At 44.1% G+C, this 144179-nt stretch overlaps 3 protein-coding genes and 1 long non-coding RNA gene across 4 annotated transcripts in view; all 4 read left to right on the plus strand.

Moving 5' to 3' along the window:
* The first annotated feature begins 21171 nt into the window (after positions 1-21171).
* On the plus strand, positions 21172-57199 carry LOC106611739 (phosphatidylinositol 3,4,5-trisphosphate 5-phosphatase 2B). Its single transcript, XM_045723913.1, is given in 27 exon segments — positions 21172-22808; positions 26291-26354; positions 35551-35831; positions 35985-36125; positions 36249-36336; positions 43597-43686; positions 43926-44138; positions 44437-44551; positions 44636-44736; positions 45233-45335; positions 45553-45749; positions 47380-47497; positions 47667-47763; positions 47987-48125; positions 48282-48381; positions 48929-49017; positions 49473-49554; positions 50858-50941; positions 51043-51156; positions 51245-51333; positions 52673-52760; positions 53228-53380; positions 54699-54780; positions 54922-55708; positions 55875-55984; positions 56082-56124; positions 56126-57199. Coding segments are annotated over 27 exon segments (3762 nt in total). The 5' UTR covers positions 21172-22671; the 3' UTR covers positions 56183-57199.
* Positions 57200-76808: 19609 nt separating this feature from the next.
* LOC106611738 (P2Y purinoceptor 4) lies at positions 76809-80442 on the plus strand. The gene is made up of 2 exons (XM_014212261.2): positions 76809-77349; positions 77886-80442. The coding sequence occupies exon 2, from the start codon at positions 77929-77931 to the stop codon at positions 79030-79032; it is 1104 nt and encodes a 367-aa protein (XP_014067736.1). The 5' UTR covers positions 76809-77349; positions 77886-77928; the 3' UTR covers positions 79033-80442.
* Positions 80443-95512: 15070 nt separating this feature from the next.
* The window catches only part of LOC123744641 (uncharacterized), a 64797-nt gene continuing 16130 nt past the window's right edge, over positions 95513-144179 (plus strand). Inside the window, exons 1-2 of the long non-coding RNA XR_006771046.1 lie at positions 95513-95824; positions 107195-107312. This is a non-coding gene — a long non-coding RNA (uncharacterized lncRNA). The remainder of the gene's footprint in view (positions 95825-107194; positions 107313-144179) is intronic.
* Positions 113279-115053, plus strand: LOC106611736 (transcription factor Sox-3). The gene has a single exon (XM_014212260.2). The coding sequence runs from the start codon at positions 113499-113501 to the stop codon at positions 114399-114401; it is 903 nt and encodes a 300-aa protein (XP_014067735.1). The 5' UTR covers positions 113279-113498; the 3' UTR covers positions 114402-115053.

Here is a 144179-nt window from a genome sequence, read left to right on the forward strand (position 1 = left end):
GCCAGTAGATTGTAGACTTGATTCATGATGATGACTGCTAGTTTGCTAACTAAGATTTTGAAAGTATGATGTTGACATGATCAGTCCAATCAAAGCTATGGTACATATAACGTGATTTGACATAATTTTATCTGTGGCCAATGACCTTGAGCCTTCTTGGATGGACACTTCTAATGTAACACTATGGCAGCATCCAAGGGGCTTGAATCTTCGAGCTCTCTCTGTAGATTTTGCGGTGACATAGAGTCCCCATGAGTGACAGAACACTGAGCCAATCACGGCACAACAAGAGAACATTACCAACCCCTACACCGCGAATTTCCGCTGGCTGCCTCACCACAGAAAGCACTGAGCTAGGCTGAAAAACCTGCATTTTGGAGCTGCTTTACTCAAGAAAGCAAAAAAGAGACCATGTTTGTAAGCACGATAAATCAGTCACTTGCATGAACCCAGTCAAATAACATTTTCCTTCACAATATACAGTACCAGTCAAAAGTTTGGACCCACCTACTCATTCAAGGGTTTTTCTATATTTTTGACTATTTTCTACATTGTAGAATAATAGTGAAGACATTTAAACTACGAAATAACACATATGAAATCGTGTAGTAAGCAAAAAAGTGTTAAACAAATCTAAATACATTTTAGATTTTAGATTCTTCAAAGTAGCCACCTTTTACCTTGATGACAGATTTGCACACTCTTGGCATTCTCTCAACCAGCATCACCTGGAATGATTTTCCAACAGCCTTGAAGGAGTTCCCACATATGCTGAGCACTTGTTGGCTGATTTTCCTTCACTCTGCGGTCCAACTCATCCCAAAACATCTCAATTGGGGTGAGGTTGGGTGATTGTGGAGGCCAGGTCATCTGATGCAGCACTCTATCACTCTCCTTCTTGGTCAAATAGCCCTTAGACAGCCTGGAGTTGTGTTTTGGGTCATTGTCCTATTGAAAAACAAATGATAGTCTCACTAAGCGCAAACCAGATGGGATGGTGTATCGCTGCAGAATGCTGTGGTAGTCATGCTGGTTAAGTGTGCCTTCAATTCTAAATGAAACACAGACAGTGTATTAGCAAAGCACCCCCACACCATCACACGTCCTCCTCCATGATTCACGGTGGGAACCATACATGCGGAGATCATCCGTTCACCTACTCTGCGTGTCACGAATACACGACGGTTGGAACCAAAATTCTCAAATTTGGACTCATCAGACCAAAGGACAGATTTCCACCAGTCTAATGTCCATTGTTTGTGTTTCTTGGCCCAAGCAAGTCTCTTCTTCTTATTGGTGTCCTTCATTAGTGGTTTCATTGCAGAAATTTGACCATGAAGGCCTGATTCATGAAATCCCCTCTGAACAGTTGATGTTGAGATGTGTCTGTTACTCAAACTCTGTGAAGCATTTATTTGGGCTGCAATCTGAGGTGCAGATAACTCTAATGAACTTATCCTCTGCAGCAGAAGTGAATCTGGGTCTTCCTTTGCTGTGGTAGTCCTCATGACAGCCAGTTTCATCATGGTGCTTGATGGTTTTTGCTACTACAAAGTTCTTGAAGTTTTCCGAATTGACTGACCTTCATGTCTTAAAGTAATGATGGACTGTAGTTTCTCTTTTCTTTTTTGAGCTGTTCTTGCCAGATTATGGACCTGGTCTTTTACGAAATAGGGCTATCTTCTGTATACCCCCCCGACCTTGTCACAACACAACTGATTGGCTAAAACGCATTAAGAAGGAAATAAAATCCACAAATTAACTTTTAGCAAGGCAAACCTGTTAATTGAAATGCATTCCAGGTGACTACCTCATGAAGCTGGTTGAGAGAATGCCAAGAGTGTGCAAAGCTTTCATCAAGGCAAAGGATGGCTAATTTAAAGAATCTCCAATATATAATAGTCCTCTTCCGGCTTTGCAGATTATGACAGTAAATAGCCAAGATGTTCAAACATTGATGACCAGCAGAATAATAATATTCACAGTGGTTGTAGAGGGTGCAACAGGTTAGCATTTCAGGAGTAAATGTCAGTTGGCTTTTCATAGCCGAGCATTCAGAGTTCAAGACAACAGGTGCGGTTGAGAGAGAGAGTTGAAAACAGCAGGTAGCACATCTGGTGAACAGGTCAGGGTTCCATAGCCGCAGGCAAAACAGTTGAAACTGGAGCAGCAGCACGACCAGGTGGACTGGGGACAGCAAAGAGTCATCAGGTCAGGTAGTCCTGAGGCATGGTCCCAGGGCTCAGGTCCTCCGGGAGCGGAGGGAGAGGGAGAGAGAAAGAATTAGAGGGAGCATACTTAAATTCAAACAAGACACTAGATATGGAGGGCTCCTGACTGGCGCTGCGGTCTAAGGCACTGCATCTCAGTGCAAGAGGCGACACTGCCGTCGCTGGTTTGAAACCAGGCTGCATCACATCCGGCTGTGATTGGGAGTCTCATAGGGCGGTGCGCAATTGGCCCAGCGTCGTCCGGATTTGGCTGGGGTAGGCCGTCGTTGTAAATAAGAATTTGTTCTTAACTGAGATATAACTGACTGACCATAGCACCCTGACACACAGGTGTCCCCACCTTGTTGTAGGACACCTGTGTGTCCCATACCTAAAATGTCAAACCCATGTACAACGAGTGACTGGAGTCCCATCTCTCTAACGTCATGCCTTGGAAAAATCCAGAAGATCTTCATAAAAAAAACTCATGCCAACAGTATCTGAATGCACGAATCAGTATGTATACCTACCAAAGTCCAGCACTACTACTGCCCTTGTGAAAGCCACACACTCCTGGCTGACAGCTAGACTCCAAAAAAACAACAATGGTGAGGGTGTTACTTGCTGATGTGTCCAAAGCCTTTGATCGAGTAGATCACACAAAGCTCCTACAATCTGTCTGACATTGAACTGTGTCCAAGGTTACTAGCCTAGCTACACCACAGGAAGAAGGCAGAGGATGATGGTTACTAGCCTGCCTCCACAGATACACCACAGGAAGAAGACAGAGGGTGATGGTTACTAGCCTGGCTCCACAGCTACACCACAGGAAGAAGACAGAGGGTGATGGTTACTAGCCTGGCTCCACAGCTACACCACAGGAAGAAGACAGAGGGTGATGGTTACTAGCCTGGCTCCACAGCTACACCACAGGAAGAAGACAGAGGGTGATGGTTACTAGCCTGGCTCCACAGCTACACCACAGGAAGAAGACAGAGGGTGATGGTTACTAGCCTGGCTCCACAGCTACACCACAGGAAAAAGGCAGAGGGTGATGGTTACTAGCCTGGCTCCACAGCTACACCACAGGAAAAAGGCAGAGGGTGATGGTTACTAGCCTGGCTCCACAGCTACACCACAGGAAAAAGGCAGAGGGTGATGGTTACTAGCCTGGCTCCACAGCTACACCACAGGAAAAAGGCAGAGGGTGATGGTTACTAGCCTGGCTCCACAGCTACACCACAGGAAAAAGGCAGAGGGTGATGGTTACTAGCCTGGCTCCACAGTTACACCACAGGAAAAAGGCAGAGGGTGATGGTTACTAGCCTGGCTCCACAGCTACACCACAGGAAAAAGGCAGAGGGTGATGGTTACTAGCCTGGCTCCACAGCTACACTGTGGTCCCGTCCAACGATAACCCCGGACAGGGCCAACCAGGTAGGATATAACCCCACCCACAGCCCCCACACTACTAGAGGGATATCCACAAACCACCAACTTACTACCCTGAGACAATGCTGAGTATAGATCTCCCCCATGGTACGAACCCGAGGGGGTTCCAAAGTCAGTGACTCAACCCACTCAAGTGACGGACCCCCCTAGGGACGGCATGGAAGAGCACTAGTAAGCCAGTGACTCAGCCCCCATAATAGGGTCAGAAACAGAGAATCCCAGTGGAGAGATGGGAACCGGCCAGGCAGAGACAGCGAGGGCGGTTCGTCGCTCCAGTGCTTTTCCGTTCACCTTCGCACCCCTGGGCCAGACCACACTCAATCATATGACCTAATGAAGAGATGAGTCTTCAATAAAAACTTAAAAGTTGGGACCGAGTCTGTGTCTCTCACATGGATAGGCAGACCATTCCATAAAAATGGAGCTCTATAGGAGAAAGCCCTGCCTCCAGCTGTTTGCTTAGAAATTCTAGGGACAGTAAGGAGACCTGCGTCTTGTGACCGTAGCGTATGTCTAAGTATGTATGGAAGTACCAAATCGGAGAGATACGTAGGAGCAAGCTCATGTAATGCTTTGTAGGTTAGCAGTAAAACCTTGAAATCAGCCCGAGCCTTAACAGGAAGCCAGAGAGGCTAGCACTGGAGTAATTAGATATTTTTTGTTGCTTCTAGTCAAGATTCTAGCAGCCGTGTTTAGCACTAACTGATGTTAATTTAGTGCTTTATCCGGGTAGCCGGAAAGTAGAGCATTGCAGTAGTCTAATCTAGAAGTGACAAAAGCAAGGATTAACTGTTCTGCATCATCCAACTGATGACACTGTTGCATCAACACATTACCTTTCTGCATCATTTTTGGATAAAAGGTTTCTGATTTTTGCAATGATACGAAGTTGGAAAAACGCTGTCCTTGAAATATTCTTGATATGTTCGTCAAAAGAGAGATCAGGGTCCAGAGTAACGCCGAGGTCCTTCACAGTTTTATTTGAGATGACAGTACAACCATCAAGATTAATTGTCAGATCCAACAGAAGATCTCTTTGTTTTTTGGGACCTAGAACAAGCATCTCTGTTTTGTCCGAGTTTAAAAGTAAAACATTTTCCATCATCCACTGCATCTCAGTGCTTGAGGCATCAGTATAGACACCCTGGTTCGAATTCAGGCTGTATCACAACTGGCCAGGCGGTGCACAATTGGCCCAACGTTGTCCGGGTTTGGCCGGTGTAGGCAGTCATTGAAAATAAGAATTTGTTCTTAACTGACTTGCCAAGTTAAATTAAGGTTACATGTCTGAAACACAGGCTTCCAGGGAGGGCAATTTTGGGGCTTCGCCATGTTTCATCGAAATGTACAGCTGTGTATCGTCCTCATAGCAGTGAAAGTTAACATTATGTTTCTGAATGACATCACCAAGAGGTAAAATATATAGTGAAAACAATAGTGGTCCTAAAATGGACCCTTGAGGAACACTGAAACTTACAACTGATTTACCAGAGGACAAACCATCCACAGAGACGAACTGATATCTTTCCGACAGATAAGATCTAAACCAGGCCAGAATTTTTCCATCTAGACCAATTAGGGTTTCCAATCTCTCCAAGAGAATGTGGTGATCGATGGTGTCAAAACCAGCACTAAGGTCTAGGAGCACGAGGACAGATGTAGAGCCTTTGTCTGACGCCATTAAAAGGTAATTTAACACCTTTACGAGTGCAGTCTCAGTGCTATGATGGGGTCTAAAACCAGACTGAAGCATTTTGTATACATTGTTTGTCTAAAGGAAGGCGGTGAGTTGCTACGCAACAGTTTTAAAAACATTTTTGAGAGGAATGGGAGATTCGATATAGGCCAATCGTTTTTTTTTACATTTTCTGGGTCAAGGTTTGGCTCTTTCAAGAGAGGCTTTATTACTGCCCCTTTTAGTGAGTTTGGTACACATCCGGTGGATAGGGAGCCGTTTATTATGTTCAACATAGGAGGGTCAAGCAAAGGAAGCAGCTCTTTCAGTAGTTTAGTTGGAATAGGGTCCAGTATGCAGCTTGAAGGTTTCGAGGCCATGACTATTTTCATGAACGTGTCAAGAGGTATAGGATTAAAAAACTTGAGTGTTTCCATTGATCCTAGGTCCTGACAGTGTGGTACAGACTCAAGACAACTGAGCTTTGGAGAGATATGCAGATTCAATCATTTGCTTTCTAACGATCATGATCTTTTCATCAAAGAAGTTCATGAATTCATCACTGCTGAAAGCCATCCTCTCTTGGGGAATGCTGCTATTTAGCTTGCTTTGCGACAGTATCAAAAATACATTTTGAATTGTTCTTATTCTCCTCAATTAGGTCGGAAAAATAGGATGATCAAGCAGCAGAGAGGGCACTTCGATATTGCACGGTACTGTCTTTCCAAGCTAGTCGGAAGACTTCCAGTTTAGTGGAGCGCCACTTCCGCTCCAATTTTCTGGAAGCTTGCTTTAGGGCTTGGGTATTTGCTGTATACCAGGGAGCTAGTTTCTTAGAGGTGCGACTGCATCTAGTGGTTTTTAGGGGTGAAACTGCATCTATTTAGTTCTTCAGTTAGGTGGTTAACCAATTGTTGTTTGCCGACGTCCTTGGGTAGGTGGAGGGAGTCTGGAAAGGCATCTAGGAATCTTTGGGTTGTCGAGAATTTATAACACGGCTTTTGATGATCATTGGTTGGGGTCTTTGCGATTGCAAACGTAATAAGATGGTGGTTATGAGGAAAAACGTTAAGATCCACAATATTTATCCCACTGGACAAAACTAGGTCCAGGGTATGACTGTGGCAGTGAGTAGATCCGGAGACATGTTGGACAAAACCCACTAAGTCGATGATGGCTCCGAAAGCCTTTTGGAGTGTGTCTGTGGACTTTCCATGTGCATATTAAAGACACCAAAAATGTGAATATTATCTGCCATGACTAGAAGGTCCGATAGGAATTCAAGAAACTCAGTGAGGAACGCTGTATACGGCCCAGGAGGCCTGTAAACAGTAGCTATATGTCACGTGTGCTCCCTCTTCGGCCTTTAGGTCACCAGGCTGCTCGTTATGGTGCACACATGTCAACATCGTTATGCACATAATGACACTCACCTGGACTCTCTACCTGCCCTTTATATGTTGTTCCCTTTGGTTTCTTCCCCGGTCGTCATTATTTGTGTTCCTGGGTCATGTCTGTGTGTTGTTTGTGCTACCTGTTTGTTTCATTTATTTATTAAAACACTCACTCCCTGAACTTGCTTCCCGACTCTCAGCGTACATCGTTACAGAATGACGACTCAACAAAGGGAAGCATCAGGGAGTGTTTTTTGTTGTTGTGTGTTGGAGGTGATGTTGGCTCCGGGTGTTGGATCCCGGAGCTACCTGGGAGGTCTCAGCCGGTTTGTCGGATTCCCATGCCTCGGCGGGTTCGACGGGTTTCCATACCTCAGCGAGATCGATAGGCTCCCATACCTCAGCTGGCTCGACAGGCTGCCATGCCTCAGCGGGTTCAATAGGCTGCCATGCCTCAGCGGGTTCAATAGGCTGCCATGCCTCAGTGGGCTCGATAGGCTCCTATGCCTCAGCTGGGTGAACAGATTTCCATGCCTCGACCGAGGCAACCGGGAGGTCTCAGCCAGCTCATCAGGTTTCTGCACCTCAACGGAGGCGACCGGTCCGCTCCGCTCTGGATCCCCGGGATCGTCCCTGTGGTTGGCGTCCTGCGGCTGGAGCCCAACGCGCCGGGGAGGGGGTACTGTCAAGGATGCTCTCTCTCTGGCGCTCCTGCGCCTCAGCTGGATTGACTGGTTCCCGCGCCTTAGCAGAGGTGACCAGTCCGCTCCTGATCCCCAGGATCGTCATCTTGGTCGGCATCTTGTGGCTGGAGCCGCGCTTCGGGGAGGGGGTATTGTCATGTGTGCTCCCTCTCTGGCCTCTAGATCACCAGGCTGCTCGTTATGGTGCACACCTGTCACCATCGTTACGCACGTCTGCACATAATGACACTCACCTGGACTCACCTCCTTGACCTCCTTCCCCAGTCGTCATTGTTTCTGTTCCTGGGTCATGTCTGTGCGTTGTTTGTGTTACGTGTTTGTTTCATTTATTTATTAAAACACTCACTCCCTGAACTTGCTTCCCGACTCTCAGCTTACAACGTTACACTATATGAAGTGATTGAGTAGGCTGCATAGATTTCATGACTAGATGCTCAAAAGACGAAAACGCTGTCATTTTTTTGTTTGTAAATTTACATTTGCTATCGTAAATGTTAGCGACACCTCTGCCTTTGCGGGATGTGCGGGGGATATGGTCACTAATGTAACCAGGAGGTGAGGCCTCATTTAACACAGTAAATTCAGTCAGGCGAATCAAATCAAGATTATGATCAGTGATTAGTTCATTGACTATAACAACCTTGGAAGTGAGGGATCTAACATTAAGTAGCCCTATTTTGAGATGTGAGATATCACAATCCCTTTCAATAATGGCAGGAATGGAGGAGGTCTTTATTCCAGTAAGATTGCTAAAGTGAACACCGCCATGTTTAGTTTTGCCCAACCTAGATCGAGGCACAGACACGGTCTCAATGGGGATAGCTGAGCTGAGTACACTGACTATGCTAGTGGCAGACTCCACTAAACTGGCAGGCTGGCTGACAGCCTGCTGCCTGGCCTGCACCCTATCTCATTGTGGAGCTAGAGGAGTTAGAGCCCTGTCTATGTTCATAGATAAGATGAGTGCACCCCTCCAGCTAGGATGGAGTCCGTCACTCCTCAGCAGGCCAGGCTTGGTCCTGTTTGTGGATGAGTCCCAGAAAGAGGGCCAATTATCTACACATTTTGGGAGGGGCAGAAAACAGTTTTCAACCAGCGATTGAGTTGTGAGACTCTGCTATCGACCTCATCACTCCCCCTAACTGGGAGGGGGCCAGACACAATGCTGACACATCTTTCTAGCTAATTTACAGGCTGAAGCTATGTTGTGCTTGGTGACCTCGGACTGTTTCATCCGAGCATCATTGGTGCGGACGTGGATAACAACATCCCTATACTGTCTACGCTCGCCAATTTTAGCCTTAGCCAGCATCCTCTTCAGATTAACCTTTACACCGGTAGCCCTGCCCCCTGGTAAACAGTGTATCCCTGGATGATTATTTTTAAGTCTAATACTGCGGGTAATGGAGTCGCCAATGACTAGGGTTTTCAATTTGTCGTCAGAGCTTATGGTGGGAGGCTTCGGCGTCTCAGACCCCGTAACGGGTGGAGGAGAGACCAGAGAAGGCTCGGCCTCTGACTCCAACTCGTTGCTTAATGGGCAGAACCGGTTGAAAGTTTCTGTCGGCTGAATGAGCGACACCGGTTGAGCATTCCAAACGTATTTCCTTCCAGAAGCCTTGAGAAAATTGTCCGGCTGCGGGGACTGTGCGAGGGGATTTATACTACTATCTGTACTTACTGGTGGCACAGACGCTCTTTCATCTTTTCCTACAATGAAATTACCCTTGCCTAACGATTGCATTTGAAGCTGGGCTTGCAGCACTATCCTCACCACAAGGTGATAGTTTTCACGTGTATTATGAGTACAGCGACTGCAATTAGATGGCATAGTGTTAATGTTAATGTTACTACTTAGCTTTGGCTGGTGGAGGCCCTGTAGAACCACGTCCTGATAAAGCGTCTAGGGTGAAAAAGTTTAATGAAAAAAGTTGAGCGAGGAAAAAAAAAAAATGAAGGTGTTGGTAATGTGTAAAATGAAGATTTTGATAAAAAAAATTGAAGTAAAAATGTAAAGTTAGCAGGTAGCAAAGTAGCAACAAAGCACCAACAAACCGCACAGCAGCACGGAGACAAAACCATCAAGCGCTATGATGTAACTTGGTCTCATGAGGACCTTCATGGTCGAATTGCTGCAAAGAAACCACTACTAAAGAACACCAAGAAACAAGAGCAATGGACATTAGACCGGAGGAAATCTGTCCTTTGGTCTGATGAGTCCAAATTTGAGATTTTTGTTTCCAACCGCTGTGATTATGTGATACACAGAGTAGGTGAAAGGATGATCTCCGCATGTGTGTTTCCCACCGTGAAGCATGGAGGAGGAGGTGTGATGGTGTGGGGGTGCTTTGCTGGTGACACTGTCAGTGATTTATTTAAAATTCAAGGCACCCTTAACTAGCATGGCTACCACAGCATTCTGCAGCGATACACCATCTCATCTAGTTTGCGATTAGTGGGACAAAACGCACCTCCAGGCTGTGTAAGGGCTATTTGACCAAGGCAAGTGATGGTGTGCTGCATCAGATGACCTGGCCTCCACAATCACCCGACCTCAAACCAATTGAGATGGTTTGGGATGAGTTGGACCGCAAGATGAAGGAAAAGCAGGAAACAAGTGCTCATCATATGTGGGAACTCCTTCAAGACTGTTGCAAAAGTATTCCAGGTGAAGCAGGTTGAGAGAATGCCAAGAGTGTGCAAAGCTGTCATCAAGGCAAAGGGCGGCTACTTGGAAGAATCTAAAATCTAAAATATATTTAGATTTGTTTAACACTTTTTTTGCTTACTACATGATTCCATTTGTGTTGTTTCATAGTTCTGATGTCTTCACTTTTATTCTACAATGTAGAAAATAGTAAAAATATAGAAAAACCCTTAAATGAGTAGATGTGTCCCAACTTTTGACTGGAATTGTATATATTTATTTTTTGCTAAGCAGGTAGAGCTCAAAACAGGTGGGGTCGCCACTGGTCCATCTGTAGATGCTATACAGACTATCAATAACATTTTAACTAACTATCTACAAGCCCTAGCCTTAACCTTAACCCTTATCCTAACCCTAAACTTAACCCTTATCCTAAACAACTTCTTTGCTCGCTTTGAGGACAATACAGTGCCACCGACACGGCCCGCTACCAAAACCTGTGGGCTCTCCTTCACTGCAGCCAACATGAGTAAAACATTTAAACGTGTTATCCCTCGCAGGGCTGCCGGCCCAGACAGCATCCCTAGCCGCGTCCTCAGAGCATGCTCAGACCAGCTGGCTGGTGTGTTTACGGACATATTCAATCAATCCCTATCCCAGTCTGCTGTTCCCACATGCTTCAAGATGGCCACCATTGTTCCTGTTCCCAAGAAAGCTAAGGTAACTGAGCTAAACGACTGTCGCCCCGTAGCACTCACTTCCGTCATCATGAAGTGCTTTGAGAGACTAGTCAAGGATCATATCACCTCCACCCTACCTGACACCCTAGACACACTCCAATTTGCTTACCGCCCCAATAGGTCCACAGACAACGCAATCGCAATCACACTGCACACTGCCCTAACCCATCTGCACAAGAGGAATACCAATGTATGAATGCTGTTCATCGACTACAGCTCAGCATTTAACACCATAGTACCCGCCAAACTCGTCATTAAGCTCGAGACCCTGGGTCTCGACCCCGCCCTGTGCAACTGGGTCCTGGACTTTCTGACGGGCCGCCCCCAGGTGGTGAGGGTAGGAAACAACATCTTTACCCCGCTGATCCTCAACACTGGGGCCCCACAAGGGTGCGTCAACCCTCTCCTGTACTCCCTGTTCACCCATGACTGCGTGGCCATGCACGCTTCCAACTCAATCATCAAGTTTGCAGACGACACTACAGTGGTAGGCTTGATTACCAACAACGACGAGACGGTCTACAGGGAGGAGGTGAGGGTCCTCGAAGTGTGGTGTCAGGAAAATAACCTCTCACTCAATGTCAACAAAACAAAGGAGACGATCATGGACTTCAGGAAACAGCAGAGGGAGCAGCCCCCTATCTACATTGACGGGACAGTAGTGGAGAAGGTGGAAAGTTTTAAGGTCCTCGGCGTACACATCACGGACAAACTGAAATGATCCACCCACTCAGACAGCGTGGTGAAGAAGGCGCAACAGCGCCTCTTCAACCTCAGGAGGCTGAAGAAATTTGGCTTGTCACCAAAAACACTCACAAACTTTTACAGATGCACAATCGAGAGCATCCTGTAGGGCTGTATCACCGCCTGGTACGGCAACTGCTCCGCCCACAACCGTAAGGCTCTCCAGAGGGCAGTGAGGTCTGCACAACGCATCACCGGGGGCAAACTACCTGCCCTCCAGGACACCTACACCACCCAATGTCACAGGAAGGCCAAAAAGATCATCAAGGACAACAATCACCTGTTCACCCCGTTATCATCCAGAAGGCGAGGTCAATACAGGTGCATCAAAGCTGCGACCGAGAGACTGAAAAACAGCTTCTATCTCAAGGCCATCAGACTGTTAAACAGCCATCACTAACATTGAGTTGCTGCTGCCAACATACTGACTCAAATCTCTAGCCACTTTAATAATTAAAAATTGTATGTAATAAATGTATCACTAGCCACTTTAAACAATGCCACTTCATATAATGTTTACATACCCTACATTACTAATCTCATATGTATATACTGTACTCTATACCATCTACTGCATCTTGCCTATGCTGTTCGGCCATCGCTCATCCATATATTTATATGTGCACATTCTTATTCATTCCTTTACACTAGTGTGTAAAAGGTAGTTGTTGTGAAATTGCTAGATTACTTGTTAGATATTACTGCATTGTCGGAACTAGGAGCACAAGCTTTTCGCTACACTCACATTAATATCTGCTAAACATGTGTATGTGACCAATAAAATTTGATTTGGATTTGATTTGAACCCTAGCCCTAACCTTAACCCTTTCCATAACCCTTATTCTTAACCTAAATCTAACCCTAACCTTAGCAAGAAGTTGCTTATCAACAGATGGCCTGCCACTGCCTGCTGCCGTTCATGGGCAAGAACGGCTGGGATTTTCTTAAATGTAACCAGGCAGAAGGACACCTGCTGGGGATTACGCTGCCGGATCATGAGGGCAGGTTGAGATGTTCAGTGGCCTCACTACCCCTTCTACTACTGAACATATTACTGTAGCAAAGAATAGAATGATTCTATTTATACGTACTGCACAGCTCTTTGAAAGACACCTGGCACTTCAGGAAAGACACTGCGGCAGAAAAAGCAACAGCTATATCTTGAGTTTCAATCAGGTATGAATTAAAGTCACACAACACAAAAAAGGAAGCTTATTCCACTAAAAAAGTTCATTTTGGGTTCTACTGGGCCTTCAGTGAGCATGATTAAGTTATTTTTTCCATTGATTTCAGTATGACTCTCCATATGAGGGTGATGCCATAGATACAGTGAAGAGGTAAATGGAATTCAAACAAAACAATGGAAATGCCATGGAAACGTGTGGGGAAAAGATGCCGTGGGTGAAAGAGTTGCCTCATTGCCCCCCAGCAAAATTTGCCTACATTTAGGCTATTGTTTATACAGTGTGTGTATTTCTCACTATATTGAGGTAAAAATTGGAGTATAATGCTTGTATGGATGTCAACCACAATACATGTTCACGTCATCGTCACCAATCAACTGCATTACAGTTAAAAATGACTTTGACTACCATCACTGATTTCTCTAAGCTAGCTATGCTATCTGTTTATACGAACGGAGGTTAGCATTTAGCAGTCACTTCTTCTAAACCTGAAAAGGGACTACTTCTAAATGTTAGGCAGTGAAAACAGTCAAATATATCCAAATCGTAACCACATTGTGGGCCTGTTACAATGCATCTGCCGTATAGTCAATCATTCAACGATGATGAAGAACAATGAACACAAAAAATTAGGGGTTCAAACAATAGTTCTCCTAAGATCCTTTAAGTTCTTTGAAGAACATTAGGGTTATTGACACTGAAAAATGCCCCCAAAACATACTTCCAAGAACCCCATAGGAGTTGGGGTTAGTCGAGGAACCTTCTTAGTTCTTGGGGGTTCTTGTAGGAACCTAACTGCCAAACTGAAAAATTTGGATTTGAATTTGAGAAAACAGCAGGTGCAGGCACTTAACTGAAAATGTTTAATATCTCCTCAATTTAAGGTAAGGTTTCTCCCTTGGGGGGAGGGCTTTTCCAGGAACCTTTTTCTTTTTAGAGTGCATCTGCTCTGTGTGCACTAACTAAGAGGAACAAACACTTCCTCATTCCTGTATCTTAGTGTCTATTGGTCAGGTCTGTGGCAAAGTGAATACTACCTTAGGAAATATATTTATTTTATTGATGTTGATATCATAATACAGTTTTAGAAAAAATGGTTCCAAAGGGGTTCCAAAGGGCTGTCCCCATAGGATAACCCTTTTTGGTTCCAGGTAGAACCCTTTTGGGTTCCATGTAGAACCACATGGAACCCAAAAGGGTTCTACCTAGAACCAAAAAGGGTTCTTCAATGGGTTCTCCTATTTCGACAGCCGATTAGCCCTTTTAGGTTGTAGATAGCACCTTTTTTCTAAGTGTATGAATCTAAACCAGTGTAGCTAATCACTGGGAGATGAGATTACCATAACAATGCATTGGTCCCCTAATCTGAGTTGAGTTCAGATTAAGACATTTCACTTCTGAATCCATCCTCTTCCCCATGGCTGTCCTAACAAATTCAAGACAACTTCATGTACATAGACACACTTAAAGATCCTTCCTTGTTTATCTGAAGTATACTCCATAAGTGGCATTAACCAAATAAGAAGGAGTAAAGCTACTGTAGGAGATTTTGCTAATGCCTAAATGAAATTGGCCAGTGCAATTTTAATATGTTAAAATCTGCTTAAAATGAGCTCGGTCCGAGTTAACTCTGTGTATGTCTAGATCTGACTGAGGCTGCCATTTTAAACATTCTACAACCACTACCAATACAGGTGACAGATTCATATATTTCAAATGGGCACCACATGTCCTGTACATTCAAAGAAGTTGGTAAAATCCTCCCTATTCTACAACAGTTGTTTTGATAATACTCTGTGCCTAGTGTCAGTTTTAAAGACCCTTGATAAATTATATGTAATGAAAGGTTAAGACAAATGTTCCTTCCATTCCATGACAACAAAGCAAGGTGGGCAAGTCCAGATATTGATATCGTAATATCCAGTGTGTGATTTCTTTATCGATGAGAGACATCGTTTGGACTTGAGACGCCAGAATAGCATTGTTAGTGTGAAATCATTGGCTGCGTCTTATTGATAAGCCTCTTACGCCTCGCACTTATGGCAGCTTGATTCTCCACTTCTCAAGGAAAGCCTAAGTTGCTATAAGTGTATAGAAAATCGCCTATCCTCATTCACACTGGGCTTAACTGGACTCAGTGCTGCTTTTAGACACTGTTAATTGAAGTGCACTGAATGGGTGGACTGGGATGCCATCACAATGTGTTTTTGGTACTGTACGGTCCATACTTTGTGTTGTAAGCATGCATTACAAGAATTGTATTATGAAATCAATTCAATCAATATGTATTTCATATTTATCTCCTATTTTTAGCTGGTGCCAAGAGAAAAGAGTTAAAGAGTGATTAAGGTACACAGAAAAAAGCTTTGTCCAGGAACATCCAACACTAAAGTTGTATTTTCAGGCCTCTCCCTTGGTCATATAATGAGTTTACGAGGTATTTGTCTGCCAATTTCAGCTGAAGGAAGGAGATCACAAAGTATGTCTTCATCTAATCCCCTTGCAGCTAAGCTCGCTCCCATTTGCGCTTCATGTGGTTGAAAACTTTATATATATATATATCGACAAAAAGTAACTTAATCAATGTCCCAGACCACTGCCGAGACCAGTTATAACACACCAAATCATCACACCTTGCAGGATCATAAAAGCCACAACAAGTGACATGGAGAGCAGTGGAGGCTGCTGAGGGCAGGACGGCTCATAATGATGTCTGGAACAGAGCAAATGGAATGGCATCAATTAAGGTGCCACCAACCTCCTGTGATGGAGAGTGAAGGACAGGGCACTGATCGATATGTAAGGAGACTAATGTGTATGGATAAAACGGAAATATGTACATTTTGAAAATGTTATCATATTTATCAAAATGAACAGTTCAAACAGTTGTGGTGTAGGACTCTGTATTGACTTTATATTGCACTATACTCATCTATATCAATACAATGTGTAGTCATACCCCCAACTAAAGCACCAGTACTGAGCAACGTACGTCAGCCATGATGTCCACGTGTTTCTGTGTCCTCCCATGCTTTCTCAGTGGTGATGGGCAGGCAGGTATTAGCTATGAGATATATAGGGTCACTAAATGGTCAGATTAGGATTAGCAGGCTTGGAGAAATTCCAGGGCAAAAGAGTGATGTCCCTATCTTTATGTAGAACAGTGCTATGAGATCTACTAGGACAGGCGCATTTCCAGGGACCACATTTCTTGGGAAATACCATGGGTATTAACATAACCATTGGATCCAGAAACACTTGGTTGGTAACCAAGGTTCCCCTTCTATCTCCCTCACTCTCTCTCTCCCCCTTTCTCTTTCTGACCTTTCCTCTGCCCTGCTTCCTCTTTTCTTTTTTCTTTTTTGTATTTCCAATGGATTAAGTCTGACTTTGGAACAGATCAGAGATGTGTTGATGCAACAGTGTCATCAGTTGGATGATGCAGAACAGTTAATCCTTGCTTTTTTCACTTCTAGATTAGACTACTGCAATGCTCTACTTTCCGGCTACCCGGATAAAGCACAAAATAAACTTCAGTTAGTGCTAAACACGGCTGCTAGAATGTTGACTAGAACCCCCCAAAACATTTGATAATATTACTCCAGTGCTAGCCTCTCTACATTGACTTCCTGTTAAGGCTAAGGCTGATTTCAAGGGTTTTACTGCTAACCTACAAAGCATTACATGGACTTGCTCCTACCCATCTCTCGGATTTGGTCCTGGCCTACATACCTACACGTACGCTATGGTCACAAGACGTAGGCCTCCTTATTGTCCCTAGAATTTCGAAGCAAACAGCTGGAGGCAGGGCTTTCTCCTATAGAGCTCTATTTTTATGGAATGGTCTGCCTATCAATGTGAGAGACGCAGACTCGGTCTCGACCTTTAAGACTTTACTGAACTAGGATTGAGTGTAGTCTGGCCCAGGGGTGTGAAGGTGAATGGCAGGGCACTGGAGTGACAAACCGCCCTTGCTGTCTCTGCCTGGCCAGCTCCCCTCTTTCCCCTGGGATTCCCTGCCTCTGACCATATTACGGTGGCTGAGTCACTAGCTTATAAGTGCTCTTCCATGCCATCCCTAGGAGGGGTGCGTCACTTGAGTGGGTTGAGTCACTGACGTGATCTTCCTGTCCGGGTTGGCGCCCCCTCGGGTTCGTGCTATGGGGGAGATCTTCATGGGCTATACTCAGCCTTGTCTCAGGGTAGTAAGTTGGTGGTCTGTTGACATCCCTCTAGCGGTGTTGGCTGTGCTTTGGCAAAGTGGGTGGGGTTATATCCTGCCTGGTTGGCCCTGTCCGGGGATATCGTTGGACGGGTCCACAGTGTCCCCCGACCCACCCGTCTCAGTCTCCAGTATCTATGCTGCAATAGTCTATGTTCTGGGGTGCTAGGGTCAGTCTGTTATATCTGGTGTAATTCTCCTGTCTTATCTGTTGTCCTCTGTGAATTTAAGTATTCTCCCTGTAATTCTCTCTCTCTCGCTCTATCCATCTCTCCCCTCCCGGAGGACCTGAGCCCTAGGATCATGCCTCAGGACTACCTGGTCTGATGACTCGTGGCTGTCCCCTGCCCACCTGGTCGTGCTGTTGCTCCTGTTCTGCCTGCGGCTAGGGAACCCTGACCTGTTCACCAGACGTGCTACCTTGTCCCAGACCTTCTGTTTTCGACTCTCTCTCTCTCTCTCTCTCTCTCTCTCTCTCTCTCTCTCTCTCTCTCTCTCTCTCTCTCTCTGTACCGCACCTGCTGTCTCGACCTCTGAATGCACAGATATGAAAAACCAACTGACATTTACTCCTGAGGTACTGACCTAATGAACCCTCTACAACCACTGTGATTATTATTTGACCCTGCTGGTCAAACATCTTGGCCATGTTCTGTTATAATCTCCACCCAGTACAGCAAGAAGAGGACTGGCCACCCCTCAGAGTCTGGTTCCTCTCTAGGTTTCTTCCTAGATTCCTGCTTTTCTAGGGAGTGTTTCCTAGACAATGTGCTTCTACATCTGCATTGCTTGCAGTTTTGGGTTTTAGGCTGGGTTTCTGTATAGCACTTTGTGACATCAGCTGATGTGAAAAGGGCTTTATAAATACATTTGATTGATTGCTTGATTGATTGAAATGCTTACTTACGGGCCCTTTTCCAACAATGTAGAGTTAAAGAAAAATATGTAAAAAATCTATCCAAAAAATAGAAATAGTGACATGAGGAATAAATACACAGTGAATAACGAATAACAATAACAAGTAAAAATAACATGGCTGTATACAGGGAGTACCAGTACCGAGTTGATGTGCAGTGGTACGAGGTAATTGAGGTAGCTAAATACAAATAGCAGGGGTAACTAGGCAACAGGATCGATGCAGTAGCAGCAGCGTATGTGGTGAGTGTGAAAGTGTTTGTGTGTGTGTGGTGTCAGTATGTTATGTGTGTGTGGGCATGTAACGTGGGGGATTTTACACAGAAATGTCTAGTACACCAAATGTAACCACCACAGGTTTTAGGATAAGGCAGGATCAATAGAGACTTGAACTGCGTACCGGTATAGAAACTCAACACAGGATTATCAAAAATATAATTTTATTATAAAGATATCAGGTGAAAACGTACAAACGGGGCTGTACTGGGTGGGCTTGGAATCATACCAAAAAGCCAAGTTACAGTGTGTCTCAGTCTTCAGTACAAAATGGCTACTGCAATAATTGAGTAGTTGCATGCAATGTCAGAGGAAGTATCTTAGTCAGCACAGCAAACAGGTGGAAAACACAGCAAACCAGATCCTAGTGTAAAACAGCAAAGCTCACAGTATTCAATAAGGATTAAATATCAAAAGGTCTTCACAGACTAAAGCGCACATGCAATAAACAGGCAAGACCTTAAATGTAGCAATAGACACAATAGATTAAAAACACAAGAATGACATTGCTGACTTGTCTCCAAGTCCACACAGCCAAACCCAAGTGTACTCCGAATACTTACAGCTAGCACATTAACACAAACACACCGAGACTGTATAAAAGATGTCATCTGTGAGTTTACAAGCGACTCTAGGTCTGGTGTGGAACTTGGGAGACAGCAGCAGTCTGTCGCTGTCTTTCCCTATTCCCGCTCCAGGAAATGCACCACCGTTTTGTAGGAACAGGTGGAGGTGCATTCTGCAGAGACACTTCTACAATTCAGAGGACAACAGCAAATGCTAAAATAGAGGCACCTCCACCCTGTTACAGGCATATGTAGTGAGTGTGTATGTGTGTTGTAGGAAGTACGTGTGAGTGCATGGGTAGAGTCCCGTGTTTGTGCAGAGTCATTGCAAGAGAGCTAGTGCAAAAAAGGTGAAATACAGGCAGTCCGGGTAGCCATTTGATTAGCTATTTAGCAGTCTTGTTTAGCAGTCTTATCACTTGGGGGTAGAAGCTGTTCAGGGTTCTGTTGGTTCCAGACTTGGTGCACTGGTACCGCTTGCCGTGCGGTAGCAGAGAGAACAGTCTATGGCTTGGGTGGCTGGAGTCTTTTTTTGGGCCTTCCTCTGACACCGCCTAGTATAGAGGTCCTAGATGGCAGGGAGCTCGGCCCCAGTGATGTACTGGGCTGTACTCACCACCATCTTGCCTTGCAGTTGCGGTACCAAACGGTGATGCAGCCAGTCAAGATGCTCTTAATGGTACAGCTGAAGATCTTTTTGAGGATCTTTTGAGGGAGGTGTTCAGTCCCAGGGTCTTATGCTTGGTGATGAGCTTGGAGGGGATTATGGTGTTGAATGGTGAGCTGTAGTCAATAAACAACATTCTTACATAGGTATTCCTTTTGTCCAGGTGGGTGAGGGCAGTGTGGAGTGCAAGAGATACTCATCTGTGGATCTGTTGGGGTGGTATGCACATTAGAGTGGGTCCAGGGTGTCTGGGATGATGGTGTTGATGTGAGCCATGACCAGCCTTTCAAAGCATTTCATGGTTATATATGTGAGTGCTACTGGGCGATACTCATTTAGGCAGGTTACCTTGGCATTCTTGGGCACAGGTACAGTGGTGATCTGCTTAAAACAAGTTGGTATTACAGACTGGGTCTGTAATACCAACTAGTGCTGTCATGCAAGGTTCAGTGTTGTTTGCCTTGAAGCGAGCATAGAAGGTATTTAGTTTGTCTGGTATGCTCACATCTCTGGGTAGCTAGCAGCTGGATTCCCCTCTGTAATTTGTGAGTTTGCAAGCCCTGATACATCTGTCGAGCTGATATGGTAGACAGGCTTCCTCCATCAGTGCAGAACTTAGAGCCATTATAGAATGTGAAAGTAGATAACTAAGTTACCAGAAAGGGCAGGTTGGTTGTCATAGATTCCTGTGTAATCCAGTGTTTCCCTAAACATATTAGCCCAGGTAATTGAACGGACAGCGACAGGTGATGGATGAGCCCAGGGTAACAATAAGACAGGGTCAGACAGGACCAGACAGGACCAGACAGGACTGGATAGGACCGGACTGGACTGGACAGGACCAGACAGGACTGGACCAGACAGGGTCAGACCATGCTGTGTGTTTGCGGGAATTAACCTTTATTTTCACAGTCATTGAAATGACTACCTACTGTACAAAATGCTAATTGTGTGCTGAATGAACCCAACTCCCAATGTGAGTGAAATTGTTAGGACGAATGAGCTCGAAACAAAACCTGGATTGTCCCAACTTGAAAATGTATGAAAAAGTGTTTTACTATACAGTCTGCAGGGGCCATGGGGATGACAGGGGTGTTAAACCACTACCCTCATCTGGCCCTACTGCATCTGTTGAGGAACACAACAGAGCTGGAAGAACAAAACACCCAGGGAACACCTGGGGCTCAGCAGTCACTGACCTATAAGGGGCAGCAGGTAGCCTAGTGGTTAGAGCATTGGGCCAGTAACCGAAAGGTTGCTGGATCGAACACCGAGCTGACAAGTTAAACATCTAACCCACTGTTCCTAAGCCGTCATTGTAAATAATAATTTTTTCTTAACTGACTTGCCAGTTAAATAAAGGTTATAAAAAATATATATTTAAAAAAATTAGACGCAGCCACATGGAGGCACAACAATGACTGGTTTATGGCCTTTAGAAAGTGGTGAGATGGCATTAAGCCTGTAATAAACAGAGGAGTTGAGAGGGCGGGCAATTTCTGCTGAGTAGTAAGAGGCAGCACAGCTGGAGCCGAAAAACTGACCACAAACAATACCCTGGGAGAAGAGGAGGGGCATTGTTGTGGAGGACAAAAATAAGATTCAGAAAGTAAGGGATGATCAAATTCATATGGAGTCTGCTTTTCTGCTGAGAAAGGAGGGAGAGAAGGCAGGGAAGTTAGGGAGAGTGACATGGAGAAGGGGCAGGGGAAAGAGAGAGGGGGAGGAGAAAGAGAGAGGGGAAGGAGAAAGAGACAGGGGAAGAGAAAGAGAGAGAGGGTAAGAGAAAGAGAGAGGGGAAGAGAAGGAGACGGGTGGAGGGATAAAGAGAGAGTGGTAAAGCTAGCCAGCACAGTGGAAAAAAGTCTGGAAAAGAGGACAAGAACGCACAAGTGAGACAGACAGTGGCTGTGCCAAGCAACCCACCTGAGTGTGCACGGCGTGGCTGTGTTTGGTCTTTGAAAATTCAGGAAAAAGATGGAGGAGAATGAGGGGGGAGGAGGAGGAGGGAGGGGTGGGCCCAGAGAAAGGAGTCTGCTGGCGTTTGTTAATGAAGTATAGTCACTCGCAGGAATTATTTTGGCTGCTGCGTCAGATTTTTCTCTCTCTCTTCCTTCTTACTCACATCTGGAGCGGGGAGTCACTTCCTCTGTCTGTGCTGCCCGCGTTGTGCTTTAACAGGGCTAGTCCTCTCGTCCTCTACTGCCCCTTCCCCTCCTCCTCTGACGATACTCCAAAGAGATACGGAACACACTACCCCAGGGGGATGGGACCTCCCCAAAACACTCTCAGCACAGGACCGACCAGGGACCCTAGACATCCCCCACCAACACCCCCCACCCACCCTCTGGAATCTACGTCTGAAAACAGAGAGGGAGAGAGAGAGACTGAAATCTAGAGAGAACTGCAACCATCAGATGAACTCTCTGTAGGGTGTTCCCCCTTTCCCTTATATGGCAAAACAACTGGGAAATTATTTGAATTTGTCTGGTTTCTCTTGCACGGCTGCCTGGGTGCTGACTTCTATCCACCACAGCAGGCTGTGCAGCAGGGTTTGTTTGTGTGGCTGACGGACTGCTTTTGGTTCTTCTTTTCTGTGTTGTTTGCATGCAGGGCTTTTGAGGGGACAGCAGGCAGGAGCATTGCTGGTGTTTGTGGTGAGGCTACAGGCACTGCTGTCAGTGCCCCCAGGGGTGGTTGGCTTTACGCACCATTGCTCTCTCTCTCTCTCTCTCTCTCTCTCTCTCTCTCTCTCTCTCTCTCTCTCTCTCTCCTCCACAATGGGCTCTGTCTGCCTGAGACGAACATCCGGCTGGCAGCAGCCTGCACACTGAGACGGTGTCTTTCTGAGGGGGAACTAACAGCAAGGTGGGCCAAAGTTCATCAAGAGGAAGCAACTGTAGTTCTGGAATCTGGACACACACAGAAATCTGTGGGAGGGTTATTCACTCTGACTCTACAACGGCAACAATCCTCAACAGGACGCGTGACCCAGTAAGACCCCGGAGGGGGTGCCTGTAGTAAATGAGGAGGGCTGCTGTTGTTGTTCCTGAGTTGACCTTACTAATTAGGACCAGGATGCTGGAGAAGCTGTGAACACTCAAGAGGACAGCACAACGTGAGCTCCTGATTGGAGGGTCCCATGGTGCCATGACACAGGTGTCTGAGACAGACTGTGTGTGTCGCCTCTGACCTTCTACCTTACTGTGGGTTACCCTGTTGGAAAGACAGACACTCCACTGACTGACAGGTGGACAACAACACCGTCGGATGTCATGGCAATGGCGGCGTGGTACCACCGTGACATCAGCCGTGTGCATGCAGAGGACCTGCTGGCCCGGGCTGGGAGGGACGGCAGCTTCCTTGTCAGGGACAGTGAGTCTGTGCCTGGAGCCTACGCCCTCTGTCTGCTGTGAGTACACACACACACACACACACACACACACACACACACACACACACACACACACACACACACACACACACACACACACACACACACACACACACACACACACCTTTTCCATCTCTGAGTGTGTATGGTCATTATGAACCAAGTGGTGCTCGCAGTCAGACACCCACACCTGCTCACGGGACACTGGTAACTTTCCCCTACAAGTCAGTGGAAGGGGAACTAACCTCATATTCACAAGTTTTATAGACTGTCTCAATGACTGTCTCAATGTCTGTATTGTATTCAGCAGCCTGTCTCTCTGTCATCTCCATCAGTCTCACTCGGAGCTGGGCCGGTGGGCAGGGAGAAGGCTTTGGCTCAGCCCAAGAACAGTCAGGCTGCCCTGTCCTGATACAGCCCAACCCAGCCTGGCCAGTGTGTGTGTGTGTAACCCTGGTTAGGACTCCCTGCCCCCCTCTCCTCTCGTCTCCTCGCTCCTTCATTCAGTCTTCCTTGGGGCCCCTGGAAGAGGGAGGGAGCTGCTGTGACCACATGGCTCTCTGTGCAAAGCAGCCCTGAGCCAGACACATTCCTGAAAGCTGAGCCCCACTGCTGCTCGCTCACTCCATCTTTCTTTCTCACTCCCTCTCTTTCCCTCGCTCGTTCACTCCCTCTCTCTCAATTCAATTAAATTCAAGGGCTTTATTGGCATGGGAAACAGATGTTAGCATTGCCAAAGCAAGTGAACTAGATAATAAACAAAGTGAAATAAACAATAAAAATGTACAGTAAAAGTTACACTCACAGAAGTTCCAAAAGAATAAAGACATTCAAAATGTCATATTATGTCTATATACAGTGTTGTAACAATGTGCAAATAGTTAAAGTACAAAAGGGAAGATAAATAAACATAAATATGGGTTGTATTTACAATGGTGTTCGTTCTTCACTGGTTGCTCTTTTCTTGTGCCAACAGGTCACAAATCTTGCTGCTGTGATGGCACACTGGTATTTCACCCAGTAGATATGGGTCTGCCAGGTCTGCATACGGCGGCCTTTCTCAATAGCAAGGTTATGCTCATTGAGTCTGTACATAGTCAACGTTTGGGTCAGTCACAATGGTCAGGTATCTGCCACTGTGTACTCTCTGTTTAAGACCAAATAGCATTCTAGTTTGCTCAGTTTTTTTGTTGAGTCTTTCAAATCTTTTTGTTTCCCATGATTTGGTTGGGTCTAATAGGCGGTCATTGTAAATAAGAATTTGTTCTTAACGGATTTGCCTTGTTAAATATAGGTTAAATAAAACAATTATTGTGTTGCTGTCCTGGGGCTCTGTGGGGTGTGTTTGTGTTTGTGAACAGAGCCCTAGGACCAGCTTGCTTAGGGGACACTTCTCCAGGTTCATCTCTCTGTAGGTTATGGCTTTGTTATGGAAGATTTGGGAATCACTTCCTTTTAGGTGATTGTAGAATTTAATGTCTCTTTTCTGGATTTTGATAATTAGTGGGTATCGGCCTAATTCCGCTCTGCAAGCATTATTTGTTATTTTACGTTGTACACAGAGGATATTTTTGCAGAATTCTGCATGCGTCTGCAAGAGTCTCAATTTGGTGTTTGTCCTATTTTCTGAATTCTTGGTTGGTGAGCGGACCCCAGACTTCACAACCATAAAGGGCAATGGGTTCTATAACTGAAAAATATTTGAAGCCAGATCCTAATTGGTATGTCGAATTTGATGCCCCCCCCTTCTCCCACCCTCTCTCCCACACTCTCCCACCCTCTCTCCCACACTCTCCCACCCTCTCTCCCACACTCTCCCACCCTCTCTCCCACACTCTCCCACCCTCTCTCCCACACTCTCCCACACTCTCCCACCCTCTCTCCCACACTCTCTCCCACCCTCTCTCCCACACTCTCCCACCCTCTCTCCCACACTCTCCCACCCTCTCTCCCACACTCTCCCACACTCTCCCACCCTCTCTCCCACACTCTCCCACCCTCTCTCCCACACTCTCCCACTCTCTCTCCCACACTCTCCCACACTCTCCCACCCTCTCTCCCACACTCTCTCCCACACTCTCCCACCCTCTCTCCCACACTCTCCCACCCTCTCTCCCACACTCTCTCCCACACTCTCCAAACCCTCTCTCCCACACTCTCCCACCCTCTCTCCCACACTCTCCCACACTCTCCACATTAATACAGGCCTACTGTACACTAATGATGTTTGATGTTCCTTTTGATGGCATAAAAGGCCCTTCTAGCCTTGTCTCTCAGATCGTTCATAGCTTTGTGGCAGTTACGTGTGGCATTGATGTTTAGGCTGAGGTATATATTGTTTTTTGTGTTCTCTAGGGCAACGGTGTCTAGATGTAATTCAGACACCGTCTAAATCTAATCTAATCTCCACATAAATACAGGTCTACTGTTTCTTTGCATATTCTCTAACTTCATTACTGGGAAATATGCATTCCTTTTAGATGAATTGTACGTGTGCTTTTCTACCAGGCATCACAAGGTCAAGCTTTCAACAGGGGGCTTTCAACAAGGGTCTTTCAACAAGGGGATTTCAACAAGGGACTTTCAACAAGGGGCTTTCAACGAAGAGCTTTCAGCAAGGGGGTTTCAACAAGTGTCTTTCATCAAGGGGCTTTCAACAAGGGGCTTTCAACAAGGGGATTTCAACAAGGGGCTTTCAACAAAGGGCTTTCAACAGAAGGCTTTCAACAGAGGGCTTTCAACAAGGGGCTTTCAACAAAGGGCTTTCAACAGAAGGCTTTCAACAAGGGGCTTTCAACAGAAGGCTTTCAACAAGGGGCTTTCAACAGAAGGCTTCCAACAGAAGGCTTTCAACAAGGAGCTTTCAACAAGGGGCTTTCAACAAGGGGCTTTCAACAGAAGGCTTCCAACAGAAGGCTTTCAACAAGGAGCTTTCAACAAGGGGCTTTCAACAAGGGGCTTTCAACAGAGGGCTTTCAACAGGGGGTTATTAACAGAGGGGGAGTTACAGGCATTTACTGTACTGTGTCTCAAGGTCGTGCGAGGTAGTAGAGCAAAAGTTAGCTATCTATTGGGTACTTCACAAAGACTAGTGGTATGATTTTACTACCAAGTGATTATTGTGGAACATGAAGCCCACATGTGTTTCAGGCGAGTGACACCCCTCAGGACGGTTTGTGTAGCTGTAGCTTGTGTAAACAGTGGTGTGTAAAAACAGTAGGTGTGTGGGTAGTCATGTAGTCTCATGCTACTGCAGTGGACTGTGAAGTTGCTAAAATAACCACCTAAATGAGTCACACCATCAACAAATTGGCGTCTTGTTTATAAAGTTGCAGTATTTTTAACAAGGGCAGCACATCTGCTCTTCCTTATTTTGTTGTTACTTTAAAGCGCGTTTTGCCTTTGAATGTTTATTTCTGTCCCACGGCAGTGGTATAGTGCTGTAGTGGTTCTTCTTGGAGTTCATTGTACCTTTATAAGTGTTATTTTCCCCTTTTCAGGTTCCAACGGCACGTTCACACTTATCGTATTCTTCCTGATGAATATGGCCTATTAGCTGTTCAGGTGAGTGACCATCATTAAAGTTTATGTTGGAGTTTCCATACCCCACTCACATTGAAAGTCGGGGCAATCCTTGTCCGACAGGGAAACTTTGTTTTTATAGTTACAAAAAATATATATATTTGAGCTTAAAAAATATTTTTGGAGAATTTTATAAGGGAAAAGATCTGTTTTAGGAATTTTCTAAATACTTTCTATATTATTCATTTCCATGTCAGCTCTACAGTATGCCTGGAAATGCCTTTGTCTGGAGCAAAGGATCCCAATTTTAAACCCTTCAAAAAAGTGTTTAGAATTCTATAAACTGTCAATAATAGATATTAACTGAACAATTATCTTATGTAGTTTCTTGCAATAACCCTCTGGGACTTTAAAGAACATTTCTCTCAAGTCTCAGATTCCTAAACGATGTGTCCGGAGATTTGGTCAATATGTCTAAAATCCTAAATGAATCAGGAATAAGCAGGGGCAGCTACACCATAAGGACCCCTCATTGTAGTGCCGCAAGACTGCTCATGGTCTGTAAAGTTCTCTCCTTTTAAACAAACAATATTGAAATCATCATTGTCACAACCATAAACTGTCAACTCCATCTGCCAGATAGACCAAGACATAATATGAATTTTGGTTCAAATATGTTAGATTTAATAAGGTTTTAGAATCATAAAGCAACTGAGGAAATATGAAATTGCTACTGTGTATATGACTTGAATGAGTTGTCAACTCCGTCAGATTTATTTATGTTGAATGATCTGATAGAATGGTAATGCTTTTATTGGGGATTTTCAAATGAATAATTTTCCATGTTTTAGAAATGTTTGTATTGAACTTTCATTTTTAGGGGTGAAAATGTTTTGAGTATCATTGTCAACTCCGTCAGTGGCTTGTTAAATCCATAACTGATGGCTAACCCCATCAAAATAATGTTTTGGGGTCAATATTCATAAAATAATCGCTGTTCTGCAACAAATGCTCACACATTTGAAGTATTTGCTGTGTGATAATGTTTGCTTTATGAATGTTGTTTAATTTTTTTATTTGTGTTTGTATTCATTTAAAAAAAAATGTTTCCCTTTTTCTCCCCAATTTCGTGGTATCCAATTGGTAGTTACAGTCTTGTCTCATCGTTGCAACTCCCGCACAGACTCGGGAGAAGCGAAGGTTGAGAGCCGTGCGTCCTCCGAAACACAACCCAACCAAGCCGCACTGCTTCTTGACACAATGCCCACTTAACCCGGAAGCCAGCCGCACCAATGTGTCGGAGGAAACACCGTACACCTTGCAACCATATCGGCGTGCACTGCGCCCGGCCCGCCACAGGAGTCGCTAGTGCGCAATCGGACAAGGATATCCCTGCCGACCAAACCCTCCCCTAACTTGGATGATGCTGGGCCAATTGTCCGCCGCCCCATTGGTCTCCTGGTCGCGGCCGGCTGCGATAGAGCCTGGACTCAAACCCAGAATCTCTAGTTACACAGCTAGCACTGCGACGCAGTGCCTTAGACCACTGCGCCACTCGGGAGGCATGATTGTTGTTTTATGTAAAAAAATAAATAAATAAAATGCCAAAATGCTAACGAAATTAGCCTTTTATGGTGTCTGACAAAGTTGACATGAATCCAGTTAGTTGCAAATTTATGAGAAAATAAATAGCGGATACTTTGGTCTATCGAAATATTTATTTCAAACTGTGTTAATATTAACACAATTAAAATTAATACAAATATTTGTGGGAAAAAGTTGAGATTGTCCTGTCTTTAAAGAATCCCTGAACTAATAGGGCCGTGCACAGACCTGTCAGGGGGCAGGTGCTCAAAATGAATAAGGGCACCCACCGGCACCGCCCTGATGAATTTCATCATTCATATCTCAAAATTCATAACATACTAACTGCTTCTGTTGTGATTTTGTTATTTAAATTTTGAGCATCGGCCTATTTATTTCTACAACAGCACACACTCGTCGCAAATTGTAAGCAAGCAAGTTACAGTGCCTCCTAAAGACATGATTGACATTGATAAAAGAGGGTGGGCTATCTGCTGATCGTTGATCAAAATCAAATCAAATTTGATTGGTCACATACACATGTTTAGCAGGTGTTATTGCGGATGTAGCGAAATGCTTGTTGATGTAAATCAGATTTTAAAAAAATCTTGATTATGATTGATCTTCAATCCTCTTAGGTAATAACTTCACAATATAATATTCATAAACTTCTAACTCATGATTTATGGCTGGCTGTGGATATTTTAGTATATGGTGGTTAGCTAGAGTATAGAGGTGTTTCCCAAAACTGGTCCTCGAGTAACCCCAACAGTGGACATTTTTTATTGTAACCCTGGACAAACACACCTGATTCAACCTGTCAACTAATCGTCAAGCCCTCAATGAGTTGAATGAGGTGTGTTTGTCCAGGGCTGTAATGAAAAAGGTGTACTGTTGTGGGTACTCGAGGACCAGGGTTGGGAAACACTCTAGATCAGGGTGTCCCAAACTTGGTCCTACATTGTAGAATCATAGTGAAGACATCAAAACTATGAAATAACACTTATGGAATCATGTAGTAAGCAAAAAAGTGTTAAACAAATCAAAGTATATTTTATATTTGAGATTCGTCAAAGTAGCCACCCTTTGCCTTGACAGCTTTGCACACTCTTGGCCTTCTCTCAACCAGCTGCACGCAGTAGTCACCTGGAATGGATTTCAATTAACAGGTGTGCCTTGTTAAATGTTAATTTGTAGAATTTCTTTCCTTAATGCGTTTGAGCCAATCAGTTGTGTTGTGACAAGGTAGGGGTGGTGTACAGAAGATAGCCATATTTGGTAAAAGACCAAGTACATATTATGGCAAGAACAGCTCAAATAAGCAAAGAGAAACAACAGTCCATCATTACTTTAAGACATGAAGGTCAGTCAAACTGGAAAAGTGCAGTCCCAAAAACCATCTAGCGCTATGATGAAACTGGCTCTCATGAGGACCGCCACAGGAAAGGAAGACCCAGAGTTACCTCTGCTGCAGAGGATAAGTTCATTAGAGTTACCAGCGTCAGAAATTGCAGCCCAAATAAATGCTTCACAGAGTTCAAGTAACAGACACATCTCAACATCAGCTGTTCATAGTTTTGATGTCTTCACTATTATTCTACAATGTAGAAAATAGTCAAATTAAAGAAAAACCCTTGAATTAGTAGGAGTGTCCAAACTATTGACTGGGACTGTATATATACATGATTTAATTATGTACAGTACCATAAGGGCACAAACAACTATCATCAAGCTAGCAAGAAGCAAGACAAGGACAAAACTCACTTGGCGAGTGGGAGGGCAAAGGCGCAAGTTCTCGGGCACAGGTAGACCCTTATCTGTACACGTGCCTGGTAAACAAGCTAATATACTGTAGCCTACATGTACAAGCGCAACAGTATCCTCCTGTAGCAACCACTATCGAGAAAGAATGTGTAGTACAATACTGTAGTTGTTATCGTTACTCTACGACAACAGAGTTGTGTTGTCTGTTTTAATGGAAACAGGAAGCATCTTGTGTTCACATACTGGGCTCGTTCTGCTACAGTCCTTGTTGTTTGAACGGCATCTCTTTCTGCCATGTTGCCACATGCTCCGAGCATGACCTCAGCTGCACAGAGGAGAAATTGTGTGTGTGTGTGTGTCAGCGATTCCTGCGCTACCCATGCACTGGGTCATTGACCAGTGCTCCAAAGGGGGTTGGGTCTGTTTGTGCTTTAAGTGTGTGTGTGTATGTGTCATGGACAGGGATGTGTGTGTTGAGGGTTAGCTGGGCAGAGGATAGGGGTGGCTGGGATTGGTTTGTGTGTGGCGGTTACATGTGTGTGTATTAGACACAGTAACTATTGGGGACGACTCAATTCAAGAGCCGCAGTGTCTGGTCCTAATTATTATCAGGACCAAAACACACAAAAACTAAAACGTTATAGGCAGCCTGTACATTCCTACACCGTGACTAGGTGCGCAAGTCCAAAGACAACAGCTCAAATACTTTATTTTCAGATCAGGGCTTTCGTCCACATACTGTATCGCAGCTTCATTTGTTTTCCCCTGAAGTCACTAAAGTCTCCAATAAGCATATTGTCTTGTTGGCTTTGAAACCATTACCACGTAGGGATTACTGAGGTTGCTTCCTTGTTTTTCTGAGAGGGTTATTTTAAAGAGAAGGATATTTTGAGCAAAAAGAGAGGCCATTTTTGTCTCCTTGTGTAATTCAGTCCTTATTTACTTTATAATCACTTTTCAAGAGCTCCTCGAAAAAAATGCATCAATAATTTGAAGTCCCTGGCAGCTGGGGCAGGTAATGCCTGCCCCCTACCAAAAAAATCAAACCACACAAGGAAAACAAACATTTCTAAAATGAAGACGTACATGAAAATGTTTTTTTGGTTTTGCAGTGTTGCAGTGAGCGCCCCGTGGGCTCTGTGTCTGAGTTTGTCCGTGACATCTAATAGGTCTGTGCCCGCAGCATTGTGGGTATTATGAGTGCATTTAGTGTAAACACTCTTTGTGTCTTTGACTGGTACCTTAATGTGTTTGTCTATGGCTGGTGAACGTGTGTTTCCCCCTCCGTGTTTACTGTACATGTCTGAGGCGTCTGTCTGTTGGAGTGTTGTTTATATCGGGCAGCAGGTGTGTACGGTAGACTGGCTCAGGACACAGAGGTCGGCTAGTAAACTGCTGGAACACTGTGACTCATGGCAGCCAACCTTGGCAGTGACCAGGACGTGGGTGGTTGGTTGTGACATCATCTCCTGGCCTGTGGGGATAGTAGGGGTTTCTGCAGCCCGCTGGACGGTGTGTTTGATGTGGTTCTTGTACTGGCCATTCAAACAGAGGTGAGGGGCTGTGGCTTCTGTTTGGCACCTCCAGGATCTAGGAGAGTAGCACATCTATTCCAAATGTGTCATGTTCGTCGTATGGAGTGGACCAAAACACAGCGGGAATGTGTATGCTCATCTTCTTTATTACGAAGAAACCAAAACAAACACTTAATCAAAAACAACGACGAAAAAACAGTCCTGTAAGGCACACAGCTACACACGGAACAACTACCCACAAAAACCCATGGAAAAACACCCCTACTAAATAGGATCATCAATTAGAGGCAACGAGGAACAGCTGCCTCCAATTGAAGGTCAACCCAATAAACTAAACATAGAAATAGAAAAACTAGAACGAACATAGAAATATACTAACATAGAACATTAACCAAAAAACCCAGAAACACATAAAACAAACTACCCCTGCCACGTCCTGACCAAACTACAATAACAAATAACCCCTTTTACTGGTCAGGACGTGACAGTACCCCCCGCCAAAGGTGCAGACCCCGGATGCACCTCAAACAAAAAACACAAAAATAAACCCCAAAACAAAATAATCCCAAACTAAAGGGAGGGAAGAGAGGGTGGCCACCGTCACCGACGGTTCTTGAGCTACACCCCCCCTCCCCAATCCTCCTACTATGGAGGTGGCTCAGGCACCGGCCTTAGTCCTCAACCTAACCTGTCCACCCCAGCTGAAGGCTCAGGGCTAAGGCGCGTCACTGGAGACCTCGGGCTGAGGTGCATCGCTGGAGACCTTGGACTGGAGGGCGACTCTGGGAACTCCGGACTGGAGGGCGTGTCTGGCTGCGCCGGTTCCGTACTGGAGGGCGACTCTGGCTGCGCCGGTTCCGGACTGGAGGGCGACTCTGGCTGCGCCGGTTCCGGACTGGAGGGCGACTCTGGCTACGCCGGTTCCGGACTGGAGGGCGACTCTGGCTGCGCCGGTTCCGGACTGGAGGGAGACTCTGGCTGCGCCGGTTCCGGACTGGAGGGCGACTCTGGCTGCGCCGGTTCCGGACTGTGGGCCGTCTCTGTCGGTTCCGGACTGTGGGCCATCTCTGTCGGTTCCGGACTGTGGGCCGTCTCTGTCGGTTCCGGACTGTGGGCCGTCTCTGTCGGTTCCGGACTGTGGGCCGTCTCTGTCGGTTCCGGACTGTAGGACGTCGCCGGAAGCACTGGACAGGGCACTGTTGCGGGAAGCTCTAGACGGGGCACTGTTGCCGGAAGCATTAGACGGGGCACTGTCGCCGGAAGCTCTAGACGGGGCACTGTCGCCGGAAGCTCTAGACGGGGCACTGTCGCCGGAAGCTCTAGACGGGGACTGCGCACTAAAGGCCTGGTGCATGGGGCTGGCTTTGGAGACACCAGACTAGGGACGCGCACCACAGGGCTAGTGCGAGGAGCAGGAGCAGGACGAACTGGACTGGGCTGACGCACTGGAGGCCTAGTGCGTGGGGCTGGTACTGGAGGTACCAGACTGGAGACACGCACCTCAAGGCTAGTGCGTGGAGCAGGAACAGGACGTACTGGACTGGGCTGACGCACTGGAGGCCTGGTGCGTGGTGCTGGCTTTGGAGGCACCAGACTAGGGACACGCACCTTAAGGCTAGTACGAGGAGCAGGAACTGGATACACCGGGCCATGAACAAGCACTGGAGGTCTGGAGTGCACAGCCTGCACCACCCGTCCTAGCTGGGTAGTCACAGTAGCCCTGCACGGGCGGAGTGCTGGCACAGGGCGAACTGGGCTGTGCAGAGGCCTGATGGCTGCCGTGCGTAGAGCAGGCGCAGGGTAGGGGCCTAGGAGACGCACTGGTGGCCAGATGTGCTGCGCAGGCACACTCCTAGCTGGCTGGATGCCAACTCTAGCACAGCACTTGCAAGGGGCTGCGATCGCTCGCACCGGACTGTGTGTGCACATGGGCGAGATCGTGCACACTTCCGCATAGACCGGCGCTCTCATGATACGCTGCTCCCCATAATAAGCACGGGGAGTTGGCTTAGGGCTCACCCTTGGCCCAGCCAAACTACCCGTGTAGTTTGGGGGGGGGGTGCCTCTCGTGCTTCCGTCGTTGGGCTCGCTCTTCATACTGTCGCCGTTCCTCCCTTGCTGTCTCCACCTGTTTCCATGGCAGGGTCTTGTCCCCTGCCATTACCTCCTCCCATGTCCATGACGTCCTCCACTCCCTTCTTTCCCTGGCCCAGGATCCTTGCTCCTCCTGGGCCCCCTGCTTGGTCCGTTGGTGGTGGGTAGTTCCGTCAGGTGCGTCATAAAAAGTGGACCAAGGCGCAACGGGTGCAGTGCTCATCTTCTTCTTTTATTTTAATAAACGTGAACACTTGACAAAAAAATAACAAACAAAAAACAGTCCTGTAAGGCACACAGCTGCACACGGAATAACTACCCACAAAAACCCATGGAAAAACACCCCTACTAAATAGGACCTTCAATTAGAGGCAACGAGGAACAGCTGCCTCCAATTGAAGGTCAACCCAATAAACTAAACATAGAAATAGAAAAACTAGAACGAACATAGAAATATACTAACATAGAACATTAACCAAAAAACCCTGAAACACATAAAACAAACACCCCCTGCCACGTCCTGACCAAACTACAATAACAAATAACCACTTTTACTGGTCAGGACGTGACAAAATGCCCCTTCTGAGTATATCCAGGTCATTTGGCTGCCAGACACGAGGAGCTCTGGAGACATGCAGTCACATTCAAAACATCCACAGCCATTTTTCTTTTGTGGATAATGTTAGAACAACATATGCTGACTCTGAACAGATGCACTGCATATTTGAGACAGTCTTCCAAGCTTTAGGAGCTTTTACGAACAGTTTAAGAACAAGATGATCACCTGTGTTGTGTAGGTTCTATATATATATATATATATATATATTTATAAACTGGGTGGTTTGAGCCCTGAATGCTGATTGGCTGACAGTCGTGGTATATCAGACCGTATACCACAGGTATGACAAAACACTTATTTTTAGTGTTATAATTACATTGGTAAACAGTTTATAGTAGCAATAAGGCACCTCGGGTGTTTGTGATAGGTGACCAACGTACCACGGCTAAGGGCTGTGTCCAGGCACTCTGTGTTGCGTTGAGCTTAAGAGCAGCCCTTAGTGGTGGTATATTGGGCATATACCACATCCCCTCGGGCCTTAATGCTTAAATATATAAATGTCCTTGTTTTTTAAAGAAAACCACATTTTTTGTCCATTAAATAACATCAAATTGATCAGAAATACAGTGTAGACATTGTTAATGTTGTAAATGACAATTGTAGCTGGAAACGGCTGTTTTTAATGGAATATCTACATAGGCGTGCAGAGGCCCATTATCAGCAACTATCACCCCTGTATTCCAATGCCACATTGTGTTAGCTAATCCAAGTTTATCATTTTAAAAGGCTAATTGATCATTAGAAAACACTTTAGCAATTATGTTAGCACAGCTGAAAACTGTTGTTCTAACTAAAGAAGCAATAAAACTGGCCTTCTTTAGAGTAGTTGAGTATCTGGAGCATCAGCATTTGTGTGTTCGATTACAGGCTCAAAATGATCAGAAACAAAGAACTTTCTAATGAAACTCATCAGTCTATTCTTGTTCTGAGAAATGAAGGCTATTCCATGCGAGAAATTGCCATGAAACTGAAGATCTCGTACAACGCTGTGTACTACTCCCTTCACAGAACAGTGCAAACTGGCCCTAGCCAGAATAGAAAGAGGAGTGGGAGGCCCCGGTGCACAACTGAGCAAGAAGACAAGTACATTAGAGTGTCTAGTTTGAGAAACAGATGCCGCACAAGTCCTCAACTGGCAGCTTCTAGGCATAGTTGCAAAGAAAAAGCCATATCTCAGACTGGCCAATATAAAGAAAATATTAAGATGGGAAAAAGAACACAGACACTGGACAGAGGAACGCTGCCTAGAAGGCCAGCATCCCGGAGTCACCTCTTCACTGTTGACATTGAGACTGGTGTTTTGTGGGTACTATTTAATGAAGCTGCCAGTTGAGGATTTGTAAGGCATCTGTTTGTGTCAAGAACTGCAATGCTGCTGGGGCTTTCACGCACAACAGTTTCCAGTGTGTATCAAGAATGATACACCCCCCAAAGGACATCCAGCCAACTTGACACAACTGTGGGAAGCATTGGAGTCAACATGGGCCAGCATCCCTGTTGAACGCTTTCGACACCTTGTAGAGTCCATGCCCCGATGAATTGAGGCTGTTCTGAGGGCAAAAGGGGGTGAAACTCAATATTAGGAAGGTGTTCCTAATGTTTTGTACACTCAGTGTATGTCTGTGTGTATGTTTCCCCACAGACTTCTCAGGGGGTGCAGGTGAACTGTTTCCGTACACTGGGGGACCTGGTGTTGGGGTACCAGCACCCCCATAAGGGTCTGGTCACCCCTCTGCTGTACCCTGTGGGGAGGGACATGGAGCCTGGGGATGAGAGCTCAGGTGATGATGAGAAGCCAGGGCTGGTGTGGAGTCCCAGCCCATTCCCAGTCTCGGTCAGTATAGCTCCCCCCGCTGGACTCCCAGTGACCCCGTCCCCACACCTCCTCTTCCTCCACAGGCTACAGGAGCTCAACACATCCAGGTACCGAAGTCTCCATCACACACCATAAGTATATAGATGTACAAAATGTGTAATATTGGTCTGGGGATTTAGAGATGAAAGTACTTTAGCACTTTCCTGTGGCATCTCTTTTCAACTTGCTTGAGTGGTGTTTGTGGTCCCTTGGTTTCACAGCATGGCAGGTGAGGTGGTTGGGCTGCTCAGTGAGTATCTGCGCAGTGAGCTGCCTCTGGATGTGGAGGGTCTACGTAGAGGAGCAACAGGCCTACGCCATCTACACCACACCCTGGGCACCGCATGCCAGGGGCTCAACAGGTGGGTTTCACCATGTTATTACTGCTATTACAGTTTAAATGATCTGCGTCATTTGGTGTTTGTGATGTGATGGCTTTGTTGGTTATCATGAGGAGATAATGAAACTGATTCTCTGATCCACAGTGAGATTGACCTGATTATGTCCAGTTTGGAGACGCTGGCCAAAGTGTTTGACCATCCCATCTGCCCTTTAACCTCCGCCAAGCCACAGGTACATCCCTTCTGTGATATATCCTGTTTGACCTGTCCTGTCTGTCCTAACTTGTCTGTCCTTATATGTCTGTCCTGCCCTGTCTGTCATGCCCTGTCTGTCCTGCCCTGTCTATCTTTCCCTGTCTGTCATGTCTGTCCTACCCTGTCTGTCCTTATATGTCTGTCCTGCCCTGTCTGTCCTGCCCTGTCTATCTTTCTCTGTCTGTCATGTCTGTCCTACCCTGTCTGTCCTGTCTGTCCTGTCCTGTCTGTCCTGCCCGTCAGTCATACCTTGTCTGTAACCCTCTGTCTACTCTACTATGGTCCACAGGGGACCTGCAAACTAAGAAGACAAAAAATAATGGAAATCTGCTTTGTTACGCCCTCTAGTGCACCAATTGAAAATAAACATTCTCTATGTTCCCTTCATGGGGTAGTTTTCACAGTACACTGAGTGTAAAAAACATTAAGGACACCTGCTCTTTCCGTAACATAGACTGACCAAGTGAATCCAGGTGAAAGCTGTGATCTTTTATTGACGTCACTTGTTAAATCCACTTCAATCAGTGTAGATGAAGGGCAGGAGACAGATTAAAGAAGGATGTTTAAGCCTTGAGACCATTGAGACATGGATTGTGTATGTTTTAATTTTTTTTGACATTTTACCTTTATTTATACAGGTTTATTCTCATTGAGATAAATATCTATTTTCCAAGAGAGACCTGGTCCAATAGCAGCAAGGGGAACAACATTTCAGACAAACCAAATTACATACACTCACACAGCATTAAACAAAACTCTAAACACACATACAGTACAACAAAAACATATTACATTTAAAACTACAAACATCTTGACTAAAAACAGCTGGCCTAAAAACAATTACACTCTTCTATAATATATACATCGATCAAGTGTTTGAACTCTATTTCTACCATGACCTGTTCTAATTTTTGGTACTGTTAGAAACAAATCAGAATGGGACCGTAATTGATACTTATTTTACTGACCTAACTAAAAAAGAACAGAGATAAAATGGCATTTTACCCAATATGGCCTTATAAATCAGTGTATACCAGTGTTTAAGCCTACGCAAGGTCAATGATGACCAGCCAACAGCGCTGTAGAGATCACAATGATGTGTTAGACGTTTCTGATTTGTAATGAACCTGAGGGCTGCATGATACACTGAATCAAGTGCTCTCAGGGTAGTGGCTGAGGCCTGCGTATATATAACATCACTAAAATCTAAAACCAACAGTAATGTACATCGTACCAGCTCCTTCCTGGCCTCAAAAGAAAAACAAGCCTTATGCCGGTAACAAAATCCTATTTTCAGCTTGAGCTTCCTTATCAAGTTCTCTACATGCACAGTGAAGCTCAGCTTATCATCAACACACACACCCAAATATTTGTACACTTTAACTTGCTCTATATTATGTCCAGCCAATGTAGCAATGATATGATTTGTAACATGCCTGGCATTCCATGCATTTTGTTTTACCCAAATTTAGAATCAGCTTTAAATCATACAGATTCTGTTGTATGATGTTAAATGCTCTTTGGGCATTTTCAAAAAGATAAAGATAAACTACTACCACTTGAATAAAGAACAGTATCATCTGCATAAAAACGAACATCCGCTGTTTCAATAAGATCCCCAATGTTGTTGATATACAAAATGAACAACAGTGGGCCCAAAATAGAACCTTGCGGAACACCTGAGCACACCTCTATGGACTCAGATTTGCAACCATCCGCCATTACACATTGTGTACGATTTGATAGGTAATTTATAAACCAATCTAGAGCATGACCAGTAATTCCACAACATTTTAACCTTTGCACTAACACAGCATGGTCCACGGTGTCAAAAGCCTTCGACAAATCAATAAAAACAGACACACAATGTAACTTCTTATCAAGAGCACAGTGGATGTCATTTAAAACCTTCAATGTTGCTGAAATAGTGCTGTGGCCAGACCTAAAACCTGATTGCATTCCATTTAAGATATTGTTTTCTTGGAAGTAGGTCTTTAGCTGCCTACTAACTAAGGACTCCAGTACCTTTGATAGTACAGACAATTTTGAAATGGGTCTATAGTTGTCAAGTAGCGAGGGATCTCCACCTTTCAGGAGAGGCAGTACAAAAGCAGATTTCCATAACTTGGGGTTTTCCTTAACATCAAGCGTAAGGTTAAAAATACATGTTAAAAAGTGGCTAGGGGGGAGCAATGATGTCAGCGGCTAGGTGTAGGAGGAGGGGGTCTAGTTCATCAGGGCCAGGGGATTGTTTTTAAATCAATTTCTTTCAGGGCTTTATACACTTCTGAAACAGAGGAGGATGAAAAGGAAAACCTGGTGAAGGAGTGCACAGGGGTGTCAGGTAAATTTATAGGGGGCTCAATTATACCTTTGACCTTTTCAAATAAACTGCCCTCATCTAAAAAACGCTGGTTCAAGGCTTTCAGAATGGAGGTTCTCTCAGTTACAATCTAAGTGTCGACCAACAATTGTTTAGGAAGCTGTGTATCTTTTCTGCACTCCAAACCTTTCACTACTTGCCAAAATTTGGATGGATTATTTAAATTTTGTGAAGTAGATTTTAGGTAGTGGTCTGCTTTTAATTTACGGATCATAGCCACACCCATATTTTGAAGACGTTTAAAAGCCATCCAATCATCTGCCAAACCAGTCCCTCTTCCTTTAGCCCACATAGCATTTCGTTCCCTTATGATTTTTGTAAGTTCCTTAGTAAACCAAGGGTTCTCTCTACCCTTAATCCTGAATGTTTTAAAAGGGGCATGCCTATTGCATACATCCTGGAATGCGTTGTGGAAGTAAGCAAAGGCTAGTTCAACATCAGGGATTAATTCCATTCTATTCCATTCAATGCTAGATACATCATGTAAAAAACCTTGAATATCAAACCGCTTCCAGTTTCTTTTCGTAATGACATGTGGAGAATGCGTGCCATTCAGAGGGTGAATGGGAAAGACAAAAGATTTAAGTGCCTTCGAACGGGGTATGGTGGTTGGTGCCAGGTGCACCAGTTTGTGTCACAAACTGCAACGCTGCTGGGTGTTTCACACGCAACAGTTTCCCATGTGTATCAAGAATGGTCCACCACCCAAAGGACATCCAGCCAACTTGATACAACTGTGGGAAGCATTGGAGTCAACATGGGCCAGCATCCCTGTGGAACGCTTTCAACACCTTGTAGAGTCCATGCCCTGACAAATTGAGGCTGTTCAAATCAAATCAAATTTATTTGTCACATACACATGGTTAGCAGGTGTTAATGCAAGTGTAGCGAAATGCTTGTGCTTCTAGTTCCGACCATGCAGTAATATCTTACAAGTAATATAACCTAACAATTTCACAACAACTACTTTATAAACATAAGTGTAAAGGAATTAATACGAATATGTACATAGAAATATACACTTCTCAAAAAAATAAAGGGAACACTTAAACAACACAATGTAACTCCAAGTCAATCACACTTCTGTGAAATCAAACTGTCCACTTAGGAAGCAACACTGATTGACAATAAATTTCACATGCTGTTGTGCAAATGGAATAGACAACAGGTGGAAATTATAGGCAATTAGCAAGACACCCCCAATAAAGGAGTGGTTCTGCAGGTGGGGACCACAGACCACTTCTCAGTTCCTATGCTTTCTGGCTGATGTTTTGGTCACTTTTGAATGCTGGCGGTGCTTTCACTCTAGTGGTAGCATGAGACGGAGTCTACAACCCACACAAGTGGGTCAGGTAGTGCAGCTCATCCAGGATGGCACATCAATGCGAGCTGTGGCAAGAAGGTTTGCTGTGTCTGTCAGCGTAGTATCCAGAGCATGGAGGCGCTACCAGGAGACAGGCCAGTACATCAGGAGACGTGGAGGAGGCCGTAGGAGGGCAACAACCCAGCAGCAGGACCGCTACCTCCGCCTTTGTGCAAGGAGGAGCAGAAGGAGCACTGCCAGAGCCCTGCAAAATGACCTCCAGCAGGCCAGAAATGTGCATGTGTCTCCTCAAACGGTCAGAAACAGACTCCATGAGGGTGGTATGAGGGCCCGACGTCCACAGGTGGGGGTTGTGCTTACAGCCCAACACCGTGCAGGACGTTTGGCATTTGCCAGAGAACACCAAGATTGGCAAATTCGCCACTGGCGCCCTGTGCTCTTCACAGATGAAAGCAAGTTCACACTGAGCACCTGACAAACGTGACAGAGTCTGGAGACGCCGTGGAGAACGTTCTGCTGCCTGCAACATCCTCCAGCATGACCGGTTTGGTGGTGGGTCAGTCATGGTGTGGGGTGGCATTTCTTTGGGGGGCAGCACAGCCCTCCATGTGCTCGCCAGAGGTAGCCTGACTGCCATTAGGTACCGAGATGAGATCCTCAGACCCCTTGTGAGACCATATGCTGGTGCGGTTGGCCCTGGATTCCTCCTAATGCAAGACAATGCTAGACCTCATGTGGCTGGAGTGTGTCAGCAGTTCCTGCAAGAGGAAGGCATTGATGCTATGGACTGGCCCGCCCGTTCCCCAGACCTGAATCCAATTGAGCACATCTGGGACATCATGTCTCGCTCCATCCACCAACGCCACGTTGCACCACAGACTGTCCAGGAGTTGGCGAATGCTTTAGTCCAGGTCTGGGAGGAGATCCCTCAGGAGATCATCCGCCACCTCATCAGGAGCATGCCCAGGCCTTGTAGGGAGGTCATATAGGCACGTGGAGGCCACACACACTACTGAGCCTCATTTTGACTTGTTTTAAGGACATTACATCAAAGTTGGATCAGCCTGTAGTGTGGTTTTCCACTTTAATTTTGAGTGTGACTCCAAATCCAGACCTCCATTGGTTGATAAATTGGATTTCTCGTGATTATTTTTGTGTGATTTTGTTGTCAGCACATTCAACTATGTAAAGAAAAAAGTATTTAATAAGATTATTTCTTTCATTCAGATCTAGAATGTGTTGTTTAAGTGTTCCCTGTATTTTTTTGAGCAGTATATAAATGAGTGATGGCCGAATGGCATAGGCAAGATGCAGTAGATGGTATAGACTACAGTATATACATATGAGATGAGCAATGCAGGGTATGAAAACATTATATGAAGTGACATTGTTTAAAGTGGCTAGTGATACATTACATCAAGATGGCAAGATGCAGTAGATGGTATAGCGTACAGTATATACATATGAGATGAATAATGTAGGTTATGTGAACATTATCTAATATAAATAATATAAAGTGGCAAGAGATAAATTGATTACATCAATTTTACCATTATTAAAGTGGGTGGAGTTGAGTCAGTATGTTGGCAGCAGCCACTCAATGTTAGTGATGGCTGTTTAACAGTCTGATGGCCTTGAGATAGAAGCTGTTTTTCAGTCTCTCAGTCCCAGCTTTGATGCACCTGTACTAACCTCGCCTTCTGGATGATAGCAGGGTGAACAGGCAGTCGCTCGGGTGGTTGTTGTCCTTGATGATCTTTTTGGCCTTCCTGTGACATCGGGTGGTGTAGGTGTCCTGGAGGGCAGGTAGTTTGCACCCGGTGATGCGTTGTGCAGACCTCACTACCCTCTGGAGAGCCTTCCGGTTATGGGCGGAGCAGCTGCCGTACCAGGCGGTGATACAGCCCGAAAGGATGCTCTCGATTCTGCATCTGTAAAAGTTTGTGAGTGTATTTGGTGACAAGCCAAATTTCTTCAGCCTCCTGAGGTTGAAGAGGCGCTGCTGTGCCTTCTTCACCACGCTGTCTGTGTGGCTGGACATTTCAGTTTGTCCATGATGTGTACGCCGATGAACTTAAAACTCTCCACCCTCTCCACTACTGTCCCGTCAATGTAGATAGGGGGCTGCTCCCTCTGCTGTTTCCTGAAGTCCATGATCGTCTCCTTTGTTTTGTTGACATTGTGTGTGAGGTTATTTTCCTGACACCACACTTCGAGTGCCCTCACCTCCTCCCTGTAGGCCGTCTCGTCGTTGTTGGTAATCAAGCCTACCACTGTAGTGTCGTCTGCAAACTTGATGATTGAGTTGGAGGCGTGCATGTCCACGCAGTCGTGGGTGAACCGGGAGTACAGTAGAGGGCTTAGAACGCACCCTTGTGGGGACCCAGTGTTGAGGATCAGCGGGGTGGAGATGTTGTTTCCTACCCTCACCACCTGGGGGCGGCCCGTCAGGAAGTCCAGGACCCAGTTGCACAGGGCGGGGTCGGGACCCAGGGTCTCGAGCTGAACCTCTCTGGGTTATGTGGGACGCTAGCGTCCCACCTGCGGGACACACTATTCAACAGCCAGTAAAATAGCAGGGCGGCAAATTCAAAACAACAAAAATCTCAATTCAAATTTCTCAAACATACAACTATTATATCCCATTTTAAAGATACACTTCTCGTTAATCAAACCACATTGTCCGATTTCAAAAAGGCTTTACGGCGAAAGCATAACATTAGATTGTTAGGACAGCACCTAAATGAGAAAAACCACACAGCCATTTTCCAAGCAAGGAGAGGCATCACAAAAACTAGAAATACAGCTAAAATTAATCACTAACCTTTGATGATCTAGGACTTCATAGGACTTCATGTTACATAATACTCGTATGTTTTGCTCGATAAAGTTCATATTTATATCCAAAAACCCCATTTTACATTGGCGTGTAATGTTCAGAAATGTTTTGCCTCCCATAACTTCCGGTGAATGAGCACATCAATTTACAGAAATACTCATCATAAACGTTGATAAAATATTCAACAGTTATTTAAGGAATTATAGATACACTTCTCCTTAATGCAACCGCTGTGTCAGATTTCAAAAAAGCTTTACGATGAAAGCAAATTTTGCAATAATCTGAGTACAGCATTCAGACACGAAACCAAACCCGCCATTTTGTGGAGTCAACAAAACTCAGAAATAATATTATAAATATTCACTTACCTTTGATGATCTTCATCAGAATGCACTCCCAGGAATCCCAGGTCCACAATAAATGTTTGTTTATGTCCAAATACCTCCTTTTGTTCGCGCGTTCAGTCCACTACTCCAAATGCAAGAAGCGTGCGCAAATGTCACGACGAAAAGTCAAAAAAAGTTCTATTTACGTTCTTGGAAATATGTCAAACGATGTATAGCATCAATCTTTAGGACGTTTTTAACATAAATCTTCAGCAATATTCCAACCGGACAATTCCAATGTCTTCAGAAAAGAAAAGGAACACATAGCACACAGCTGCTTACTATATTAATGTACCTCCTTTCAGAACATGGGTAGAGGTCCAGACATGGAGTTGGACAGCCTGCTGTGTAAGATCTCTGTCCTGGTCAGTCTGCTCTCCTCCCTGGAGAAGAGGGTATGTACCCACATACTACCCCCCCAATACATATCAGTCTTAGTTTCTAGGACCCCTGGACGTACTTGGCTTATCAATAGAGGGTACTTGAGAAGACTCATGACTGGTAAAATGCACATGGGGGGGTACTTCAGGGGTACTCAGGGCAGAGGAAAATTCAGTTGGCGGTACAGGAACCGAAACAGGTTGGGGACCACTGGTCTATACAGTCTGACGCTCTCTATGCTCTGACTGTGCAGGTGCTGAAAGCTCTTCAAGATGCTGTGACCAATCACAACCTGGCTGTGCAGCCTGCCCCTCCACCTGAGCCCGCTCTTGCTCCAGCCCCTGCTCCAGCTCCTGCTCCAGCTCCAGCTCCTGCTCCAGCTCCAGCCCCTGCTCCAGCTCCTGTCCCTGCCCCAGTCCCTGTAGCCAAGAGCCATTCCAGGCTCATACCTGTCCACTCCTTTCAGGTGAGAGAGAGCGACAAGGGCCACTTTATACTTTTAAGGAGGCATACCAGCTGATTTGTCATATTTTGATCATCTTTGAGGTACAGTGATTCCTATTTTTCATCATCTGTGTGTGTGTTTCTGTCTGTGTGTGTGTGTGTGTTTATGTCTGTGTGTGTTTATGTCTGTGTGTGTGTGTGTGTGTGTGTGTGTGTGTGTGTGTGTGTGTGTGTGTGTGTGTGTGTGTGTGTGTGTGTGTGTGTGTGTGTGTGTGTGTGTGTGTGTGTGTGTGTGTGTGTGTGTGTGTGTGTGTGTCTAGATTAAGATGGTGCGTTACGGCAGACAGACAGTGTCATTGGATGTGGACACAGGAGTGCTGCTGTTTGACAGGAAGGCCGGGTCATTTGGAGTGGAGACGGTCTCACATGAACGGAGTAGGAGCACGACAACGACATCTAATGTTACTTGACTGAGTTTGATCAAGTTCAGTGATCTTAAATGCTTCACCTATTTTTCAGTTCTGCAGCTAGTCAAGTTCCAGAGCAGCCCAGCCAAGCTGCGCATGGTTGTGGACAGTCATCACAACAACCCACGGGAGCTCATGTTTGAGAGTGCAAGGGTGAATAAAGTTCTACATTCAGCTGTATGCAGGGCCCCTCTTAAATTGGTCCTGTCCAAAATAATATGGACTTTAATGTTTTGTTGTTGTTTCTCTGTAATACTACTAGCCACCTAGCAATTTTATGAAGTTGTCTTTAGCTAGCCCAGATAGGTTCCCAATGTCCCAACCTCATAACTAGATACCAAGAAGCCATTTCAGACTATCAATCAAGTTATAGTAGCTTGTCTAACTATCTTAGCTGGCATGTCTGCTGGCAAGGTTGGTAGACTTTAGAAAAGCAAGAAATGTACTGAATAAGACTCACATTCCATTAAGCATAGTGATTATGACTCTAGATTATAGGAAATCAATTCTCCAAATTACAGTCGGGGGGGGGGGGCATCTATCCCAGCCATCCTCATGTACTTTGTGCCCCATCTGATTTGTATGTGTTTCTATCCATTGGATTCCATTGTAGTTTTTATATTGACTGAGAACTCTCTCTTCCCTCCAGAAACGGGAGGCGTTCTGCCAGCTGCTACAGCTGATGAAGACCAGGCACTCCCATCTGAGTGAACCTGACGTCATCTCTGTGTTTGTGGGCAGCTGGAACATGGGTAACTAAGACACCTATGGCACCTCACTGTCCTAGAGCAATGTTTTTCACTATTACTGTGTGACATCAATACTATCACTGGTAGCGCTAGCTACGGCTAGCTAAGTTATTACAGGGTTATTACACTGGAGAGACGTAATTATCTTATTGGAAACATGAGCACTAGGTGTTGGTCTGTGTTAGCCCCTCACTAATGATCTTAATGCCTGTGTGTTCAGGTGGCTCCCCTCCCCCTCGCAGTCTGCAGTCCTGGGTGACGTGTTGTGGTCTGGGTCGAACCCCAGACGAGTCCACAGCTCTGCTGCCTCATGACATCTATGCCCTGGGTACCCAGGAGAACTCTCAAGGGGAGAAGGAGTGGACCGAGCATGTCAAGGCTACCCTACACAGCTACACTCACTTAGAGTACAAACAGGTCAGCATCAGTTTTCCCTCTCTTGGTCTCCATTTATCGCCATCTCTCTCAGTTTTCTCTCTCTGCCTCACTCTCTCTCTCGCTCTCTCTCTCTTTCTCGCTCTCTACTGTATGTGCGGCTCTGTCGCCATCTCTCCATCCGTCTCTCTCTCTCTCTCTCTCTACCTTGTTTTCCCTTCCTCCCAGCTTTCAGTCACTGATTGTCTGCAGTATGTCCTTACTCACCTTATGACAGGGATCATCAACTAGATTCAGCCACGGGGCCTTTTTTTTTCTTCAGCGGATGGTGGGGGGGCCGGAACACAATTACTAATCATTTGTAGACTGCAAATTGACCACAAGAAACCCAAACAGATATAATGTTGGATTAAAACATAATCATTTCAAACCTTGCCGACATTAGTGTACGATCACCACTCTCTATTATGGGTGGGAATACTTGGAAATAGATTTCTTAAATAAAAATCACTTGGAGCTGATTTCCTGTTTTTTTTCCAGTCTTTTATGTCCAACAATGAAAATACATTATTTTTTTTTAATTGTTCTGTTTTCTTTGCTTAGAAAACTTCTGGGGGCCAAATAAAACCACCCCTGGGCCAAATAAAACCACCTGTGAGCCAAATAAAACCACCTGTGAGCCAAATAAAACCACCTGTGAGCCAAATAAAACCACCTGTGAGCCAAATAAAACCACCTGTGAGCCAAATAAAACCACCTGTGAGCCAAATAAAACCACCTGTGAGCCAAATAAAACCACCTGTGAGCCAAATAAAACCACCTGTGAGCCAAATAAAACCACCTGTGAGCCAAATTGGGGAACCCTGCCTTATGGGATATTTGTTTGATGTACGTTTTCTTTCACCCATTCATCCTGTGATAATGATTGGTGTTGATTTACTGTACATTGTGCTTGACTTGGACTGAAATAGGTGCCTGTACTCATTTTGGGTACTGTTTATATTTAGGTGCAGAAGCTGCACAATACATTTGAGCTAACATTCTAGAAGAGGAACAGGAGCTCAAGCAGTAGAACTTTTGCGGTGCTGGTACTCAGCTCCGGTGAGTTCCTGTTCCAAGTCAGGTGCTGATTGCCCATGCTCTCTGTATGTGCACGTTGTCGACCAGAGGTACATAAAACAGGGTGTATAAACTGTATGTCTATAAAATAACAAAATAACATGTTGACGATGACTAATCATTCATTTACCAGATACTTACTGGAGTTGGACATGAAATACAACTTCTAAAAACAAATGTCTATGATTACGATACTTTCATGAAAAATCAAGACACAGTATATGTTATTATTACTTTAGTCTTGTTTACACTGCAGTACTGTAGACATATGTCTATGCCTATGTCTTGATTGGGGCGGCAGGTAGCATAGTTGTTGGAGCGTTTGGCCAGTAATCGAAAGGTTGCTAGATTGAATCCCTGAGCTGACAAGGTAAAAATCTGTCCTTCTGCCCCTGAACAAGGCAGTTAACCCACTGTTCATAGGCCGTCATTGTAAATAAGAATTTGTTCTTAACTGACTTGCCTAGTTAAATAAAGGTTTTAAAAAATACATTTAAATAAAGGAAAAATAGAATTGCTCTGTTATAGTGTACTGTGGTGATGTGTCCTGCAGGTGGCAGTACAGTCCCTGTGGAACATGAGGCTGGCAGTGTTTGTGAAGCCAGAGCACGAGAGTCGCATCAGCCATGTGAACACAGCCAGTGTGAAGACTGGCCTGGGGAACACACTGGGTATGATGCCAGGCCCCTACTTGGGTCGTTACCCATAACACCACACCCTCCTCCTCCTTCTCTCAGAAAACCACGCGGTGGCCAACTTCCAAAGACATCAGAGCATGATTAAGAGGAATGAAATGTGTTTTTAATCACTGTTTAACCTTTCAAATGGATCCGTTTCCAGGAAATAAGGGTGCTGTTGGGGTCTCCTTCCTCTTCAACAGTACCTCTTTTGGCTTTGTTAACTGCCATCAGACCTCTGGCAGTGAGAAAGTAGTCAGGTATGGACACTGTATGCACAACCACTTCCTATGTCCAGCTGTTTGGTACATCATTTGGGTGTTGGTTGACTGGTAGAACATCTGGGTTTTCAACACAGATGTCATCAGATTGATGTGTACAGCATGACATGCCAGGGCTGTACAGTGTGTGAATGTTTCTACTGTATGCGTGCAGCATATCTATGTGTGTCCCTAAATGTCCCTGTGCTTGTGGTCCTGTCAGGAGGAACCAGAACTTTGCGGACATCCTCAGGCTGTTGTCCCTGGGTGACCGGCAGCTCAGTGCCTTTGACGTGAGCCTGCGCTTCACACATCTCTTCTGGTGTGGAGACCTCAACTACAGACTGGACCTGGATGTACAGGTTAGACAAACCCGTCTCCTCCTTTCACTGTTCCCCCAGAAAATAGATCACGTGTAGTGTAACCCGGAAAACGAGAATCTCCATAGACCCAGAGCCTTGCCTTGCTTTCTCTTACTCTGAATCTGTGTTCCCCTCATGGCTGTTCCCCTTTTACAGGACATTCTGAAACATGTGTCCAGGCGGGAGTTTGATGAGCTCATGTGTGCTGATCAGCTAACACAGGAACGACACAAGAGAAAGGCCTTTCTCAATTTCAGTGAGTAGCATCCTACTGCTCCTCGTCCTCCTCCCAGTTGATGTCAAACTGTTTGTTTATGTGTGGGTGAAAATAGCTGCGTTATTGATTCTGCTCAGTCAATTCTCCTCTTCATTGCTGTTGTCTCGAATCTACCCCCTCACTCTCCTATCTCTCTCTCTCCACTTCAATTTCAATTGAAGGGCTTTATTGGCACGGGAAATATATGTTTACATTGCCAAAGCAAGTGAAATAGATAATAAACACAAGTGAAATAAACAATGCAAAATGAACAGTAAACATTACACTCCAAAAGAATAAAGACATTTCAAATGTCAAATGTAATTATGTGCAAATAGTTAAAGTACAAAAGGGAAGATAAATAAAGATAAATATGGGTTGTATTTACAATGGTGTTTGTTCTTCACTGGTTGCCCTTTTCTTGTGGTAACAGGTCACAAATCTTGCCGCTGTGATGGCACACTGTGGTATCTCTCCTATCTCTCTCTCTCCTATCTCTCTATATCCTATATCTCTCTCCATTTCTCTCTCTTTGTCCTGGTTTAAGAGGAAGAGAAGATTGCGTTTCCGCCCACCTATCGGTACGAGAGGGGGTCCAGGGACAGCTACCTGTGGCAGAAGTACAAGACCTCTGGCGTGAGTCTACCTCCCTGTGACACTAACTGACACAACCTCTCAAAGCTACATCATGTCCCACGTCATGCTGTCGTCTGAATGACATTCAATCCGAAAGTGATGAGTAATCCACACAAAGCATTACTTGTGAGCCTTGTAAAGCTGTCAACAAATAAGGACATTTCATAATGCTAGCTTGGGAAGCTTTGCTTTTGCAACAACTGTACCATACACCCCTAAATAGACTAAACAGAGACATATAGCTCCCTACCGGACTTCCTTCATGTGTAACCCAATCGGTTTTTATGGGGGTCACAGGGGTCACGGGGCTAATAGGCCGAAATGGCTGGTAGGATTGGAGTGCAGGGTTCCCTTCGTTGTATAATTCATTTTTGAATCAATTCTATTTTCACACACCCCCACATCTAACACAAACAGACTTTACATATAGTCGTTATTCTGTTCTGTGTCAACAGGTGCGTGTCAATGTGCCATCATGGTGTGACCGGATTCTGTGGAAGTCCTACTCAGAGACACATATCACCTGCAACTCCTATGGTGGGTTTAAGTTTAGGACATCTTTTTTTAGGTTCATAACATTATCCTCAGACATAACAGCATTGTGGTTTAGCATTTAGACACAGCAAATTGGATATCATAGTATTATTTCCTGTGGCATTCCAAAATGAGACATTTCGTGGCCATTTCTTTCATTGTTTTCCTGTAAAATGTGAGAGGCCCTGTTAAGGTATGATTGGCAACTCCTACGTCCTCTGGTCTGTGGTCCTCAGACGAACAGTCATTTCCTCACCGCGGCTCTGACTCCAGGGCCATGCTTTTAACTTCCATCAGCAAACACAGTATACTCACCATACACCATCACAGCCATTAAAGGATGGTTAGTTTAGTCTATGCCACAGGTTTTGATGATAATGTCGAACAACATAGAGTACGGAAGTCATCATCAGTGACATAAGAATGCTCATTTGATGGTACACGTACAGCATAATGATAATGGGCAGGTCTGTATCATTATGACAGGTCTGTATCATTATGACAGGTCTGTACAATTATGACAGGGCTGTATCATTATGACAGGTATGTATCATTATGACATGGCTGTATCGTTATGACAGGTCTGTATCAATATGACAGGTCTGTATCTTTATGACAGGTCTGTATCTTTATGACAGTGCTGTGTCATTATGACAGGTCTCTATCATTATGACAGGTCTGTATCATTATGACAGGTCTCTATCATTATGACAGGTCTGTATCATTATGACAGGTCTGTATCATTATGACAGGTCTCTATCATTATGACAGGTCTGTATCATTATGACAGGTCTGTATCATTATGACAGGTCTGTATCATTATGACAGGTCTCTATCATTAGGATTGGTCTGTATCATTATGACAGGTTTGTATCATTATGACAGGTCTGTATCATTATGACAGGTCTCTATCATTATGACAGGTCTGTATCATTAGGACTGGTCTGTATCATTAGGATTGGTCTGTATCATTATGACAGGTCTCTATCATTATGACAGGTCTGTATCATTATGACAGGTCTGTATCATTATGACAGGTCTGTATCATTATGACAGGTCTCTATCATTATGACAGGTCTGTATCATTATGACTGGTCTGTATCATTATGACTGGGCTGTATCATTATGACAGGTCTGTATCATTATGACAGGTCTGTATCATTATGACAGGTCTCTATCATTAGGACAGGTCTGTATCATTATGACAGGTCTGTATCATTATGACTGGGCTGTATCATTATGACAGGTTTGTATCATTATGACAGGGCTGTATCATTATGACTGAGATCTCTGTGTCTGTCTCCAGGTTGTACAGATGACATCTTCACCAGTGACCACTCGCCTGTTTTCGCCACGTTCCATATAGGGGTGACATCAAAGTTCAAAACAGGTGAAGTCATTGTAGTTATTTTGGCATAATCATTTTGATTAATATACATCATATTATATCATGTTTATGCTTGCTTGTGACCCTTTAATGCCTCCAAATAGATCCAAGCTTGAGCAATGAGAGGGCCTGGATAGAGTTGGAGGGCATCGAGGCTATTGTGAAGACAACCGGCAAAGCCAAGTTCTTCATTGAGTTTCACTCATCCTGCCTTGATGGTGCTTTGTCCTTCATAATATTTTCTCAGATAGTTAATCTAAAGTGCTATAATATAATGATGTGATGAATGACTTTGTTTTCTTGCAGAGATCCGACGTTCCACAGAGAATGACTCACAGAGCTGTGACGTGCCTTGCTTCCTCAAACTGGGCTGGTCTTCCAAGCAGCTGCCCAAGGTAAATAAATCAATCTGGAGATAGATGACCAGACCCATCCCAAAGACACATACAATGCGTTAGGAAAGTATACAGACCCCTTTACTTTTTCCACATATTCGTCATAGAGCTACACACAATACCCGATAATGACAAAGCAAAAACAGGTTTTCAGACATTTTTGCTAATTTATGAACAATAAAAAACAGACATACCTTATTTACAGAAGTATTCAGACCCTTTGCTATGAGACTCGAAATTGAGCTCAGGTGCATCCTGTTTCCATTGATCATCCTTGAGATGTTTCTACAACTTCATTGGTGTCCACCTGTGGTAAATTCAATTGATTGGACATGATTTGGAAAGGCACACCCCCGTCTATATAAAAGGTCCCACAGTTGACAGTGCATGTCAGAGCAAAAACCAAGCTATGAGGTCAAAGGAATTGTCCATAGAGCTCCGAGACAGGATTGTGTCGAGGCAAAGATCTGGGGAAGGGTACCAAAAAATGTCTGCAGCATTGAAAGGTCCCCAAAAACACAGTGGCCTCCATCATTCTTAAATGGAAGAAGTTTGGAACCACCAAGACTCTTCCTAGAGCTGGCCGCCCGGCCAAACTGAGCAATCCGGGGAGAAGGACCTTGGTCAGGGAGGTGACCAACCACCCGTTGGTCACTCTGACAGAGCTCCAGAGTTCCTCTGTGGAGATGGGAGAACCTCCCAGAAGGACAACCATCTCTGCAGCACTCCACCAATCAGGCCTTTATGGTAGAGTGGCCAGACGGAAGCCACTCCTCAGTAAATGGCACATGACAGCCCGCTTGGAGTTTGCCAAAGGCACCTAAAGGACTCTCAGACCATGAGAAACAAGATTCTCTGGTCTGAATGCCAAGCGTCACGTCTGGAGGAAACCTGGCTCCATCCCTACAGTAAAGCATGGTGGTGGCAGCATCATGCTGTGGGGATGTTTTTCAGCAACAGGGACTGGGAGACTAGTCAAGATCGAGGGAAAGATGAACGGAGCGACACTCCCCATCCAACCTGACAGAGCTTGAGAGGATCTGCAGAGAACAAAGGGAGAAACTCCCCAAATACAGGTGTGCAAAGCTTGTAGCATCATATCCAAGAAGACTCAAGGCTGTAATTTCTGCCAAAGGTGCTTCAACAAAGTACTGAGTAAAGGGTATGAATACTTATGTAAATGTGATATTGCAAAAAAAAATTGATTGATGAGGGGGAAAAAAACAATTGAATCAGTTTTAGAATAAGGTTATAATGTAACAAAATGTGAAAAAAGTCAAGGGGTCTGAAAATGTTCAGAATGCACTGTAGCTAACCTGTGTGTGTCTACATGTCATAGCTTCTCCCGATCGTCTCTGACATGGAGTACCTTCAGGATCAGCACCTCCTGCTGTGCGTCAAGTCATGTGATGGGTTTGAGTCATACGGTTGGTCATGAGTCTTGTATTTTTTATTTCACCTTTATTTAACTAGGCAAGTCAGTTAAGAACAAATTCTTATTTACAAAGACGGCCTACACCGGCCAAACCCTAACCAGGACGACGCTGGGGCAATTGTGCTCCGCCCTATAGGACTTCCGATCACTGCCGGTTGTGATACAGCCCGGGATCGAACCAGGATCTGTAGTGACGCCGCTAGCACTGTGATGCAGTTCCTTAGAACACTGCCCCACTCGAGAGCCCTTCATGTTCATTACCACCACCATTCACTACTTTGCCTCTCATCAGCCATTTTGCAAGAAGTCAATCAACGCCCCCTTGAAACCTATTCATTGACAAGTGTATTTTAGGCACAGATCAATGGCCAGTTTACCTTCTCCAAGTCTTAATCTTAACCATTACGGGACAATAAGCTTCATATCACTTCACTGTTGATCTTACTGTTGGTCCTGTAGGTGAGTGCTGTGTGGCGCTGCGCTCCCTCATCGGCGCGGCGGAGCAGTTTGAGATGTTTCTGACCCACCGGGGCGAGGAGATGGGCTCCATACGTGGGCGGGTCAGGGTCCATGTGCCCAAGGATCGGCGAGGAAAACGTGAGAAGATCTACGGTAGGTTAGCCTGCTGCCATCCTGCCAACCTCTCCTCTCTTCACTCTGCTCTCCACTCTTCACTCTGCTCTCCTCCCTTCACTCTGCTCTCCTCCCTTCACTCTGCTCTCCTCCCTTCACTCTGCTCTCCTCCCTTCAGTCTGCTCTCCTCTCTTCACTCTGCTCTCCTCTCGTTTAGTCTCCACTCTTCAGTCTGCTCTCCACTCTTCACTCTGCTCTCCTCGCTTCACTCTGCTCTCCTCTCTTCACTCTGCTCTCCTTTCATTTAGTCTCCTCTCTTCACTCTGCTCTCCACTCTTCACTCTGCTCTTCTCTCGTTTAGTCTCCTCTCTTCACTCTATTCTCCTCTCTTCACTCTGCTCTCCACTCTTCACTCTTCTCTCCTCTCGTTTAGTCTCCTCGCTTCACTCTGTTCTCCTCTCTTCACTCTGTTCTCCTCTCTTCACTCTGCTTGTACTATCGCTTCTCGCTAGGTTTCCATCGTGACTGTCCATGTGCCCTCTGGATCTCCTGTCTATCTCTCAATGCTTCCTCTATTTGGCTCCTCAATGATCCACATCTTGGCTTTCTCTCTCTCTGGTCTCTGCCCTGGTTTCCTCTTTTTGGCTCCTCAATGAGCCAAAGCTTGGCTTTCTCTCTCTCTGGTCTCTGCCCTGGTTTCCTCTTTTTGGCTCCTCAATGATACAAAGCTTGGCTTTCTCTCTCTCTGGTCTCTGCCCTGACTTCCTCTTTTTGGCTCCTCAATGATCCAAGGCTTTCTCTCTCTCTGGTCTCTGCCCTGGTTTCCTCTTTTTGGCTCCTCAATGATAAAAGGCTTTCTCTCTCTCTGGTCTCTGCCCTGGTTTCCTCTTTTTGGCTCCTCAACGATTCAAGGCTTTCTCTCTCTCTGGTCTCTGCCCTGACTTCCTCTTTTTGGCTCCTCAACAATCCAAGGCTTTCTCTCTCTCTGGTCTCTGCCCTGACTTCCTCTTTTTGGCTCCTCAACAATCCAAGGCTTTCTCTCTCTCTGGTCTCTGCCCTGACTTCCTCTTTTTGGCTCCTCAACAATCCAAGGCTTTCTCTCTCTCTGGTCTCTGCCCTGGCATCCTCTTTTTGGCTCCTCCCTGGCTGAGCCTGACCAGATGCATCCTGACACATTCAAAGGATACAGTGTGAGTTGGTGCCCTTAACCCTATAGGTCAAGCCTCACACATTGCCATGGCAACACGCAAACACTGCCACCACATGCTAGTCTGGGTCTTTACCCCAGACAACACAGAACATATGAAGAAGACAGGAGTTAAATCATGTCCAGTAAACACCTGTTTGGCTTTTTCAGAGTGGTTCTGCTTCGAGAAGGATGAGAAAGGTCTGGTGAGGGGACGCTTGTCTCCTCAGTCCACTCAGGCACCTATCAGCCGGTGAGGATATATTTGAGTTTTTCCAAGACACTCACAGTGAAACTAACATACATTGTCAACATTTGATTTAAAGATGTAGTTGGTTAGTGATGTGCATATAGTTATGGTTTACTCTCATTATGATTTGTCCATTCATTTCAGATCCTCGCCCCCTCCACCCAAGCCGGCCCCTAGCAGTTACACAAACCCCGCTTACTTCATATTTGAAGGTGTGTCTGTCCTGCGCAGGGTGGAGGAGGCTCCACCCCCTCGTAGGGACGCCCAGGTGGTCTGGGCTGGCGACTCAGCGCTGCAGCTCCCAAAGCTCTCTGTGGGGCGTGGCTACGACAAGAAGTCCGCTCGCAGGTCGGACTTCACTGAAATCGAGATTCCAGGCATCCTGCCCCACTACTCCTCCTCCAATGACCATCATCCTCCCCAGGCAAACTCCTCCTATCAGCTCTTCCCAGCTAAAAACCCATCGCCAATCCCCCCTGCCCCAAACCCCACCAGCACCTCTCACTATCATGAACAGCCCATACAACCAAGAAAAAACAATGTTGTCCAGGATGCCATCCTGCCTGCCAAGTACCTGAGGAACATGTACACGGAGCACTCCGCTGTCATCAGAGAGACCCCCAGGAGAGGACAGCCTAGGGTGCACCAACAGGAACAAGCCAGCCCAGTAAGGAGCAGCAAACCCACCTCACTCTACCCCTATGTGTCCACCCACGTGCCCCATGTCCAGGCCTCAGCCTCCTGGGTGGCGGAGCAGCAAGTTGAGCCCCTAGGGGACCACTCCCTCACAGCCCTGCAGATTGCCAAGTCACTAAGTGAGGTGGACTTCTTCCCTGTGGACCTCAGGGCTCCATCCACACCAGGCCAGAGACCGGCCCAGAGGAATGACCTGGCCATGTCTACCGAGAGAGGCTACTGCTGGGAGAAAGAGGTGGGTGACTAGACACAATATGTAGAGAGTGGGACTAGTCATGGGCCAACAGTTTTTCTTAAAGTTCACGTGATCAGGAAAAACTCCTAGCCTCAATAATATGGCAACAGACACTTTGGTTTGGGCTCATTTTGAGAGGGATGTTTTGGGGCGATGTCTAATGCAGGTCCTCCGTGGGGCTCCAGAGACAGTGCGGGAGCTACTCACCATCCTGGGTCTGCAGAATTACACCCTGGGACTCAGCCTCAACGGCTGGGACGACCTGGACTACTTCAGGTGAGAGGAAGAATAATAGTCAATGGAAACTGATTATTTTGGTCTCAGTGGTCTTAGTCAGTTAGGGATACCTTTATGACCTTTTCCCTCTCCACAGTGGCATCACAGAGGAGGACCTGCGTGCAGCCGGAGTGTCAAATCCCCTCGCATCGCCGGAGGATCCTGGAGAACCTACCCAGGATCTGGGATTCACTATAGACCTACTTACGTTGTTTGAGTTTTCAACCTGAAGCCGATGGACATCAGTGACAGATGCTTGCCATAATGGAATACAAGTCGCCTCTTCTCCACGCCATCATTTTATTTACAGTAACAACAACTTGCTTTTATGTAAACACACAAAAGACGCAATGCGTGTCCCATGAAATCCTCATCTCATATCCCTTACCATTCAGGTGTACACCTTCAAATGAGAGATGTGGATTCAAGCCACAGTCAAACATTTTTATATCCAATTTAGATCCACATAGCTAAATATTGATTATGTGTCTCCTCAGCAGTCACCAGACTGTAATGTTTACTGAGCATTCACACCCATGACCTCTTACTCTGCTCTTTCCACTCCTCTACCGATATAGAGAACAGCACAGAGCTTGTTAAAGCACTCAATAAGGGCCATGGAGGGGGGAAATATATAGCTGTACATATTTGCCAGTACACGTTTTAACATGGTCTGTAAAGTTAATATGAAAGCTGCCTGGCTTTCTGTTTGCTGTCTGATGGTAGCGTTATGTTTTAACCAGGGTGTAGTTGTTCTTAGTGATAAGAGGAGAATCCATTGGGAGGAATTAGTGAAACCTGGGCTAGTTCATTTACATTCTGTTCTGTACTCCTACATTGTATATCCTGTTTCTCTATCTGGTTATCTCTCTCTTAGACCATAACTCTTGTGCGCTCTTCAAGGGCCACACACCCATTTAACATGTGTGCACGGTTCCATTTTTTTTTTTTACTGCCTTTTCAAACAGAATTGTATAAAATGATCTGTTGACTGAGTGACAGATCGTGTGGGTTCTTGGACATTGCTATTGCGTTAAACCTTGTTCTTGATGCCTGTGGTTCTTTGTCAGTGGTGCCGCTTAACTGTGGATCTTGGCACTTTACAACTTTATTCTCTGAAGGTTGTTGAAGGAAGTTCATGAGTTTTACATGTATATTACCTTCATTCAACCCAATGGGAGACGATATGAATAAAACAATATTGTGACAACATTATGAAATGGACTGTACATATTTATCAGGACATTTGGGACCATGCAAAACAAATGAGATTGAGCATTGGGAGGTTTGATATCACAGACTGCACTATGGCATCATGTTTGTTTTGTCTTCATAGAAAACTATAAAACTATCCACACCAAGTGAGCTATTCCTCTCTTTATGATAAACACCTTGCTGGTACAAACATCCAACGGTGGAAAAGCCAATCCAGAAGACCACACCTTGATATAATCGTTACGTTAGAAAGCTAGGTAGAAGCACAATTACATTCCAATCATAGACTTGACCGAAACACAATTGAATAACTCCCATCACTCACTTCATTTGCAAAATCATCACAGGTTTAGTAATCATTAATAATTGTTTTATTTGCTAATCGTAACTTTTCTCAAAGTGTTTCGTCATTAGCCATCTTCTCGTTTAGACTTGAAGCAAAACTTCCTGTGTCTGTTTTCACACTATATCGTCACTTACACCCACAAACCACACCACTCTGTCTCTGTGGAACACTCACCCTGTAGCTCAATAGATCAAGGCCTGCATGTTTGAAGAAAAACATGGTACCTCTTATGTAAATTGTGCCATTCCAAGAATGTAACCATTGAGCAACAGTCAACGTGGGAAATTAACAAGTATCAGTCCTTACAGCAAATGTTCTGCCAATACAAGCACACTGTATGTGGGTTAGCTAGTTCTGTCAGTACTACTCATTCTACTTCTATAGTTATCAACAGGTAAGAGTGGATGATGTGTTTGTCTGTGTGAGATTAGGAGAAATCTGTATATATTATTGGTCTCTGTGTTAGCGATCTTCTGTGGTGGTGTATACAACACGACAGGTCATTATAAAATGAGCCAACACTTTCCTCTGATTCCCCTGACAGCAGGTATGTGTCAGTGACTGCCTGGCTGACCGCTGAGGCAAACGTGTACTGGTCTCCTATCCTGGATTCAGACGCTGCTGGGTGATAAGACGCCCAGTCAGACTGGCTACGGTGGAACTCTCGTGATGTCATCACAGGACGTCCTCAGGTGATTCTGGGACTTTTGGCAGAATGTCAAAACAGTGATCCTGCTTGCTTCTCTATAAAACTAACAGCCATTGTCCTGCCACTACAGGTTGGTTCAATGCCAGGTTTGGAACAAATATGTCTTATACAGTGTGACTGTGATTCAGTGTGACTGTGATTCAGTGTGCCTGTGATTCTGTGTGGCTGTGATTCAGTGTGCCTGTGATAAGGGGTGACTGTGATTCAGTGTGGCTGTGATTCAGTGTGACTGTGATTCAGTGTGACTGTGATTCAGTGTGACTGTGATTCAGTGTGGCAGTGATTCAGTGTGACTGTGATTCAGTGTGACTGTGATAAGGTGTGACTGTGATAAGGTGTGACTGTGATTCAGTGTGGCTGTGATAAGGTGTGACTGTGATTCAGTGTGGCTGTGATAAGGTGTGACTGTGATTCTGTGTGGCTGTGATTCAGTGTGACTGTGATTCTGTGTGGCTGTGATTCAGTGTGGCTGTGATAAGGTATGACTGTGATTCAGTGTGCCTGTGATAAGGTGTGACTGTGATTCAGTGTGGCTGTGATAAGGTGTGACTGTGATTCAGTGTGGCTGTGATAAGGTGTGACTGTGATTCTGTGTGGCTGTGATTCAGTGTGACTGTGATACAGTGCGACTGTTTGAATGCTCACCTGCTGCTAACTCATTCCCAAGGTAGTCTACTAAACAATGTATTAGATTTTGATCTAAAGGAAAATTCAGTACACTGACAGTCTGTCTGTGAATGCTATATAAAGCCAGTCAGCCTGTCCTTTGATTGGTACTGAGTGGGTTTCAGTAGTGTGATGCGTCACTGGCCCACTCAAATTCCAGGCTTGTGAGCCATTAACAGGTCGTCACAAACACACGTGCAGACACACACACACACACACACACACACACACACACACACACACACACACACACACACACACACACACACACACACACACACACACACACACACACACACACACAGTGGTACTGACTTATCCAAGGGTCAGGGGTCAGGCTCTAAAGGGGAAGGGAGAGAAGGGGCAGGAGGGCAAATTGAATGGGTTTCTCTAGTGTGCTGCGTCAGTGGCCCACTCACATTCCAGGCTTATGAGCCATTAACAGGCCATCACATACACACACGCGGACACGCACGCACACACTCACAAACAAACTCATACTAACACACACACACACACACACACACACACACACACACACACACACACACACACACACACACACACACACACACACACACACACACACACACACACACAGCCATAGGGCTAAATTATATTCAATAATATGCATATAATATATTTACTCCATTAGATATTAGGATTAAACAATGTGCAATCAAGTATTAATAGTTTAGCTGACTAAGATCAAGAAATGGTCATTAGATGTGAATATAAAATGCAACTATTTAATAACATTATGAAAGGAATTAATTACATTACAAGGCAAAACCAAATAATTACAAGGCAAAACCATAAGTTACAAGACATTACTATCAACAAGGCATTAGTTTAGGCATATGTTGTACATCGTAAAGTTACAAGACAAAGCATGAACAAATTGGTCCTACTCGTGCCATAAGCCTAGTAGCTAGCCTAGAAAAGAGAGCCTTCCTCATAAGACTTTTTCTCCAAGGACAGGATACAAGAAGAAGCAGGAGGGAACAATGTATACCTATGAAGGTGTGACTTTTTCTAACCAAAACTGACCACCATAGACCAATCAGACCATTTCAAGTTACACTGACATTAAACTAGCCAGCCCAACCTCCACACAGGTCACAGCATCCAAAGGTTTGTCTGGGGGATGGGTCCAATGCAGATGAGGCAGCATTCCTAAGAAGGGCAACAAAACCTCTTGAATACAGAAAAAGTTGTTAGAGATCAGGCTGAAAAAAATAAAAGGACCAGAGAGATATATTAAACATCATACATCCATATAGATGTCATCAATGTTCATATAGACCAAACATGGATGCAGTAATATTATTCATGACTGCGTGGCCGTGCACGTCTCCAACTCAATCAACAACTTTGCTGATGACACAACAGTGGTAGGCCTGATTACCAACAACAATGAGACAGCCTACAGGGAGGTGAGGGCCCTGGCAGAGTGGTGCCAGGAAAATAACCTCTACCTCAACGTCAACAAAACAAAGGACATATTCGTGGACCTCAGGAGACAGCAGAGAGAGCACCCCTCCATCCGCATCGACGGGGTCACAGTGGAGAGGGTGAAAATCTTCAAGTTCCTCAGCGTGCACATCACTGACAACCTGAAATGGTCTATCCAGTGTGGTGAAGAAAGCACAACAGCAGCCTCTTCAACCTCAGGAGGTTTAAGAAATGTTTTTGGCCCCTAAGACCCTCATGAACTTCTACAAATGCAATATTGAGAGCATCCTGTCGGCCCGTATCACCGCCTGGTAGGGCAATTGCACGGTTTTCTTGTTTTTGTAATTTACGGACAGCCAGGGGCACACTCCAAAACTCAGATACCAATCACCAGTTAAGAGGCAGTAGGGATGACAACTCGTTATATAAACTCAGCAAAAAAAGAACCCAGGACCCTGTCTTTCAAAGATAATTCGTAAAAATCGAAATAACTTCACAGATCTTCATTGCAAACTGTTTAAACACTGTTTCTCATGCTTGTTCAATGAACCATAAACAATTAATGAACATGCACCTGTGGAACGATCGTTAAGACACTAACAGCTTACAGACAGTAGGCAATTAAGGTCACAGTTATGAAAACTTAGGACACTAAAGAGGCCTTTCTACTGACTCTGAAAAACACCAAAAGAAAGATGCCCAGGGTCCCTGCTCATCTGCGTGAACGTGCCTTAGGAATGCTGCAAGGAGGCATGAGGACTGCAGATGTGGCCAGGGCAATAAATTGCAATGTCCGTACTGTGAGATGCCTAAGACAGTACTACAGGGAGACAGGACGGACAGCTGATCGTCCTCGCAGTGGCAGACCACGTGTAACAACACCTGCACAGGATCTGAACATCACACCTGCGGGACAGGTATAGGATGGCAACAACAACTGCCCGAGTTACACCAGGAACGCACAATCCCTCCATCAGTGCTCAGACTGTCCGCAATCGGCTGAGAGAGGCTGGACTGAGGGCTTGTATGCCTGTTGTCAGTCAGGTCCTCACCAGACATCACCGGCAATAACGTCGCCTATGGGCACAAACCCACCGTCGCTGGACCAGATAGGACTAGCAAAAAGTGCTCTTCACTGACGTGTCACGGTTTTGTCTCACCAGGGGTGATGGTTGGATTCACGTTTGTCATCGAAGGAATGAGCTTTAAACCGAGGCCTGTACTCTGGAGCGGGATCGATTTGGAGGTGGAGGGTCCATCATGGTATCATGGTCTGGGGCGGTGTGTCACAGCATCATTGGACTGAGCTTGTTGTCATTGCAGGCAATCTCAACACTGTGCGTTACAGGGAAGACATGCTCCTCACTCATGTGGTACCCTTCCTGCAGGCTCATCGTGACATGACCCTCCAGCATGACAATGCCACCAGCCATTCTGCTCGTTCTGTGAGTGATTTCCTGCAAGACAGGAATGTCAGTGTTCTGCCATGGCCAGCGAAGAGCCCGGATCTCAATCCCGTTGAGCACGTCTGGGACCTGTTGGATCGGAAGGTGAGGGCTAGGGCCATTCCCCCCAGAAATGTCCGGGAACTTGCAGGTGCCTTGGTGGAAGAGTGGGGTAACATCTCACAGCAAGAACTGGCTAATCTGGTGCAGTCCATGAGGAGGAGATGCACTGCAGTACTTAATGCAGCTGGTGGCCACACCAGATACTGACTGTTACTTTTGATTTTGACGGCCCCTTTGTTCAGGGACACATTATTCAATTTCTGTAAGTCACATGTTTGTGGAACTTGTTCAGTTTATGTCTCAGTTGTTGAATATTGTTATGTTCATACAAATATTTACACATTAAGTTTGCTGAAAATAAACGCAGTTGACAGTGAGAGGACATTTCATTTTTTGCTGAGTTTATACACTACCGTTCAAAAGTTTGGGGTCACTTAAAAATGTCATTGTTGAAATAAAAGCAAATGTTTTGTCCATTAAAATAACATCAAATTGATCAGAAATACAGTGTAGACATTGTTAATGTTGTAAATGACTAATATATCTACATAGGTGTACAGAGGCCTATTATCAACAACCATCACTCCTGTGTTCCAATGGCACGTTGTGTTAGCTAATCCAAGTTTATCATTTTAAAAGGCTAATTGGTCATTAGTAAACACCTTTGCAATTATGTTAGCACAGCTGAAAACTGTTGTTCTGATTAAAGAAGCAATACAACTGGCCTTCTTTAGACTAGTTGAGTATCTGGAGCATCAGCATTTGTGGGTTCAATTACAAGCTCGAAATGGTCAGAAACAAAGCACTTTCTTCTGAAACTCACCAGTCTATTCTTGTTCTGAGAAATGAAGGCTATTCCATGCGAGAAATTGCCAAGAAGCTGAAGATCTCGTACAACACTATGTACTACTCCCTTCACAGAACAGCGCAAACTGGCTCTAACAAGAATAGAAAGAGAAGTGGGAGGCCCCGGTGCACAACTGAGCAAGAGGAAAAGTACATTAGAGTGTCTAGTTTGAGAAACAGACCCCTCACAAGTCCTCAACTGGCAGCTTAATTAAATAGTACCTGCAAAACACCAGTTTCAAAGTCAACAGTGAACATGCTGTCCTTCAGAAAGTATTCACACCCCTTGACTTTTTCAACATTTTGTTGTGTTACAGCCTGAATATAAAATTGATTAAATTGAGATTTTTTTGTCACTGGCCTACACACAATACCCCATAATGTCAAAGCGGAATTAGGTTTTTCGAAATTTGTACAGATTAATTAAAAATGAAAAGCTGAAATATCTTGGGTCAATAAGTATTCAACTCCTTTATTATGGCAAAGCTAAATTAAGTTCAGGAGTAAAAATGTGCATAACAAGTCACATAATAAGTTGTATGGACTCACTCTGTGTGCAATAATAGGGTTTAATGTGATTTTTGAATGACTACCTCATCTCTGTACCCCACACATACAATTATCTGTAAGGTCCAGAAGTCAAGCAGTGAATTTCAAACACAGGTTCAACCACAAAGACCAGGGAGGTTTTCCAATGCCTCGCAAAGGGCACCTATTGGTAGATGGGTAAAAATGAAGAAAAGCAGACATTGAATATCCCTTTGAGCATGGTGGAAGTTATGAATTGCACTTTGGATGGTGTATCAGTACACCCAGTCACTACAAAGATACAGGCGTCCTTCCTAACTCAAATGCCGTAGAGGAAGGAAACCGCGCAGGGATTTCACCATGAGGCCAATGGTGACATTAAAACAGTTACAGAGTTTAATGGCTGTGATAGGAGAAAACTGAGTGAGATGGATCAACAACATTGTATTTACTCCACAATACTAACCTAATTGACAGAGTGAAAAGAAGGAAGCCTGTACAGTATTAAAATATTGGGATTATTCAAGATACTCTTTAAGGAGGTAGGGTTTCAGATGTTTTCGGAAGATGGGCAGGGACTCGGCTGTCCTAGCTTCAGGGGAAAGCTGGTTCCACAATTGGGGTGCCAGGACAGAGAAAAGCTTGGAATGGGCTGACCGGGAGCTGCTCTCGCGTAGGGGTGGGAGGGCCAAGAGACCAGAGGTGGCAGAACAGAGTACTCGAGTTGGGGTGTAGGGTTTGAGTAGAGCCTGAAGGTAGGGAGGGGCAGTACCTCTTGCTGCTTAGTAGGCAAGTACCATGGTAGTGGATGCGAGCTTCGACTGAAAGCTTGTGGAGTGTGCCGAGGAGCGCGGTGACATAAGAGAATTTGGGAAGGTGGGCTGCAGTGTTCTGGATAACTTGCAGGGGTTTGATGGCACAAGCGGGGAGCCCAGCCAACAGCGAGTTGTAGTAGTCTAGACGGGAGATTACAAGTGCCTGGATCGGCACCGCTTCCTGTGTGACGTAGGGTCGTACTCAAAGGATGTTGTAGAGCATGAACCCTGCAGGAGCGAGTCACTGCATTGATGTTTGCAGAGAACAACAGGGGGTTGTCCAGGCTCACGCCAAGGTTCTTTGCACTGTGGGAGGGGGACAGTGTGGAGTTGTCAACCGTGATGGAGAGGTCTTGGAGTGGGCAGGCCTTCCCCGGGAGGAAGAGCAGCTCCGTGTTGTCGAGTTTGAGACTGAGGTGGTGGGCTGATATCCAATCTGAAAAGTCTGCCAGGCACGCAGAGATGAGTGTTGGGTGTCAGAAAGGGGGAAAAAGAAAAGTAGTGTTATCCGCATATCAATGATAGGAGAGACTATGTTTGGGGCAAATCCAATACAACACATCACTGAGTATCAATGTCCATATATTCAAGCAAAGTGGTGGCTGCATCATGTTATGGGTATGCTTGTAATTGTTAAGGACTCGGGGAGTTTTTCACGATAAAAAAGAAACGTAATGGAGCTAAGCAAAGGCAAAATCCTAGAGGAAAACCTGGTTCAGTCTGCATTCCACCAGACACTGGGAGATGAATTCACCATTCAGCAGGACAATAACCTAAAACACAAGGTCAAATCTACACTGGATTTGCTTACTAAATAGACAGTGAATGTTCTGCTGAGTTACAGTTTTGACTTAAATCTACTTCAAAATCTATGGCAAGACCTGACAGTTTTTGTCTCGCGATGATCAACAACCAATTTGACAGAGCTTGAAAAATTTTGAAAAGAATAATGGGCAAGAGTGGAAAGCTCTTCGAGACTTTTACACAGAAAGACTCATAGCTGTAATCGCTGCCAAAGGTGCTTCTACAAAGTGTTGACTCAGGGGTGTGACTACTTATGTAAATGAGATATTTCTATACTTAATTTTCAATAAATTTGCAAAAATGTTTTTTACTTTGTCATTATGGGGTATTGTATGAACAGTTGAAGTCGGAAGTTTACATACACCTTAGCCAAATACATTTCAACTCAGTTTTTCACAATTCCTGACATTTAATCAGAGTAAACATTCCCTGTCTTAGGTCAGTTAGGATCACCACATTATTTTAAGAATGTGAAATGTATTATTATTATTTATTTCAGCTTTTATTTCTTTCATCACATTCCCAGTGGGTCAGAAGTTTACATACACTCAATTAGTATTTGGTAGCATTGCCTTTAAATTGTTTAATTGGGTCAAATATTTTGGGTATCCTTCCACAAGCTTCCCACGCTACCTTGGGTGAATTTTGGCCCATTCCTCCTGACAGCGCTGGTGTAACTGAGTCAGGTTTGTAGGCCTCCTTGCTCGCACACATTTTCTATAGGATTGAGGTCAGGGCTTTGTGTTGGCTACTCCAATACCTTGACTTTGTTGTCCTTAAGCCATTTTGCCACAACTTTGGAAGTATGCTTGGGTCATTGTCCATTTGGAAGACCCATATGCGACCAAGCTGTAACTTCCTGACTGATGTCTTGAGATGTTGCTTCAATATATCCACATCATTTTCCTCCCTCGTGATGCCATCTATTTTGTGAAATGCACCAGTCCCTCCTGCAGCAAAGCACCCCCACAACATGATGCTGCCACCCCTGTGCTTCACGGTTGGGATAGTGTTCTTCGGGTTGCAAGCCTCCCCCTTTTTCCTCCAAACATAACGATGGTCATTATGGCCAAACAGTTCTATTTTTGTTTCATCAGACCAGAGGACATTTCTCCAAAAAGTACGATCTTTGTCCCCATGTGCAGTTGCAAACCATAGTCTGGCTTTTTTATGGGGGTTTTGGAGCAGTGGCTTCTTCCTTGCTGAGCGACCTTTCAGGTTATGTCGTTATATAGGACTCGTTTTACTGTGGATATAGATACTTTTGTACCTGTTTCCTCCAGCATCTTCACAAGGTCCTTTGCTGTTGTTCTGGAATTGATTTGCACTTTTCGCACCAAAGTACGTTCATCTCTAAGAGACAGAAAGTGTCTCCTTCCTTAGCGGTATGGCGGCTGTGTGGTCCCATGGTGTTTGCACTTGTGTACTATTGTTTGTACAGATGAATGTGGTACCTTCAGGCGTTTGGAAATTGCTCCCAAAGATGAACCAGACTTGTGGAGGTCTACTATTTTTTTCCTGAGGTCTTGGCTGATTTCTTTTGATTTTCCCATAATGTCAAGCAAAGAGGCACAGAGTTTGAAGGTAGGCCTTGAAATACATCCACAGGTACAGCTCCAATTGACTCGAATTATGTCAATTAGCCTATCAGAAGCTTCTAAAGCCATGACATAATTTTCTGGAATTTTCCAAGCTGTTTAAAGACACAGTCAATTTAGTGTATGTAAACTTCTGGCCAACTGGAATTGTGATACAGTGAATTATAAGTGAAATAATCTGTCTGCAAACAATTGTTGGAAAAATGTCTTGTGTCATACACCAAATAGATGTCCTAACCGATTTGCCAAAGCTATAGTTGGTTCACAAGAAATTTGTGGAGTGGTTGAAAAATGAGTTTTAATGATTCCAACCTAAGTGTATGTAAACTTCCAAATTCAACTGTAGATGTCATCAAAGTTCTCCTCAAAGACCAAACATTGATGCAGTAATATTATTCACGACTGCGTGGCCGTGCACGTCTCCAACTCAATCAACAACTTTGCTGATGACACAACAGTGGTAGGCCTGATTACCAACAACAATGAGACAGCCTACAGGGAGGTGAGGGCCCTGACGGAGTGGTGCCAGGAGAATAACCTCTACCTCAACGTCAACAAAGCTAAGGACAGATATGTGGACTTCAGGAGACAACAGAGAGGAATATTGGCACTCCTAGTGGCCGGGGACTTTAATGCAGGGAAACTTCAGTCCGTTTTACCTCATTTCTATCAGCATGTTAAATGTGTAACCAGAGAGGATAAAAACTCTTGACCACCTTTACTCCACACACAGAGACGCGTACCAAGCTCTCCCTCGCCCTCCATTTGGCAAATCTGACCATAATTATATCCTCCTCATTCCTGCTTACAAGCCAAAATTTAAGCAGGAAGTACCAGTGTCTCGGTCTATAAAGTGTTCAGATGAAACAGATGCTAAACTACAGGACTGTTTTGCTAGCACAGACTGTAAATATGTTCCGGGATTCTTCCGATGGCATTGAGGAGTACACCAAATCAGTCACTGGCTTCATCAATAAGTGCATCAATGACGTTGTCCTCACAGTGACTGTACGTACATACCTCAACCAGAAGCGATGGATTACAGGCAACATTCACACTGAACTAAAGGGTAGAGCTGCCGCTTTCAAGGAGCGGGACTCTAACCCGGAAGTTTATAAGAAATCCCGCTATACCCTCAGACAAAAACATCAAACAGGCAAAGCGTCAATACAGAACTAAGATCGAATCGTACTACACCAGCTCTGACGCTCGTCGGACGTGGCAGGGCTTGCAAACTATTACAGACTACAAAGGGAAGCACAGCCTAGAGCTGCCTAGCGACACGAGCCTACCAGACAAGCTAAATAACTTCTATGCTCGCTTCGAGGCAAGTAACACTGAAACATGCATGAGAGCATCAGCTGCTCCGGATGACTGTGTGATCACGCTCTCGGCAGCTGATTTGAGTAATTCACTAGGACGCAGAGCCAGACAGATTACCAGGACGTGTACTCCGAGCATGCACTGACCAACTGGCAAGTGTCTTCACTGACATTTTCAACCTCTCCCTGTCCGAGTCTGTAATACCAACATGTTTCAAGTAGACCACCATAGTCCCTGTGCCAAAGAACACTAAGGTAACCTGCCTAAATGACTACCAACCCATAGCACTCATGTCTGTAGCCATGAAGTGCTTTGAAAGGCAGGTCATGGCTCACATCAACATCATTATCCCAGAAACCATGGACCCACTCCAATTTGCATACCACCCCTACAAATCCACAGATGATGCAATTACTATTACACTCCACACTGCCCTTTCACACCTGGAAAAAAGGAAAACCTATGTGAGAATGCTATTCATTGACTACAGCTCATCGTTCAATACCATAGTGCCCTAAAAGCTCATCACTAAGCTAAGGACCCTAGGACTAAACACCTCCCTCTGCAACTGGATCCTGGACTTCCTGACGGGCCACCCCCAGGAGGTAAGGGGAGGTAACAACACATCCGCCATGCTGATCCTCAACACAGGGTCCCTCAGGGGTGCATGCTCAGTCCCCTCCTGTACTCCCTGTTAACTCATGATTGCACGGCCAGGCACAACTCTAACACCATCATTAAGTTTAGGCATGATCATTAGGCCTGATCACCGACAACGATGAGACAGCCTATAGGGAGGTGGTCAGAGACCTGACGGTGTGGTTCAAGGACAACAACCTCTCCCTCAACGTGATCAAGACAAAGGAGATTACAGGAAAAGGAGGACCGAGCACATCCCCATTCTCATCGACGGGGCTGTAGTGGAGCAGGTTGAGAGCTTCAAGTTCCTTGACGTCCACATCACTGACAAACTAACATGGTACAAGCACACCATGACAGTCGTGAAGAAGGCACGACAAAACCCATTCCCCCTCAGGAGACTGAAAAGATTTGGCATGGGTCCTTAGATCCTCAAAAGGTTTTACAGCTGCAACATTGAGAGCATCCTGACGGGTTGCATCACTGCTTGGTATGACAAATGCTTGGCCTCCGACCGCAAGGCACTACAGAGGGTAGTACTTACGGCCCAGTACATCTCCGGGGCCAAGCTTCTTGCCAACCAGGACCTCTATACCAGGCGGTGTCAGAGGAAGGCTCTAAAAATTGTCAGACTCCAGCCATCTTAGTGATAGACTGTTCTCTCTGCTACCGCATGGCAAGCGGTACCGGAGTGCAAGTCTAGGAACAAGAGGCTTCTAACCAGCTTCTACCCCCAAGCCATAAGACTCGTAATTTTTTTACCCCTATTTCTCACCAATTTCATGGTATCCAATTGGTTGTTACAGTCCAGTCCCATCGCTGCAATTCCCGTACGGACTCAGGAGTGGCAAAGGTCGTAAGCCGTGCGTCCTCCGAACACAACCAAGCCACACTGCTTCTTGACACAACACCCGCTTAACCCGGAAGCCAGCTGCACCAATGTGTCGGAGGACGCACCGTACACCCGGCAACCATGTCAGTGTGCATTGCGCCCGTCCCGCCACAGGAGTCTTTGGTTCGCGATGGGACAGGAATATCCCACCCGGCTAAACCCTCCCCTAACCCTGGCGACGCTGGGCCAATTGTGCGCCACCCCATTGGTCTCCTGGTTGCGGCCGGCTGCGACAGAGCCTGGACTCTAACCAGGTTCTCTAGTGGCACAGCTAGCACTGTGATGCAGTGCCTTAGACCCCCCCACGTTGCTGATACTCTCTGTTATTATCTATGGATAGTCACTTTAATAACTCTACTTACATGTACATATTACCTCAATTACCTCGACACCGGTGCCCCTGCACATTGACTCTCTACCGGTACCCCCTGTATATAGCCTCCCTCTTGTTAGGTTCTAAATATCAGTGTAAGAACTTGACGGACACTATGAAAGCTCCAACCAAGTTAATTCACCCATTGGGTCAATACAGCTGCATAAGACGAAATACATATTTATGGAAGCACTGATGTTTAACCCTTGGTCCTATGCTGTCTCCTCCTACACATCTGAACAGCCAATGCATCTCTGTTGCTAGACAGAACCTTAGTGATATCTGTTCTTCCTCACTTCATCTGACCTGACCTCTGCCCCAACTCACGGCTGTCATGTTTACTCGTACCAGACTGTGTCTTTTTTCCTCCCATCGGATCCCTGATGGCTAACAATAACATATCTGGAGAAAATGTAAACATTATTACGTTCCCCTCTCTCCCTCTGTGACATGAATAAGTATATTTCATATTTTCAGAACCCAACTACCTCATAAACTTCTACAAATGCAATATTGAGAGCATCCTGTCAGGCTGTATCACCATCTGGTATGGCAATTGCACAGTCCACAACCGCAGGTCTCTCCAGAGGGTGGTGCGGTCAGCCCAACGCATCACTGGGGACATACTGGAGGGAGAATTGAATGGGTTGCTGTAGTGTGCATTAACACACACACAACACACACACAACACACACAAAGCAGTACTGACTTCGCCATGGGTCAGGGGTCAGGGTTTAAAGGGGAAGGCAGAGGAGGGGCAGGAGGGCAAATTACCATCGCAACCCTGGCTCCTCTCCAAAGCTGAACTGGCCCCAGGATATGAGTAGTAGCACTGCCAGCCCCACTGAAAGAATGCATAGCAAACTAGCACCATGACACCATGACACTTAAATGAACCGAATCTGTTAGAAGAACCAATTTAGATTTTGTCCACTAGATGGCAGCAGTGTATGCGCAAAGTTTTAGACTGATCCAATAAACCATTGCATATCTGTTAAAAATGTTGTATCAAGACTGCCCAAATGTTCCTAATTGGTTTATTAATACATTTTCAAGTTCATAATTGTGCAGTCTCCTCAAACAATAGCATGGTATTCTTTCACTACAATAGCTACTGTAAATTGGACAGTGCAGTTAGGCTACCAAGAATTTACGCTTTCTGCCCATATCAGATATGTCTATGTCCTGGGAAATGTTCTTGTTACTTACAACCTCATGCTAATCACATTAGCCTACATTAGCTCAACCATCCCGCAGGGGGGACACCGATCCTGTAGAGGTTTTAATACAATGCACGTTTCAAAATTTTCAGCGTTAGCATCCTGTTATTGGTGATCACAATGATGTATAGGGATCTCTCTTCCTGCAGAGGTGTGTCCCTATGTTATTTTACTGTATGAGTCAGTACATTGTTTCGGATATCCTGCAGGAATTCGTCCACTTAGATAAACACACTTGAGGCGCCATAAATCAAATCTACATTTTCCTACAGGGCCAGCCCTATGGCTTTGTAGACACACTGTCTACATATCACTATTTATTGTACAGTAATGGAATCTGGACCCGTATTCACATAGCGTCTCAGAGTAGGAGGAGTGCTGATCTAGGGTCAGGTCCTCCCTGTCAATACAATCTTACTCATTGTGATCTAAAATGCAAAGCTGATTCTAGATCAGCACTCATACTCTAAAACACTTGGTAATTATGACCCCTGATCTAATGTATATGTCTAGGAGAGTACATATTGTGGTTTCTGGTGGGCCTGTTTCGAGTCATGAGAAAACTGACATTCTGTTACGGCTGTCATAGAGAGGGGACCAAAGCGCAGCGTGGTAAGTGTTCATTATATGTATTAAACAATGAAACACTAGAACAAAGAAACAAAACGAAAAGCCAAACAGTTCCGTCAGGTAATGAAATACGAAACAGAAAACCACTACCCACAAAACACAGGTGGGAAAAGGCTGCCTAAGTATGATTCCTAATCAGAGGCAATGATAGACAGCTGCCTCTGATTAGGAACCATACTCGGCCCAACACAAAGAAATACAAAACATAGAATGCCCACCCCACACCCTGACCTAACAAAATAGAGAAATAAACCGTCTCTCTCAGGTGTGTGTAGAGGGACCAACGATGGTTGGATATAAAGAATCTTCCAGACAAACTTCAGACGAGTCTGTTTGCGTGACAGTACCCCCCCCCCCCCAAAGGTGCGGACACTCGGCCGCAAACCTGAACCTATAGGGGAGGGTCCGGGTGGGCATCTATACTTGGCGGCGGCTCTGGTTCAGGGCGTAGCCCCCACACCGCCCGCTGATCCCCCCGCTTCTGTGTCGCCGGAGGAACCAGACCATGGATCATCGCCGGAGCCTCTGAACTGCCAAGCGCCGCTGAAGACTCTGGGCTGCAGACCGCCGCTGAAGACTCCGAGCTGCGGACCGCCGCTGAAGACCCCGGGCTGCGGACCGCCGGTGAAGACTCCGGGCTGCGATCCGCAGCTGAAGACTCCGGGCTGCGGATCGCAGCTGAAGACTCCGGGCTGCGGCCCGTCGCTGAAGACTCCGGGCTGCGGACCGTCTCAGGAGGCTCCGGACTGGGGAGCGTCGCTGGAGGCTCCGGACTGGGGACCGTCGCTGCAGGCTCCATGCCATGGATCATCACTACAGGTTCCAGCCCCATGGATCATCACTGGAAGCTTTGTGCCATGGATCATCTCTACAGGCTCCGGGCCATGGATCATCCCTACAGGCTTCTTGCCATGGATTATCCCTACAGGCTCCGGGCCATGGATTATCACTGGAGGCTTTGTGCCATGGATCATCCCTACAGGCTCCGGGTCATGGATCATCACTGGAGGCTCCGGCCATGGATTATCACTGGAGGCTTCGTGCCATGGATCATCTCTACAGGCTCCGAGGATTGGATCATCCCTACAGGCTTCTTGCCATGGATTATCCCTACAGGCTCCGGGCCATGGATTATCACTGGAGGCTGCGTGCCATGGATCATCCCTACAGGCTCTGGGCCATGGATCATCACTGGAGGCTTCGTGCCATGGATCATCACTGGAGGCTTCGTGCCATGGATCATCACTGGAGGCTCCGGACCATGGATTATCACTGGAGGTTTCGGGCCATGGATCATCATTACAGGCTCCGGGCCATGGATCATCACTGCAGGCTTCGTGCCATGGATCATCACTGGAGGCTTCCTACGTGGAGCTGGAACCGGTCTCACCGGACTGGGGAGACGCACAGGAGACTGGGTTCGCAGAGCAGGCACAGGGTATACTGGGCCGTGGAGGTGCACTGGAGGTCTGGAGCTTAGGGCTGGCACACCCTGTCCTGGCTGGATGTTTATTTTAGCCCAGCAAGGACGGAGCGCTGGCACAGGACAAACTGGTTTGTGCTGGTGAACAAGGGGTACCGTGCGTAGAGCTGGCGCAGGATAACCTGGGCCGAAGAGACGCACTGGAGACCAGGAATGCTGAGCCGGCACACTTCTTCCTGGCTGACTGCCAACTCTAGCACGGCAACCATGAGGAGCTTGCACCGAGCGCACCGGGCTGTGAGTGCGCACTGGCGACACAATGCGCATCACCGCATAACACGGTGCTTGCTCGGTCACTCGATCCCTACGGTAAGCACGGGGAGTTGGCTCAGGTCTCAACCCCGACTTTGCCAATCTCCCCGTGTGCCCCCCCCCCAAAAAAAATTGGGCCGCTGCCTCTCGGGCTTCCGTTGTTGCCGTGCTTGTTCCTCATAGTATCGCTGTTCCGCTTTCGATGCCTCTATCTCCTCTTGCGGACAGCGATACTCCCCAGGCCTTGCCCAGAGTCCTGCCCCATCCAGGATTTCCTCCTAGGTCCAGTCCTCCTGACCACGCTGCTTGGTCCTTTGGTGGTGGGTAGTTCTGTTACGGCTGTCATAGAGAGGGGACCAAAGCGCAGCGTGGTAAGGGTTCATTATATTTATTAAACAATGAAACACTAGAAAAAAGAAACAAAACGAAAAGCCAAACAGTTCCGTCAGGTAACGAAATACAAAACAGAAAACCACTACCCACAAAACACAGGTGGGAAAAGGCTGCCTAAGTATGATTCATAATCAGAGACAACGATAGACAGCTGCCTCTAATTAGGAACCATACTCGGCCCAACACAAAGAAATACAAAACATAGAATGCCCACCCCACACCCTGACCTAACAAAATAGAGAAACAAACCCTCTCTCTCAGGTCAGGGCGGGACACATTCCCAGCCAGATAAGAACTGTACTATGTATCTCTTCCAACACTGGGTTCCTGCTCATCCTGCCCACATTTATTTCTTTATGATCATGTTTTATCATTTTATCACTCACATCTCGAGGCAAAATCCAGCAGGTGATGTGGAAAGTTGTCCAGAGACAATATTCAATTTCTCCTATCACGCCAGGATCAAACGCTGTGTAAATGTGGTACTTTGCGACAAACATTTACAGAACTGTGTAAATATTAACTTCATAAAAACAAAGCTGGAGCAATGTATCACCCAGGGAGAGGTGTACTGTTTAGTAAGCTGCCAGTCCGGAAGGCTTGGGTGGCAGTAGAGAAACATGATTATGAGGACTAGTGGGACAGAGGTGGACTAGGTGTAGAGACATAGTCTACTACTTTCTGGTAGAATACACAGTCTGATTAATCACTTTCACCTTATACTAACCTTATCAGCCATTTGGAAAATCAAATACATTACCAACAACCAATGGTTATTTAAATGGGAACAAACTGATGCTTTATTCTCAATATTGAGACAGCTGCTCTGGTCAATTAATAGTAGGCTAGTGCAGTTAGGTGGCTAGTGGAAGTCTAGGTCTGTAATGAACACGATGGGAGACAGAGAGCAGGTTTCAAGGAGAGGGCGCAGCAGGTGTTTACTGTAAAGGACCACAGGTGGAGGCAGGTAGCTGGGTCCAAGTGCAGGCAGAAGGTCATACACAGGGGGTCCAAAAACGCAACATTTCAGGTAGGGAAAAGGCTAGTAATGTTGTCTGGAAGATCAGGCAATAGGTTGATAACAGGAAATCCAATAGGCTAAAGTACAGGCAGGGAATAGGCAAAAGGCGTTGTCAGTGAGGCAGGCAAAAGCTATCATACATGGGAGGAGTAAATTACGGGGGGGGGATTCAGGTGATTGGGATCTGGAGAGTGAGCTGTGTTCAGGGGATCTATGTGTTTGAGAGTGTGAGCTGGAAAGTGGGCTGGAAAGTGAGCTGCGTTCAGGGAATCTACGTGTTTGAGAGTGTGAGTTGGAAGAAGACGTTACAAGATCATTAAACAGCTAATCGCAGTTTGTTTTATTTCCACTCTGATTTATTACAGTGTGTATGCAATTAAATACACAGTGGGTTGCCCACGGTGTTGAGCCATAAGATTTCGGGGGCTTTTGGTTATGTGCCAGTTCATATGAAATTGCTAGGATTAATTCCCCTTCTATTGAAAGGAAGTTACATACTTTTGAGGTCAGGTACAGTGAGGGAAAAAAGTATTTGATCCCCTGCTGATTTTGTACCTTTGCCCACTGACAAAGAAATGATCAGTCTATAATTTAAATGGTAGGTTTATTTGAACAGTGAGAGACAGAATAACAACAACAAAAAATCCAGAAAAACGCATGTCAAAAATGTTATAAATTGATTTGCATTTCAATGAGGGAAATAAGTATTTGACCCCCTCTCAATCAGAAAGATTTCTGGCTCCCAGGTGTCTTTTATACAGGTAACGAGCTGAGATTAGGAGCACACTCTTAAAGGGAGTGCTCCTAATCTCAGTTTGTTACCTGTTTAAAAGACACCTGTCCACAGAAGCAATCAATCAGATTCCAAACTCTCCACCATGGCCAAGACCAAAGAGCTCTCCAAGGATGTCAGGGACAAGATTGTAGACCTACACAAGGCTGGAATGGGCTACAAGACCATCGCCAAGCAGCTTGGTGAGAAGGTGACAACAGTTGGTGCGATTATTCGGAAATGGAAGAAACACAAAAGAACTGTCAATCTCCCTCTGTCTGGGGCTCCATGCAAGATCTCACCTCGTGGAGTTGCAATGATCATGATAACGGTGAGGAATCAGACCAGAACTAAACGGGAGGATCTTGTCAATGATCTCAAGGCAGCTGGGACCATAGTCACCAAGAAAACAATTGGTAACACACTACGCCGTGAAGGACTGAAATCCTGCTGCGCCCGCAAGGTCCCCCTGCTCAAGAAAGCACATATACATGCCCGTCTGAAGTTTGCCAATGAACATCTGAATGATTCAGAGGACAACTGGGTGAAAGTGTTGTGATCAGATGAGACCAAAATGGAGCTCTTTGGCATCAACTCAACTCGTCGTGTTTGGAGGAGGAGGAATGCTGCCTATGACCCCAAGAACACCATCCCCACCGTCAAATATGGAGGTGGAAACATTATGCTTTGGGGGTGTTTTTCTGCTAAGGGGACAGGACAACTTCACCGCATCAAAGGGACGATGGACGGGGCCATGTACCGTCAAATCTTGGGTGAGAACCTTCTTCCCTCAGCCAGGGCATTGAAAATGGGTCGTGGATGGGTATTCCAGCATGACAATGACCCAGAACACACGGCCAAGGCAACAAAGGAGTGGCTCAAGAAGAAGCACATTAAGGTTCTGGAGTGGCCTAGCCAGTCTCCAGACATTAATCCCATAGAAAATCTGTGGAGGGAGCTGAACGTTCGAGTTACCAAACGTCAGCCTCGAAACCTTAATGACTTGGAGAAGATCTGCAAAGAGGAGTGGGACAAAATCCCTCCTGAGATGTGTGCAAACCTGGTGGCCAACTACAAGAAAAGTCTGACCTCTGTTATTGCCAACAAGGGTTTTGCCACCAAGTACTAAGTCATGTTTTGCAGAGGGGTCAAATACTTATTTCCTTCATTAAAATGCAAATTAATTTATAACATTTTTGACATGCGTTTTTCTGGATTTTTTTGTTGTTATTCTGTCTCTCACTGTTCAAATAAACCTACCATTTAAATTATACACTGATCATTTCTTTGTCAGTGGGCAAACGTACAAAATCAGCAGGGGATCAAATACTTTTTTCCCTCACTGTATGTAGTGTCATCTCATCAATTTCCTAATTTGGTCCCTGACACCACTCACTCAATGTGCCGTATGTCTTTATGTATCTGGTTTATAGGCTAAGCACGCAATTTTCAGCTAATCTACTGACTTGCTTTATGGAGTGGTTGCGGTTATCTGTGAACAATTTGTTTACGAGTAGGCTTAATCACAAGTTCCCGTGAACATATGGCACATTTACTAAACCTCAAATCAATGTTATTGTAAAAATAAGAAATAATTTAAAAAATGCTATTAATCAATGTCAAAATCTTTTTGAAATCGGTGTTATAATGATAAAACATTGATTGAATATCGGCTTTGAAACGAATAGGCCTAACCTACCTCAGTGATCGCCTATAGGAGTTGGATTTCAGGGGGACGGACGAGGAGAGGGGGACCTATTTCCTTTATTTGCCGGACGGTCCAACCCACAGTCAGTCAGGCGTATATCCTATATCTATCCAAGCTGTTTGCAGAGATAGTGCACTCACTGCAGCGGTCACATTGGGATCTTAACTGGGTAAGTTGTACACCAATATATCGGACTTAAGTTCAACTTTTAAGTTATATATTCCTTATGTCAGGTTTATTAGCGATAGTACTATTATTAGGGTTACTAGGTTTTCTAGAAGTCCGCGTCGTCGTCACTTTTTTTCTATGGAATAAAATTGACCGTTCGCGCGTTTCTCTGTAACTATGTACCCGCCGGATTAGTTGGATAAGAGATTTAGATACAACACCAATGTTGTCAGTTTATAGTTATAGCTCGGGGAGGTGGGGTACATTTCAGGATAGTCTATGTGGGAAGATAAAACTATTGTTTAGGTTAGGTTATGTCTGTACGCAGTGCAGTGAACTTTTATTGGCAAGGAACATCAGTTAATTCATCAAAGATGCCAACAAGACGTTTTGTATTTTTAACACAACATGCTGTTATATATTGTCCTGAAGAAAATAATTGGACACTGCTTCAAAATTGAAATTCATGTTTTTGAGCGAAACCAGTATTTCACAGTGATGCCATGTGGATACCTAATTTATTACATTTCTCCACAGATATTACAAGGCAAGTTTTGGCTCTCTGCTGAAAAGACAAAAGATGGACTCAGCTATCCACAGCCACCTTGTGCGGAACCGGTCCAGTCTGATTCTGCACGCTGGGTATTCCAACGACACCTGTCGCTTCAATGAGGAGTTTAAGTACATCTTACTGCCTGTGTCCTACAGCCTGGTGTGTGTTCTGGGTCTGGTGCTGAACTCAGTGGCTCTGTGGATGTTCCTGACCAAGATGCGACCGTGGAACACCAGCACCGTCTACATGTTCCACCTGGCCCTGTCAGACTTCCTGTACGTTCTCTCCCTGCCCACCCTCATCTACTACTACGCTAACCGCAGCCACTGGCCCTTTGGCGTTGCCGCCTGCAAGATCGTTCGCTTCTTATTCTACGCCAACCTCTACTGCAGCATCCTCTTCCTCACCTGCACCAGCGTCCACCGCTACCTGGGCATCTGCCACCCCATCAAGGCCCTGACCATGGTGAAGCCGCGCCATGCCCACGCTGTGTGTGGCATGGTGTGGGTTGCCGTCACGGCGTGTCTGGTGCCCAACCTCATCTTCGTCACCACCAGTCAGAGGGACAACGACACGTTGTGTCACGATACGACCAGTCCGGAACAGTTTGAGGAGTATGTGGACTACAGCTCTACGGTAATGGTCCTGTTGTTCGGCATCCCCTTCATGGTCATCATGGTCTGTTACTGTCTGATGGCGAGGGCTCTGTGTCGGCCCAGACGGGGGCTTTCGCCCAGCCAGAGGAGCTCACCCTCACGCACCAAGTCCATCAAGCTGATTGTGGTGGTGCTGGTGGTGTTCGCCGTGTGTTTTGTACCTTTCCACATCACACGCACCCTCTACTATACCTACCGCGTGCTGGATGCCAAATGTGAATTCCTGAATATCGTTAACTTTGCCTATAAGATCACCAGGCCTCTGGCCAGTGTGAACAGTTGTATTGATCCCCTCCTGTATTTCCTGGCTGGGGATCACTACCGCGCTAAGCTGGTCAAAGCTCTCACTGGTAAGAGACAGACAACCACCAGTCGCTCCGCTGCCTACCTGCAAAACCGCCCCAGTAACAACCATGAGATCGCCATGGTCTATAAGAACCCAGACTCGAAAGCCAGCGGTGAACCTGAGAGATAGTGGGTAAGTCATATGGACATCTATGGGGTATCATATATAGATATGCCTAACCTCCGTAATATAAACACGGAGGAAACAGTTAACAGTCCTGGGCTGGCCACTACACAGCTGCACTTCCTTTGGATGCTGTTCTGTCATTTCGGACACAGGATGACTACATGCTGATCGATGGGGCCTCATTACAGAGCCCAGATCTGTGAGAAGTTCAGTTCCTATAAGGCTGTTGGGGCAAAGCCTTTCCTTAAAGGGGAATGAAGACGTTGGCGTGGGATTCGTCAGAAAACAGACACCTTATCATCACCACCATTTTGCAACAGTGTTGGATGCAGTACTGTTAAATCCTATCTACATTCCCCCTTTTTAGCAATAAGCTATGTGAAAACCAAGTCTGTTTTATACATTTACATTATACATCTAGTTCCTACTCTGAATGCTTTCCCCTCATTTCATTGTGACGGTTACAGTGTTTGGAAGACAGAGTTAAAATCCTTTCAACCAGGGAAACAAAACAGTCTCTGTATCTCTGTCTGAGCCAGACTGTAGTTTCCTACTGTTACCACAGACTGAGGAACTACAGGAACGAAGCCTGTTCTGTACAATAGCTACAGAACTCTGAAGAGCAGAAGGAAAAAGAAATGTATGTAATCTGTAATCTGAATGCTTGGACTTGTGTTATTATGGCAGCACGTACTCAGAGAGAGGATTTGTGAATGGATATGACAGGTGTTAAAAACAGTGGGTTATTGTGATCATCAAGAGAGAAGGTCCAAATCCTAGAAAACATAATTTAGACATATGATCGAAGGGTTTTCGCTGGCTTCCAGTAAGAGTGGCGGTGACGTCATATTTAGCAACAGGCTCAGATATTGTGAGGCAATCTGAAACAGTTGAACAGGAACAGTGGATTTACCAGGAGACTCATTCTGGTAGATAGTGGAGCTTTATCCCTCTCCCAGCTGTTTTTGTCCTTCAGCGCAGAGCCTCCACAGCTGTCTCTCTGTCTGTTTCTGCTGTGTGGAAACCAGGGGAGGGGTGGTGTGGGGGAGTAGAGAGACTCAATGGGTGTGTAGGCCGGAGCATCAACTCCATCCAACAACCCACACTACGGATAAAGGGGGGATTTTCCTACATTATCCAGTTGGGACTTAGAGCTGCACACAACATGGCTATTTTCACACCGATTTTGGTTGTTGTTGTTGTTGACAGTCTGTCCATGGCAAAACAGATGTCTCTGTAAAGTAGTAGGTCCGTTCCTAAGAGTACTTAAAGTACTATACTGCTGTGATGTTTAAGCTACTGGTAATGTTTATAAAGGGCATTATAACCTCGGTTCAAGGTATGATAGGAAAACACTTGGTTCTATAGGTCTATAACATTATAATGACATTAAATATATGTTTTATATATCTACATTTTCTTAGTTTGCTTACTGGTTATCATGTTATTGTTGCACCAACTATTACCAAGTAATAACAATATCCCTATTGTGCAATGACAATAACCATCCATGACATCGGTTGATTAACCACAATCTCAGTTTGTGTGTGTGTATCAAATTGAACTCCATGCTGCAGTGTCTTGCAGACTTGAATGGGGTTATGGTAGAGGGGGTGTGTGGGAAAGTGATGAGCGGTTGCGTGTCTCACCGAAACATTAGGCGTTACCGGGTGTAGGTCCTCCATTAATCAGACAGGGGAGACCTGAGGAAGCGGGAGGACAGAACTGGCAGCACAGAGAAACAGGACCAGGAAGTGAGCTGGTCATGGTACCGTACTGTTTGGGTTTTTCCTTGCCTGGGCCGTGCCAAGAAAACAAAGCTGGTCCCACCAACACACCATGGAAAAGAGCTTGTGTTTCCACTTTCCAGCCAAGGCTCTGTATTGATTGTCCATTGTAATCATCCATAAATAATCTGACATTGAGATCTGAAAAAGGGGAAGACCAGCTCTCCATAAAGCAATAGATAATGTTATGTTCTCCGCAGTACACAGCAGGTGTATTCTCCATCTTTCTGTTGGGCATTGCTAGTTGATGCTTTCATTTCCAAAAGGCTGCATCAATGGGCATATTGAAATACACATTTTATGCTCAAAGAGACCAGTTGCTACAGTCGTCCAGTGATGTGAATGCAAGCCCCAGGAAGAATATGTTTTACATGGATATGTATCTGAACATTTGTCCTCTGGGTCAGAGATTTGGAATGCCATGAGCACTAGCGCCTCACTGTGGGCTGAGTGTGACAAGATGGATTAGTGGTGTGCATTGGTGCCTTTGAAGATGGAATAGAAGATGAGCAATGGAATAAAAATGTTACCCAGGCCTAAATGGTTTAGTACTAATCAGTATATCTTTCTCAAAAAATGTTTACATTTAATTTGAAGGCCTTTTTTTTTTTTTTTACAAAAATAAGTCTTAGGCCCAACAAAATATATGATCAACTCTGTGGTTAGGATATATAATGTTGTGTTAACCAACCATATAACATTACCAATAGTGCTATATACTATATCACTGCATCTCTTTACAGCAGCTTGTTGTTGCATGTAGGATGTTCTCAGCTTGGTCAGTAGGTGTCCCCATTGGTTTCTTTACTAAAGCATGAGCATCGTGAATCCATATCAGTTATTTAAGTATGAGCTTATTTACATTTACGTCATTTAGCAGACGCTCTTATCCAGAGCGACTTACATGTTGGTGCATTCACCTTATGATATCCAGTGGAACAACTTATCACTCTTATTGAGATATAGGCTGATATTGTTCGGGGTGATGATGAGTTGGTAATAATCTTAACCAGAACTAAAAGAGATAAAAGAGGGAACGTTTTACAATGAGGGGCTTCAACAATATTTTTTTTCAGTCAGGACCAAACCAATACATTTTTTACGGAAATGGACTATATGAAGGGTCTCAATATTTCCTATAATAACAAAACATGAGGAATTTATACATTTTCATTGGTATAGTGTAAACATCCAAGTAAAAAAACCCTCTGTATAGCTTGCTACAGGAGGAGGCTTAATGGAGAAAGCATCACGTTTATCATAAAGCAACTTTATACAGCCTAGCCTCTGTAATTCATTTACCACAAACGATATTTCAATGCTAGAAGTTGGTATAAAATGCAAACATACTTCTTTGAAACCTCTATTTTGTAAATATCTGTAAATATTGTCCCTTTATATTTTGCAAGGACTACGCACATGCAGAACATTTATTAATGCAATAAGTTCTCTGATAATTTTATACATTTATGAAGGCTGCAATGGACGTATACAATAACCTTTGTAATTGCGAATAGCATATTTTGATATATGTAAATCAAAGTCTTATGTAAATATTAGCATACATCCACATGCATATGGAAATCAAGCATTGTTATAGCCTACAACTTTCAGAATATTACGATAAACATATTTTAATAGAACTTGTAGAAAAATTGAATTGAGTTATTTCATGTTTATATCCTAATCATCTCTAAACATCTCGGCTATTTTGCAGGATATAGGGTTATACATTTCAAAGCTTGAAGGGCTCCATAAAAACGTATCAGCTGCCTATTTTATATACTTTCCACCAAAAAACGTAAAATATACTGATTTAATTGAAATATAAATACTTTAAAAAATTCGAATATTTTTGTTTTGACATTAGGCGTGCTGACATGCAGTGTTTTAAAGTATTGCATGAGATAAACAGCTGCATTTAATTCTATATTGAATTGCATGTATTATTTTTCATCCGCTAAGTAATGATCCCATCACAAGAGAAGGATCCGCGCGGGTGGAGTGGAGGTTCGCGCGGATCCTTCTCTTGTGATGGGATCATTTACCCTCCAAGGCCATCCGGCGCTGCACAGGTGAGAGGAAAATCTGTGTTGAATGCTCATGGTCACAGTATTGTAGACACCAGACTATGGAAAAAATAACAGATAATACGTTTCTAATTATAGACTATTATATCAAGGGTGAAAAGAAGAAGACGCTTTCCGCAGTAAATCGACTTCTCCAGGCGAAGCAAATAATATTCTCCATAATGTTTGTTAAATACTTTTTTTTTAAATGTACCCAATTTTTAAGGAGTCTTTCCCACTCTCTTCGTGTGAGACTACCTATTTTAAATGTAATCTTCAATGGGGGTGGGACATCCCAAGGAGTTTGGCATATGAGACCTGAAGTTGAGTTGATAGGTCCACAGAAGAAGCGGGAACTGATAGGCTTATGACAACTGAAAGGTGCATGTCTTTTTTTTATATAATAATACTTGTTCAAATATCTACTATTTCTACTAATAACAGGTTCATATTTCTCCACTGGGCACAGACGTCAATTCAACGTCTATTTCACGTTTGTTCAACGTAATTTCATTGAAAGGACGTGGAAACAACGTTGATTCAACCAGTGTGCGTCCAGTGGGTCAGGCCTACGGAGGCAATAAAATGATTGAGTCCTGTCAGGGAATCTGCCATAGAGGCGATCCATTGAACACCATCGACAGTGGTAGCATCCAAATTATATGTTTAGAATGGTCAGAAACGTTTTTGTAAAACAGACAGGATATCGAGCTATGAACGAGGGGGCCTGAGGAAATAATGAATGCATTTGGCAAGTGCCAAAAATAATGTCTATTCTCTAGAAATTAGAAAATACAGTTAGGCCTATCTTAATTAATCTCCTCAATTGAGTCCTACTGAAAAAATGGCCAAAACAGCAGGTGCTCGAAGTCAATTGAAATCACCCATTTTCGTTGGCCTTGTTGACACAATTTGTTCAATCATTTCACCATTGAATTTAGTTTTGTTTCATACTTTTGGATTCATAAATGTTTCATGTTTATCAATTAGGCCCACAACAAATGTACTTATAACTTGTTGTAGGGCAGTGTCAGAGAAATTACACAAGCCATGAGCGTTGGAGAAGATAAGAAAACCATTGCATTGCTGAACAGAGGTCAGTCTTGGAGGTCAGCGTTTTGCCTAATATGATTGTTTGTTAGCCTACTAGCATAGAATGAACAGTGTAGGCTACCTACCCTCTTTGGTTTTATTTAATGTATTTCTTTTTTTAACCAAAACTAGTTTTGAGTATTTTTTATGTAAATACACTTGAGTTTATGTTAAGATTTCTAGAGTAAATATCCTATGATATGGTATTTGTTGAGATTCAAGGTTCTCTCTTTGTCTGTAGGCAATTTCTGTAAAGGGCCAAATTATTTGGAAGAAATGTAGGATTTCAAGGATGTGTGGATTTGAATTGAACTGGAGAGGCTGAGAGTGGAGGGGAAGAGTGACATAAAGAGGAGAGAAGTTCATTATCCAGATGAAAAGGAAACCAACGGCTTTTACAGTCTCCATGGGAACCAGCCTTTCTTTTGCTTTCAGACCTATGATAAGGTACTTCACAGCATTAAGCACAATTATTGCAAGGTAAAAAGAGGAAATATTGCTTTCCAATGCTAATAGATGTTGGATATTGATTGGCATGGCGATTCATGTAGAGCTATGCCCTAAATGTTTCACCTGGCACTCTCCAGCCTTTTAAATGGTGACTTTGGACATGAGTGGCTCGGAGGTTACCCCTGATGGCTCTGTGATGCACTGAGGACCTAGACTGCCAACTCTCTCTCACTGATCATAACATGTCATTTGGTAGTGGAAAAACACATATTAGACACTAGAACAGGGATGTGCAACTTTGATGGTGGAGGGGGTCACAAATAATTGGAACTCATCAGATACCCACTGGCTGCCAGTTGCCCATCCCTGACACACTAAACTAACTGGAAAAGGCAAGAGAGTGGAAGTGCGTGCATAGGTGTGGATATTGAATTTGCGCTGAAATTCATAAACCAACGGTGATATCTGTTTTTCCATTTGTTTTACTTGGTATGATTTGTTATTTTCAAACAGTAATGTTTACTCTTTCATCACTAACATTATGTAGACAGTAATTGGACAACTTAAGAGGCAGACATTCAGCATCAACCCTCCCTCCCCCTCATCCCCTGGTAGAAATCCCAGAAATCCCATTTATGTAAAATCCCATAAATCCCAAACACAGGCTGCTTCATGTCATCAGCATGTCATCATGCCTCAGAGTGGCCTTCAGTGAGCTCCACAACACAATGGTGTTCATGGCCCCGGGAGCAGCAAGGTCAGGCCGAAGCACAAGGGCAGGCCATGGGGTGTGATGGAGGCCTAGTTAGTGGGGACCAGGTATTAGCATAGTGTAGAGGCAAGGAGACACGGGCGGGCTCACTGGGTGGGCGGGTGGGCAAGATGGGGCTGTGGCACTCCTGGCAAATAGTTTTAACCCCTATTACAGCAGAGGCATGGCGCCTGGTCTTATCTGGGCCGCTGCAGCCACTCATTAATATTCCGGACATATGACAGTGCTTTCTGTATCATTGTCTGTTAATGGGAGGGATAATCGCTCATTCAATTATCAGACAGTCAACGAAAGACCAATCGCGCCTGCCTACCCCTAGTTCTCACCAGCGCCGGGGCCAAAACAGAGATGCGCCAGTGAGAAAGGGAGTGAGATAGTGGGGATTACACCATATTAGCAACTTTAATAAGACAGATGGCGGGCACCCTGTGAACCAATAGGGGTCTAACTCTGCCGGTGAACAAGAAGAAGCAGTACTGGAATCATTATCAACAAAGAAAGCTGTATGAAATGAAAAAGTGCACTATCTTAAAACAAAGTACTTTTTTTGTGTTCATCTTGAGAGTCAGTGATAGAGCCGATCAATGTATCGTTTTACGGTTATTGAGACAGCTTTGCGGTCAGCTTGAAAAGCATCAAAGTAAGTCAGATCCTGGCTTGACCTGTGGTCAGAAATGGGTACTGATAGTTCTGCAATAGACTCTGAATTGCTTCCTCCGTCTGCAGCTTGAACCTGGTCTCTGTGGGCCAAAGGTCTGTGAAGTGATCAAGTGCATCATTTATCCCTGTTGATCTGGTCTTTGTGGCCCCGGATCCTGCTCTGTCTGTCATCATGCTGTGGGGGCCGTGGCCTGGATATGAGGGGGCTTCTGAGGGTCTACCACTAGGATGACCTCTGGCCTGCTACTGGCCTCTGGAGGCTCTGTTGTCTTTACCCACACAGGCATGCACTAAAACACACACACACACACACACACACACACACACACACACACACACACACACACACACACACACACACACTCTGTCGCTCTCTCTCTCTCTTTCACACGCACACACGCACACACATTATAATAGTGAGTTTATTTAGTTATCCTGTGTGCACCTATTCCTTTCAGGAGGTGGGTCATAAGATTGGGGTTACAGGGCAGATGCAAGGAGGGGAGTTGTAGGTTAAAAAAAGACGTGAAATATTAACTAAATCTTATCAAATCCAGAGTTTGATAAATTCTCCCATTTTAAATGAACAGAGGCGTCTGTGCCTGTGGAAGGCCTTTGTTAGAGGACCATTTTCTCCAGCGGAGCCGCACGCCCACAGGGTCAGCGAAGTTACGAAAGTAATTAAAGCTCTGTGATTCACCGCCTGCTGCAGAGAAAAGAAAGCAAGCTGTCATTCTGATTTAGAAAAATAAATTACAATTTTAATAATGGTGTAGGATGGGGGTGCAAGGATGTCTGGAGTCTTGCTTGGTTGGGAGGTTGTGGAGGAGTGCGTGTGGGGAGGTGGGGTGTATGTGTGTGGGGTGGGGGGGGGGGTTGCTGGGAGACTACTTATCAATAGTTGCAATTTTTTTGAAACCGCATCGGTAGTACATTGCAGAGAGCACAAGTGCCCTTCAAAAAAGAAATCCCAGGAACATTAACATACTGATTTCATGCGCGTGGCAAAGGGCCTGAGCCAATATCAGAGAGGACTCAGCACTCCTATTGTCTGCTGGGACTCTGGTCCCCTCTGATATGAAAATTCAATTATTTTATAACTAGATCTGCTGCTGCGTTTTGACAGTCGATGGTAGCGCCTTGCCAGCTGCATCAGTGTGGGGGACCAGAGGCCCCTGATAGCGAAAGGGAGGTCTTTCACGCCATTGACGTGTTTTTGGGGGACAAGATTACCTAAATGTGTTGCATTTAAGGAATGAAAGTTAATCTAATGCACTGCCATTATCTCACTCAGGTAATTCCAATACCGTCCTTAATCTATGTTTACACACATGCACGCACTTGCGCACTCACTCATTCTTTAACACTTTGAATCTGATTGCCCCACACGCTGTCTACCTCCAAATACGTTGAGTATTTATTTATTTTGATGTGCATATGCTTACCGATGTAGAAACTATATCACACTGGAGTCATTTCCTATGAGACATCAGCAGTTTCCAAGAAGCAATTTTATTGGTTTATAATAAATGCAATACTCAATATTTATAGTTATTTATTTATTTTGAAGGTGCATGAACATTGTTCAAATATGCACACATTTGCAGTTTGTTTACAAGGTGACAAGGTTGTATTTGTTTACTAGGTGATAAGGTTGTGTATGCTTTTATTTAACATATGAGGAATAGATTTTGGACCTTCACAATTTCAAATGTCCTTGAACAAAGCAATGTTGTAGTAGGTGAAGTGTAGCGATTTACAACCATTAAACATGTTAGTATTTTGTATGAGTTGGAAAAGTTTGCGTTCATTATCTAAAGACTGGCCTTGTCCTTTATTCTGTCATCACATACAGCAGCGTACACTTATTATACCATACACTCAGTGGCCATGGCTTGCTATATAAAGCAGGCAGACAGGCATCGAGGCATTCAGTTACTATTCCATTGAACGTTAAAATGAGTGACCTACGCGACTTTGAGTGTGGTATGATTGTCGATACCAGGTGCGCCGGTTCCAGTATCTCAGAAATGACCGGCCTCCTGGGCTTTTCACAGAATGGCGCGAGAAACAAAAAACATCCAGTCAGTGGCAGTCCTGTTGAAGAAAACAGCTTGTTGATGAGAGGTCGAAAGAGAATGGCAAGAATCATGCACGCTAACTGGCGGGCCACAAACAGGCAAATAACGGCACAGTACAACAGTGGTGTGCAGAACAGCATCTTGGAATGCACAACTCGTTGGTCCTTGTCATGAATAGGCTATTGCAGCAGACGACCACACCGGTTTCCACTCCTATCAGTTAAAAACAAGAACACTGGACAATTGAGTGGAAAAACATCGCCTGGTCCGACCAATCCCGTTCGTCGGACCAGTCAGGATTTGGCGTAAGCAGCATGAGTCCGTGGCCCCATCCTGCCTGGTGTCAAAGGTACAGGCTGGTGGCGGTGGTGTAATGGTGTGGGGAAGGTTTTCCTGGCACACGTTAGGTCCCTTGATACCAATTGAGAAACGTTTCCATGCCCAAATAATTCAGGCTGTTTTGGAGGCAAAGGGGGGTCCGACCCGGTACTAGATGACTGTACCTAATAAACTTGCCACTGAGTGTAGATACATGTTGTTGACTGAGGCTCCACTCTAGAGGTGTCAATGGGCTGGCTCTCTCAACACCTTCAGTCCTCTCCAGTTCTGTGGGGGGTTATGTTAGGAGCAAAGGGGACGTGAAGCTCCCTCTTCTTTACCCAGCACTCCCAAACCGCAAAATGGACCACCTTCCTAACCCATCTGGGCCAGGGTGAAGACAAATCTGCCTCCTGCCTCTGCTCATCAGGCCGTGTTGAAGTAGTGAAGTACACACTCACCAAGGAGAAGAATGAAGTAGTGAAGTACACACTCACCAAGGCGAAGAATGGAGCATGAATGAGTATTCTCTGCAGGGGGACTGCCATTAGCACTTAATTAGCAGTAAGAGTACCATTCAGACAGGGGCCAGTTATTGTCCAACACAATATGTTCTGGTTCTGTCTCTCGGTGTGTCTTTTGTTAGTGCATGTGTTTGGTGTGTGTGTGTGCAAAGTGCATGTTTGCTATGCCTGCTTGCATATGCCTGCCAGGCGTTTGCTGTGTTCTCTACATTGTACATCGGATGTTCATTTGATATTCTTCTACCTCTAAGTCTTTGGGATGGACGAGTGGGTTTATATCTTCTTGGTTAGCTGTAGCTGAAGGATAATATGTTGTTTTGAATGACCAGTAACTGACATCCCCTCTGAACTGCAGCCATGAAAAGGCTTGTTTTGCCCTCATATGAAAAGCTGGCCACACAGGCCTGTGTTGTGTAAGCGTGTGTTAATCTAAATCTTTTTTTTTTCTTCCTTTCCCTGCTCTGGTCTGCTGTAAGGTCAAATGCTTTGTGTAAAGCTCAGACTACAGTGGGAATGTTTGGTGTGTAAGCATTTTACAGGGAAGCTCCTTGGAACTGCTGAGCAGGCATTCTACTCCCCTTTTCTGTCCTCTCTACCTGCACACCAGAACTAGGTAGCAGACATGGGGAGGAGACAGAAAAGTTTTATCCTCACCCCCTTCACCCCCACCCCTCGGCCCTGCCGCCCCCTCCATCAACTCCTCTGTTACCCATGGCTCAGGCAGACGGTGGCGGTGGTACCTTTCACTTCCCGAAATCCGAGAGGCGGAGAGCTGTCATTTGCCAATTTGGCCTGAATGGGGCGGCCAGCAGATTGAATGTCGTTTTCCCACCAGCCTTCGCCATCCAGCCCAGCGGGAGAGGGAGGAGGGAGGAGGGAGGAGGGAGGGGGTGTAATGCTAGAGTAAAATGATTACTTTGATGGCAGTTAACATTATGTGACGGGTGGCACTGATGTGGGACTTCCAGTAAAGACACTGCAGGTTGTTGGCCTTGCTCTCGCTCGCTCACTCTCTCTCTCTCTCTCTCTCTCTCTTTCTGTCTCTATCTCTCTCCCGGCAGGGACGCTGACCATGGCCGGCCCTAGGCTTTTTGAGGACCTAAGCGAGATTTGATTGGGGGGCCCTCCAATTGGGGGGCAAAACATTTTAGTGTCCCCCTTATCTTGACATTGGAGATAAAAATGTACGTTTTAAAGATTGATTGCCGCAATTCCACTTTTGCCATGGGGCGGAGAGAAACTTTTGCAATTTTATTACAAATGTAATGCAATTCTACACATTTTGCCATGACATGCCATGCCATGTTAATATGATATCTGAGTGAGAATGGAGTTCAAGGTCCCTGGGCACATGCCCTGCGTGCCCGGATAGTATTCACCATGATTACTGGAAGTTTAGATAGCTTGCTAGACTACCAATCTAAAAATTGACATGGATAATTGTCATCTAATTGGGTGACTGACATAACAAGAGAAAAACTGCTGATGCATAACCACATTTCAAAATTGCGCCTGGTGTATTCTACTATTCATATTCTCAATAGTAGGTTGAGACGACTGAGTTCCTTGCTTAGCGGCCCCCTAGCGGCTGGGGCCGCTTATGCCTGGAGCTGGCTCTGACACTGACACACCTGAAAAGATTATACAGGCCCGATCTCTGCTCTCAGAGCTGTAATTTCTCCCTGATCAATATAATTATACTTCTCCACCTCACCCTCCCTAATGTCAATGGGCCAGACCGGTCCTGTTCTGTGTTGTTAATAAAGCTTCCACGCACGCACGCACGCACACACACACACACACACACACACACACACACACACACACACACACACACACACACACACACACACACACACACACACACACACACACACACACAGATAGAAATCAGCCTGTATGTCTGGGAAGACAATGGCAGAACAAGTCTGACTGTGTTCCTTCTCTTGGTTAGGGAGAGATGATACAGGAGCACCACACACAGATTTGGTTACATGGAACTTCCACTTAAAATGAGTTAATGTCACTATGGTTTGGTTGCAATACTGAAGATATTTACTATGTTGTTCCATGGATAAGTGTAGGGAGTTGACAAATGGCATTATAAATAGCATAAGGAGTCATTTTGCCTGTAGCCTATTAGACTGAAGTGTATTGTTGGGTGCCTTAAAAAACATCTTTATCAATCACAGATACTGTAAACTGGGGGCTTGAGCATACTCTTCTTGACTCCACTCCCAGACACGGGCCTGCATGAAACCAAACACCGGGACCTGTCTCACCCTTACAAAAAAAATAAAAAATAACATTTGCAGTGAAATAGCTTTATTCACAGCAATTTCACTTAAAATTCATATTATGTATTACATTTTATTAAATTGTACAATTTTAAGATCACATGTTAACACCACCTTTTCAAATATGAGGAGAATGACATGTTTTTACCTCACATGTGGAATTGCAAGTTCACGTGAAAAACAAACACTAATTTGCAGTTATATACAGTTGAAGTTGGAACTTTACATACATTTAGGTTGGAGTCATTAAAACTCGTTTTTCCACTACTCCACAAATTTCTTCTTAACAAACTATAGTTTTGCCAAGTCGGTTAGGACATCTACTTTGTGCATGACACAAGTAATTTTTCCAACAATTGTTAACAGTGTCACGGTTGTCGTAGGATGAAGTGGACCAAAGTGCAGCGTGATTATCGTTCCACATATTTTATTGATCTGTGAATCTATGCAATACATACAAATAAACTGAATAACAAAAACAACAAACCGTGACGCAGAGTTGAAAGATACACAAACTCAAAACCAATCTCCCACAAACCCAGGTAGAAAAAACACCTACGAGGACCAGCTGCCTCTAATTGTAGATCATCCCAAACAAAACCCAACATAGAAATACAAAACTAGAACATAACAGCATAGAAAAACTAAACTAGAAAAAAAAACCTGTCACGCCCTGTCACGCCCTACTCTACCATGCAAAATAACAGCTTTCTATGGCCAGGATGTGACAAACAGACAGATTATTTCACTTATAATTCACTGTATCACAATTCCAGTTAGTCAGAAGTTTACATACACTAAGTTGACTGTGCCTTTAAACAGCTTGGAAAATTACAGAAAATTATGTCATGGCTTTAGAAGCTTCTGATAGGCTAATTGACATCATTTGAGTCAATTGGAGGTGTACCTGTGGATGTATTTCAATGTCTACCTTCAAATTCAGTGCATCTTTGCTTGACATCATGGGAAAATCAAAAGAAATCAGCCAAGACCTCAGAAAAAAATGTAGACCTCCACAAGTCTGGTTCATCCTTGGGAGCAATTTCCAAACGCCTGAAGGTACCACGTTCATCTGTACAAACAATAGTACGCAAGTATAAACACCATGGGACCACACAGCCGTCATACCGCTAAGGAAGGAGACGCGTTCTGTCTCCTAGAGATGAACGTACTTTGGTGTGGAAAGTGCAAATCAAACCCAGAACAACAGCAAAGGACCTTGTGAAGATGCTGGAGGAAACAGGTACAAAAGTATCTATATCCACAGTAAAACAAGTCCTGTATCGACATAACCTGAAAGGCCGCTCATCAAGGAAGAAGGAAGAAGCCACTGCTCAAAACCGCCATAAAAAAGCCAGACTACGGTTTGCAACTGCACATGGGGACAAAGATCATACTTTTTGGGGAAATGTCCTCTGGTCTGATGAAACAAAAATAAAACTGTGACCATAATGACCATCATTATGTTTGGAGGAAAAGGGGGAGGCTTGCAAGCCGAAGAACACCATCCCAACCGTGAAGCACGGCGGTGGCAGCATTATGTTGTGGGGGTGCTTTGCTGCAGGAGGGACTGGTGCACTTCACAAAATAGATGGCATCATGAGGGAGGAAAATAAGGTGGATATATTGAAGCAACATCTCAAGACATCAGTCAGGAAGTTACAGCTTGGTCGCAAATGGGTCTTCCAAATGGACAATGACCCCAAGCATACTTCCAAAGTTGTGGCAAAATGGCTTAAGGACAACAAAGTCAAGGTATTGGAGTGGCCATCACAAAGCCCTGACCTCAATCCTATAGAATATTTGTGGGCAGAACTGAAAAAGCGTGTGCGAGCAAGGAGGCCTACAAACCTGACTCAGTTACCCCAGCTCTGTCAGGAGGAATGGGCCAAAATTCACCCAACTTATTGTGGGAAGCTTGTGGAAGGCTACCTGAAACGTTTGAGCCAAGTTAACCTCTATGGGCTAGGTGGGACGCTAGCGTCCCCCCCGTGGTGCACTCCATCAACAGCAGGTGCATTTCAAGAGCGGCAAATTTGAAACCAAATAAATGTCAAAATTCAAATTTTTCAAACATACAACTATCTTACACCCTTTGAAAGATAAACATCTCCTTAATCTAACCACGTAGTCCGATTTCAAAAAGGTTTTACGGCGAAAGCATAAAGTTAGATTATGTTAGGAGAGTACATTGACAATAGCTGTGTGTAATGTTTTGTCAATTCAAAGACAGGGTCACCAAAACCATAAAACCAGCTAAAATGATGCACTAACCTTTTACAATCTCCATCAGATGACACTCCTAGGACATGAATGTTAGACAATGCATGCATTTTTAGTTCTATCAAGTTCATATTTATATCCAAAAACAGCGTTTTACTATGGCATTGATGTTGAGGAAATCGTTTCCCTCCAATAACCGGCAGTCAAGTCAGCACCACAAATTAAATAATTAAAATTAGAAAACATTGGTAAAATATTATATTGTCATTTAAAGAATTATAGATTTACATCTCTTGAACGCAATCAACTTGCCAGATTTAAAAATAACCTTACTGGGAAATCACACTTTTCAATAATCTGAGCACTGCGCCCAGAAAAATACGCGTTGCGATACAGACTAGCCGCCATGTTGGGGAGATCTAAAATCGAAAATACTATGTAAATAATCCATTACCTTTGATTCTCTTCATCAGATGTCACTTCCAGGTATCACAGGTCCATAACGAATGTAGTTTTGTTCAAAAAAGCTCATCATTTATGTCCAAAAATCTCCGTCTTGTTAGCACATGATCTAAGCCCGCCGGACTTCACTTCATGAACGAGGGGAAAAAATATATTTACGTTCGTTCAAACATGTCAAACGTTGTATAGCATAAATCATTAGGGCCTTTTTTAACCAGAACATGAATAATATTCAAGGTGGACGAATGCATTCTCTTTTATAACGTATTGGAACGAGGGTACCCAACATGAACTCGCGCGCCAGAGTCTAATCGGCCATCACCGTTCCATGGCTCTTGTTCGGTCAGATCTCACAGTAAAAGACTCAAAACACTTTGTAAAGGCTGGTGACATCTAGTGGAAGCAATAGGAAGTGCCAAAACATTAATCAACCCCTGTGTGTTTCAATGGCATAGGCTTAAAGGTAATTCAACACATCAGGTATCCACTTCCTGTCAGAAAATGTCTCAGGGTTTTGCCTGCCAAATGAGTTCTGTTATACTCACAGACACCATTCAAACAGTTTTAGAAACTTTAGGGTGTTTTCTATCCATATATAATAAGTATATGCATATTCTAGTTACTGGGTAGGATTAGTAACCAGATTAAATCGGGTACGTTTTTTTATCCAGCCGTGAAAATACTGCCCCCTAGCCCCAACAGGTTAAACAATTTAAAGGCAATGCTACCAAATACTAATTGAGTGTATGTAAACTTCTGACCTACTGGGAATGTGATGAAAGAAATAAAGCTGAAATAAATCATTCTCTCTACTATTATTCTGACATTTCACATTCTTAAAATAAAGTGGTGATCCTAACTGACCTAAGACAGGGAATTTTTACTTGGATTAAATGTCAGGAATTGTCACAAAATCACACAAACATACATCACTATCGAGTATAACGTTGACTGCCTTATCGATTGCTGCCTCCCTTCTTAGCATGTTAGCATAGCTCCTTCTCAGAGCTTCATTGGGCCCCCATGCTCTGACAGATGGGAGGTTAAAGGCTTCTTAAATGTCTATATCAATCTGCAGGGTTGTCACGGTGACAAAGACGGAAACAGAACACCATTAGCTGTCAGGACGCGTCAAGGAGGATCATCAGAACAACATCCCAGAAGAGGATGGATGGCCCTCACTGTCACTATCTCTATGGACATTAGGGAGAGATCAGCCTCTAATGGCATTGCTGTAAATATCGAAAATGGTTTTGTAGTTTTAACTTCAATAATCACTAATATGCTTGTATTAAGTTAACCTGCTCAGATGACTTCTGAGGAAATTATGAAGTCTAGAATTGCAACATCCTTTATTACAGTGAATCTGATAACACTGACTGCATTGTTATATTTGTATTAATACGATCTGTTGAATACTAATATGGTTCTGACCCGGTCAGGGTATTGTCCTTTCATCGCCACACAACAAGCATTGTAGTCCATTCCCCTGGGATAGGAGACGTTTTGTTTTTGTTCTCTTTTCACACCAGCACTCCTTTTTGACACAGAGACTCCTCGCTCTTCTCTCCCGCTGCACTGCAGCCCTTTTCAAACTGGGAAGCTCCAGGTCAGTTTCCCTTGCCAAGTTTTACGGCCTGCCATGTTGACTATTCTGCTCAGCTATTTAAAAAATGTTGAATATCAACAATGGCTTTCACTGGTGCATTGTCAACTTTTGTATGAAGCAATCTTGGCTGAATGAGATGGGTCCCAGAGCAGGGAGGGCTCGGCTGTAGCGTGCACAGAGACACCACAGGCGCCTGCCTGGTTCTCCCTCTCTTGCTCTGCTGCAGGTGGGATCGAGGAGGCAGGAGCAGCCGCCCCTCTAGTCCCTGTCTCAGCCCAGCCGGTTGTGTCTGCATGGGGCTGGGCATTCCACCCACTCGTCAGTCCTCGCCGCGAGCCAATCCTCATCCCAAGGCCCCATCCCACCGGACCTGTCGTCTGGGAGCCACTGAACGTGTGACACCTCACACAGGGATCGGAGAGCAGGAGCCCCGGAGGCCAGTCAGAGCTGGGTGAGTGTCTGAGGGTGAGATGGTGGTGGTTGGGGAAATGTGAGGGAGGGTGGTGTAGAGAGAGATGGTATATGTCGTATGGTATGTTCTGTTCTCTGAGTTTTGTTCTCTGTAGCTCTATGCAGATCCAAGATAGCAGAAAATCTAACGGCAATAAGTTTGTGGTCCATCTGAGTCACAGTTGTTGGGTAAGAATGCATTCATTGTAAGATAAATCATGGAAACATTTTCAAGTCCAGTCTGGCAAAAATATCAAATGACTACAGATGATACAGATATCGAATTTTCTGTAAAGGTATCACATATTGGTCCGGATGCTATGATTGTATATTGTGTGTCTATTGAGCGGCAAGTTAGTAAAAATGATCAGGCAAAGATTCAAGACACAAGGTGGACAGGGCCAACAGAAGAGATAATGTGATTAAAGTGACTTTCAAAGCAGGTATGTCGCTTTAGATCAGAGCTCAAACTCAAACTGGCAATTTGGTGGTTTTCAAAATAAATGTGAAGGTTTGACAGACCCAATACAGCTTGTTGACTGTAATGTACTGACATGTTAACCTAGTGTACAGGGATGTAATAGGTATCACTTGTCAAGGATTCTAAATCAAACTTTAAAGACAACGCTCGTAACAGTTTATGTAATGCATGGCCCGATTCACTACTCCCTTCATATGCTTGAATGCCTCCACGTGTTTACGCGGCTGATCATGTGTTTGTACAATCCGTGTTTGCGTGAGTGAGTGAGTGAGTGAGTGAGTGAGTGAGTGAGTGAGTGAGTGAGTGAAAGACAAGAGGAAAAGATCAATGAGAGTGAGAGAGCTCCAGTTGGAGGTAGCTTAGTGCCACTGTGTTACTGTCAGTGAGGAGTGCAGTGAGTCTGTGAGACATCTCATCTCCTTTCCTCTCAGCAGCAGCTTGTATCTTCCATTGACACGTCAGTCTCCGGGGCATTGAGCTGTCCTCTTCAGCTGCACTGATCTCACCCCTGTTGTGGGACTGTGTTTGTCTGTGGGCATTACGATTCAACTCAGTACCGTCATATGCACAAAATAAACTATATATACAAAATATATACAGTACCAGTCAAAAGTTTGGACACCTACTCATTCAAGGGTTTTTCTTTGTTTTACTAGTTTCTAATTCGTAGAATAATACAAAGATGTCATCAAGACAAAGGGTGGCTACTTTGAAGAATCTCAAATCTCAAATATATTTAGATTTGTTTACACTTTTTTGGTTACTACATTATTCCATAGGTGTTATTTCATAGTTTTGATGTCTTCACTATTATTCTACAATGTAGAAAATAGTAAAAATAAACAAAACCCCAAACTTTTGACTGATACTGTATGTGGACATCCCTTCCAATTACTGGATTTGGCTTTTTCAACAACACCCATTTCTGACAGGTGTATCAGATCGAGCAAACAGCCGTGCGATCTCCATAGACAAACACTGGCAGTAGAATGGCCTTACTGAAAAGCTCAGTGACTTTCAATGTGGCACTGTCATAGAATGCTACATTTCAAGTCAGTTCGTCAAATTTCTTTCCTGCTATAGCTGCCCCAGTCAACTGTAAGTGCTGTTATTGTGAAGTGGAAACGTCTTGGAACAACAACGGTTCAGTCGCAAAGTGTTAGGCCACACAAACTCACAGAACAGGACTGCCGAGTGCTGAAGCGCATAGCGCGTAGAAATGATCTGTCCTCAGTTGCAACTCTCACTACTGAGTTCCAAACTACCTCTGGAAGCAATGTCAACACAAGAACTGTTTGTTGGGAGCTTTATGAAATGGGTTTCGATGGCCGAGCAGCCGCACACAAGCCTAAGATCACCATGCGCAATGTAAAGCATCGGCTGGAGTGGTGTAAAGCTCACCGCCATTGGACTCTGCAGCAGTGAAAATGCGTTCTCTGGAGTGATGAATCACCCTTTACGATCTAAAACGAAATACAATTGTATTGGTCACATAACATACAGTTGAAGTCTGAAGTTTACATACGCCTTAGCCAAATACCTTTAAACTCCATTTTTCACAATTCCTGACATTTAACCCGAGTAAAAATTCCATGTCTTAGGTCAGTTAGGATCACCACTTTATTTTAAGAATGTGAAATGTCAGAATAATAGTAGAGAGAATGATTTAGTTCAGCTTTTATTTATTTCATCACATTCCCAGTGGGTCAGAAGTTTACATACACTCAATTAGTATTTGGTAGAATTGCCTTTAAATTGTTTAACTTGGCTCAAACGTTGCAGCTAGACTTCCACAAGCTTCCCACAATAAGTTGGGTGAATTTTGGCCAATTCCTCCTGACAGAGCTGGTGTAACTGAGTCAGGTTTGTAGGCCTCTGGAAGTACTTTGGAAGTATGCTTGGGTCATTGTCCATTTGGAAGACCCATTTGCGACCAAGCTTTAACTTCCTGACTGATGTCTTGAGATGTTGCTTCAATATATCCACATAATTTCCCATCCACATAATTTTCCATCCTCATGATGCCATCTATTTTGTGAAATGCACCAGTCCCTCCTGCAGCAAAGCACCCCCACAACATGATGCTGCCACCCCCGTGCTTCACGGTTGGAGTGGTGTTCTTCAGCTTGCAAGCCTCCCCTTTTTTCCTCCAAACATAACAATGGTCATTATGGCCAAACAGTTCTATTTTTTTCATCAGACCAGAGGACATTTCTCCAAGAAGTACGATCCTTGTCCCCATGTGCAGTTGCAAACCGTAGTCTGCAGTTTTTATGGCAGTTTTGGAGCAGTGGCTTCTTCCTTGCGGAGCGGCCTTTCAGGTTATGTCAATATAGACCTCGTTTTACTGTGGATATAGATACTTTTGTACATTTTTCCTCCAGCATCTTCACAAGGTCCTTTGCTGTTGTTCTGGGATTGATTTGCACCAAAGTACATTCATCTCTAGGAGACAGAAAGTGTCTCCTTCCTTAGCAGTATGACAGCTGTGTGGTCCCATGGTGTTTATACTTGCATTTGTACAGATGAACATGGTACCTTCAGGCATTTGGAAATTGCACCCAAGGATGAACCAGAGTTGTGGAGGTCTACAATTTATTTTCTGAGGTCTTGGCTGATTTCTTTTGATTTGACATTTTTTACATTTTTTGTCATTTAGCAGATGCTCTTATCCAGAGCGACTTACAGTAGTGAATGCATACATTTCATTTCATGTATTTTTTATTTTTTTTGTGTACTGGCCCCCCGTGGGAAACGAACCCACAACCATGGCGTTGCACACACCATGCTCTACCAACTGAGCCACAGGGAAGGCCCTTAGACAACCTGGTGATCCCGGGCTCCCCCAGGATCACCATATCGATACCGAACTTAGCATGGACACCCGTTCGACATAGCGTGCTGCAGCCCAGAGCTCCTCAGCTCACTCGATCCGCCAACCTCAGCCTACCAGTGACTTGGATTACAGGCACATGCCACCGCGCCCATGATGTCAAGCAAAGAGGCACTGAGTTTGAAGGTAGGCCTTGAAATACATCCACAGGTACACCTCCAATTGACTCAAATGATGTCAATTCGCCTATCAGAGCTTCTAAAGCCATGACATAATTTTCTGGAATTTTCCAAGCTGTTTAAAGGCACAGTCAACTTAGTGTATGTAAACTTCTGACTCACTGGAATTGTGATACAGTGAGTTATCAGTGAAATAATCTGTCTGTAAACAATTGTTGGAAAAATTACTTGTGTCATGCACAATGTAGATGTCCTAACCAACTTGCCAAAACTGTAGTTTGTTAACAAGAGGTTTGTGGCGCGGTTGAAAAACAAGTTTTAATGACTCCAACCTAAGTGTTTGTGAACTTCCGACTTCAACTGTATTTAGTAGATGTTATTGCTGGTGTAGCGAAATCCTTGTGTTCCTAGCTCCAACAGTGCAGTAGTGTCTGCCAATTCACAACAATGCAGACAAATCTAAAAGTAAAATGAATATATAAATATTACGACGAGCAATGTCAGAGTTGCATTGACTAAAATACAGTAGAATACAGTATATACATATGAAATGAGTAAAACAGTATGTTAACATTATTAAAGTGACTAGTGTTCCATTATTAAAGTGACCAGTTATTCCATGTCTATGTACATAGGGCAGCAGCCTTTAAGGTGCAGGGTTGAGTAACCGGGTGGTAGCTGGCTAGTGATGGTTATTTAACAGTCTGATGGCCTTGAGATAGAAGCTGTCTATCGGTCCCAGCTTAGATGCACCAGTACTGACCTAGCCTTCTGGATGATAGCAGGGTGAACAGGCCTTGGCTCAGATGGTTGATGTCCTTGATGATCTTTTTGGCCTTCCTTTGACATTGGGTGCTGTAGGTGTCCTGGAGGGCAGGCAGAGTGCCCCCTATGATGCCTTGGGCAGACCGCACCACCCTCTGGAGAGCCCTGCGGTTTCACGAGGTTCAGTTGCCATACCAGGCGGTGATACAGCCCAACTGGATGCTCTCAATTGTGCATCTGTAAATGTTTGTGAGGGTCTTCTTCAGCCTCCTGAGATTGAAGAATCGCTGTTGCGCATTCTTCACCACACTGTGTATGTGGGTGGACCATTTATGATTGTCAGTGATGTGTACACCGAGGAACTTGAAGCTTTTCACCTTCTCCACTGCAGTCTCCAAAAGTCCACAATCAGCTCCTTTATTTTGGATAGGGAGAGATTGAATATGTCCGTAAACACTCCAGCCAACTGGTCTGCACATGCTCTGAGGATGCGGCTAGGGATGCCATCTGGGCCGGCAGCCTTGCGAGTGTTAACACGCTTAAATGTCCTACTCACGTCGGGCACGGGCACGGAGAACGAGATCCCACAGTCCTTGGGAGCGGGCCGCGTAGGTTGCACTGTGTAATCCTCAAAGCGGGTGAAGAAGGTATTTAGCTTGTCGATGAGCAAGATGTCAGTGTCTGCAACATGGCTGGTTTTTCTTTTGTAATCCGTTATTGTCTGCAGACCCTGCCACATACATCTCATGTCTGAGTCATTTTTGCCTGTTTGATTGCCTTACGGTGGGAATAACTACACTGTTTGAATTCAATCATATTAACAATTACCTTGCAGTGGTTAAATGCGGTGGTTCGCACTTTCAGTTTTCAGCGAATGCTGCCATCTATCCACGTTTTTTGGTTTGGGTATACACTTCCTGATGAACTCAGTCACTGTGTCCGTGTATACGTAACATATCCCAGTCCACGTGATCAAAACAATCTTGAAGCATGGATCTGGCAGTCCGACTGACATATCTGGGTTTGCCGGATGGTAGGAGAACACTACCTGCCCCAATGCATAGAGCCAACTGTAAAGTTTGGTGGAATATTGGTCTGGGGCTGTTTTTCATGGTTTGGGCTTGGCCCCTTAGTTCCAGTGAAGGGCAATCTTAACACTACTGCATACAATGACATTCTAGACTTTTCTGTGCTTCCAACTTTGTGGCATCAGTTTGGGGAAGGCCCTTTTCTGTTTACGCATGACAATGCCCCCGTGCACAAAGCGAGGTCCATACAGAAATAGTTTGTTGAGATCGGTCTGGAAGAACTTGACTGGCCTGCACAGAGCCCTGACCTCAACCACATCGAACACCTTTGGGATTAATTGGAACGCCGACTGCGAGCCAGGCCTAATTGCCCAACATCAGTTCCCAACCTCACTAATGCTCTTGTGGCTGAATGTAAGAAAGTCCCTGCAGCAATGTTCCAACATCTAGTGGAAAGCCTTCCCAGAAGAGTGGAGGCTGTAATAGCTGCAAAGGGGGGACCAACTCCATATTAATGGCCATGACTTTGGAATGAGATGTTCGACGAGCAGGTCTACCTTTGGTCATATAGTGTATGTGTCCTTCTGACTGAGATCCTCTTCATTCAATCCCCTGTACAAGTGAAAGACACTGGCTCTGAATGTAGTGTCACAAAGCACACCATGACAAACCATTAGGATTATAGCACCCAGTACTGGACCATAGATACGTTAGTTAGTCTATTCCTAGATATTGATAGTACTCCTAAAAGCCTGTTTCCCCCATTCAATGTTCTCTGTCAGTAATATACAGAACCTAATGTCCCGTAAGTGTGATTTGATCCTGTCTGTTTCAGTGGAGGCTGCTGAGGGGACAGCTCGTAAAAATATCTGGAACGGAGCAAATGGAATGGGACCAAACCCATAGAAACCATGTTTGATATATTTTATGCCATTCCAACGATTCCACTCCAGCCATTACCACGAGCCTGTCCTCTCCAGTGAAGGTGCCACCAGCCTCCTGTGGTGGCACCTTATTTTCCAGAATGGTGTCAGTCCTGATGTAATGGTCATGTGGTGGGAAGTGTGTTTTTGAGGGGGTATCTGTATTTTCTAATGTTCCGTGTTAAACCCCCCAAAAAAATATTTGTCCTCATTCCAGACTTTCCTTACTGCTTATGTAGACCACGCCCATGTTCAATTGATTTTCATACATTTGGTTACGTTACAGGCTTGTTCTAAAATGGATCAAATTCATTGTTTTCCTAATCAATCTACATACAATACCCCATAATGACAAAGCAAAAACAGGTTTTTAGACATTTTTGGCAATGTATTAAAAATTTAAAACAGAAATACCTTATTAACATAAGTATTCAGACCCCTTGCTATGAGACTCGAAATTGAGCTCAGGTGCATCCTGTTTCCATTGATCATCTTTGATGTTTATACAACTTGATTGGAGTCCACCTGTGGTAAATTCAATTGATTGGATATGATTTGGAATGGCACACACCTGTCTATGTAAGGTCCCACAGTTGACATTGCATGTCAGAGCAAAAACCAAGCCTTGAGGTCGAAGGAATTGTCAGAGAGCTCCGAGACAGGATTGTGTCGAGGCACAGATCTGGGGAAGGGAACTAAAACATTTCTGCAGCATTGAAGGTCCCCAAGAACACAGTGGCCTCCATCATTCTTAAATGGAAGAAGTTTGTAACCACGGAGATTCTTCTTAGAGCTGGCCGCCCTGCAAAAGTGAGTAATTGGGGGAGAAGGGCCTTGGTCAGGGAGATGACAAGGAACCCGCTGGTCACTCTGACAGAGCTCCAGAATTCCTAGGTGGTGATGGTAGAAGGACAATCATCTTTGCAACACTCCACCAATCAGGCCTTTATGGTAGAGTGGCCAGACAGAAGCCACTCCTCAGTAAAAGGCACATGACAGCCCGCTTGGAAATTGCCAAAAGGCACCTAAAGACTCTCAGATTATGAGAAACATAATTCTCTGGTCTGATGAAACCAAGATTGAACTCTTTGGCCTGAATGCCAAGCGTCACTTCTGGTGGAAACCTGGCACCATCCGTACGGTGAAGCATGGTGGTGGCAGCATCATGCTGTGGGGATGTTTTTCAGCGGCAGGGACTGGGAGACTAGTCATGATCAAGAGAGACCCTTGATGAAAACCTGCTCCAGAGTGCTCAGGACCTCAGACACAGCCAAGACAATGCAGGAATGGCTTCAGGACAAGTCTCTGAATGTTCTTGAGTGACCCATCCAGAGCCCTGACTTGAACCCGATCGAACATCTCTGGAGAGACCTGAAAATGGCTGTGTAGGACACTCCCCATCCAACCTGACAGAGCTTGAGAGGATCTGCAGAGAAGAATGGGGAAACTCCCCAAATAGACTTGAGGATGTTATCCCTGCCAATGGTGCTTCAACAAAGTAAGGAGTAAAGGTTCTGAATACTTATGTAAATGTGTTTTTCTATTTTTCATAAATTTGCCCAAATTTCTAAAACCTGTTTTTGCTTGTCATTATGGGGTATTCTGTGTAGATTGATGAAAAACTATTTAATCCATTTTAGAATAAGGCTGTAACGTAACAACATTTTGAAAAAGTAAAGGGGTCTGAATGTTTATAGACCCTGGTAAGGCAGTGAGTGAGTTGATGTCTTGCTACCTCTGGAGCACTAGCGGTTCTGGGGGGGGGGGGTGCCCCTGTGACAACAATTTTGGACCCCCTTCTAGCACCCCTAAATGTGGAGTATGAAATAATTTTTACATAACTAATTTTTGCTATCATTCTTTTTTTACATCCGTTATTAGACAGTGGCAACGATGATGATTATGAACATGGTATTTTGCCTGCTAATGCCTGCAATGCAGTGAAGAAAACGATATGACAACAATAACGTCTAATGTAACTGGCCCCTCTAACAGTACAACTGGCCCCAGCTTGCCCCCCCCCCAGTTGAAATGGTCTAGAACCGCCACTGGTCTGGAGATCCAGCCGGCAGCACAGTCCTCTGTCTCACCTCTCAAAGTGAGCTCAGCTCACCCCTCGTTACCTCAGGAAAGGTGCCACCAGCAGCACCCTCCTTTCAGACTCAGGCCATCCATTATCCTGTCAACACTCCTACTTCCCCACCTTAGTTTGGGCTGAATTTAGAACACTGTCTGTAATGAAACCACCAGTAATCGCCCAAACGCATCTCGTCACGCTCAAGGTAATTAATATATTTGGAGGGCGATGGCTAACTCTTAATTAAATTATGCCTCTTTTAATGAGACCGTGACTGAGACTAAATGTATGGCCACTATCTCCATTATCAAGTGCTTGGTGCGCAACAGAGATTTGTCATTTTCCTCCAAATCACTCGCAGATTAGGTTTAATGACGCTCATGATTAATCTATCAATTTATACTTGTTTGTTTCTCTCTTAAACATATAATAAATTACATTTTGTAATTACCTCAGCCAGCTTTGGCTACTGTAAAAGCCTCCATTTCTGCAATTAATGCACAAAGTATTCCTATTATATATACATTTTTAGGGAAAATACAGATAACTTCATGGTATTAATCATATTACAAAATTGGATGTTTTTAATTAATTCAAGATACACTCCGAAAATTAATTGCGCATTCTCACAATACTATCTTAAACTAATGAAGGCTCGACAAAGAGACTGTTTAATTTTTTTTAAAGGGGCCAGATTAGTGGGATCTCAATTATGGCTAAAACAAAAGCCAGTCGCTTGCTAGGGCATGGCGCAAAGAAAGAAAATGACGCTTCAGCACTTTCTCCCAAACAAAAAAAGGAGAACGTTTCTATTGTTTTTGGGGAACTGTAGAACATGGCAATGATTCAAAAGATACATGAGAAATAATGAGCGCTGTAATTAGCCATGCAGTAGGCAATAACAGTCTTTAAAATGATAATGCAGAGTAGACAGAGGTGGTTCATAAAAGGTGATTTACAGGCGACAACATCACTAAACAGGATGGCATCATCAGCCTGCAGACAGACAGTGTATTGTGTTATAACCTCAGCAGCCTGGGGTTGAACAATGGCATTAAGCATACTGTACACTTAGAAGTTAAGGTGTCTTGAAGAACCTTTTGGGTTGTCACACCGGAGGCTCCTTGAGAAAACCCCTCTGAAAATGGTCTTTCAAGAACCCCTTCTGAAAGGGTATTGGACGAACCCCTGTGTAAAGGTTCAAACCAGAATTGAAGCTACAAAACTGTCAGTGTTCAACCTGAACATATACAGCAGAACAGATTAACAGGAATTATATTTATGTTAATATCTATCTTAAAACCACGCCCCTACTAAGCCTCGCCTCCACTCCAGGATTCCTCCAAGGAACCCTTTGCTACATTGAACCATTAAAAGGTTCCTCCAAGAACCTCTAAAAAACAACGAAGTTGCAAATATGAACCATTGACTAGCAATCCACAAGGTTACAGACCACCACATATACAGTGCTACAGTTAATACAGAAAGGAGATGGATGGAGGTGATTGGCCCATAGGGTCAATTGAGATGATAGAGATTACAACACATTTTAATACGAGGGCATTTTCAGTAGAGGAAGTTCTCAGCAACCGAATCTGATCTCACGCAAACATAGAAGTAGTCATGTTACATCCTCATTTTAAAACAATGGATTGTTATAACAGCCAGCTTGATTCAGTGGCTCAGTAGAAAAAAAACATATGACATTTTCTGCTTAATTAAAACTGAATCAAAATTTGCTTTGAATGGTCATAATCTTATAATTCCGGGTATTTTAGTAATTTTTTTTTAATTTAACGCACCATATACCAAATGTGCTGTTATGGATGTTTTTTTAATTGTCCATACTAAAAGTAAGGGATTATTGTTTTAAAATGTGCTCTAGGGAGCAAATTGAAAGCGTATATTCATTTAAAATGCTTCTTTTCTAATGCCCTTTTTATGTGACATACGTTCATTAAGGCTTTGAGGTACATTGGTCAATAACCCTTATATAAAATGCATATTTTACTTAAGGAGTCCTTCAGGCATCACAAAATGATTGCCTACCATTGCCTTGACTAAGTCTATTCAACATATTCACACATTAAGTGTGTGTTATATATTCTAAAAAGACAAGTAAACAACCCATTATGTTTTAGCGTTTGCAATAGTCATTTAAAATAACCTATTCTAGAGAGGAAGCAGGTATTGCTACAGCCTGACTAAATTTAGGCCTGTGCCCAGGAGGTTGGTGGCACCTTAATTGGGGAGGACGGGCTCGTGGTAATGGCTGGAGCAGAATCAGTGGAATGGAATCAAATACATCAAACACATGGTTTGATGCCATTCCCTTATTATGAGCCGTCCTCCCCTAGGCAGCCTCCACTGGGCCTGAGAGTTGTAGCTCAAAAGTGACTGCATCTTGTGTCTGTGAGGTGAGCTGCTGTCTTCTCAGTGAGTGTGTGGATGTGTATCGGTGAGTAGGCGAGTCGGTGGGTGTGCTTGAGAAAAAGTGTTTGTGGTTCCGACCACGAGTACGACACCAAGCAAGAGCAACAAATCCCAAGGTGGCGAGCCTCAGGACACTCTCTTGGCTAAGTGAGATGAAGCAGAGAGAGTGCTGGGTGGTCACGCCTTGTCTGCTGATGACAGTGATGGGTTAAAGAGATTACACCAGGGTCTCTGTGTGTCAGCAGCCGTGGGCCGGCCCTCCTCACACTGAAACACAATGAGCAACGACATGCTTGGGCTGCTGGGGGGGGGGGGCTCCGTTTCAGGCATTCCTCACAAACAGCTACAGGGGGAAAATAACATGTTGCATGTTGTCTTTGCTTCTCAGCTCAACTGAGACGCTTATATTCCAGCGGGCCCAACAAGGTGGCCAGTTGGGTGGTGGTGGTGAGTGCGGACGTAATATAGCGTCTCAGAGCTGAGCTGAGCCTCATCGGTACAATGACAACACACCAAATGACTCATCTGAAGCAGTGGCAAGACCTTTTCATTAGCCCTGGTGGACAGATGACACACCACTAAAGCTCGTTGGCAGCCTGTGAAAAAGGGAAATGAGTTCTGTTCTGAATGCTTGTTTTTCTTCTCTTTGAAGGTATGAAGGACAGGCCCTCTGTCTTAATGACTGACTGACTCGCAGACATGGCTTTCAACAACATGGTCGGTCCTAGAGGAGGAAATGATGCTCTAACAGTCACACAACCCAACACACGGTGAGTTGAATAGAGCCCCCTTCTCCTTTCCCCATCTCTCTCGATTCATTAGGCCAGACTACATTGCAATAGCAACGTCGCTCAAGGTTTGCTATGAAGGAACCACGAGTATAAGTGTGGGTGCAGAGACAGTTAGCGGTGAAGGACACATCCACTGCCACTGCTTCATCCTCTGGTTCACAGTCACCCAGCCCTCCTGGGGGAAGTGGGATGCATGAGGATGCATTGAGAGCAGTGAGAGCAGTGATGCTACACAGACAGGCCTGTCTTCCACCATTAGTGTGGAATTACCAAATGTTTAAGAGTTGTTGCATAGTCTGTTCTCTGCCATGTGTTCATAGAGAGAGGGGGGTGCAGAAAATCTCTTGTGTTTTATTTTGAAATCAAATTATTTCGTTTTTCTTTTATGGAGCTCACATATTTCCTAAATATGTATTTACAGATGGCTTACTCTCCTTGTCATCGACTGTTTCTCGAAATGGTGCTAACGTAATGGATAAATGTTAAATGAACCGTGAACAAATGAATCACTGCTAATAGTGCACTGTCCAACTACTTGATGTGCTACAGGGATGTACAAGCTGCTGCATGATGCGAACTAGTGTGATAGATATCGGGAGGATTACGAAACAGTCAGTAATTCGCAAGTGATGATGTTGTTCATCGTTAGCAATAAACCGCAACATTTTAGTATCTTATTGTCTGTAACTGACACTTAACCTTTGGTGTTCCATAGGCTATTACGCAATGCACGTCATGGTCTTAATAACAGTCTATAGACAGCCGATTGAAAATATACTGTACAAAAATATGAATAAGAATAATGAATATAAATTAACATTATTTTATAAATTAATTAACAACAATGTATGCCCTTTTAGTTTTATTCATAGACATAGAACATGTATTTTTTTTATTATATATTCATCATTATTTAACTTTTCAAAATCATTAATTTGGGTGATTCAAAGCTATGGTCATTTTGTCAATGTAATTAGCACATTATGTAATCTCTGGTGAAATGTGATTAGAAGCTAAAATGATTCCACAGTCAGTAATGACCTTGCATTACATACAGACATTAAACACGTTAAAATATATACGCAGCAAGGCATGCGGTTAATAACATTAAATATCTACAGGAGCATGAGTTCGTTCAAATGTTACGACTTTTACAACAAATGAGGGTAGTAACCCCGCTCTACCGCCCTTCCTTGAAGTGGCCCGTGCATATTATTTTACCTGTGGTAAAACGAGGGAAGACGCAACCATTTACACTGACACAATGGGAACAGCAGACCGTGTGTAAATTGCATCTTCATTTGCATTCCTGGTCCAAAAATCATGCAAATCTTAATGAGACAGTCTCTATTGTGGCTGTAATTGAAAAGCCATTCTTTGTTAATTACTGTTTCTCAAAGGCCTTGTCCGCAGTCACTGAGCTGAAACAAAAAAGTTATTGATTCCAGAGGCCGTGGGGTTTAAATGGACATCTAACGCAATGGTTTATAGTCTGTTTGAGGGGATATCCATATTTTCCCAGGCCAAAATGATAGTTTTCCCCCTTGGATTAAATAAAGAACGGTGGGGATCCGTTTCGCATTTCTATCCGCACATGTTTTCTTTTAATGTATGCCAACAAAGCCTATAGCCAGCAACCAAACCGCTGTTATTTATTAATCAGTCTATTGATAAGGCTAGTTAAATACCCCAGATAACTCTCTCTATTCATATTGGGGGATTTAAATCAGTATATAGTCTTTATTCAAATTATAAAACAAATACACTGCCACGTCTAATATATTTCTTTTTAGTGGGGATATTATAGAATATTAAATTTACCATGCGCCTTCCAGCACATTGTCCGTCCTGAATTCAATTTCTCTGACCAAAAGCCCTATTCAGTAAGCTTACATAGGGACATTGTGCAGACTAACTGCATGCCCTTTCAATGGGGGAATTAATGCACCTTGTGTCAATTAGACCGAATTAGAATGAATTTTAAGTCGCCTAAAGCCCTGCGCAAATATCGTTGTTCATTATATACTTTTTAGTAGGCTATATCCTCTTATCATATTGTGCGGATATGCGATAGCGGGCCTTTCTGTAATTTCCATATTGTTTATTTACTGCTCATTAATACGATTCAGATCAGGAGTGAAATAGAGATTATTCAACATGATGGGTCGTAAATGTATTAGTCTTTCATTTGAGGAATACGTTTTTATTCAATCATTTTTATTTTTAAAAAACGGTATACATTGGACTATAAAAGAAAAATGACTTGAAGGGTTACCCAAGCTTGTTCCTGTCAGTGAATGGGAGCTCTTGGCCAATTGTTGCTGAGAGGCCTTCTGAGGGGGCTGATGCAGTTTATCGAAAGAGGTTTTAGTGTGTCTTGGTTTATATTTTATAGGACTTGATTAAAAATATAGTATTTTCATTTGTCACTCAATTGCTGCATCCCTTGGTGTTGCATGACTAGTTAATCCAATTAAAATGAAGGGCTTGTTCAGAAATAAACGAATATCAGATATGGTAACTCAACTGGCATTGTTTGCATGCTGGTTGCACATTACTCTGCATACCTGAACATTCATACATTTGCTTCAAACACTTTCAACAGTGTGTTTCTGCAAGCCGTGACGCTGCAGGCCATGGGGCCCGAGGGGCATGGAGCTCGCGAGGCCGAACACTGGCAGGCTTTGCTGGTGGTCCTCCTCGCCCTCCGCTTTCGTTAATTAGGAAATGAGGTGCACAGAGGCCCTCATTACCGAACCCCGGGTAACATCGAGTTTTCCTTTTCCCGCTGTCTGGTCGATTTCCATAAGAAGATTACAAGCGGATAAGTTTGTGAATCTTCCCAGATAAACAAATAACTGCTTTCTGAATTAGATGGGTTAACCCAAGCACTAATTAGAGGTTAGCGACAAGTCCTGTGCTCTGTTGATGGCGGATCAATCAACAAAGCTTTTCAATTGATTAACGTCTAGGTTAATCAATATGTTGTTCTATGAGCTGGATAGCAAGTGTTGAACTGCGTTTCTATGGTATTGATTTACATTAATACTGTGTATTCAACTAAATTGAATGTAGGCTACTCTTTCTCTGACAGACATGTTTTGAAAGTGAATTCCATTCGTTAGATTTATTAAAGGTCCAATGCAGCCGTTTGTATCTCAATATCAAATCATTTCTGGGTAACAATGAAGTAAGTACCTTACACTGTGATGGTTTTTAATGAAAATTGTGAAAAATAAACTACAATTGCTTCTTAGCAAACAGCAATTTCTCAGTAATTTTGCTAGTACTATCTGGGAGTGGCCTGAGTGGGGAGGGGAAAACTAGCTGTTATTGACAGAGGCTTGGAACTCTCTTTCTTATTGGTCTATTAACTCATCTACCACCTAGGGAAGTCACCAAGCAGGCCAAAACTCCATCCCATCAAAACAGGCTGAAATTTCAGGTGGTCTTTGCAAACAGCTCTTACACTAAAAGGGCATTATCATTATTTTTTTACAATGTCACAGTATTATTCCAACCTCATAGTGTGGAAATACATACAGAACATGGGGAAATCACGTTTTTGACTGCACTTGGCTTTTAAGTCAAATGTAATATCCCCCTATATTTCAACATCATAAGTTTGGGTGTGGCGGCAGGTAGCCTAGTGGTTAGAGCGTTGGACTAGTAACCGAAAGGTTGCGAGGTTGAATCCCGGAGCTGACAAGGTAAAATTATGTCGTTCTGCCCCTGAACAAGGCAGTAACCCCACTGTTCCTAGGCCGTCATTGAAAATAAGAATTTGTTCTTAACTGACTTGCCTAGTTAAATAAAGCTTTTTAAAAAATGTAGGCTTGTTTATTACATCAGATTGTTATGGGTACATGGACTATAGATTATATTATTTAATGTCAAGCCTTGATAATTATTTTGTTGTAAATCCTATGCTATTCTGTTGAAAAGAGGTGACAATAGTCTATTTAAAGTTTTGATATCAAATAATCTCACCTTTCGATTTTGAAATCCAATTCACATGCATAAATATGCTTACCCATGATATCAATACATTAGATGGGTTCCTGAAATAAAACATAGACATTTGGAACTTCTTTAGATTTAATAGTGAGGTCATTAGTGTGCAGAATTCCTTTTCGTTAATATTTCCAATCCTTAATCGCTCCCAGATCTGTGGTGCTCAATATTGAGTGGCGGAGGTATTGATTTGGGACGTTTTTGATGGGCGAAGCACGTGTAGTCATTAGCAGGTGTCAAGTTTTCCCGAGGGCTGGGAGAAAGTCTCACCTCGGTTTCAACAGCTAAACAGGAACCGTGTGTTTCGGGTATTGCGGTGACCATATTAATAACCATTAGCACTGCAGAGTGAAAACGTTTTACGCACAAGAGCTGTCGAATTTCACGACGAAGTAGCGTAAATATATATTAACTTTCTCAGAGCACCAATCAACCCTTGCTTCAAAACAAAGTATTGAGAGGGAGGCTGTAGGCAGTCTTCTCTCCACAAGAGGTCGTTGATGTATCAAGGTTTTATCTTTCGCCGCTGTACCATTCCCAATGTTGGCTGTTTTGAGAATTGGCTACTGAGATTAACCAAAACTAGTCGAGAAATAGAAAGTGAATCCGCACTTGCAAACATCAATGGACATGGTAAACAAAACATTTAATCCAATATTGTGCCAATTACGCACACTTACTGTGCAGTTTATTTTAAATAACCCACATTTAAATTTAAAACATCTTCAGTGTCATGCTGTTTTGATTAATCAGACTTTTTGTCAATATGTTAATTTAATAAATACATTCTAATTCAATTCATGATAAATCCCCATTTGAAAATGACAAGTACACACATTTTCAATATATTAACAAATTGTTTGCTGTCTGACATTGGCTGCAATTGAAATGGTGTTTACAAAAACACTTCTGTATGAAGGAGCACGCTAACCTCAAGTCATATATAGATGCCAATCTACAATTCTAAGCTATTATCTTGATATTTAAGGAGGGGCGAGTATTCATGAATGAATGGAGAGAATAATAGCACTTTTCTGCCTCGATATTTGCCTTGCACTCATAGGTCTATCTATACAGGCATTGGAACCCCGCCTCCAGTCACCACTTGAATGGGATTATTTGATTTCCACCTTTTTCTTTATCAAGACCGTTTAGAAATTATGAAGTTACGTCTGTAATGACATGATTTGCTAGAGTTTTATGCATGGTTTATTTTTTTATGATCAGTCATGTCTATAGCACGTACAAACTCAAACCTATATATTTAACTATTAGGATAATATATTTGATGATCAAGTTGACTTGAATTATCGACGTGATCCGTTCCATCAAACTTATTCGTTTCATTTTAAAACCCTAAAACCCTAAATAGGCTATGATTCAGTTTGTTTCATTAAGATTTCAGCCATTTTCTAAAATGTTTCTTGCATGTGAAGTAACTTACATTTTAACGTCTCAATATACATATATACATGTATAGTTTGTTTGAATTACTTCAGATTAACTATAATTAAGCAATAAGGCCAGAGGAGGTGTTGTATATGGCCAATATACCACGGCTACGGGCTGTTCTTAGGCATGACGCAACAAACCCAGAGGTGTCTTATTGCTATTATAAACTGGTTACCAACATAATTAGACAATAAAATAAATGTTTTGTCATACCCATGGTATACGGTATGATATACCACGGCTGTCAGCCAATCAGCATTCAGGGCTCGAACCACCTAGTTTTTAAATCTAATTTAACTGTTTTATAAGGTGTTCTTTATGTATCAAGTTGAATCTATCCCTTTCCTTCTACAACTCCAACCCCAAACAGAGCACTGTCCAACTCAATTCGGTAGACGAAGCCGTGCTGTGATTGGTCGGGAGCAACGCATTGTTTCGCTGTCAATCCAAATCACATGACCCGGGAACTAATAACAGCTGAGGTTGGCAGACAAGTTTGCAGAGTTCTGTTTCAGAGCGAACTGATGAGCACTGAGAAATTGGAAGCACCTGAAAAACTAACATTGCCTGAGCGTCTTTTGACAACTTTTTTTTTTCCTCACATGAGACTGGTCAGTACTATTTCTATCTCTCTTGTCTTTGACGGTATTTTGTTCAACTTTATCCACACCTGAGAGTGAACATTTCAAAGCCGTTTGAATGTATAACATGATGGAAACCGAGATCAAGAGCCCACTCCCGCAGTCCAATTCGGGCTCAGCGGCGGGCAACAAGAACAACAGTGCCAACGACCAGGACCGGGTGAAGCGGCCTATGAATGCTTTCATGGTGTGGTCTCGTGGACAGCGGAGAAAGATGGCACAAGAGAACCCTAAAATGCACAACTCTGAGATTAGCAAGCGGCTCGGTGCAGACTGGAAACTTTTGACCGACGCGGAGAAGAGACCCTTCATCGACGAGGCCAAGCGTCTGCGCGCCATGCACATGAAGGAGCATCCGGATTACAAATACCGTCCCCGCAGGAAGACCAAGACCCTGCTCAAGAAAGACAAGTATTCTTTGCCTGGAGGACTTCTGGCGCCAGGTGCCAATGCTGTCAACAACGGCGTCTCGGTGGGACAGCGGATGGACAGTTATGCTCACATGAATGGCTGGACAAACAGTGCGTACTCCCTCATGCAGGACCAGTTGGCCTACCCTCAGCATCACAGCATCAACAGCCCTCAGATTCAGCAGATGCACCGGTATGAGATGGCAGGGCTTCAGTACCCCATGATGTCCTCGGCGCAGACCTACATGAACGCAGCATCCACGTACAGCATGTCCCCCGCATACACACAGCAAACCTCCAGTGCCATGGGCTTGGGTTCCATGGCCTCCGTGTGCAAGACCGAGCCGAGCTCACCACCTCCGGCGATTACTTCTCACTCCCAGAGAGCGTGTTTGGGGGACCTGAGGGATATGATCAGCATGTACCTGCCTCCCGGTGGCGACAGCGCGGATCACGCGTCCCTGCAGACCAGTCGGTTACACAGTGTACATCCGCACTATCAGACCGCGGGGACTGGCGTGAACGGAACGCTACCCCTAACCCACATTTGAAACAAATGACTATAAACTTAAGTACTTCGTATACTTGAACATTTTGATTGCTAAAATAATCGCCGTTCAGTAGTTAAAAAAAGAATAAAAAAAATAATACATTTTATTTTTTATCTCAATGAGTTGTCCATTTTAAAGCATTTTAAAACTACATATCCTGGACTGAAACTGACTGTTCAGTCCACCAGAGTAAATTGCATTGCAAATAGGCTTTTATCATGATTTATAAGCAATCAACTTCTGTAGAAGAATTGGACTTCTATATTTTAATAATGCCATCATATTTTCTCTGAAAAAGGCATCTGGCCTCGTGAAGAGGCGTTGTATTTCAGAAAAGCTGGATTGAGTTGGTTCATACGTGTTTACAATTAATTTGTAGAATGTCAGTGTCGGCTGTGTCCAAATCTTTGTAGTCTTTTTCTTCATGACCTAGGTTTTAATGAAATGTAAGACTGCGGGTCGCAAGTGCAAGTTTTTATTTATAGTAATTTTTTTAAATGTTATAATGTTCCATTTGACATTTTTCTGTGGTTTTTAGTCAGCTTAACCCATATCATGGGCCAAGAGGAGGTTTTATTTAAAACTGACGTTTCTACTTATTTTAAGACCATCCTCTATTCTTAAATGATGAATAAATTTGTACGAAACAAGATTACTGAGTCATGTGTGTTTTGGTGATTGTGTGGGGTATGAGCCACCTGATGAGTACTTATCGATGGGGGATGTGACGTGAGTTTGATGGGTGAAATCTGTCAGGTATCATAGGCCATAGGAAATGCCGCTTCACAGAATGAAATGAGTGTAACGTTGAAAAGCAAAGTGATTTATCTTAGGCGATGGGTCTAACGAAGTGTGACTAACGAGAACTCAAAACATGACGGATGAACACGGTCTTGTATAACTAAAGTTTTCATCACCTCTTCCACCTAAAATAGGCCCACCTAAAATAGGCCTACTGCAAACACTAATTTTAGTAAATAAAAATATGCGTTCATTTAGACTTAAGTGTTGCATAGCCCAATATTGTTTTGGATAATTCTGTTTACTTTAATGATCAGCATAATCTCTTCCAAGTATCGAAATATGGGCTTCTTTTCTCCTAACTTTGGTTGCGGTGAACAATTTTTTTTCCGATGACTATTTAGGCTTAACTAAATACACGGGTATCTGACTGGTTACTCACTTATGCAATTTTGTTGTGCATAGCTGGGACATGGAGAAATACGGCAGCACCTATATGTTAATGTCAAAGACAATGGGCCTATAAAAAGTGTAGGTCTGACATTTTCATTTTATTGCTGACTTTTATATAATTTTTTTCTGAAAAGCTAAATTGTTAAATTTACTCATCTGAATTTAACTTACTGATTTGCTTGTAGGCCCATTGGGCTGCTTTAACCAATAGCATAACTTTCGTTTCTTTCCAAACCATGACAACTTAGGCTACTCAATATAGAGCATTTCGAAAAGGAATGTTTGTCGATTGGGTATATTTACTGTAGTCTATGGTTGATTCTATGGAATGTGTTCTCTGAATGGTTCTGCCATAAGTTATGGTGAACTATGAAGGCTGCGTTGACTCAATCTAATCGTTTATAACGCTCCTTTTCAGTGTGGATGGAGTTCAGCAAAGTCTTTCCAATATTGACTTTGGATCCTTTATACATAGTCATATCAGATGGCAAAGTGAATATAGGGAGGCCTACCTGTAAATCCACTCCTTTATTGTGCACAGTTTATCGCCAACATGTTCAATGGGGTGAATAATGAGTGTGAAGACGCATATTTGGTTTATTTTATTAGGATCCCCATTAGCCGAAGTCAATAGCGTCAGCTAGTCTTCCAGATGTCCAGTCTTACACAAGCAAAAATACTTTACAATTTACATACATTAAAACAGTGTGTATGATTCTATCCGTTATACATACTGATAAAAAATAGGTCACATGGGGAGAAGCGTTTTGCAGTGAGGTGTTACTTTATTTGTTTTTGAAACCAGGTTCTGTCCACTTGCGCTATATGAGATGGGAGTTCCACGCAATCATTGCTCTGTATAATACTTTGTTTCCTTGAATTTGTTCTGGACCTGTGGACTGTGAAAAGACCCCTTGTAGCGTGTGTGTGTAAGTTGACTGCAAACAAAATGGAAATTCCAACAATGTGTCTTATAAAAACAAAAAGCTCTTGGCCAAGAGAGACTGGCATACATTAGTCGTGTCTATTATAGCCCTTGGTTGAAGCTCAGTGTTAAATTCATATGTCCCTGCCAATATGACACCAATATTGATGAAAATTCGCAAATCAATTTGATTGGAGGTTATGAACACACTCCCTGCCTCTCATTCGTCCGTTACCGAGAACCATAGAGCAGATTTTTAACAAGGTCGTTAGCATTAGGGCGGCAGGTGTCCTAGTGGATAGAGCGTTGGGCCAGTAACCCGAAAGGTTGCTAGATAGAATCCCCAAGCTGACAAGGTAAAAATCTGTCGTTCTACCTCTGAACTAGGCAGTTAACCTAGGCCGTCATTGTAAATAAGAATTTGTTCTTAACTGACTTGCCTACTTAAATAAAATTAGGGTCATCAGACATTTATTTTTGGATAACATGGGTCCTATTATGCCTGGCGAAAACCAAACACTGCATTCCACAGTAAGAACCTTATACCAACGGTCAAGCATCATGGTGGTAGTGTGATGGTTTGGGGATTCTTTCCTTTCTCGGTACCTGGAAGACTTGCCTTAATAGAAGGAACCATGAATTCTACAGGAGAATGTCAGGCCATCTGTCTGTGAGCTGAAGCGCAGCCAGCTTGTCAAGCAGCAAGACAATGATCCAAAACATCAAGTCTACATGGAAATGGTTAAGGAACAAATTTGAAGTTTTGGAATGACCTAGTCAAAGTTCAGAACTAATTACAATTGAGATGTTGTGGCAGGACTTGAAAAGAGCAGTGCATGCTTGAAAATTCACAAATGTCACTGAGTTAAAGCAGTTCTGCATGCAAGAGTGGGCCAACATTCCTCCACAGGGATATGAGAGACGGATCAACAACTACAGGAAGCATTTGGTTGCAGCTAAAGGTGGCACAACCAGTTGTGTAATGGGGGCAATTACTTTTTCACACAGGGGAATTGGGTGTTGCATAACATTGTTAATAAAAAGTATTTGTGTTATTTATAAACTCGGGTTCCCTTATCTAATATTAGGTTGTTGATCTGATAACATTCAGAATGAGAAAGAGGGCAAATACTTTTTCACAGGTCTGTATATTCGGTTCACAACTAGCTTACTGTTTCTTAACAAAGCAGTTTTTCTCAGCTGTGGTTTGTGCTCTTGATAGTTCTTAGTTGAGGAAATGTAGTGTCGCTAACTCGGTTTTTGTCTAAAATCTGGCTACCTTGTCGTACTGTAGCTTGGTCTGTGCAATGCAAATGAACGTGAACAGCGTGGCAGTTTCCCAAAGTTTGGTGGTTGTCAACTTAACATTAACTAGCTATGTTTCGTGTAAGAAAGTAGGATATATTGTGGTGCATGAACTTGCCATACACGTTAGCTAACGTTAGTTTTAAGTTGGCTAACGTTAACTAGCTAGGTAACATTAACTGACTATCATAGCAGCCAAGGATGGTCTCATGTTTGTGCTTTGATTACACTCAAGTGTCTAGATGAGCAGTTTACACATGACTTTAGCCTTATGAAAAACCTCAGCTAGATGACTCTGCTGGTCATCTATGAACGTTTGAACATCTTGAACTATCTAGCCTTAATTTCCATGTACTTGTAAAGTCTTCACACAGCACAGCCCGAAAAGGACTGGCCACCCCTCTGAGCCTTGTTCCTCTCTAGGTTTCTTCCTAGGTTCCTGCCTTTCTAGGGAGTTTTTCCTAGCCACCTTGCTTCTATATCTGCGTTGCTTTCTGTTTGGGGTTTTAGGCTGGGTTTCTGTATACGCACTTTGGGACATCTGCTGATATAAAAAGAGCTTTATAAATAAATGTCATACTTGGCAAAATATAGCCATCTAGCGTTCCTTGTTTGGTTAGCTACTTAGCCAACATTAGCTCTCATCTGATTGGTATAACATTACGTTAACTAGTTAGCTAGCTAATCAAAACAAACACATTTGTTGGCTAGCTACCTTTTTTATTTGCCTGTTTTTATCTAGCTAGCTTTCAGCTGACTGGTGTTAGCTAGCTAGAGAGGCTAGCTGCTGGACTTTGTGCAAGCTAATGTTAGCTAGGTAACATTAACTAGTTAGCTACCTAGCTAATCAAAATAACTGCTTGCATTTATTGATTAACCTCATATTGAATACCACCATATACAGTGGGGAGAACAAGTATTTGATACACTGCCGATTTTGCAGGTTTTCCTACTTACAAAGCATGTAGAGGTCTGTAATTTTTATCATAGGTACACTTCAACTGTGAGAGACAGAATCTAAAACAAAAATCCAGAAAATCACATTGTGTGATTTTTAAGTAATTCATTTGCATTTTATTGCATGACATAAGTATTTGATCACCTACCAACCAGTAAGAATTCCGGCTCTCACAGACCTGTAAGTTTTTCATTAAGAAGCCTTCCTGTTCTCCACTCATTACCTGTATTAACTGCACCTGTTTGAACTCGTTACCTGTATAAAAGACACCTGTCTACACACTCAATCAAACAGACGCCAACCTCTCCACAATGGCCAAGACCAGAGAGCTGTGTAAGGACATCAGGGATAGAATTGTAGACCTGCACAAGGCTGGGATGGGCTACAGGACAATAGGCAAGCAGCTTGGTGAGAAGGCAACAACTGTTGGCGCAATTATTAGAAAATGGAAGAAGTTCAAGATGACGGTCAATCACCCTCGGTCTGGGGCTCCATGCAAGATCTCACCTCCTGGGGCATCAATGATCATGAGGAAGGTGAGGGATCAGCCCAGAACTACACGGCAGGACTTGGTCAATGACCTGAAGAGAGCTGGGACCACAGTCTCAAAGAAAACCATTAGTAACACACTACGCCGTCGTGGATTAAAATCCTGCAGCGCACGCAAGGTCCCCCTGCTCAAGCCAGCTCATGTCCAGGCCCGTCTGAAGTTTGCCAATGACCATCTGGATGATCCAGAGCAGGAATGGGAGAAGGTCATGTGGTCTGATGAGACAAAAATAGAGCTTTTTGGTCTAAACTCCACTCGCCTTGTTTGGAGGAAGAAGAAGGATGAGTACAACCCCAAGAACACCATCCCGACCGTGAAGCATGGAGGTGGAAACATCATTCTTTGCGGATGCTTTTCTGCAAAGGGGACAGGACGACTGCACCGTATTGAGGGGAGGATTGATGGGGCCATGCATCGCGAGATCTTGGCCAACAACCTCCTTCCCTCAGTAAGAGCATTGAAGATGGGTCGTGGCTGGGTCTTCCAGCATGACAACGACCCGAAACACACAGCCAGGGCAACTAAGGAGTGGCTCCGTAAGAAGCATGTCAAGGTCCTGGAGTGGCCTAGCCAGTCTCCAGACCTGAACCCAATAGAAAATCTTTGGAGGGAGCTGAAAGATCGTATTGCCCAGCGACAGCCCCGAAACCTGGAGAAGGTCTGTATGGAGGAGTGGGCCAAAATCCCTGCTGCAGTGTGTGTAAACCTGGTCAAGAACTACAGGAAACGAATGATCTCTGTAATTGCAAACAAAGGTTTCTGTACCAAATATTAAACTCTGCTTTTCTGATGTATCAAATACTTATGTCATGCAATAAAATGCAAATTATTCACTTAAAAATCATACAATGTGATTTTCTGGATTTTTGTTTTAGATTCCGTCTTTCACAGTTGAAGTGTACCTATGATAAAAATTACAGACCTCTACATGCTTTGTAAGTAGGAAAACCTGCAAAATCAGCAGTGTATGAAATACTTGTTCTCCCCACTGTAGCTATATACAGCAGCCTAGGTTTGTTCGCATACACATCTAATGACTGGTAGCATGGTGCAAGCAGCCGTGTTGCAGAGCAAATGACCACCGGGCGTTAGAACTCTGAAATTAGTCTGAAAAGATGTTAGCATTGTCAGAAATGCTGCAAAAAGGTAGCACATTGTTTGTTCTTAATGGACAAAAATGAGCACATGAGAGCGATCAATTATAAATGAATCAAAACTGTTGCCCCTGGGGCATATAGCTACAGCGCTATGAAAAAGTATTTTCCCCTTTTCTAATTTTCTCTACTTTTGCATATTTTTTTTACAGGAACGGTATCAGATCTTCAACCAAAACTTCACATCAGAAAAAGGGAAGCTGAGTGAACCAATAAAACAACCATTACATACTTTTTTCATAAACAAGTTATGTAACACCCAATGCCCCTGTGTGAAAAAGTAATTGCCCCCTTACACTCAATAGCTGGTTGTGCCAGCTCAATATCTAGGCATCGTATAAGAACTAGACAACGGAGTACATAAAGTGACAATTAGACTTGCCACCTTTTCGGACTGAATAAGTTTGTAGGGCCTAGAATAAAAATGTAGCCCCAATTTCGCTCTTGTCTCTAACTCCCTAACAGGCTTGGGAGGTGAAGGTCGAGTCATGCGCCCCCAGAAACATGACCTGCCTAACCACACTCCTTAACACCCGCCCGCTTAACCCGGAAGCCAGCTGCACCAATGTTTTGGAGGAAACACCGTTCAACTGACGACCGAGGTCAGCCTGCAGGCTCCTGGCCCGCCACAAGGAATCACTAGAGCACGACGGGCCAAGTAAAGCCCCCCCGGCCAAAAATAGTTGAACCCCAAACGCACATGTGAACATGAGCCTCAGTTCAGTTTTGTGCTGCTAGTGTGCAGCATAGCTGTTTCAAACACGTAGAATACATTCCAGCTCCAACCGGCGTACGCTCCCTCTCCTGCCTTGTCACTATAATCCACATTTGTGCTGACTAAGTGTCATGTTACTTTTCAGTGTGTTCCCAGAAAATCTGAAGTTGCCATCAACACGTAAAAAGTAGTCAGGCGGTGTGGGTCCTGCACATGGTGCACCCAGGTAAAACAACATCAAAATCATGTAGGGGGTTTGATTCATCGATTTGGAACTGGGCCTGCCACCTGAGCTTGAGCCAGGTGCCCACTCTGTCCGAAGGCGAAGTCGGCTCAGCAAAAGTGACGTAATTAAGCACGGGTACTGACCAAGACCAGATGGAGAACACACATTACATCGGTTTTTAGGTCTCTGCACTGGCTGCCTGTGAGTTTTTATAATTTATTGTACAATTAATCCACGATTGTACACCCCAATACATTTCAGACATGCTTTTAAGTTCTGTGGCCTCCCGAGTGGCGCAGCAGTCTAAGGCACTGCATCTCAGTGCTAGTGGTGGCACTACAGCCTCTGGTTTGATTCCAGGCTGTATCACAACCGGCCATGATTGGGAGTCCCATAGGGCGGAGCACAACTGGCCCAGCGTCATTAGCGTTTGGCCAGGGTAGGCCGTCATTGTAATAAGAATTTGTTCTTAACGGACTTGCCTAGTTAACTTATTTATATTTAACCTTTATTTATGTAGCCAGTAGGTCCCTCAGGTCCTCTGGGGGGCAAAATTGTGAACATATTTAAAAATAATATTAAAACACATATTTAGCTTTGCTTTTCCTTAGGGTGCTTTTGATCAGTTTGTCATTTTGTTTTATCTTGTGTAGTAAATATTTCAGCTTTTATTTGTTTTTTCATGTCTGAAATGTGCTGTATAAAGCTTGATTTGACTTGAAGCAGATGTAGTAATGAGTAGTATTCTGTATTTTGACATGCAAAAGTGATTGCTTTTGATAAAAACACTTTATCTGCCTTCCCTCCCCGATGATGTGATGGGCCAGTGTACCCAAGGACAGATTAATCGAACCCCCTCTGCTTGCTTAAATTGTGTGCCATGCTGTGCGCAGTCAAAAATTATTACATGCTTGCTAACTTGGCGAGCTACATGATAAATGAGTCTGTTTTACCATGGTGTTTTGACCAAGCAAGAGAAAAGAACAAACAAAATAGTTTTTGAACGAACGCTCCAAGACTGTTCATATAAATGGTCTGTCAAATCAGTGTTTTAAGAACGGGGTTCGTAGTCTAATGGCTAGCGGTACGTCCTGTACATTTTAAGATTGTGGGTTTTCCTCCCAGAGGATATATTTTGACAATTTGAGTTTATAGTTTTGACAGCCGCCTACCGACACACACATTTTCATTTATTAGGTGGCTCTTAAAAGAGCCTTTGGGTTAGTGGAGAGGCAGTGAATATGGTGGCATATACAATTGTCTGTGTCTTGCTAGACCGGAGAAGAGACCAGCTTTCAGACTCTCGAGGAGTCTGAAAGCTACGCCTTACTGATTGTAGTTATTATCGATGACAGTAAACAAATCTAAATGTATATTTGAACCCAATGGTTGAATTCAAGAAGTTTAAGCTGCTTATCAATACTTAATGTTCTCCCACATGTTTTCATATTTATACTGCCATTTATAACGTGTGCTCTTTTACTGGAGTTGAACAGTTGTGTACAGCATTACTTAGGACATTTGTAGCTGAAGTTTTGAGCACCTATCCAATTTCAGATTTGTAAATATGTACAGTACCAGTCAAAAGTTTGGACACACCTACTCATTCAAGGGTCTTTCTCTTTACTATTTAATGCATTGTATAATAGTGAAGACATCAAAACTATGAAATAACACATGGAATCATGTCGCAACCAAAACGTTGTTAAACAAATCAAAATGTGTTTTATATTTGAGACTCTTGAAAGTAGCCACCCTTTGCCTTGATGACAGCTTTGCACACTCTTGGCATTCTCTCAACCAGCTTCACCTGGAATGCTTTTCCAACAGTCTTGAAGGAGTTCCCACATATGCTGAGCACTTGTTGGCTGCTTTTCTTTCACTCTGCGGTCCAATTCATCCCAAACATCTCAATTGGGTTGAGATCGGGTAATTGTGGAGGCCAGGTCATCTGATGCAGCACTCCATCACTCTCCTTCTTGGTCAAATGGCTCTTACACAGCCTGGAGGTGTGTTGGGTCATTGTCCTGTTGAAAAACAAATGATAGTCCCACTAAGCGCAAACCAGATGGGATGGTGTATTGCTGCAGAATGCTGTGGTAGCCATGCTGGTTAAGTGTGCCTTGAATTCTAAATAAATCACTAACCGTGACACCAGCAAAGCACCATCACACTACCACAATGCTTCACGGTGGGAACCACACATGCAGATATCATCCGTTCACATACTGTGCGTCTCACAAAGTCACGATGATTGGAACCAAAAATCTCAAATTTGGACTCATCAGACCAAAGGACAGATTTCCACCGGTCTAATGTCCATTGCTCGTGTTTCTTGGCCCAAGTAAGTCATAATCTTATTGATGTCCTTTAGTAGTGGTTTCTTTGCAGCAATTCGACCATGAAGGCCTGATTCACGCAGTCTCCTCTGAAGAGTTGGTGTTGATGTGTCTTACTTGAACTCTGTGATGCATTTATTTGGGCTGCAATTTCTGAGCCTGGTAACTTGAAGGAGCTTATCCTCTGCAGTAGAGGTAACTCTGGGTCTTCCATTCCTGTGGTGGTCCTCATGAGAGCCAGTTTCATTATAGCGCTTGATGGTTTTTGCGACTTGACTTAAAGAAACTTTCAAAGTTCTTAATGTTCTGTATTGCCTGACCTTTGTCTTTAAAGTAATGATGGACTGTCGTTTCTCTTTGCTTATTTGAGCTGTTCTTGCCATGATATGAACTTGGTCTTTTACCAAATAGGGCTATCTTCTGTATACCACCCCTTCCTTGTCACAACTGATTGATTGGCTCAAACGCATTAAGGAAAGATAATTTGTGGATAAACTTTTAACAAGGCACACCTGTTAACTGAAATGCATTCCATGTGACTACCTCATGAAGCTGGTTGAGAGAATGCCATGTGTGCAAAGCTGTCATCAAGGCAAAGGGTGGCTATTTTGAAGAATCTCAAATATAGCATATATTTGGATTTGTTTAACACTTTTTTTTGGTCACTACATGATTCCATATGTGTTATTTCATAGTTTTGATGTCTTCACTATTATTCTACAATGTAGAAAATAATAAAAATAAATTAAAACCCTTGAATGAGTAGGTGTGCCAAACCTTTGACTGGTACTGTATGTTTTGCACTTGTCTAATTACTTTGCATTTGTTACCCATTTCTTAGTGTTTGTAGCAGGGGATATCAAAATTGCTCTTGAAGAGCCACAGAGTTATGCAGGCTTTTTTTATTCAAGCCCAGTGCTACCACACCTGATTCTACTACTCAGCTGTTTATCGAGACGTCAGCTGTTTATCGAGACCATGAATAAAAAGCCTGCATAAACCTGTAGCTTGTCAAGAGCAATTGTGGCCATCCCTGAATTGTATTTACAAAGTTGACTATATCTGATGAGTGTACATTTGGTTGTAAATGTTATATTTAGTGATAAACAAAGGTGAGTTACGGGTAATGTAGTACTAGGCCTTCAGTGAACTTGAAGGTACATTTTCATGTAAATAGTGGGTACTTGTTGATTGTGTTTTCCAGGAGCTTGCTCAATTGTCTTGAGAGATCAGGGAATTTATTTTCTACAGTTTTCTCCGTATTGGCATAAGTGGGTTTCAGTTTTTTATTTTTTATTTTTTTGCTTCCCTCTGGAAAATCAGCTGTTAATATTAAATAAATATGAACTACATTGTCTGTTGTTGTTTACTTTACAGCGTAACATAGCAATAAAAAGTATTATAAACTGGGTTGTTCGAGCCCTGAATGATGATGATTGGCTGAAAGCCATGGTGTATCAGACCGTATATCACAGGGTATGATAAAACATTTATTTTTACTTCTATATACATGTAATTAAGTTGGTAATCCGTATATAATAGCAATAAGGCACTTCAGGGTTTCGTGGTATATGGCCAATAGGGCTGTATCCAGGCATTAGGCGTGCATTGGGCATATACCACACCCCCTCGTACCTTATTGCTTATTTATAATGTTGCATAATCACCTTCCGGTGTAAAAACCATGGAAATTAAAAACAAACTGTTTTATGTGAGATAAGCATTGGTCTGAAGCTGAAAAATAAAGGAAATTCACATGAGCACCACAATTCCTATTCCACCCATGCTCTACCAAGGTATGTTGGTATTGTACTTCAAACTGTGTGTAGGCAGGTTGCTTACACGGAACCCAAACCGGCTGCGCGCGTGTGGCATCAAGCATCAATTTATTTTGTCCTCCCCCACACCAAACGTGATCATGACATGCAGGTTAAAATATCAAAACAAACTCTGAACCAATTATATTAATTTGTGGACAGGTCGTAAAGCATTAAACATTAATGGCTAGTTTGCTTGCACTTGCTAGCTAATTTGTCCTATTTAGCTAGCTTGCTGTTGCTACCTAATTTTTCCTGGGATATAAACATTGAGTTATTTTACCTGAAATGCACAAGGTCCTCTACGCCGTCAATTAATCCACACATAAAATGGTCAACCGAATCGTTTCTAGTCATCTCTCTTCCTTCCAGGCATTTTCTTCTCTTGACTTTATATTGCGATTGGCAACTTTCATAAATTAGGTGCATTACTGCCACTGACCTTGTTCGTCTTTCAGTCCCCCACGTGGGTATAACTAATGAGATGGCATGTGGGTACCTGCTTCTATAAACCAATGAGATGGGAGAGGCAGGACTTACTACGCGATCTGCGTCAGAAATAGCATCTCTGCAGCACTTCTATTTTAGCCCTTGGCAACGCAGACGCTCGTTGGCACAATAATTTGAATAACATAGATTTCTAAATTTATTTTGCACCGCACGCGACGGTGCACCGCACGCAAACCTTCTCAAACAGCCTAATTCAGCGTTTCCCAAACTCTGTCCTCTGTGCACATTAACATTTTTGCCGTAACACTACACAGCTTGTTCAAAATATAAAATCTTGTTGATTGTTTGAATCAGCTGTGTAGTGCTAGACAGCGTATATGGCGTCGTGTGGGCAAGCGATTTGCTGATGTCAATGTTGTGAACAGAGTGCCCCATGGTGGGGTTATGGCATGGGCAGGCATAAGCTATGAACAACGAACACAATTGCATTTTATCGATGGAAATTTGAATGCACAGAGATACCGTGACGAGATCTTGAGGCTCATTGTCGTGCCGTTCATCAGCTGCCATCACCATGTTTCAGCATGATAATGAATGGCCCAATGTCGCAAGGATTTGCACACAATTCCTTGAAGCTGAAAATATCCCAGTTCTTCCATGGCCTGCATACTCACCAGGCATGTCACCCACTGAGCATGTTTGGGATGCTCTGGATCAATGTGTACAACAGCCTGTTTCAGTTCCCGCCTATATCTAGCAACTTCACACAGCCATTGAAGAGGAGTGGGACAACATTCCACAGGCCACAATCAACAGCCTGATAAACTCTATGCGAAGGAGATGTGTTGCGCTGCATGAGGCAAATGGTGGTAACACCAGATACTGACTGGTTTTCTGATCCCGCCGCTACTTTCTTTTTATGTATATGTAACCAACCGATGCATATCTGTATTCCCAGTCATGTGAAATCTAGAGATTAGGGCCTAATTAATTTATTTAAATTAACTGATGTCCTTATATGAACAGTAACAAAGTAAAATCTTTGAAATTGTTTCATGCTGCGTTTATATTTTTGTTCAGTGTATTTTTAGATAGTCCTATTGTAAATGTGCATTATTGTGGCATTACCATCTTTATGCAACAATTAATTCAAGTAGCTACAACTATAAGTGACCTACTATATTGACTGAAGCAATGAGCTACCCACTGATCAGCACAGCAATTTGATAAAACAGGACCATGTTTGAAACAAGGGCTTCTCAGTCAATATTACACAGGCAAGCTATAACAGTTACAGAAATCAGGAATGCAGACAGGCTCTATCTGAGCTACTGTTATGTTGGACACCTACTGACCAATAAAGATTTGTATTATGGAGCTTTTTTTATGACCTATTTTGTTCAAATAAAGGATTAGGGAATACATGCATGTACCACATTATTACAAGACAAAACCGCTCAATTAAGCCTGATGGTCTTGTAAGTATAAAAGCAAAGCTTGCTTTCATTTAATTAAAAAAAAACGTAAAAATGTAGTGGAATGGGATAATGTCTTGGTGTGGTGTGGGAATAATCTAATACTTTACCTTGTATGTGGTACAAATCCCATTATTGTGGAAGCACCTCCTCTAAGAGTATGAATTAGGCTGTTTTGAGAAGGTTTGAATCCAAAGCAACGTGCGTACATATGGTTTCAAGTACAATACCAACATAGCTACTGCAGTAGGTCAAAGCTGTGTGCTGGAAAACCTTGGTAGAGCAATGTAGAATATGCATTCTGGTGATCGTGAATGTCCTTTCGGCTTCAGACCAATGCCTATTCTCACCTAAAACGTAGTTTTTAGTTTTTAACAGTATTGATATTATCCCTCTGATTACAATGAAGAGCAAAACATGCTGCTCTGTTCTGGGCCAGCTGCAGTTCTACTAGCTCCTTATTTGCAGCACTTGACCATTTGACTGGACTATAATCAAGATAAGATAAAACTAGAGACTGCAGGACTTGGCATATCATATAGGCTTAGTCTATACTTTGACTAAATTAATGAACAAGAAAGAATTCCAATTTATTTGGGAATTCATAGGCCAATACACCTTTAATTGACAAAGTAGGCCTATAGTAACTAGATTCATAAGTTTTTTAGAAATCATTCATTTCCAGACAATTCTTTTATGAGGCATGTTTTGTCAGAATATTAAAAAGCAGAAAATTATAAGATTAAATAATTGAATCATTGTTTTCTGAATGCAGCTCTTAATATTGTACTTGCATTAGTCATATCCTTGTTTTGAATGTGACTTAACAAACAGAATAAAACTCTTGAATTTGAAACCGTTTCCTAAAGGTTTCCTTCAGGTTTCTGCTAAGTTTTTGCTGCTATTAGGAAGAAAGAGAGAGAGACTCAATTCCTTCTCTCTATTTGGATGTACAGTGCCTTCGCAAAGTATTTGGACCCCTCGACTTTTTCCACATTTTATATTACAGCCTTAATCTAAAATTGATTAAATAAGTCAAAATCCTCAGCAATCTACACACAATACCGCATAATGACAAAGTGCAAACAGGTTTTTATATTTTTTTGCAAATGTATTAAAAATAAAGATACCTTATTAACATAAGTATTTAGACCCTTTGCTATGAGACTCGTAATTGAGCTCAGGTGCATCCTGTTTCCATTGATCATCCTTGAGATGATTCTACAACTTGATTGGAGTCCAACTGTGGTAAATGCAATTGATTGGACATGATTTGGAAAGGCACACACCTGTCTATAAGGTCCCACAGTTGACAGTGCATATACACTGCTCAAAAAAATAAAGGGAACACTAAAATAACACATCCTAGATCTGACTGAAAGAAATAATCTTATTAAATACTTTTTTCTTTACATAGTTGAATGTGCTGACAACAAAATCACACAAAAATAATCAATGGAAATCCAATTTATCAACCCATGGAGGTCTGGATTTGGAGTCACACTCAAAATTAAAGTGGAAAACCACACTACAGGCTGATCCAACTTTGATGTAATGTCCTTAAAACAAGTCAAAATGAGGCTCAGTAGTGTGTGTGGCCTCCACGTGCCTGCATGACCTCCCTACAACGCCTGGGCATGCTCCTGATGAGGTGGCGGTTGGTCTCCTGAGGGATCTCCTCCCAGACCTGGACTAAAGCATCCGCCAACTCCTGGACAGTCTGTGGTGCAACGTGGCGTTGGTGGATGGAGCGAGACATGATGTCCCAGATGTGCTCAATTGGATTCAGGTCTGGGGAACGGGCGGGCCAGTCCATAGCATCAATGCCTTCCTCTTGCAGGAACTGCTGACACACTCCAGCCACATGAGGTCTAGCATTGTCTTGCATTAGGAGGAACCCAGGGCCAACCGCACCAGCATATGGTCTCACAAGGGGTCTGAGGATCTCATCTCGGTACCTAATGGCAGTCAGGCTACCTCTGGCGAGCACATGGAGGGCTGTGCGGCCCCCCAAAGAAATGCCACCCCACACCATGACTGACCCACCGCCAAACCGGTCATGCTGGAGGATGTCGCAGGCAGCAGAACATTCTCCACGGCGTCTCCAGACTCTGTCACGTCCGTCACGTGCTCAGTGTGAACCTGCTTTCATCTGTGAAGAGCACAGGGCGCCAGTGGCGAATTTGCCAATCTTGGTGTTCTCTGGCAAATGCCAAACGTCCTGCACAGGGTTGGGCTGTCAGCACCACCCCCGCCTGTGGACGTCGGGCCCTCATACCACCCTCATGGAGTCTGTTTCTGACCGTTTGAGCAGACATATGCACATTTGTGGCCTGCTGGAGGTCATTTTGCAGGGCTCTGGCAGTGCTCCTCCTGCTCCTCCTTGCACAAAGGCGGAGGTAGCGGTCCTACTGCTGGGTTGTTGCCCTCCTACGGCCTCCTCCACGTCTCCTGATGTACTGACCTGTCTCCTGGTAGCGCTTCCATGCTCTGGACACTACGCTGACAGACACAGCAAACCTTCTTGCCACAGCTCGCATTGATGTGCCATCCTGGATGAGCTGCACTACCTGAGCCACTTGTGTGGGTTGTAGACTCCGTCTCATGCTACCACTAGAGTGAAAGCACCGCCAGCATTCAAAAGTGACCAAAACATCAGCCAGGAAGCATAGGAACTGAGAAGTGGTCACCACCTGCAGAACCACTCCTTTATTGGGGGTGTCTTGCTAATTGCCTATAATTTCCACCTGTTGTCTATTCCATTTGCACAACAGCATGTGAAATGTATTGTCAATCAGTGTTGCTTCCTAAGTGGACAGTTTGATTTCACAGAAGTGTGATTGACTTGGAGTTACATTGTGTTGTTTAAGTGTTCCCTTTATTTTTTTGAGCAGTGTAAGATCAAAAACCAAGCCATGAGGTTGAAGGAATTGTCTTTAGAGCTCCGAGACAGGATTGTGTCGAGGCACAGATCGGGGGAAGGGTACCAAAACATTTTTGCAGCATTGAAGGTCGCCCAAGAACACAGTGGCCTCCATCATCCTTAAATTGAAGGAGTTTGGTACGACCAACACTCTTCCTAGAGCTGGCCGCCCGGCCAAACTGAGCAATCGGGGGAGAAGGGCCTTGGTCAGGGAGGTGATGGTCACTCTGACAGAGCTCCAGAGTTCCTCTGTGGTGATGGGAGAACCTTCCAGAAGGACAAGCATCTCTGCAGCACTCCACCAATCAGGCCTTCATGGTAAAGTGGCCAGACAGAAGCCACTCCTCAGTAAATGGCACATGACAGCCTGCTTGGAGTTTGCCAAAAGGCACCTAAAGACTCTGATGAAACCAAGATTACTCTTTGCCCTGAATGCCAAGCGTCATGTCTGGAGGAAACCTGGCACCATCCCCACGGTGAAGCATAGTGGTGGCAGCATCATGCTGTGGGGATGTTTTTCAGGAGCAGGGACTGGGAGAGTAGTCAGGATCGAGGGAAAGATGAACGGAGCAAAGTAAAGAGATCCTTGATGAAAACCTGCTCCAGAGCTCTCAGTACCTCAGACTGGGGCGAAGGTTCACATTCCAACAGGAGAATGACCCAAAGCACATAGCCAAAACAACGCAGGAGTGGCTTATGGACAAGTCTCTGAATGCCCTTGAGTGGCCCAGACAGAGCCCAGACTTGAACCCAATTGAACATATCGGGAGAGACCTGATAAAAGCTGTACAGCAACACTCCCCATCCAAACTGACAGAGCTTGAGAGGATCTGTTGAGAAGAATGGGAGAAACTCACCAAATACCGGTGTGTCAAGCTTGTTTTTCATACCCAAGAAAACTGTAATTGCTGTAATTGTAATTGCTTTAATTGCTGCCAAAGATGCTTCAACAAAGTACTGAGTCATTTATTTTTATATATTACTTTTTTAACCTTTTTTTTACTAGGCAAGTCAGTTAAGAACAAATTATTATTTACAATGACGGCCTACCACGGCTAAACCCTAACCCAGATGATGCTGGGCCAATTGTGCGCCGACCTATGGGACTCCCAATCAAGGCCGGTTGTGATACAGCCTGGAATCGAACCAGGGTCTGTAGTGACCCCTCTAGCACTGCAATGCAGTACCTTAGGCTGCTGCGTCACTCTGGAAATAAAGGTCTGAATACTTATGTAAATGTGATATTTCCATTAGATTATTTTTATAAATTAGCAAAAATGTCAAAACTGTTTTTGCTTTGTCATAACGGTTTATTGTGTGTAGATTGATGGGAGATAAAACTATTTAAAAAATGTTAGAATAAGGCTGTAACCTAACAAATTGTGGGAAAAAGTCCAGGGGTCTGAATACTTTACGAAGGCACTGTAATTCATAAATCCCTTTAAAACACACACATACTCACACACAAATACTCACTTTTTTCTTGTCTTTGATGCCTAAATAAGCAGTGGTGGGACACAGTTGTTTGCTATGACTGCTGGGTCTACATGATGAGTTTACTATTAAACCACTAACACAGAAACCTCTATGGCTTATCGTAGGCTTCATCACAGTCTGTTACGCAAAACCATTCCAGTCAGTTCCATTATGAGTTTTTCTGAGACCCTGCTTCTTGGCATCCCAGCTCACTCCCTCTGTCCAACGTCCTTACAGTAGAGCTATGGAGCAAGCAGACACAATAAGGTCTGACTGCGACCCGCGTTCAGGGAAACTCCAGGGAAGAACTGCCCAGGGAAGAACCGCCCAAGGTTCTTGTTTACATAGCAGGTTAAGAAAACTAACGTAGCACGTGAGGAGAACTAACACAGCACGTGAGCAGTACTAACGCAGCACGTGAGGAGAACTAACGCAGCACGTGAGGAGAACTAACGCAGCACGTGAGGAGAACTAACGCAGCAGGTGAGGAGAACTAACGCAGCACGTGAGGAGAACTAACGCAGCAGGTGAGGAGAACTAACGCAGCAGGTGAGGAGAACTAACGCAGCACGTGAGGAGAACTAACGCAGCAGGTGAGGAGAACTAACGCAGCACGTGAGGAGAACTAACGCAGCACGAGAGGAGAACTAACGCAGCACGCGAGGAGAACTAACGCAGCACGCGAGGAGAACTAACGCAGCAGGCGAGGAGAACTAACGCAGCAGGCGAGGAGAACTAACGCAGCAGGCGAGGAGAACTAACGCAGCAGGCGAGGAGAACTAACGCAGCAGGTGAGGAGAACTAACGCAGCACGTTAGGAGAACTAACGCAGCAGGTGAGAACTAACGCAGCACGCGAGGAGAACTAACGCAGCAGGCGAGGAGAACTAACGCAGCAGGTGAGGAGAACTAACGCAGCAGGTGAGGAGAACTAACGCAGCAGGTGAGGAGAACTAACGCAGCAGTTGAGAATAATTGACGTAGCAGGTTGAGAATGAGGTTAAGGTTAGGAAAAGGGTTAGGCTTAGCTACAATGCTACAGTCGACCCATAGAACGAGGAAGTAGCCAGGAGCCAATAGAATGAGAACCAAGAGGGGGCTTGGTTAACCTGGGCGGTTCTTCCCTGAGCGGTTCTTCCCTGGGGTTTCCCTGGATGCGGGTTGCAGTCAGACCCTTCTCAGCGGGTATGCCTATACTGCTGCAAAGCACCCTGGGATAGGCTACCCCGGCCACCAAGAGGGCCAGAGTGTTGGCTGGCCTTCCCACACTCCCTGTAGGATTTGATCCAGAGCTCAGCACAGCGGCCTGGATTAGCCCCATGCACCTTTGTGGAGGGAAAGATTATCCGGACCTCCCTGCATTCACTGACAGGGTCTTATGTCACTCTAGTACGCTAGCGGCTGCCTATCAGCTAATCACCCTCTCCAAGTCATTTTTTTGCAATTAAGCAGCTTTTCCCTTCCCGGTTTGGCCATGTCGGAGGTGTTTGCACTGGGTCAGAGTCAGAGAGAGTCATGGTTCTGTGCCGTCTGTCAAAATGTTCTAGATCAGTCAGTTGGTATGTGACGCCCGAGTGGAGCGGCCTCCAGGCTCAGCCCTCATAGTTTGTTTGATAACCGGGTAGGGTTCAGCTCTGTGGTACTTCTTCATTAGGATAGCAAGGCCCTACAGGAAATATGATGCAACAGTTATCAAAGTCTTACTGCTGCACTGAGTCTTAAGCTTTGTTTTCCAATGTATGTAACTTCCTAGATCCCACTTCCTATGATCTGTATTGCTTCTCTCGAGGACACTTAAAACATGGCTAAAACCATGTAACTCAGTAGCTAAACCCTCAGTAGCTAACCCCCCCCCACACACAACCCTCCTCCACCCCTTCCTCTCCCCTCTCTCGCTGAGCAGCACCCAGAGGGCCTCTCTCAGGGCCTGTCATGTGGAGCACTGTGCCCACTCAGCGAGTGCGGGCATATCCCCACATCCATCTGCCTATGACCTCACTGGGCCTGTTTGTTTAACCTTCTCCAAAAACGAACTTAATTATACCCCTGTAGAACACGGATTCAGTGGATTCCCAGAGGGTTCTATCTGCTTCTGTGTGGTGCTTGTGATTGTGTGTTTAAATGCTCAGTTTGAGTTCAATTACATTTCAATTCCAGTCAATTAAGGAAGTACAGTGAAATTCCAATTCTCTTCCAATGCTATTCAATTAAGAAAATTTGGAATTGGAATTTGGTTTACTTTATGAATTGACTGGAATTTAAATGTAATTGACCCCAACCCTGGTAAATGATTGTTTCCCTGTGTGTGTGTGTGTGTGTGTGTGTGTGTGTGTGTGTGTGTGTGTGTGTGTGTGTGTGTGTGTGTGTGTGTGTGTGTGTGTGTGTGTGTATCATAGAGCTTCTGTCTCATACTTTTTTTCTGAGCATTTTTTTTATACCCTTCCACTTACATATGTTTCCCTATGTGTGTGTTGCAGCGCTTCAGTGTCATACTTACATTGATATACTGTGTGTTTTTCCTGTAGTTTTTTTCATGCCGTTATAACAAGTGAAATGGGTGTCCCACTATGTGAACTAGATGGTGTGATGGAATACGAGTGGGTGTTTTAGAAGGTTCTGTCCACGTCATTGTGATGTGTGGAAAAGTTGTCCAAATCTGTGCCAGACAGACTGACTGACGTTGAGACATCTCACGCCTTCTCGGTCTCCATGGACACCTATCAGGACACACCTCTTTCCATAAATAAACACACATAATTAGAAGGAAATCTGGTTGGTTTTGTGCCATATACAGTAGGTGACCGTTGCAGTGAGACTGAAACTCCGATGAGATGTTCAATTCAGTCTGTCTGTCAGGCTGCATTCCAGACCAGAAGCAGGCACAGGCTGTATTGGTATTGATCTGCTGTGGCTGGGCTCTCCAGGAGGCCCTCCCCTCTGAGCTCAGCTGGCTTGACCTGGAGCACCCTGTATGTCCAGCTTGAGGCAGGCCTGTCCGGAGTGGTGACACTCGTGCGGGACCGTCAAGACTCACAGCCAGCAGAGAGGGGTGTATTTGTGTGTGTCAAGTCAGTCAGTGTGTGTGTGTGTGTGTGTGTGTGGGGGGGGTTAATCTCCCTGAACTGGGGCAGATGTTGTTAACAAGCTACTCTCAGGTCGGCTCCCTGCGTGGGAAAATGGCATCAAATCCTCCTGGGGTCAGGGCTTTGGTGTTGACCCACTGAGAGCCATCCATCCCTCTCTCTCTCTCTTTTCCTCTTCAGCCAGGCCTCATCCGCTCAAGTGTCGTCCACTCACACTGACCCTAACTGACTGACAGAGAGGCCTCAGTCAATACACTGGAAATGTTATTTTCCCTCTCTTTTCTCATCCGATTTGTTTAGTTCACCGACTCAATACTCCCCTGCCTGGGAGGATATCAGCACCGATCCGCCAAACAGACGTGCTCCATAAAGTCTCTTGTTAATTACAGCTTATGGTTGTATCACCATGCGTTGCACAACCACAAAGAATCCAGAGTGGGAGAGGCTTCAAAGCCACCGCCACTTCCAAATCAGAGACGGGCCTTAGGACCAAATGACTTCCATTGATGTCAGTAGGAAGGTAAATTATTAGAATGAAAGGTTTATAGACGTTGGACAGGTTTTAGGTATAAATGTGAAGACGTGTGTCAGGGAAGGGTTCCTTGAAAGAATTCAAGTTAAAAATAAATAATTGTACTTGTTTTTCAATTAAGCGTATCTGTCTAGGCCTGCACCACTTTCTGAATGTGGCATTCTCTTTAATTAACAGGGCGAAACCATTGGCATTCTTGTAGAATGGCAATCTTGTGTAATCGAGGATTGTTGTCCAACAGCTTTGATTGAGATGCTGATATTGTTCGTCTTCACCTGATAAGGCGTGTGGAATCTCAGAATGAAGAGATATCTGGGTTTGAGTGAACATTAATATCCACTCACTCAGGGTTGGGGTGAATGTCAATTCTATTCAGGAAGTAGATGAATGAAAACAGAAAGGGAAATCGGCTAACGTTATTTATGAATTTAATATAGATTTATAACTTCAATTGGCATGCTATACTCAACATACCCTTTTAAACCTGCCCACTCAGAAATAGTATGAAAGCAGGCCTGACCAGAGTATCTCCTCTCCATATTACCCGCTGCCAATGTGTGTTTTTACATGCCTCACCTATGACTCAGCAGTGTGGGGGCGTGCCAGGCTGCCAGCCAGGTGGCCAGGCTGCCAGCCAGGTGACCTTAGGTGCCACACTAGAGTTACCTTTCCTCGACAACACCCAGCACCTAGCCTGTGCCCATCCCCGTCTCTATCCCCTGAGCCAAGCGTACGTACGTCAACACAACCCAGCACCCACGGCCTGGTTTACCCAGACTTAGTCCATAATGGTCGGCTCATCCATTAAGGTGTCTGAATCCCCAGCACTGTTTGTTTTAGCACAGCAGGTGCGTGTGAATAGGAGACGGGTTTTACAGTTCCTTTGTCCCAAAAGAAAACACACAGATCACACGCAGGGCTAGAAAGGTAGTATTCGCTGGTGCTGGTGGTTGTTGTTCTAGCGAGGGGATATTTGTAGAGGGTTCTCCCTACAGGGATTCTTTTGGGCTCGTGTTCCATGAAGCCCTGTTGTTGAGGTTCACTTGAACTTTTGGGAAGATGACTGTATGTGATTGGTGGATGACACATACATACAGCCGAGAGGGATACCCGTATGGAGAAATGACATAGCATACCGACGGTTATGTGTCATGTACGTCAGTGATAATAACAGAGGTGTTGAGGGCAACCTCTCCAGTGTGAAATCCAACCCTGAAGATGGTCCAGTTCTGTAAGCCACATTCATTTGTTGTCCTATTTCACATTGTCTACCAACACTAAAGCGTGTAGTGGGGTTTCACCTTACTCACCAAGAGCAGGAAGTAATCCTTTGACCCTACTTGACCCGTCTTGAGAGCCTAGAAAACGGGTCCAAGTGTGTGTAAGTTACACTCTAGGTACATATGTCATATGTCCAGTGACAACTATCTGAAAATGGTACTGTATAGGGACAATGCAGTGACAATGCAGTGATTGGGGCACAGGGGTTAATGGAGGTAGGAGGGAGGGGGCAGACTCTCATCTAGGCCACCGATATTGATTAGTGGTGGTTGGGGGACAGTGAGAAGGAACACAGATTGACAGACGCACAATGGCCTCGCGGCGACTTAGCCCCATAAGATGGCTCCTGATCATATTGGTATTGTCAGATCAGTGTTCATTAAGCTGCTGGCTGTAACCTGTCTCAAACTCAATACCCATGCCGCCCCTCCATTCATCAACCTCTCACAAACACGTGTGCAAACATACATACAAAGCCCCCCCCCCCCTTCAAAACCCATAACCACACAAAGCCCCCCTCCCCCACACACACACACACACATATCACACATACACCCTCCTCCACAGACACCTGACCCCCACACTAAGTCCTGTGCAGCGGGGTTGGGAGGGGGATAAAGTTCCCACCCTGATCTGATCTGTGAGGGGTTTATGGGAGACACCTCCTGCCTTGTCCTGCCGGGAGGGGAGCGTTGGTTACACTGAGAACGTGGGGGGAGCTGGGACACGTTCAGTTCTGACTGACTCTGTCACTTATTGATTAGTTGCCATTGTGAGTTAGACAGTGCTCTCTCCCTCCCTCCTGGCCGGCTGGAGGTGTGTCCTGGCAGGGCTGCCCAGATTAGCCTGCCCACAATTTGTCTGGAGAGGGCTGTGACCTCTCTCACTCTCTCCATCTTCTCCTTTTGGTCTTGTCTCAGTTGTTTCTAGGACCGTGTCATTAAGCAAGTGGCTTTCCCAAAGCTGGTTCAGCCACAGTTAATCTGCTCCGGAGCCCTATCCATCTCCTCCATCTTGGTGACAGTATGCATACAGCCAGTCTCATGGGGTCAGATGATGACGTGGATTGTACATAAATGGCCAGGGCTGAGGTTCACCTGCAGGAGACATGGGACATGAAGGAAGACGGAGAGCAGGAGATAGAAGATAAGGAAAGTCAAAGCACAGCTCAGTCGCTCTGGAGGGTTAGAGTGCGTTAGATCTTCCCAAAACCTTCCTTGGCTTCTCTTTTTTCAAGGCTATCATGCGTTTGTTAATGTGGGCTTGGCCTGGAGTTCTCACCTGTCAAAGCAGTGAGGTGTAGTCTGCTTTATTTCCATTTTAGGAAAAAGTGAGTGTGGTTTAAGTCTTGGGCAGTTCTTCAAGAAATGCAAACTTTTATCTATTTAGTAGCTGTGCACACTTCAGCTCTTCAAATTTGATGACAGGTCCTTCCCCGCCCTCCTGTCCTCTCCAATATTTTACCTCAGATGCATAAATATGCCAGTGCTCCCCACATCACCCCACCCAGGGGGCCTGCATGACTTTAGTGCCTGAGCTGTGACACCAATCAGGGGAGATGGTGGGTTCTTTGTCACGCTAACACAAATTGCCTCTTGTCTCATATTCAAATAACCCCTCTCTTTCTCCTCTGTGTACAACGTAAAACACAAAATGATGCATGCAGAGCAGAATTAGGACAATACCCGCTAATTATCAAAATCCAGGTAAGAGCTGTTAAATTCTACAACCACCTAAAAGGCGATTCCCAAACCTTTCATAACAAAGCCATCACCTACAGAGAGATGAACCTGGAGAAGAGTCCCCTTAGCAAGCTGGTCCTGGGGCTCTGTTCACAAACACAAACAGACCACGCAGAGCCCCAGAACAGCAACACAATTAAACCCAACCAAATCATGAGAATACTAAAATATAATTACTTAAAACATTGAAAAGAATTAACAAAGAAACTGATCAAACTAGAATGCTACTTGGCCCTAAACAGAGAATGAACAGTGGCCGAATACCTGACCACTGTGACTGACCCAAAATTAAGGAAAGCTTTGACTATGTACAGACTCAGTGAGCATAGCCTTGCTATTGAGAAAGGCCGCCGTAGGCAGACCTGGCTCTCAAGATAAGACAGGCTATGTGCACACTGCCCACAAAATGAGGTGGAAACTGAACTGCACTTCCTAACCTCCTGCCAAATGTATTTCCCTCAGATTACACAGACCCACAAAGAATTTGAAAACAAATCCAACTTTGATAAACTCCCATATCTATTGGTTGAAATACCAGTGTGCCATCACAGCAACAAGATCTATGACCTGTTGGCACAAGAAAAGGGCAACCCGTGAAGAACAAACACCAGTGTAAATACAACCCATATTTATGTTTATCTTCCCCCTTTTTTTAGTCTTTTTTTTTATTACTATTTGAACATTGTTACAACACCATAACTTGTTTGATATTGGTGCACTGTCGGAGCTAGAAGCATAAGCATTTTGCTACACTCGTAATAACATCTGCTAAACACGTGTATGTGACCAATACAATTTGATTTGTAATATGACATTTGAAATGTCTTTATTCTTTTATAATGTAACGGTTTTTATTTTTATTATTTATTTATCTTTTGTTTACTATCTATTTCACTTGATTTGGCAATGTAAGCATATGTTTCCCATGCCAATAAAGCCCCTTGAATGAAATTAAATTGAGATAGAGAGTGGCTGTGCCCGCGACTGCTGAGCTGATCTGAACGGCGGGAGCCCCTCTTTCCTGGGGGTCAGCCTGTGTCTCAGGAGTCTCAGAGCAGGGGGCTGTTTCCATGCCCGACGGATGGAGGCCATTTCATATTCAAATGCTACAATCAGGCCTGTGACCCGTGAGGGGCTCTTTATGGCCCAGGCCCCAGGTCAGGGGTCAAGATGGGGATTTAATAGCACAGGCTAAAGAAGGGAAAAAGCGGGGGAGCAGAGTGATTTAGGGGCTGAATGAGTAATAAAAAAAAATGTTTTACTAAGTTGTCATGTAAATTGGAATCTCTCATCGTTTTCCAACCCCTCTCTTGTATAACTCTTCTGTGCTCAGCCCAGGACTTTTCTTTGAAAGAGAGGTCTACTTTCACCAGTCAAGCCGGCATTCCCCCTGACTTGTCCGACCTGTAAACAGTAGCTGTGGAGCAGGAGAAGGTGGTGGTGAGATGGCAGGGGATTAGAGATGGAGATAAGGAGATGTTGGTTAGTCAGGCCCTTTTGACACTCCTTTGCTCTTGTGTGGTGCCACTGTGTCCGATGTGTCCGACGTGCTGCTGCTGCTGCTGGAGTGGCCTGTTATTCCTGTCCCTCAGGTGTGTTCTCTTCTCCTCCGCATGTGTCGTAACGGTTAAAACAGGTGACTAATACAGTTTTTCTGACAGAGTTCAAAAGATGCAGTAACTAAGCCACTTCAGTTGTCCTTCCACTTTGCAGCTAAATATCATTTTTTACCCTCTGTAGTTACTGCTACCTCTTCTGTGGCACTATGCTACTGTCTAAGCGAGCGTGTGACTCACACCCCAGCTAGCACATTTGGTTCCTTGGAAGTTGTGAGAACGTATATTTTTGGTTTCACCAGAAGTGAACATTTTGCCTTTTCTGTGAGCGTTTATTTTTAGGTTGCAGGGAGGTTTACTCTGGTTCCGTGAAAGCTTTCCTGGGAGGTTTTATTAACGCTCTGAGAACAGAAATTATAGGTTATTTGGAGGTTTTTGAATAACTTCCTAAACTTTCACTTAATGTTTCAATATGACTTTTAATAACACATTAATTTCATTAGACATCAATCATGTAAAAACATATATTTTTTATTGTTACACAGCATCAGGGAGATTAGAACCAATAATCTTTTGTTCTATATCTATGGAATAAGTCCACCGAGCCACCAGTACGACACTAGCATGTCATGTTTTTTTCTGCATACAAAGCTGTTCATTTTAGTCTATTCAATCAAACCAAGTTGTATTGGTCACATACACATGGTTAGCAGATGTTAATGAGAGTGTAGCGAAATGCTTGTGCTTCTAGTTCCGACAGTGCAGTAATATCTAACAAGTAATCTAACAATTCCCCAACAACTACCTAATACACACAAACCTACAGGGGTGAATGAGAATATGTGCATATAAGTATATGGATGAACGATGGCCGAGTGGCATAGGCAAGATGCAATAGATTATATAAAATACAGTATATACATGTGATATGAGTAATGTAAGATATGTAAACATAATTAAAGTGGCATTGTTTAAAGTGACTGGTGATCCATTTATTAAAGTGTCCAGTGACTGGGTCTCATTGTAGGCAGCAGCCTTTCTGAGTTAGTGATTGCTGTTTAGCAGTCTGATGGCCTTGAGATAGAAGCTGTTTTTCAGTCTCTCTGTCCCAGCTTTGATGCACCTGTACTGACCTCGCCTTCTGGATGATAGCGGGGTGAACAGGCAGTGGCTCAGGTGGTTGTTGTACTTGATATTTTTGGCCTTCCTGTGATATCGGGGGCTGTAGGTGTCATGGAGGGCAGGTAGTTTGCCCCCGGTGATGCACTGTGATTCAGCCTGACAGGATGCTCTCGATTGTGCATCTGTAAAAGTCTGTCAGAGTTTTGGTGACAAGCCAAATTTCATCAGCCTCCTGAGGATGAAGAGGTGCTGTTGCGCCGTCTTCACCACGCTGTCTGTGTGGGTGGACCATTTCAGTTTGTCCGTGATGTGTACGCCGAGGAACTTACCACTTTCCACCTTCTCCACTGCTGTCCCGTCGATGTGGATAGGGGGGTGCTCCCTCTGCTGTTTCCTGAAGTCCACGATCATCTCCTTTATTTTGTTGATGTTGAGTGAGAGGTTTTTTTCCTGACACCACACTCCGAGTGCCCTCACCTGTAGGTTGTCTCGTCGTTGTTGGTGATCAAGCCCACTACTCATGTCGTCTGCAAACTTGATGATTGAGTTGGAGGCGTGCATGGCCACGCAGTCGTGGGTGAACTGGGAGTACAGGAGAGGGCTGAGCATCCACCCTTGTGGGGCCCCAGTGTTGAGGGTCAGCGAAGTGGAGATGTTGTTTCCTACCTTCACCACCTGGTGGCGGCCCTTCAGAAAGTCCAGGACCCAACCAGATCCCATTTCAAAGGAAACAATCAAGATTAAAATCAGGTGTGGCCAATTAGTGGGTGCTGCCAACATACTTAACAAGATAGGATAGAGAGAGTTTTGTTGATGCTGAGAACTGAATGTACATACTTTTAAATAACATTATTACAACGTTGTCTGGACGTTATTAAAGTTTTTCCCACATTCTGAGAACGGAATGTATGTTTTTAAATAACATTCTTAGAATGTTCTCTGAACTTTACTAAAGTATTCTTGTGTTTTTTATGGAAAGTTTTCTTAATGTTCTTGGAACAATTTACGAACATGACTTTAAATAGAACCATGAGGAAACCTGTAGGAAACATTTTTGCTTAAGTACTGAAATTCCCACAGAACAAAGTTTTCTTAACGTTCTCTGAACTATTTGAAAACATCTCCCATGTCAAACCAGTTGGAGAACGTTCCTAGAACATTACCAAAATTGAAATTAAATGTAAGCGTGTTAGAACTTTTAGGAAACGTTCTGTTAAATTAATGAAATACCAAGAAAATGTTTATTTTGTAAAGTTACTTAAAACCTCTTAAGTGTAAAGTCCCCATATTTGTGGTCCCTATTAGATAAAAAAAAATGTAATTCAGTCTGGTATGAGAACGGTAGCCCCTATCTGCAAAAGCAGGGTGTCTGCAGAAAGCTGAGTGTCTTAGCTATTGATTGGTGCCTTCAGATCTTTTGTGTGTCTTACTACCATATATGGGCATACGGATGTATAAGGGCCGATGACCTCATTTCAAGATGGCTGCTACCTACATTCTGGTTAGTGTTATGAAGCATAAACAAAATAAACACATAATACATTGATACACACCGAAAGCCGGGACTCCACAGATCATGAGGATATCTTATTTGTCTGCCTGTGTCCTACCGTTAATGATCACCAGCTCCGAGAGTCAAAATGTTTATTTTACACAACGTTTTCACCAAACAGCAAACATCTTACAAGGTAAGCTTCGATTTGGTCTGTGTTTGAGCTCCAGCTACATTTGGGGTATCCAATTAATCCTTAGGTTGGTAGGAACAAATCTAGCCCATCGCCTAGTGACTTTGCCCATCAAAAATATATGATGTTGCCTGCTTACACGCTGTAGGCATCCATTACACAGGGGATTGGCTACTATGCACCTTGACAGTCTTGTAGCCAATGAGATACGCTTTCCAGTGATATGCAGTTGACCTGGGTGGGACAAAGCAAGGCCTAGGACCTTATATGCATGATGTGAACTATTGCTTCCTGGCTCAGAGACTTGGAAATGTCCAGTGACCACACCTGACACCACTTACTAAAACATCTGGCCATTTCTAGTTCTTAGGTCTATCAATCCCATTTTTTTCTGATATTGTTCACATGTTATGGAAGCCATCTGATGTGTTTCCACCTCTAGTCATCAATAATCCACTTATACCTTGTCAATGAAAGATGACTTTCAAAAAATAAAAAAACAAAAAACTGTTATTTTGTGAGTGCTTGATCTTGGGTATTCTGAACTCCTATCTTCTGATCATTTCCTCACAATTTCCCAGATGTCGTCTTTCCAAATTTACCACGTTTTTTTGCATGTCAGAATCATGTAATTACACATGAATAGCAGATACTTTTGGGTATTTCTATTTAGGTGGAAATCTACATTTTGCCATTACATTTAAGAGGTTAACCTGTTGGGGCTAGGGGGCAGTATTTGCACGGCTGGATAAAAAAATGTACCCGATTTAATCTGGTTACTAATCCTACCCAGTAACTAGAATATGCATATACTTATTATATATGGATAGAAAACACTCTAAAGTTTCTAAAACTGTTTGAATGGTGTCTGTGAGTATAACAGAACTCATTTGGCAGGCAAAACCCTGAGACATTTTCTGACAGGAAGTGGATACCTGATGTGTTGTATTACCTTTAAACCTATGCCATTGAAAAACACAGGGGCTGAGGAATATTTTGGCACTTCCTATTGCTTCCACTAGATGTCACCAGCCTTTACAAAGTGTTTTGAGTCTTCTGGAGGGAGATCTGACCGAACAAGAGCCATGGAACGATGATGGCCCATTAGACACCTGGCGCGCGAGTTCATGTTGGGTACCCTCGTTCCAATACGTTATAAAAGAGAATGCATTCGTCCACCTTGAATATTATTCATGTTCTGGTTAAAAAAGGCCCTAATGATTTATGCTATTCAACGTTTGACATGTTTGAACGAACGTAAATATATTTTT

This window comes from Salmo salar, chromosome ssa09 (genome assembly GCF_905237065.1).
Source record: "Salmo salar chromosome ssa09, Ssal_v3.1, whole genome shotgun sequence".
NCBI classification, from domain to species: Eukaryota; Metazoa; Chordata; class Actinopteri; order Salmoniformes; family Salmonidae; genus Salmo; species Salmo salar.

Excerpts from the sequence above, each read along its gene's own strand:
- LOC106611738 (XM_014212261.2), top strand. The coding sequence starts at position 77,929 with ATGGACTCAGCTATCCACAGCCACCTTGTGCGGAACCGGTCCAGTCTG.
- LOC106611736 (XM_014212260.2), top strand. The coding sequence starts at position 113,499 with ATGTATAACATGATGGAAACCGAGATCAAGAGCCCACTCCCGCAGTCC.